The sequence below is a fragment of the Chrysemys picta genome, chromosome 2 (assembly GCF_011386835.1).
Source record: "Chrysemys picta bellii isolate R12L10 chromosome 2, ASM1138683v2, whole genome shotgun sequence".
Lineage (NCBI taxonomy): Eukaryota > Metazoa > Chordata > Testudines > Emydidae > Chrysemys > Chrysemys picta.
This window is the reverse complement of record NC_088792.1, coordinates 289,147,264-289,266,342: the sequence shown is the minus strand read 5'-3', so window position 1 is coordinate 289,266,342 and position 119,079 is coordinate 289,147,264. Positions and strand designations below refer to the sequence as shown.

Here is a 119,079-nt window from a genome sequence, read left to right as displayed (position 1 = left end):
ACGAGTAGAGAGGTTATTTTATCTCTGTATGTGGCACTGGTGTGACTGCTGCTGTAATACTGTGTCCAGTTCTGGAGTCCTCAATTCAAGAAGGATGTTGATAAATTGGAGAGGGGTCAGAGAAGAGCTGTGAGAGTAATTAAAGGATTAGAAAACATGCCTTATAGTAATACTCAAGGAGCTCAGTCTGTTTTGATTAACAAAGAAGTTTAAAGGGTAACTTGATTACCGTCTATAAATATCTATGTGGGGAACAAATATTTAATGGTGGGCTCTTCAGTCTAGCAGAGAAAGGTCTAACACGATCCAATGGCTGGAATTTGAAGCTAGACAAATTCAGACTGGTAGTAAGGTGTAAATTTTTAAGAGTGAGGCCATGTTTACATTAGCGAGCTTACAGTAGTACAGGTATACCGATGCTGCTGCGCCCCTGTAAGATTGCTTATGTAGCTGCTCTATGCTGGCGGGAGAGAGTTCTCCCGTCAATACAATAAAACCACCCCACGAGTCGCGGTAGCTGTGTTGGTGGGAGAAGCTCTCCCGCCAACGTAGCGCTGGCCACAGTGGCGCTTCTGTCAGTTTTTTCACACCTCTGAGCGACATAAGTTATACTGACAAAAGTGGTAGTGTAGACGTGGCCTGAGAGTCATTAAAGTGATTAGGTGATCAGGGTGGTCCCTTCTGGCCTTGGAACCTATGAAACAGGTGCGATAGGTCCAGCATATTGAGTACTCGGCAGAAACCTGCCCTTTCGTGAGAATGAGTTGCAGTTGTGCAAGCTCGTATCCCCCTGCATTCTGCCAAGCTGGGGAAACTTGAGTTTTTAGAAGAAAAGTGGCAATGTCAGGAACTAGTGCAATAAAGTCTTTTAAAGGAAATTCTGTTGCAGCCAACACGTGTTTCTCTTGAGTTCAAAGGAAAGATGCTTCCTCATTATTTGGTACTTAATTTTACAGAATGAGCAAGCACAAAAGTTTCTTGAATTTTTCTAGAAGTTAAATGCTCAGTGTTTCATTCATAAACTCAATCTGTAAACTGGAGTATTGTAACTGAGGTCTTATTTTGAAGTGAAATCATAAACCTCTTATTAATATTGACAAATGTGAAAAAAAATTGCCATACAGAAGATTGACTTCACATGAGGAATAGACAGCTTGTGCAGGTGTAGCTGCTCGTTACCAGCTCCTCTTTAACTGTCTAGTACCATGCAATGTTGCATGTTCTGGTATCTAGTTGCTAATATGTTGTTTCAGATAGATACACATCCTAACTTCAGAAGTGATAACTTTAACAAACAAGTCACTTGTTCCCTCTAAATCAATGAAAGTTCAGCATTTGGGTATGGAACTTGTTTACATTCCCATCTCTGGTGGTGGTATGCTGTCATGACTGAAGCAATAACCTTTGGAGGTGGTTAACTGTATGGATTGGCCAATCATGTTGTTTAATGAGGCACTCTCTAGGCTTCAGCTTACTTACTAAATTTAGTAAGTAAGTACTTTTAGTAACATCTAGACTCCTTTTAGATACTTCTCTTTAAGTCAAGTCTCTTCTGCCAGAAATCACAAGTAATACATCCACCTGCCACCAACAAACAGTTGATTCTAGTTCCTCGTGTAACCTAAGCTGCCCACTGGGAGTGGGATGTTTTGGTTATGTAGACAGCTAAACCAAGTTACGTCTGTTGTCAGATGCTACCAGTGTGGTGCTCTGCTTTCTCCTGTGTTGATATCACTCGGCTGCGCGCGTGTGTTCCCTCTTTGTGCGGTCCCAGCTCTGCAGATAGCTGACACAGCAAACCTGACGAGAACCCCCAATAACCACAGAGTCTAGTAAGATGCAAAGTCACGTCGACTAGGTTTATTGCGACCTTGGACACAATTGCAGTTCCCCGTAGGTTACTTAGTCTACCGGGCATACTACTAATAGATGCCTCTTGGCAATGGACCCGGCTCAGTCAGTGGCGGGACTTTCCACTGTCCCCTCGGCCGGACAAAGACACCACCCCAGGGACACATTCTTATACACGGGTACAAACAAGTTACACATCACTCCTGATGTATTGAGGTGCAGCCCCTCTACGCAGCAAGGTACAACCCCTCTACGTAGTAAGGTGCCGCCTCTCACCTTGTACATGTTGGTTCGATCAAAACAACTCTATCCATCATTTTACCCTTTTGCCCCTGCCATTGGGATGGGTCGGCCTGTTCCATGTTATCTGTGGAATGTTCCCGTATAGTGAATGTTCTGATATCTGGTGTCCAGTACCTGTTAGGAATGTCTCTTTTTGCAGCATCAGCCCTTTCCTTGCCAGCTTCTGTGAGCAGGGCCTGCCTCTGGCTCACAGCTTAACTTTGCTTTATGTTAGCGAAGTCTTGACCATTACTTTAGCTCAGGCCTTAGGCCTCATACCGGGCCTCTGATACCAAGGTTTATCTCTCAGGGCCTCCTCTTACTACAACGTCCTTTTTTTTTTTTTTTTTTTTTTTTTTTTTTTTAATGTCTCTTAGCTTGAAAGACTGTTATGGGAGAGGACCTAGGAGGAAGTTTAAACTATACATGCAAAAACAATGTGTTAACATTTGAGCTTTAAGAATCTTGCTCATCTCTTTTTGGCACTGGTAAAGTTTTTAAAATCTTGGTCCAAACACAAGTTGTAAGTTAAGAAGATGTCTATCAGTAGTCCTTAGGGTTGAGTCCTTTGTCATAGCCCTCACTGTCTTTTGACAGCAGTTAATTTTGTTTTCTTTCCTCTGGTATCAACCCTTCTCCACTACAGCCCAACTCAGTCCAATTAATAGGAAACAGCCCCATTGCTTTGTGCTGTGATCTGATATCTGTAAAATTAAGAGTTTGGCTTGATCATTATTGGATAAGATGTAAAACCCAGGCTCATAACTTTAACCTTTCAATGACCACTTTTCCTGAGATAGTGAGCGTTAACCCTGGTGTCTTTAACTCCAACTCATTAAAAATATAAATCACCCTCTAGTTTTACTTGGATATAATAGTCTTAATTTCCAAGCTCAAATAGTTGTCATTACTCTTTGTGGTTAAATAGCTGCTATGTTCCATTCCAGAACTGATTCCATTTCATAGCTGAGTGAACTGAGCCCTCTTCATTCGTATGCAAAGCTTTTGAGTAGAAAGAAAGTATATACATTTAAGGTGATTGTGATTAGACCGGGGCAGGTGGGGGTTTCCATGGATACAGCCCAGTAAAAATTTTGCATGGCACTTCACTCTGGTTTGGAAACACTTTAAATATACCTTTGTCGTCTTGTATGGCTGCTTTAGTTACTTCCAAAAGTAAATTCAGTGTTTGTAGTGAAAGTTAAGGCTGGCCCACACATGTTGCAGGACATCTAAGGCCTGGTCAACATTAGAAACTTTTGCCAGTATAATAACCTCACTTAGCTGTGTGATTTTTTTTTTTTTATTTGTTTTAATTTTTTTATATGGGCAACAGATCTAGTGTAGAGACTTATACCAGCAAAAGCACTCTGTATCTACACTAGGAAGATATAAGCTGTATCTATACAGGGAGGGTTTGCTAGTATAGGTATACCTACAAACCTGTGTAGACAGGGCCTAAGAGCACATGGTTTGGAGTCAGATTTAGTTCATTTTGCATGAGATATATGCTTAGATCCAGCAGGTATCATTCCAGAAATGCGGTAGATCTGTCTTTGTAGACTGAGGGTACAAAGCTGTTATCAGAGTTCCCTGTTATGCCTAGTGTTGAGAGTAAATGTTTTACACGTTTATGGAGCACTATCAGTATGTTTGTTCTGTGTGAAGACATGGAGGAAGATATGATCCCTACCATACAGAACTTTTGTTCTTAAATACATGGACAATGCAACTAAGAAACAATGCAGCAAGTTACCTTGAAATGATCTCAAAGGAGGGCAGGGCTTTGATATTGTACCCTACACTTTATAGCCCGGGGACCAAGCATATTAACCCAGGAAAATAATCGATATGCTGCAATGCCCTTTGTTGGGGTATAAAGCCACTGTGTGCTGTTTGTTATATACTGAATTTGATTGTCATTGTCAATCAGGTTTTTAGGTAACTTAGAATTTGCCATTCCTCAATCTCTTGATTCTTTTTCTTTTTCTCACTTAATTTATTTCCCATGAAATGGCATGGTGTATCTTGTCCTGATTTGTCTTCAATGTTTGTTTCCTCTTTTTTTCTCTCTACCTCAATGCTTTTATACCTTTCTGTTTCCCTGTGTTTTCACTGCCTTGTTTCTTCATCTGCTTCACTCAACAAACAGGTGGGGGGAAAAGTTGTTATATGCAACATACCACTTTTAAGGACTGAGACTTCAATCCACATTTCTGGATCCTTCAAGAAAGTCTCCAGCAAGAGGGAAGCCAGAAAAGGGAGCAGACTGGGTAAAAAGCAGGGAAAAAAACTTTTTTTGAGAGAGAGAGAGAGAGAGTTAAAGAAGCAAGAATGGCACAAACCCTCCCCCCCTTCCTTTGCAGATCACTTCTAAATTAAGACTCTACTTTGAGAAATAACTCAATCAAATGGTATTGTGAGATTTTTCTGACTCTTTTCTCAGTGAGTTCCATATAGACTTTGCTCAGCTTACAAGTCATAACTTTTGTTTGCCAACTTCCCACCCTGCAGATTCATCCGAGAGTCTGAAAATCACACTGCCTTCTTTCCTTCACACTTTACCATCAAAGATTTTGCAGGCCATACTCTGCCTTCACACAACCATCACCCTCTGCTGTTTTCAAATTAAGCTATTACATCTGTATAAACCCATATTTTTCAATAGGTTTCCACAGATCAATGCTCATTAGTGTAGTAAGAGGAGGCCCTGAGAGATAAACCTTGGTATCAGAGGCCCGGTATGAGGCCTAAGGCCTGAACTAAAGTAATGGTCAAGACTTTGCTAACATAAAGCAAAGTTAAGCTGTGAGCAAGAGACAGGCCCTGCTCACAGAAGCTGGCAAGGAAAGGGCTGATGCTGCAAAAAGAGACATACCTAAAAGGTCCTGGACACCAGCTATCAGAACATTCGCATACTTGTACATTCCACACACAACAAGGAACAGGCCAACCCATCCCAATGACAGGGCCAAAAGGGGAATATGATGGATAGTGTTGTTTTGTTCGAACCAACATGGACAAGGTGAGAGGCGGCACCTTACTACGTAGAGGGGTTGTACCTTGCTGCATAAAGGGGTTGCACCTCTCAGTACGTCAGAAGTGATGTGTAACTTGTTTGTATCTGTGTATAAGAATGCATCCCTGAGTGGATATCTTTGTCCGGCCGAGGGGGCAGTGGAAAGTCCCGTCACTGAGCCGGGTCTATTGCCAAGAGGCACTTTCTCGTAGTGTGCCCTGAATTAGGCTAAGAAACCTACAGGGAACTGCAATTGTGTCCAAGGTCGCAATAAACCTAGTCGACGTGACTTTGCATCTTACTAGACTCTGTGGTTATTGGGGGTTCTTTTCGGGTTTGCTGTGTCAGCTATCTGCACAGAGCTGGGGCAGCACACAGAGGGAACACACGCACACAGCCGAGTGATATCAACATAGGAGAAAGCAGAGCACCACACCGGTAGCATCTGACAACAATTAGCACTGTAACATAGACTACGTAAACCATTCTGTTGCAGAAGAAGGAAGCATCCAGTTTTCTATCTACAGATCTTACTTGGAGTATATGCAAGGATCAGGTCTGATGAGTAAGAAGGTGCCACTTTTATGTAGTCACATTTCAGAGTAGAATCCCACCAACAAAGCCTTTTTAATGTGGAGGGAAGCAGAGTGTGCATAAAGTAACTTAATCAGCAACTTGTTATGCCTGCAGCTCATAAATACTTTCTGCAATGCTCACCAAATTCCAGGCCAGTCCTCAACAGACAGGTCAGCGTGGAGGTCCTTCTATACTAGGAAAAGTACCCTTTGCTGAAATTGTCCCAAACCCTTCTCAGCTGGTGTACAAACGATTTAACATTCCCCCAGTAATGAAGAGGACAGGTCACTGATACAGAGTGATCTGGATCGCTTGGTAAGCTGGGTGGGTGTAAGCATACTCTATCATTGTAATGTAGCTAAACGTAAACCTATCCCTCTAGGAATGAAGGCTGTAGCTCATACTTAGAGGCTGGGGGACTATATCCTGGGAATCAGTGGCTGAAAAGAAATTAGGCAAGGATAACCGGCTGAACGTGAGCTCCCAGAGCGATGCTGTGGCCAAAAGGGCTAATTCACATCCCTGGATTCAGTCTTAGCTCCCATTGTTTTGACAGTGGCTGGAAGTTGAAGCTAGACAAATTCAGTCTGGAAATAGGATGTAAATTTTTAATGGTGAGAATAATTAATCCGTTGAAACAATTTCCCAAGGGCCATGGTGGATTCTCCATCACTGACTGTTTTTAAATCGAGACTGGATGGTTTTCTAACAGCTCTGCTCTGGGAATTATTATGGGGCCGGTCTCTGGCTTATGTTGTACAGGAGGTCAGACTGGATGATCCCAATGGTCCATTCTGGCCTTGGAATCTATGGGTGGGAAAACCTTCTAGTGTAGATGGGACAACACTTCTTAGCGCAACTGTAGAAGTGTGATGGTAACCTGGTGGAACATGTTCTCATCACTTGCTTTGTATAATTATTTATTTTTTTCCAAACAACCCTTCTTAAAATACAGTTAGAAGAGGGAGTAATGCGCAGAAAGATATTCCGGTACTGTACGATACTAGTGCAGTTTACAAATAGTTACCATTTCTGATCTGTGAAAGTTAACAGAAAATCTAGGAATCTGGAAGAGGAAGAGTTTATAGCTGCAAAATAATTAACAAGAGTAATACAGGGTTCCATCTTGTGCTTTCTTATCACCCATATATGTAGATAGTAGCAAAATATTCATGGTCTTGTGGAGTAAGTGATCCAGGCTAGTTATCAAGATTGCGAGTCTTGTAAACGTAAGCCATGCTGCAAAACTTTTTCACAAGAAAAACATTAGTTAAGTTTAAACATAGAATCATAGAACTGTAGAGCTGGAAGATACCTTGAGAGGTCATCAAGTCCAGCGCCCTTCATTGAGACAGGACCAAGTAACCCTAGGCCGTTCCAAAACCTCTAATGATGGGGATTCCACAACCTCCCTTGGAAGCTTTTCCTAGTAGCTAATGTAAATCTCCCTTGCTACAGAGTAAGCCCATTACTTCTTGTCCTACCTTCAGTAGATGTGAAGAACAATTGATCCCCATTATCTTTATCATAACAGCCCCTTAATATATTTGAAGACTATCATCAGGTCATCCCGCACCACCACCCTCAGTCTTTTCTTCTCAAGACTAAACGTGCCCAGATTTTTTTAACCCTCATAGGTCAGATTTTCTAAACCTTTTATCATTTTTTGTTGCTCTCCTCTGGACTCCCTCACTTTGTCCATCTTTTTCCTAAAGAGTGGCACCCAAAACTGGACACGCTACTCTAGCTGAGGCCTCAGCAGTCTCCTATAACCCTCCGATGCTTTTCAGCAGTACTTCTGCCTAGCCAGTAGTTGTGCATTTGATTTTTCTTTGCTAAGCGTAGTACTTTGCTTTTATCTTTATTTAATTTAATCTTACTGAGTTCAGTCTAATTCTCCAATTTGTCAAGGTCATTTTGATTTCTAATCGTTTCCTCCGGAGTGCTTGCAACCCCTCCCAGTTCGGTATCCTCTGCAGATTTTATAAGCATACTCTCCATTCCATTATCCATGTCATGAATGAGAATGTTGAGTAGTACCAGACCCAGAAATGACCACTGCGGGACCCCACTAGATACATGTTCGCACTTTAACAGCAAATCATTGCTAAGGACTCTGAGTGGTCAACATTGTGCACTCGCCTTATAGTAATTTCATTTAGACCACATTTCCCTAGTTGCTTATGAGAATGTCTTGTAGGAATGTATCAAAATCCTTACTAAAATCAAAATGAATTAATTCATGTGAAGTTTTCACATTTTCTAAATTTGTGGCTACTAATGCAAATATGTTGACCACAAAATAAGGTGCAAATTCTAGACAGTGAGGATAACAATTGCTACAACTCATGGGGGAGGGGTGGGGGGGTGGGAGTCTCAATCATTTGAAGTCCTTAAGTCAAGACTAGATGTCTTTCAAAAAAAGTGTAGGACTAATTAATGGATCAAGCCAAAGTTCCGTTAAAAAAACAAATTTCAGTCTATGAACAACCACTTCTCTTGGGCAGCGCAGATCTGAAAGCTCAGGACAAAGGGCAGGAAAGCTGAGGACAAAGCATTCTTTGTCAAGGGGGTGCAGGTAGGGAACAAACTCCCAGAGGCGATCGGGCAAATCCAGAGTCTGTCTTTAGTATATGCTGCTAAACTTTCCTCTCAAAAAACCGTTCCACTTTGACACTTGCAGCACTGACATCCTTTTTACCCAATAAGCTCCTGCCAACCCCAGAATAGAAAATTGAATCTTAAAGAATGAAAGATAAAATCCTATCCCAACAGATTTTTACTCTGAAAAGGGAGATGTCATCCCTAGTGGACTCCGTGGAATCTGTCTGCACTGCAGTTAGACAGCTGCATGCCCTAGTCAGCTGGCACCGGCTGGCTGCAGGCGTCTAACTGCAGTGTAAACATACCCTAAGGACGTCACTAATGATACTGATTTCATGTGGAAGGGACTCAATACTACAGTGTTGGGCAGCAGTATAAAACTCTTTGGATGGATTTCACGCTGTGAACGCCTCCTGAATATCATTTGGAATTGAGGGCAATGTCCTATATGTCCAGCTGAGAACACGGCCCCCATGTGGATCTTATTGATGGAGGACATGGGAGGTCATTCGAAAGCTACTCTCTGCAACAGGGGTCTCATTTCTCGAGCCAGGTTCGCTTGGCTCAAAATGAGAAGTGATCAGATATGGAATAAAGCTAGTTCCATTGAAAACTGCTGCCTTACTGTTTTTAACACTCCTCCGTTGTAGTTGGAACTGCTCCCCACAAAGCCAGTCAGGACTTTGGGGAGCCTCCTCTCCCTTGGAGCAGACTGTCTTCAGGGTAAGAAGTTCGCACGGCTTCACCTCCTTGGAGCATTCAGCATATGCCCCTCCGTGCGCTTCCCACAGCGACTCCGCCCAGGCAGGGTCCTGGGGACGGGTCCTGCACGCACCCCCACTTCGCAGTCAGACGTGACTCTTAGCCAGTCAGTAAAACAGAGGTTTATTAGATGACAAGAACACGGTCTAAAACAGAACTTGTAGGTCCAGAGAACCGGATCCCTAAGCTGGATCCATTCTGGGGCCCAGCGAGCCAGACACCCCCGTCTGCACTCACTCCTAGTCCCCAGCCAGCTCCAAACTGAAACCCCCTCCAGCCCCTCCTTCTCTGCCTTGTTCCTTTCCCAGGCCAGGAGGTCACCTGACCTCTTTGTTCTTCCACACCTTTAGCATCCCCTTGCAGGGGGGAAGGGCCTGGCCAGTAGTTGTTAGGTGACAGAGGGTCGGCCAGAAACTGAGGCACCCACCCAGTATTCAGAGGAAACATTAAGAACAGTCCAACTTTGTCTCACACCTTTACCCCGATATAATGCGATTTCGGATATAACGCGGTAAAGCAGCGCTCCAGGGGGGCGGGGCTGCGCGCTCCGGCGAATCAAAGCAAGTTCGATATAACGCAGTTTCACCTATAACGCGGTAAGATTTTTTGGCTCCCGAGGACACCATTATATCGAGGTAGAGGTGTACCTTCTGAGTACATCTCAATCTTTATCCCCCCCCCCCACACACACACACATAATTGTAAAAGATATTAATGTATCTTGTGTGGAAATTTTTAGGATCTGGGGAGAACAATATCTTAGTTGTGTGATCTTTAAATTGTACATTTCAGTCTGTTTCCTCTTTGGATCTAGTGACTTCTATTTTCATAAGTTATATCTTCAGACCAATTAGATAACCAACACTTAGTAATTCTTAGTTTTTTCTATGAGAGCTGGCTGTCTGGGCTTAAAGGTTGTCTATGATTCTTTTAAAAATATGTAAAAATGGCACATTTTAAGGCATAGACCAGCTGCCTGTATGTATTGCAGATCTCATCTGCTTGCTTTGGCAAATTACTATAGTAAAAGCTGCATTTTCAGAGACAATACATCTGTGGGAGAATGAATTATATTACAGCAGAGCAGGTGCTCTACTATAAAGTTAGGTCACTTACCATTAAAAAGACGACAATTCTAGGTACTCAAATTCACATGTTGACTTGAATCAACTTGAAACCTCATGGGAGTATGGGGTAAGGTTAGTGGTCTATGTACCTTAAGTTTGAATTTCATGGTTTTCAGAGGTTTCACTTTAGTCACTGAGAAGTGTGAGACGCTACAAGGGAACCGTAGCTCCATGTTAACAAAGTTTTAGGGCATTTAATTATTTTCTGTCTTGCATATCAACCGTGGTGGTGAGGTAGGAGCCAGAAAGATCTGTTGGATTTTTGGATTCCAGATAATATGCTTAGGACTACCAATTACAAAGAGTCATTTTACTTGTAAATTGGGCAGATTTAGGCTGGAAGATAATAAAACAAATGTTGAACCTCATGATGTGAGAGCATAACCACACTTAGTTTTTTAAAATAAAATTTTAATAGCCTCATGCCATTTTCAAATGACTGTCATGGTTGATCAACTTCCTTTTTGCTCAGATCAAGTTTAAGTGCTTGGTGTGATTCATAAAAGGTAGTGATGTTTATTAAAGTTGTGTGCTCATTCAATTTTGCTGTTCACATCTGTGTGACTTCACCACCTTGGGCTAATCTTAATATAGTAACATTTACATGGTACTATTCAGAGTAGAAACACAAAAATGGGCCAGTTGGTGTTAGTTTGCAGCTGCAAATAATTAAGAAAAATAATCAAATTTTTAATCATAACTTTCAACTTTTTCCTAGATTTTGGCTTTTCCTGCTCATCTGTTTCATGGGGTGACTAATAAACTCATAGACTGAAAGACCAAAATCTAAAGGATGTTTCTCATAAACCAGCGCAAAAAAAATCGCATTTCTGAAATCTCCGGTACAATAATAGATGACCTAGATTCTGCAGAGCAGCAGTACGTCTCAAGCTAAAACTAGCCTATTGTTTCAATAACCATGGGCTACAAAGCTTTCTGCTCCATCTTGATACTTGGGCATAGCATCTTTTGGCACTCCCCTGGTTCTCGTTGTTTTTTCAGAATGCCTTTATGCCAGGCAGAATATTGAGCCTTAGCATGTACAATGTTAAACACAACTTACTATGCTTGGAGGCACTCAGCCAGACTTTTGTTTGTAACCAGGGCCTGCATGCTAATTAAAGCAGGTGTGTAAAACTGCTGGCCCATACCCCCAGGGCTGATTCAGATTATATTGAATTCCAAGTTTTCATTTTAAAATGTTTCTGATCGAAATAACCTGAATGTGAAAAACAATGTAACTTTGTCTTAACCTGAAACATCTCTAAGAAATGCCAAATATGTACATGCACTTCCGGCAATTATGCATGCATATTGTGACAGGGTCAGGCCAGATGGCTACAGGAGAGTGTTAGAAGGCAGATCTATTAGTCCCAGATTAAGTAGATCCCTTTTCCCTGGGTAAGGTAATGGGGCAATTCCAGAACAAGCAGGAACTTGCTGGAACCAATTAAGGCAGGCAGGCTAATTAGGACACCTGGAGCCAATTAAGAAGAAACTGCTAGAATCAATTAGGACAGGCTGGCTAATCAGGGCACCTGAGTTATAAAGGACCTCACTTCAGTTTGTAGCATCCATGCGAGGAGCTGGGTCTTAAATGCCCTACATGATTTCTTCCTTGCTGAGCAATGCTGAATGCAATAGTAACTTTTAACATAGTTTAACTACAGAAAGGCCATATTTTATATTTGATTTTTATGGAAACCACACACTATCGGTAGGGGCATATCCACTCTGGATCAAGTGCAGTGTTTGCCCCCAAATTTGTAATACAGGCCCACAAACCATAATTAAAAACATAATTTGGACTGCTCTACAGAATGTTAGCTATCCTTGGATTAAAGCATCAGGCATACCTCAGATTTTCACTTTACTACATTGATTTTTAGATCATAGTTCTATTTTCCTAGCTATTGCCTTCGCCATCTGGATGAAGGCAAGAGTTTGTGGATGCATTAGCTCTGTGCTGGGAACAGAGCATGCATGCTCGGTGCATGCAATAGGCACGCATCACTGAGAACGTTGAGGAGACTGAGAATGGGCATGCTCTGTACCAGGATGGATTTGATTTAAATTACTAGGCAGGAAGACTCGATTTAATCATGGATTTCTACATAAAAGTGCATTTTTGTTGGTTGTTCTAACCTTAATACATATTCTTCACAGTTCAGAGATAGAGGTAGGTTTCATTTTTAGAAGTGATTTATTTTAACTAAATTCAAACATTCATATGCTTGTTTTGTTAAAATATTATATGTTTGCTGTTGAAGAAAAAAATCCAGAATACATAACGTTGTTGTTTTAGTTAAATGAGACATTTACATTGTTTTATGTTCTCCTCCTAATCCAGCATGGCAAGGAAATCCTCCAAATATTAATGATTAACCTGTTGAATTGGAGATCGTTCACCTCCCCATGACTTCATAAATATCTGCTTCAATTACCTTTGGTACATGAAATAACCAAACAATCATTCATTTTCTGATATAGCTGTAAAACTAATCTGAAAAATTTTCAAAATAAATCACTCTGAAAATGTATAGTGTGTACTTTCTAAAAATGAAACCTACCTCTATCTCTGAGTTGTGAAGAATATATATTAAGGTTAGAACAACCAACAAGAATGCACTTTTATATAGAAATCCATGATTAAATCAAAAAGAAGAACAGGAGTACTTGTGGCACCTTAGAGACTAACAAATTTATTAGATGCATCCGAAGAAGTGGGCTGTAGTCCACGAAAGCTTATGCTCTAATAAATTTGTTAGTCTCTAAGGTGCCACAAGTACTCCTGTTCTTCTTTTTGCGGATACAGACTAACACGGCTGCTACTCTGAAACCCATGATTAAATCAAGTCTTCCTGACTAGTGATTTAAATCATAATTTAAATCAATCTGATTTAAATCAAATCCACCCTGGTGGTAAGCAACAAAAATCTGTCTCATAAGAGACGGGTGGCTTTGTTCCTGGCTAAAGGATGTTGAGTTATGTGACCTGTGCATTGGAATGATATGCGAAGAATATTGTCATAAACATCACAAAAGAGCATGACCTAATTTAGTTTTGAAGAAGTAGCTCTGATTTTAAAATACCTTTTAATTTAGTTGTTGTACTAAATGGAAGAGGGGCTTAGAAAATCAGAACACTACCTTTTTTCTCTCTGTTTGGGTGGTGCAACATAGAGTGAGTGCCCTTCTTCATTTGAACTAGAGAGTCTGATTATTTTTTTACAATGTAATGATTTGTCAGCAGCCTGGTTTTCATCTGGCATTACCGTCAGATTTTGTACTTTTTCTGTGTGTGGAATTTCTCAGCAGGGAGATGGATCAGTGACAGAATTTTGCTACGAAAGAAAATCCAAGTCGTAAAAAATGTTCAGGGTTCATCTCTTTCTGCCAGAATGAAAATATTTTCTCTTCCTGTTTTGTAGATACTATATTTTGACAGTTATTCCTGCCTGGTGTGCTAAAAAAGTAATGAAATTGTACTCAATAAAATTGTCCCACATTTTTTCATACCAAAAGGTGGAAATGTTACATTACTGGGCCTCTGCTAATTTTGAGGCAGGCTGTGTTTTTATTGGTGATGAACTTATTTTCCAAAACTTCACACCAAAAACGGCCGAAGGTTTCAGGAAGGGATGTACCAGCATCATTCTGGCTGTGTTTTACTAATGCCTCGTTTTAAATAAACATGCAGAAAACTAACAGAGGTCTCTCTGAAAAATTAAACCTTTTTAGTCTCAAATGCTCCCTTTCCCTAGTCTGGAATTGTGGGTAATACTCGTAGCTGTTCTGGTCCTTGCTTTTACAACATATCATGCAAGTCCTTCATTTCCGGGCAGCTGTGCTTGAGTGTCATCTTGCAGTATGAACATGATATACTTTCTGGGATTGGCAGAATGTTTGAATTTGCTTGGCTGCAGCTGTTGAGTCCAATGTCTGCCCCAGTTTAGTTCTCTACGTAGCCCTGCACTTCACTCAGATGTTCATTTGCTGCAGCTATAGATGTGAGAAGTCAGTGGATTGGGACAAGTTGCGGAAAATGAGGAAATTGGTTTAGTTGTAGCTTGCTTAATTTCCCTACGTTTTTAATCCCAACTGAGTCCTATGTTCCTGTCAGACTGGTCTCTAGGCTGCAGTCATCAGACTGTTGGTTGCATGACGCTGGTTGTCTCCTTGTTTCCAACTACTAAATTAGTGGATAGCTAAAAATGTTAAATATAAAGCTGATGTTACTTTTCCCCATAAGCAACTGTGGTTGCCACAAGGATCTATTCTGTAAGAGAAGATGGTCTGTGTTATCGTAACTTGGAGGGGAGGCAGTCCATGAGAATATGAAGATATGGTCCAGCGTATGAAAGTTTGAGAATTGCTGGCCTCGATGACTTATCCTCCCCCCTACTTTGCAACGCTTCTTGTCACTACCACCTAGGTCATGCATTACTATTGAGTAACGTGATGCTCTGCTTCTGTAGCACGCTCATCTCCAGCCAATCCACAGAGTGAGCCTGATCAGAGAGCCGCAGCGTGCTGTGTGACAGAGAAGAACGTTGCCATGGGGCAAGCCTGTCGTATTTACATTGAAAAAGAGTAACTTGAGGGAAGCTCTAGTCACTGATGCTGTGCGGTTCCTAACGAGTCACTTTCATTTTGTGTTTTGACAGAGTGGAAACAGCTTCCATGTTTTTGACCAAGGCCAATTTGCCAAGGAGGTGCTTCCAAAGTACTTCAAACATAACAACATGGCCAGCTTCGTACGTCAGCTCAACATGTGTAAGTACCTCTTAGGCAGTTCAAGAACCCGAAGCATGAGGCCTATGCCTTGCTGCAGTGTTGGCCTCCTCTGCCTACCTCTTTCTTTAACTGGAAGGGCAGTATGGGAACATTCTGGTTGGGTTGGGTTGGAAGCCTGTTAGCTTTGAAGCTTCTCATTATCAGATTTGGTGGGAGGGAAGGGGAGCTGAGTGCACTCATACAGGTCCCTTGGCTCTTCGAACGAGAGCCCTGCACCTTGCACTAGCCTTTCGGTGCCGACGCCCGTCCTTGCCTTGGGCACGTACACCCTGTAGCCAAGAGGGGTCCCATCTGGAATTCTCCCAGAACCTCACTTCCTTTCAGTTAGCCTGAGCTCAGCGTGTTTGACAGGCTCACTGATTGCTTGTCAGTTTCCTTAGGGGGCAGCTGCCGTGTAGGTCACTTTAAGACCCCGACCAAACCTGACCTGTTTAAAATAACTTCAGCTGGTTCTGGAGTCTCTCCACATCTCGTACTTGCTCTTTTCTATGGCTCTGTCCCCTCCCCTGCTTATGATGATCTAAGGAGGGAAGGGCAACGGGAGGCAGCATCTGCCTGCCTGTGGTAACTGTTGCTGCTGGAAACAGCAGTGCCCTGAGAAAGGGAGGTAAGAGCTCCCTGCCCCTTCCCAATGAGAAGCATCGCCAAAGAAATCCAAGCCTCCCATAGGGATGAAGAGCTCGGAGAGTTGGACTCCCCTCTACTCTCCTCCCTGTTTCGCTGTTGAAAGTGGAGCGGACGGTCCCCTCCTCAGGAAGCAGAGCCAAGCTCCTACCCCCTGCTGGCAGGCAGGGGAGTGGAGGTTGTGAGGCCGTTTTTGCAAGAGGAGGAGAGCTCATCCATCTGGCTCGACTTCACATAACAGCCCATTGACCTCTCCAGCACTGTTCCCTTGCTGGTCCCATTGCCGCAGCTGACTCCAATGCGGGAGGAGGATGCAACTCGCTTTTTGTGGGGTGGCCACAAATATGGGATCACTTTGGAATAGGATTGACCTAAGCATCGGTGTGTATTAAGGCAAGTGCTCTCTCTTCTGCTTATGCTGCCGGAACCAAGGGGAAGTGATCATAGTCCTAGAATCAAGAAGAAAGGAAAATGTTAGGGAAGCCTCATCTAATTATATCCATTTTAAATCACATGGGTTAGGCATTCACTCAGTTGTCAGTTCCCTCCTTTTTCACAATGGCAGGAAACAGCTGGGACAGAATCCAGGGCTAGCATGGCTTGTGACAGTGGGAATATTTTGTAATATTTGAGTCCTGTTTGTGCCTTAGTTTCCCCTATATGGTGCATTAGCTCAGTGGGTGGAAAAGGACCATTTGCTCTGAGCAAGCCAACGCACACAAGTCTGGGTGTCGCATAGTTGTCTGGGCACTAGACCCCATATCAGTGGAGCATTTTAGAAGACAATGGCAAATCCAATTGCCCAGACATTGACGGTTTGCAGCCAACACCCCCGAGGGATGCAGATTCCCCCCCCTCTCGACAGCGAAGATGGGCACCGTTCCCCAGCTGGAGTACAGAAGACTGGGGGGGGTTACGTGTTGGCTGCTGGAAGGAGTTGGGGCTCTCACCTGGTGTCTGACCAAGGAGGTCAAATGGAGAGACAGAGCTTGAACCACGGCTTGGCTGGGCTCTGGGCTGACCAGAATGGACTGTGCTGTAACCTTCAGTTCTGTAACCATGAGGACTTACTGTGCTGGGTTCCAGGTAACTAATAAACTCACTGTTTTGATGATACTGTGCGAGTGTCCCTGCCAGTGCTGGGCGAGGTGCAGTAATCCCTGCAGAGTGGACAAGTCTCCATCGGGAATCCGTCTCAGTGGGCTTGCTGAATGGAGCTCACTGTGTGAAGCAGGAGTGCTGAAGACCCAGAGGTCCAGTCTAAGAAGGCACTGGAGCCACGTGGCTTACCTGGAGGAAGAGTGAGACCCGTAGCAGGTCTGGCACCCTGAAGGGGTTCCTCCGAGAGTCTGTTCCAAAGCTAGGGGCATAGCACCAATCCTGTGGATCTGTGACATGGGTATGTTGTTAAAAGTCAAGAAATGATAAGGTCTCGCTTGATATTCTTATCGATAAACTAGGCAAATACAATTTAGATGGGGCTACTATAAGGTGGGTGCATAACTGGCTGGATAACCGTACTCAGAGTTATTAATGGTTCCCAATCCTGCTGGAAAGGCATAACGAGTGGGGTACCGCAGGGGTCTGTTTTGGGACCGGCTCTGTTCAATATCTTCATTAACAACTTAGATATTGGCATAGAAAGTACGCTTATTAAGTTTGCGGATGATACCAAACTGGGAGGGATTGCAACTGCTTTGGAGGACAGGGTCATAATTCAAAATGATCTGGACAAATTGGAGAAATGGTCTGAGGTAAACAGGATGAAGTTTAACAAAGACAAATGCAAAGTGCTCCACTTAGGAAGAAAAAATCAGTTTCACACATACAGAATGGGAAGAGACTGTCTAGGAAGGAGTACGGCAGAAAGGGATCTAGGGGTTACAGTGGACCACAAGCTAAATATGAGTCAACAGTGTGATGCTGTTGCAAAAAAAGCAAACATGATTCTGGGATGTATTAACAGGTGTGTTGTGAGCAAGACACGAGAAGTCATTCTTCCGCTCTACTCTGCGCTAGTTAGGCCTCAGCTGGAGTATTGTGTCCAGTTCTGGGCACTGCATTTCAAGAAAGATGTGGAGAAATTGGAGACGGTCCAGAGAAGAGCAACAAGAATGATTAAAGGTCTTGAGAACATGACCTATGAAGGAAGGCTGAAAGAATTGGGTTTGTTTAGTTTGGAAAAGAGAAGACTGAGAGGGGACATGATAGCAGTTTTCAAGTATCTAAAAGGGTGTCATAAGGAGGAGGGAGAAAACTTGTTCACCTTAGCCTCTAAGGATAGAACCAGAAACAATGGGTTTAAACTGCAGCAAGGGAGGTCCAGGTTGGACATTAGGAAAAAGTTCCTAACTGTCAGGGTGATTAAACACTGGAATAAATTGCCTAGGGAGGTTGTGGAATCTCCATCTCTGGAGATATTGAAGAGTAGGTTAGATAAGTGTCTATCAGGGATGGTCTAGACAGTATTTGGTCCTGCCATGCGGGCAGGGGACTGGACTCAATGACCTCTCGAGGTCCCTTCCAGCCCTAGAATCTATGAAATAGCATGTTCTAAGCTTCAGTAGCTTTCACTCCCTACGGGTAATTCAAGCCTGGTCTGTGTAAACAAACTGTTCTACAAAGGGTACCAGTATAGTTAAAGCCGTACAGCTCCCCTCGTGTGAATGCAATGTTATCAGTATAAAGGTGCCTTTCCCCTGTAGAGAAGGGGAGTATGCTTTTTACTGATAATACTTTGCCCATACTAGAGGTCTCACCATTTATCTATTTCGGTAAAAAAAATTGCACCTATAACTTGAATCCATAAATAGTACAAACATTGTGTGTAGAGTGTTGAGGCCTTAAAGTGGAATAGAAAAAAAGCAAAGAAAAAGGATACTCTGAAAGACCAACTACAGTCAGCTAAGAGCTTCCCATCCCCACTGCCAGCAGAATTTTTTCTGGCTTTCATACTTGCATAGTCATGAAAGCTACCTAATCTGTTATAGCAACTCTTCCCAGAGTTTTCCAGTAGTCTTAACCCAAACAGTATTACCCCATAAGCAGAGCAACCTTGAACAGTCTTGGAAGATAACAAGAGTCCAGTTCTCAAAACAAAGTTCCCAGCATGCACCGGTTGGTTCTTAGCCCCAGTCGTGTGTTGTTTTTTTTAACACCATTTCCAGAGTTCCAAGGTAAAAAGTCCCTAGGCCTGAAATCCACACCCCTTTTGTGTAACGAGCTCATGGCATGTCAGTTAGTTGTAATGCCAGGTTAGTCACTACGTTTTTGTCCTTAAGGTGAAGATTAGACATTCCTGCTTTTATTGAGATGTATAATAATCTTCCTGAGATGCACTGCCTGGGAGACAATTCTTACTGTGAAACATCTGTACAATACCAGTAGCTTTCTAATGGACTGGGACTATACTCGCAACTCTGTTCCAAAAATAAGCTAGCGTTTGAATGTCCTTTCTTGTACATTTATCTACATTTTTGGGTGCTGTCCCTTGATATGATGATGATGGAAAGTCAAGCGGTGGATAGGTCCCAGGGAGATAAACCTTGACAAGGCTTTAAATACACAGTGCTCGTCCTGAGAACAGTCTCTTGCCGGAATCCCCCTCACAACAGAGCTGAGAACAGAGGCAAACAATAACTTCTTGCTTTAGACGGGGAAAAATGTGTTCTAGTTAATTGTCAAAACTACAGCTCTTGCTACCATTGACATGTAAGGAACTGAAGGATCAGCCAAAGCATTCTTAGTTCAAGACTGTATTTTTAATAATGATCATGTTCTTTCTCCTCTCTGTTGCAACAGGAATTGATTTATCTGGGGGAGGGAGTTGGGATTGTGGTAGGTGGCTGTTCAGTTTTTAACTTTTATCTAGGCGCAAAGTTAAAGAATTTAGACAAATCCAGACTGAAAGGTGATTTCAGAGTGTCCCAGACCAACTAGTCCAGTTTGCTGGAAGAAAAATTGAGTGTGATTCTGTGGATTAAAATTGTTGATTAGCAGAGGGTGTGCAGTGAGTTTATTGGAATCTGCTTGTTTGGTTTTCATAGTATAGTCATGTGGCTGTTGCAGTAGTATCTTCCTTGAATTGTTCAATGCTTATTTAGTAGAATTTTTCAATTCCATAATCTTGTATTTCTCCCAAGTAACGTTTCAGTATAAAAATATTATTATATTGGCCCACAGTGCAACTTGGTAAATTTGAAGTTATCCTGGTTAGTGGCTAATCTGATTAGTTCATTGGGTCATGGTAACATGACTAGTTTAGATTCTCTATCTGGCATTAGGACAGTAAATGCAGTTAGTGTTGCAAGTAATCTACGATAAGCCATAAAATAAACGTTCTAAGGGAAATACGGGGAAGCCTCCTGTTTTCGGTGCTAGCTGGGTTCCTGGGACATGGAGTTTTCATGGAAATACTCCCGAGTAGGAGCTAGCATTCTGGGATGGAGGAGTGGGGGAGTACAATCTGTTCAGAACCTGAAAACCATGTACTCTGTTCTCAAGAAATCTGTCTATTCCCAAGTTCATGCTAGTTCAATGCTCTCTGCAAATGCACTGTGCTGTCTCTTCTGGGGCCTAAACTTGTGTGGCTTAGTGCTCCTTTTACTCTGAGAACATGCAGGGAAGTGCAGAACTGACGTGTGTGTGTGAACACTGTAGCACTTTTTAAAGATCTCTAGGTCAGGAGTTCTCAACCGTTTTCTTTCTGACACTCCCCACAAAATGCTATAAGAACTCCACAGCCCACCAGTGCCCCAGCAACTGTTTTTCTGCATCTAAAAGCCAGGCCCCCATTAGAGTATCAAGCAGGGCAGTTGCCTGGGGGCCCTGCAAAGCTAAGTTGCTTTGGTTTCAGCCAAGGTGGCGGGGCTCAGGCTTCGGCTTTCTGCCCTGGGCCCCAGCAAGTCTAACATTGGTCCTGCTTGGTGGACCCCCTGAAACCTCCTCAGGGGCCCCAGACCCCTGCTTGAGAACGGCTGCTGTTGGTGACTTTGACTCCTCTTCCCTTCCAGGCCAGCAAAGCAGGAATACGCTGGGATTAGCCTAGAGACATTGCTCAGCTTCCTCTCAGCACACGCATCCCTATATTTACCTTTTGGCTTTAAATTCTTGAGCGAGGCTGCAACATAAAGGATGCCTTTCATATACCCCTCACCTGGAGGCTATATCAAGGATTAGCTTTAATGCTCCAGATGTGGGCTTTAGAAAGTATGCCAGTGTTGTTAGAAATGATGACAGTTTCATTACCTTTCAACACTAGTCCTTTGAATAACTATGGGCCATGATGTCTCCGTGGTTCATGACCAAGGTCTTTGGTTTCTAAGGATCACTTGAATAACAGAGAAACTGGCTAATGTCACTACAGTAATGTACAATTTCTCTAAATCATTTACTTGCTGCTGGAGTGCAGGAAGCTCTTTTCAACCACAGCTGTTGTCTAACTTAAATAACACTTCAGAGCCACCACTCTTGATTTATCCTAGTGGTTTACAAAATTGGCATATTCCAAAAAAAAATTTTGCAGTGGACTTGTATGCTCTTGAGAGTGGTTTTAGATGTTCCGAGTGTGTTTGAAGTTTTGAGTACATCACTATTACCTAAGCTGCTCAGAAAACACGTTTCAGCATGTCACTTCTTTCCTTCTCCCACTGAGTAGTAGAATTGCAATGTCACTTTTTTACCAGCAGGTCATATAACATCCATATCAAAAGCTATCCTTATAGCACATCAGTTGTAACAAACCTCTCAAAGCCAGGAAGTTCCTAGTTGAGGGCTCAAAATTTTAAACAAACAGTATAGTCCAAGTTGGTATGCTTATTTATGGTTATTTTAATCCTCCTGTTCTGCAGGGGTGGGGAGGGATTGAAGCAAAATCCATTTCTGAGTTCAGTACAAAAGACCATCTCATATTTGTAGCTTTCTGCTGAAATGTCAAGATCTTCCAGGTGTTTAAATCTCTCCTCATTAACCCTCACTGAATATGCTGTTTACATATGCTGACTGGAGTTCTTTCCTAGATCCTCTTCAGTCCAACTTCTGTCTGTTGCACTCCACTGAAAGCACTCTTGCCAAAGTCTTTAATGTTCTCTTCCTAGCCAAAGCTCAGAATCTGTATCCCATCCTCATCCTCCTCAGCCTATGGGCCACCTTTGACATTGTTGACCATGCACTGCTTCTTGAAATCTTGTACTCCCTTGGCTTCCATGACTCTGTTCTCTCCTGGGTCTCCTCCTTCCTCCACAATGGCTTCTTCAACATGTCCTTTGGAGGATCCTTCCTATCCTCCCTCCAGTTGTCTGTGGAGTTTCCACAGAACTCCGTCCTTGGTCCCCTTCTCTTCTCCCTCTACACCTTATCTCCGAGTAGCCTCATCTGCAAACATCAATTAAACTACTAGCTGTCTGCTGATTTGAAGATCTGCTTCTCTCCTTCTTGTCATACTGTCACGACCAGGAGGGCCTACCTCAGGAAAGTCTGTCAAAAACAGGGCAAACACCCGAAACTGGTGGTGTGTTTTATAATTAGATTTCACCAAACCAGTAACAAATGTGAACCCCTGGACCACTAGAACAGTCTTACCATGGAGTCACAAACAGTCCCCTAGATTCTCCAGTCTATCTTGCCACCCAGACAAGCTGGACTTAGTGAAAAATGGTCACTTACACCAAAAATCACACCACATTCCGGTTGCTTCCAGTCCCAAGAGACCAGTCACTTACCCCAGAGCAACTGGTACTCTAGATCCTACACCGAAGACAGTGCCTGTAGCCAGTCCTGTAATAAACTGTCTAAAGGAAAAAGGAATGAATTATTTACACGTTAAAACAAGCAACCATAGTAACTCATCGGTGTGTCTGTCTAAATCCTAAAAGTGTCAGAGTTGTTGTGATCTGTCTATTCAAAGTGTTTTTCAGGGCAGCCCCTGGGGATCTCTGGCTTCAGTTTTGAGTCTCTGGACCTTCAGAGTTCAAACAGCCAAAAAGATGTGGTTTCTTCTTGTCATGATGATGGGCCAAGTTCACATGCAGGTCTCCTCTTCATGGGTGACGGGAGGGAGAAGCAATCAACAAAGTCCACAATGGTTTGTCTGGTGTCCGTGGGCCCTCTTTTGTTGGGCAGGAGATAACACCACCTATGGCAAACTAGTATTTCTCACTGGATAATGTTTCTCTCGAGACTGGGGCGGGTGCTGGCTTTACAGTTTCAGACCAAACACTTCAATATTTCCTTATAACATGGGATCTAGACATTATAAATGAGATTAATACATGCAGCAACTTACAAGCATTTCATAGAGTCTAAACAGTAAATCAGGGTGGGCAAACTACAGCCCGTGGGCCGAGCCGCTGGGTTGGGGGCAGCAAAACGCGGCTCTGCCCCGCTCCGGCGCTCTAGCCAGGGCTCTGGATCGGGGGCCGCAAAATGCAGCTCCCGGAAGCCGTGGCATGGCCCCACTCTGTCTCCTGCGCGCTCCAATGGGAGCTGCAGAGGCAGTGCCTGTGGATGGGGCAGCGTGCAGAGCTGCCTGGCCACACCTCTGCGTAGGAGCCAGAGAAGGGACATGCTGCTGCTTCCAGGGGCTGCTTGAGGTAAGCCCCACTTGGAGCCTGCACCCCTGAGCCTCTCCCCAACCCCCTGCCTCAGCTCTGATCCCCCTCCCATCTCCAAACCCCTTGATCCCAGCCCGGAGCAACCTCCTGCATCCCAAACCTCTCATCACCAGATCCTGCACCCCCTCCTGCACCTCAACTGCAATTTTGTGAGCCTTCATGGCCCGCCATACAACTTCTATTCCCCAATGTGGCCCTTGGGCCAAAAAGTGTGCCCACCCCTGTACTAAATACATTCTTATAAGACTAATACCTATTTTGAGCAAAACTAACATCCAGGTGACCTGGTCTGGTGTCCAGGTAGGAGGCTGTCAGTTCTTAGCTAATGCCTGCAGCCTGGGCTGGAGCCGGCACCTGGCCTGCCAGCAGCATACTTCTGTCCAGGTGAAAATTAGCAATCCAAAAATTAGCAACCTGGCTAAAACCGCTTTTAAACTCTCCTCCTCCCCCCCCCCCCCCCCCCCGTCCCCTCCACGCGCCTCCCCATTACCTCCCTCCGCCATCACTGGACACACCACCATCCCACCACTCAGGCCTGTACTGAGTGTCATCTTGGACTTAGACCTCTCTCTAGAACAGCGGTCCCCCTTACCTCGTCCGTGCCCCAGCAGGGCCGTGCCTCCAGGGGATGGGATAAGGAGGCTGGGGCTGTGAGCAGGGTCACAGCTGGGGACCAAGGCTGGGGGCAGGCAACGAGGTCCGTGGCCAGGTGTGGTTCTGCTCCCAGCCTCAGCCCCAGAACGGAGCTGGGGCGGGGATGGGGGCAGGAATGGAGCAGAGCTGGTGGAGAGGTTGGGTGGCATTCCCTCCCCTGCCCCCTGTGGGGGCTGGCCTGGGCCCCACTGTGGTCCCCCTCCCCCGGAAGTTCCTCCATGCCCCCTTAGGGGGGGTGCACCCCTCAGTTTTGGGACCTCTGCTCTAGGACCTCACATCCAGGCTATATCGAAGTCTTGCACATTCTTAGAGATGTTATTCACAAACATCCCACCTCTCCTTTCCATCCACAAAGCTGAGACCCTCTCATCCCAGCTCCTGCAGCATCTTTTCTCTGGCCTGGCCAAATGCAGTCTTGCCCCCCTCATATCCATTCAGAATGCTGCTGCAGAGATCATCCCTCCACTGGCTGCCTCTTCTGTCATATTAAACACACTTGTCTTCACTTTCAAGGCCCTTCATGGCCTATCCCCACCCAACCTATCACTTCTCACTCAGTATTGAAAGGTTGATCATGTCTTCCAATCAGCCCATGATGCCAGCCTCCGTTGCCTGCTTGTTAAATTGTCAAACACTTCTCTGCTTTTTCCCAGGCTTCCCCACAGGCATGGGAGGAGCTTCCTGTAAACAGTCTCAAAACTGCCTCCTATTCCTCCTCCAAACTCTGCTTTGCTGTCATGCCTCCAAAACACTTGACGACAGGCCCGCTGCTGATGTGCTGAGGCCACTGCCTGCCATGCTGACCAGTATTGTCCTATTATTTCCCTGTGTCCAGCTGTTGAGCTCTCTGGGGCAGAGATGTTTTTTGTTCTGTTTGTCCAGCACCTAGCACAATGGGGGCCTGGTCCATGAGTGGGGTACCTAGGAGCTACAACGATACCAGTAATCTTCCCCACAACCCCAAGCTAATACTCAGTTACCAGACTGCCTCTTCAGGGTGGTATTGCTGCAGCGCTGTGTGTCAGTTACGGGCCTCCTGTACTCGTGGGTCTCTGTAACAACTGTGCCTCCAGCAGAAACACAGTACGTATCTGAAACGTAAGGATCTAAATGTAACCGGGATATGAGTGTTCGGCTATTTTAAAAAGTCAGTCTGGCACTTAAATCAGAGACTGTATGTGCTGTATTTACTCTTGCAGCATTTGCGTAGGGATTGTTGAATTTTAATCTTCCCTCCCCTACTGACTCACTGTGTGGTCTTTGGCAAGTCACTTATCTGCCAAGCCTTGGGTTCCCCGTACCTCTGAGGAATGTTATGGAGTAATGTCGATCTGTAATGTGTAATATCAAGTTCAGGGCCACGTGTCTCAGACAGGAGCCTTGCAAGGTGCAGCAGGCTCTGCTCTTCAGAGGAAGGGTGACTTGTGGTTGAGGCACTGGCCTGGGAGATCAGAGTTCTGTTCCCTGCTCTGCCACAGACTTCCCGTGCAATCTTGGACAAATTACTTAGGCCACGTCTGCATGCAAGCCGTGGTCTGCAGACGTTATGTCGGCATACAGCCACCAACATTTGTATAGCACTCAGGCGCATGCCTGCTTGCATCGACACTGTGCCTGCGCACCATGAGTGCGGGTGTCGATGTGAGGCAGGTATCCCAGTGTGCCCCATGCTGCCGTTCAGCGCAGTGCCTCTGGGGACACTCTCACAATGTGTTGTGGGGTAGAAGTAACTGGCCCTGAGGTCTCTGGGAACTACGGGTCAAGTTCCCAGCATGCAACGGTCTCCATCTCATAACGCCATCCATATCGCATCATTTTCACGCCTTTAAAAAAAAATCCCCTGGATCCATGCAGCACTTTTCAGTGTCTGCCATCTCAGACAGAAGCATGGAGCCCACAAAGCTCTGCGCTAGTCTCATGAATGCGGCAAGCACAGGATGCACGATTCTCCTGTGTTTGCAGACTTGCAGGATGTACTGGAATAACAGGAACAAAACTGTTTCTTCAAGGACAGTTTGATGGACATAGGGAAAGAACAATTCGAGGGTGGTGGTATTCATGGAGCAGAGCTCCACTTCTGGGCTCAAGAAACAAGCACTGATTGGTGGGATTGCATCGTAATGTGGTTGCAGAACTTTCGCATGTGGAAGACCACATTCCTGGATCTGTGTGCCGAGCAAGCCCCAGCCCTCCAGCGTGTGGACACCAGAATGAGTTGCACTGACGGTTGAGAAGCAAGTGGCGGTCACACTCTGAAAGCTGACACAGCTGTATTGCTATCTATCAGGGGAGATGATTTTGAAGCTGGAAAATCCACAGTGGGGGCTGTTAATTGTCTCCTGCTCTGCAGAATTGTGACTCTCTGTGGTGTGCAGGATATAGTGGATGCATTCTCAGCAATGAGATTTTCCAAACTGCGGTGGGGCGCAAGCCCACATTGCCCAAAAGACTACTTTTCAATGGTTCGGCAAGTGTTGGAGGATGACTGGAGATGCTTCACTGTTATCAATGGGGGCTGGTCAGGGAAGGTGTGTGACAGGTGCATCTTTAAGAACACAGGATTGTTCAGAAAGCTGCAGCAGGGGTATTCGTTCCCAACTGGCGGATTGCGACTGGTGATATGGAAATGCCAATAGTAATTCTGGGCAACCCAGCCTACCCCTTGATGCCCTAGCTCATGAAGTCGTACTCTAGTTACCGTGACAGCACCAAGGGAAGGTTCAGCTGGTGGCCCAGCAGTGCAGCGTGACCGTTGAATGTACTTTTGGTAGATTGAAGTGACACTGGTGATGTTTACTCACTAGATTGGATCTCAGTGAGGAAAATATCCCACTGGTTATAGCCACCTACTATCTGTGAGGCAAGGGGGGCAAAGCTGCTCTCAGGGTGGAGGGCGGGAGTGGAGCGACTGGCTGCTGGTGGAGCTGTGCGGCTGAGGAAGGCTTTGAGAGAGCAGTGTAACGGGCAGCCACAGGACCGTTTGGAGCCGGGGAGCTCGGGGTGCTGCTCAGAATTGTGTAGTGTTTGCTCCACATTGATAAATATGGCTGGTATTTTCCTGAAGCTATTCATTATGTGGCGCTTGGTATGCGTTTACAAGTACTGTTTGCTTTGGCTACTGCTGGGCATTCTGCAATATTTGTTGTGAACTAATAAAGAGAATTTGATTCTCCAAAGCGAAACTTGATTGTGTTGAAAAAACACTGCGGAAAATCAATGTGCAAACCCCCCACAGGCAATGTCATACACATTTTTAACACAACGAGGTGAAAAATCTGAAGGAGAAAGGAAATCAATATATGTCCCTTTGAGCACACAGGTGTAGTCCATCGTGGCTACGCGTGCACTAACCCACGAGAACCATAGTTGGTGTATGTCGATCTGTAGCTTTCCTTGCTGTCCCTTGGTGTGGAGTAGTGAGGGTACAGATACGCCCTGTTGTGCTGCAGGATATGTTTAGGGACGTGAGGTGGAGCAGCCGTGGAGTTCTCCGAGGACTGCAGAGGTGGAGAATCTGGAATTTTTGGATCTGTAGGTCAAACAAGGTCTGCAGCATTTGTTTGACCCATTATTTCCTGGTGCATTTCCCTCTTGTGCTGTGGGGGCTCCTGGGCCTTCTTCCTGTCCCCTTTCTCTGTGCTGTTAGTCCTGTTTGCCCTCCATGCCCCCTCTGTTCATGGTCCGATGTAGCACTGGCTTTATGGGATCTTGGGGAACATGTTCTTCCTCATTGGGGTCAGGGATCTGCAACTTGCAGAGGGGGCAGCCCTGAAGGCCACCACTCCAGCAGCTGCTGATAAAACCCGAGGTGTACTGTTGGTTTCCAATCACAATGGAAAAGCGGGAGTTTCAGAACTCCTTTCCCTTATTGCCATGAGCACCCTGCAGACGTGCTTATTGAACACCTCAGTACAGCTCTCTAACCCCGGCTGTGATGGGCATGGCCCAGTGCGGGGGGAAGTGGGGATTTTCTGCTGCGTGAATCTTTTTGGTGCCTATTCCATGGGTATGAGCACAGGGCAATGGCAGTGAGTGCGGGCACTCTTTTCTGCGGGCGGTGTGCCTGAGAGTCACAAAGGCACAGAGAATACGTCTGCTCCCAGTATCCCGAAGCCACCTGGGCCCATATGCCGCTGGCCTGTTTACTGCAATGGTGCCAGCCAAACTGATTGCAGAGTATCTCCATGAATGTGTCATTGAGCTCTCTAGGTGGGTACAAGGGACATCCCTGTGTACGTAAACAGAGTGCGCTGCATCCCTCTCTTCCCCCACTGCCTAACCCAACAGGGAAAGGAAAGACGCCAGCTCTCCCTCTGTTTGCTGTGCTGCTACCTCTTCTCACCCGAGGAACAGTCCATACCTTTGTCTGGTTAACTTGGGGACAGGCAGGGCATCCTTTTGACGTGTAAACGTTGAAAGGAGAAATGCATGCACACACCTGAGTTCCCTTCCCCTTCATCAAGCTCACTCGCCTGGCAAGATTGGGGCAGTCTCAAGCAGGTCCTGGTTCGTGGCATGGCTAGAGTCCCCCACCACGTCTTCCAACCCCTTCTTCCTCCTCTCTGGTCACAGCTAGGGTCTTTGTCCCGGGCTCCTCTGAGGGATCCACGGTGGTCTGTAGGGCGCTGGTGCGGTCTTCACCAAGTATGGTTTGCAGCTTCTTGTACAAGCAGCAGGTCTGTGGCGAAGCCCTAGATCAATTGTTGCACTCCCTGGTCTCCTGAGATCCCTGGCAAAATTCCTTCCCTTTCACATGGCACTGCTGCTGATCCCTGTCATACCTTTTTGCCTGCATCCCCCCTACAGTCTGTTCAGAGATGTCCCCGTTTCTACAGCTGGTCCGTAGCTGTGCGTGCACAGCCTCTTCCTACTGGCTCAGGAGATCAGTATTTCCTGTCTGCAGCAGGCAGACGTGCATCTACTGCATGGAGCCGGCATGGTCGGCTGGGCAGTTGCACACAGTTAAGGGTGAGTTGCTGGGTGTGATCACCAGGTGAGTAATCAGGAGGAGGTGTTAAAACTCCCAATTTGTTTTTGAAATACGTGGGGGAGGGTGACCTTCAGGTTTCTGTGACCCCGGGGCATTTTAAAATTGTGACCGGAGCAATCCCAGTCCCAGGGAATGAGGCATTGTGGGACAGCTGCTAGAGGACTCACTCAGTTTCTACTTTCACACAGTGTTGATCTCAGTATGTCAAGCCTGGCTCTATGCCATTCGGGGAGGTGGTTTTAGTTCAGTGCTGTAATAGGGCACTTCCATTGGCCAGAGACAAATTTGGGTGTAGTCACATGTACATATGTTGTCGCAAGAAGACTTATGTCAGCCTGTGTAGTGGAGATATGGCCATACTCACTCAAGCCTAGGTTCTTCATCTCACAAATGGGGATACTTCCCTCCCTCATAGTGGTGCTGTGACGTACTCAGATGCTACAAAGAATACTAAACAAATCCTAAATAAAATCCGAAGGGAGCTCATCCATCTGTGTAGATCAGTACCTCCCCAGTGAAGCATTAGTAGTGCCAGGAGCACAACACCCCTGTCTTTTTGGCGAGATGCAAAACCGAGATTCTGATCACTTTGCTTCATTACAGATTCCGTGGCACTCTTGAGGTGTTAACCCCAATGTCTCAGCCAAATTCCAACTCTGGTAATTACATTCTGCCTCCTTAAATTCCCTTCACAGTTTCAATTAGACATGGTAGTGTTCACTTCCTGCTCTAATGATGATTGTGGTATTGCTGGGTGGTGGTAAACAGCTACAGGGAATCATCACGAAGGTGTTGGTGTTTCAGTCGTGAATGAAGTGACAGGGCGGGTGTCTGTGTGTCCTGTGTAGTGCTGAGTGTATCAGTGCTAATTGTACTCGGAGGCCATCTTCTCCCCCAAACTGGATACGTTGCAAGCCATTTGTTTCAAGTTTCCCTTTTTGGCATTACTCTTAAAGAAAAACGTATTGCTAACGAATCTTTCCTTCTGATGCCTTGTACTGAACAGGCAAGTTAGGTTCTTGTCTAATCCCCAGATGTTTAATGCCGCTAGGGCTTCCTGTTTCTAAGAGGTGCTGTGCTGGGTTTGTCACCGGGACATGTAGCAAGGCTGGGGCTCTTGTCTGAGACGAGCCCCAAAGACTCCCGCTGCCCTGTGCTCCCCATGTGCTGTGCTGCACCCTTGGCAGGTAGCTGGCATGTGGAAAATGAAGTGGTCTGGCTGAGAAGGACTCACCACCTTTGCTGTCAGCCTAGCAGAAGGGTAGAGTAGGCAGTGTTGGAATGTCTGCTGCTGGGGGAGGGGTCGGGTTTCTTACATTGGTGAGGGGGCAGAGGACATCCCCTCAAAGAGTTAATGATCCCAAAGACTGTTGAACCAGTAGAGCACTCTGTGTCTCAGTCTTTGGCAAATGATGACAGATTTGTGCTTGCAGTCACATTCTCAATCTTTAGATTGCTCTGCCTTTCTCTAATTATCCCCCTTTGACTTTTAGATGGCTTTCGAAAGGTTGTCCACATTGAGCAGGGTGGTTTGGTGAAGCCAGAGAAGGACGATACTGAATTTCAACATCCGTACTTCATCCGAGGCCAGGAGCAGCTCCTGGAGAATATCAAGAGGAAAGTAACCAGCGTAAGTGTACCTCAGCGATATTCCAGGCCAGCCCGTGGGTGAACCACTGTGAAACTGAGGAGGTTACTGTCTCCTCTTCAGTCAGCAAAGCAGCCGCATGCTCTGGGTATAAAGGGGATTCTGGCACTGTAGTTTTCATTCTCTGCCAAGTGGGTTTTCTAGTTGACTCCTGCATCACATTTCATTGAGTCCCAAGCTGCAGTGCCAATCGGCCAATCAGTGTGTGGTAGATATTTAGTGGGCCAATTTCTCTAATTGCTCTCTTAGCATCTGGCTTGGGATACCCTGGAGACAACTGGGAATTTGGCCTGTAACATGGAAGCCAAATTCACTTTGACTTGGCAAATAGGGAGCCAGCTTCACCTCCAGATTTATCTCCTTTTCTTTTAAAGTACTGCCTATGTAGGTTTGGCCTAATGGAGGTTATGGCAAACTTTCCTCTCCCAGGGGGAGATGTCAGAGAGCAGCTGAACCTTTGCTGTAGAACAGGAAGGAGCAACACAGTCCTTGGCTGAACTGCAGTCTTCACTTCGACCGTTACATAAGAACGGCCATACTGAGTCAGACCAAAGGTCCATCTAGCCCAGTGTCCTGTCTGCTGACAGTGGCCAGTGCCAGGTGCCCCAGAGGGAATGAACAGAACAGGGAATCAAGTGATCCATCCCCTGTCACCTATTCCCAGCTTCTGGCAGACAGAGGCTGGGGACACCATCCCTGTCCGTCTTGGCTAATAGCTGTTAATGGACCTATCCTCCATGAACTTATCTAGTTCTTTTTTTGAACCCTGTTATAGTCTTGGCCTTCAAAACATCCTCTGGAAAAGAGTTCCACAATTTGACTGTGCGTTGTGAGGAAAAAATACTTCCTTTTGTTTGCTTTAAACCTGCTGCCTACTAATTTCATTTGGTGACCCCTAGTTCTTGAGTTATGACAAGTAAATAACACGTCCTTATTTACCTTCTCAACATCAGTCATGATTTTATAGACCTCTATCATAACCCCCCTTAGTTGTCTCTTTTCCAAGCTGAAAAATCCCAGTCTTTTTAACCGCTCCTCATATGGCAGCCGTTCCATACCACTAATCATTTTTGTTGTCCTTTTCTGAACCTTTTCCAATTCCAATGCATCTTTTTTGAGATGGGGCGACCACATCCACACACAGTATTCAAGATGTGGGCGTGCCATGGATTTATACAGAGGCAATATATTTTCTGTCTGGTTCTCTATCCCTCTCCTAATGGTTCTTAATATTCTGTTTGCTTTTTTGACTGCCGCTGCATATTGAGTGGATGTTTTCAGAGAACTATCCACAATGACTCCAAGATGTTTCTTGAGTGGTAACAGCTAATTTAGACCCCATCATTTTATATGTAGAGTTGGGATTATGTTTTCCATTGTGCATTACTTTGCATTTATCAGCATTGAATTTCGTCTGCCATTATGTTGCCCAGTCACCCAGTTTTCTGAGACCTTTTTGTAGCTCTTCGCAGTCTGCCTGGGACTTAACTATCTTGAGTAGTTTTGTATCATCTGCAAATTTTGCCACCTCACTGTTTACCCCTTTTTCCATATCGTTTATGAATATGTTGAATAGGACTGGGCCCAGTACAGAAAAAAAAAAATCAGTTATAAGGCCTTGGAAGATGAAACTCCATATGTTTATCCTTAATATGATGGTTCTGGTAGTAATGGGAGCAGCAGGAAACACAGGTGTTTAAGATATGCTCTAGGTGTGTTAAACTTGTTAACCTCCACAGGGAGTCCCAAATACTAATTGCTCCACTTTTCCTTTAAACTGGGGTAAACCCACACTCCAAAACACAGCTCACAACTGCCTTCATTTTTAATAGCAGTATAGCCAGGCTAGGGTAGGGATCTCACACGCAGTACTCAGTTCTGAGCTGAGCAGACCCAACCTCCTCCCACAGTGGAACATTGCATGCTGGGATGTGGGTTCTGCCCAGGTCAAATCTGTATTCAAGATAAAGGCAACCATGGCCTGAACTGGACTTGTGGGCTGCACTTTGGCAGCCCCTGTGCTGCCAGGTATAAAATCGTATTGCTGCCTCATCGGTGGATTTGAGGAATCCTATTCAGAAACGAAAAGATCTAAGGGCACTTCAAGTCCTGCCTTTTGTGTTTGCTACTTAGCTGTCTTGTTGGGAGTGGATTTAGTTCTGTCTCAGTAAAAAAGCATTTTATAGAAGCATTTTGATATTTTAGGTGCCAAACATTTCTCATGAACTATTTGGCTACTCCATTAGCTCTGAAATGTGGGTGGAAGATGCAGCCAGCCAGGTTTTCAGTCATCCTTTTCCAAAAACCCTTCCAGGCAACCCAGCGATGGCAGCACACTGTGCTGCATGATGGAGAACCAGTGCGCTCTGCAATAACTTTAGGTGCCACTTCCGCTGAGCAGCATTTAGTACCTCCACACCGCTGCACGGTCCGCAAAGGATATACCACGTTGTGAGGTGCAGATCCCAGAGGGCCTGCTAGCCAGTGAAGGTGGGAGGGAGCTGCTGTCTGAATAGGTGAAATGTGTTAACCCCTGTAATTGCTGGCAGGTTCATAGAGCTCTCAGGTGTCAAAGCCTTTGTGAAACGTACCAGGATGCCATTCCTAGTGAGGTGAAACAGGCCCTTCAGACGCTTCCCGTCAGCCCTTTACGCACTTGCTAAGGGAATGAAGGGGCCAGCTGACTGACCGCTGCTCAGGAAGCACTGGAAGAGGCTCCCCATCCTGTCTCCATGTCTCTGCTCTCGTCTTGCCCTTTCCTGGTGCTGAAGAGTGAGCTCTGTCTGATCCGTTTTTCCATTAGTCTTGTAAACAGCTGCTTTCCGAATGTTCAGCCTTAGTAAAACTAGACCTCAGAACAGTGTCCTCTGCTAAACAGAATGTGCTTGATTGCAGAGAGCAGTAATGGTCTAGTATTCCTCTTCAGTAAAACCCCAGCGGGAAATGTGCTCTCGTGGGGCTTGTCTACACGGCCACTTTACAGTGCTGCAACTTTCTCACTCAGGGGTGTGAAAAAACACCCCCTCCCCCCCCCCCCCGAGTGCTCCCAAGTTTCAGCGCTGTAAAGTGCCAGTGTAGACAGTGCACCAGTGCTGGGAGCTATTCCCCTCATGGAGGTGAGTTTATTTATAGTGCTGGGAGAGCTCTCTGCCACAACTACACAGCCATGTGAAAGCGCTGCCGCGGCAGTACTTTAACGTTGCTAGTGAAGACCTGCCCTTAATCTTCCTAGCCTCTCAGCTCCAGGTCTTGTTGAGGCTGGTCTTTGCTTCATTGTTAGTTTGAGGTATAACTCAAACTATGCCTCTAACCCAGGGGTCTCAAACTCAAATGACCATGAGGGCCACATGAGGACTAGTAGATTGGCCTGAGGGCCGCATTACTGACACCTCCCTCCCGCCGCCCTCGGCCCCACCCCCACTCCACCCCTTCCATGAGGCCCCGCCCCTGCCTGGCCTCTTCCTACCCCTTCCCTTCCCCGAAATCCCCACCCCAACTCTGCCCCCTCCCTGCCCCCAGGGGGTGCATGGCGGGGGCTCAGGGCAGGGAGTTGGGGTGTGGGGTGCAGGAGGGGTGAGGGGTGTGGGGTGCAGGGTGCAGCAGGGGGCTCAGGGCAGTGGGTCGGGGTGCAAGAGGAGTGCGGGGTGCGGCAGGGGGTCAGGGTGCAGGGTACGGCAGGGGGTCGGGGTGCAAGAGGGGTGCGGCATAGGGCTCAGGACAGTGGGTTGGGATGCAGGAGGGGTGAGGGGTGTGGCAGGGGTGCAGGGTGCAGCAGGGGGCTCAGGGCAGTGGGTCGGGGTGCAAGAGGAGTGCGGGGTGCGGCAGGGGGTCAGGGTGCAGGGTGCGGCAGGGGGTCAGGGTGCAGGGTGCAGCAGGGGGTCGGGGTGCAAGAGGGGTGCGGCATAGGGCTCAGGACAGTGGGTTGGGATGCAGGAGGGGTGCGGGGTGAGGCAGGGGGTTCAGGTCGGGGTGCGGCAGGGGGTTTGGCTGCAGGAGAGGTTCGGGGGGCAGGATCTGGCCCAGCGCGTACCGGGAAGAGGCTGGAATGTGGGGAAGGGGGGCGGAGGGGCTGTGTGTTGCTGTTGCTTCAGGCACTGCCCCAGCAGCTCCCATTGGCCGCGGTTCCCTGTTCCCGGCCAATGGGAGCTGCTGGGGGCGCTGCCTGAAGCAACAGCAACACACACCCCTCTGCCCTCCCCCCTATTCCCCATGTTCCAGTCTCTTCCCAGAGCGGCGCGGGGCAGGGCAGGCGGGCAGGGAGCCTGCCGTGCCCCTGGTGCAGGTCCAGCCGGAGCCGCTCTAGGTAAACACTGGGGGAGGGCGGGGGGGCTGCGAGGGGCTTGCGGGCCGCGTGTTTGAGACCCCTGCTCTAACCCATCTCCCGTCCATCCACAAACACATCTGTAGCTTGTATTAAGTGGTGCTTTAAGCTTGAGCTAGCTGGCCCATCCCAAGGTGAAGATGTGTGCTGAAGTTTGCTGCTGATCCTTGAGTTACTAAAGTGATCGGGATGCAGTAGTTTGTTACTCCCAGGGGCTAATCTAATCACACTGTGTAGCTGGAGTGTTTTGCAGAGTGGTCACTTTCACTGTGCCCTCACTCCAGTGGGTTAGCTTGTTAGGACACTTGCGTTAAGTGTCGCAGTGAAGACACACCCTTAGAATGTCTTACTTTCAAATGAAGGAGCTGTTGGTGCAATGGAAGACTGTACACTTAATCAGAAAGTCAGTACAAAGCTGACAGCCGTTGTGCAAGCTTCCAGTGCAGCCTTAGCGTTTGCATTTCTGACCCAAAAGGATTCTGCTCCTTCAGGGAAGGGTCTGCAAATGACAGCCTTGTAGAAGAGCTGATCTGCGCCTGTCTGATTCGTTCTACAGTTAGACTGGTGAGTGGGTGAGGATGGGGAAGGAGGCTAATTAATCTGCATTTCCATTTTTGACGCTTAGAGAACAATTTTATAGGGTGAAACCTCACTGTCCTCTTCCTCTGTCTCCAGGTCTCCAGTATAAAGAATGAGGATATAAAGGTTCGTCAAGACAATGTAACCAAGTTACTGACTGATGTCCAGATGATGAAAGGAAAGCAAGAGAGCATGGATTCCAAACTGATAGCGATGAAACAGTACGTATATGGGGAGGGCAGGAGATGGGGAATAATGTGCTTAATCTGACTTCCCTCTGAAAGTATTGTGTTCAAGACCTCCTCTGGGCCGAGTCTAACTGCTTTGCATTGCTCTCTGCTCGCTTATATTTGCCACAATCCCAGTGGTCTCAGGAGTGTAACCTGTGCTTTAAGAGGCTCTCTCTCCAGGGAAAGGAGGAGCTGGGGTTTGGGAGAGCTTCTGAACACCACTAAATCCTCTGAAAGACCTTGGTATCCTAGTGACCAACCCTGCAATCCTAGACCGAGTAAGGCTGTACTAATTTCCCTCTATAATCCAGAATGGCCTTAGATGTCAGCTGGAGGGGCAGCTAAGAACAGAGTGATGTCTCCCTCCTCGATGGTGTCTCAACCAGATGTCTGATTCTCTGCGTGGGGCTGGGTTCTGTCTCTTGAGTCTCTTCCATCAAAATGTGAATGTTCTGTTCTCCATGTTCTTACTCCAAGCCCATCACCTTGGTGTTCAAGTGACGGAATAATTCCTACCCCTTTGTGCTAAAATTGCTGTCTTCGAGCCCATATTACATGCACAATTTAAATCTCCATTTTGTTGCCAGCAACCCAATACTTTTCCTTTTGGTTGGGAGCATAGGGCATGTGATCTTGTCTAGTCACCATTAACGCTCTTTGGTGAGTCAACCTTTGGGGATCATCACAGAGCACTGTTGATCACCCCTTTACTGAGACCAAGCCTGTCTCCCGTCCCACACAGATCAGATCAGAATTCAGAGGTCTGTGACCTATGCACATTGGGGTCTGAAATCCAGGCAGCAGCGGCTGGTTTTCCTGCCCAATAGCAGGATTTGTTTTAAAGTTAGGCACCCAATTTCCATTAATTTTAATGGGAAATGGACATTCCGATCCCTTAGGAAGATTTGCAGATCTCGGCTGGGTGGAATAAGTCATCTCCCACATGAAATTTGCCTCAAGATGAGTGATAGCAAATGTCCAAGGTTTTTGCTTTGTTTTGAAGAACCTTCCACCAGCGTTCCTAAGTGACCTGCTGTGGCTTACGAACTGGGGAGGATGCTGTCAAGTGCAGCTCTAGCCTTCAGCTCGCTGGCTGAACAGAGCAGACAGGCTGGATGGGTACCTGGAAGTGTGCGTGCCTGATGGGGAGTACATCTTCCACACTGCCTTCTGAGAGCTCCCTTCTCCTGGATTTCACTGGTACCCCTTGTACTTACAGCTCACTTCTGCAGTGCTGGTCACATGCATGGGAGTGGGAGAGAACCTGCTTTGTCTCCAGGTTCGAGGTGATTCTCTTGATCTTTTTTACCTGCCCCTGGGTCACAGTGCCCAGCCCCTGCTGTATGAAATGCAGTTCTCTTCAGGCTCTTCGTTGCCGGTGAGGAAGAAAAGTAGTTCTTCCTCTCCTCTCCAATAAGCAACGGTATCGTGTAAAATACCCCTGCATGAGGAGGAGTATATCTGCTCTTCCTATGCTCTGGTACGTGGGGGAGCAATTGTTTCCTTTTGCCTTCAGGCAAACCAAGTGATTGGTCCAGCACCACTCTGAATGAAAAACTCTGTTCTGCAGTAAGCGTTTAAGATGACCAAGAGTTATTTTGATACAGCACGTTGCAGCAAGTTTGGAGCCTGCTGGGGAGGTTTTTGCTCATTAGAGAGGACGTCTTTGACATTCATCTAAAACATTCAAGTTCTAGCCGATGACTTGTCAGTCATGGAACCTGTGTTAAATCTGTTAGAGGATAAACCTGTGTTTCTGAGATGGGAGTTAATTTTTTATCCCGCTTTTCCTGGAAAATTAGTCAGTTGCCTAAAACGATCTCAGGCTGCTGCTTGCTCTGATGCAGACTGGGAGTTTTCAGCATGGAAAAGAGACGACTAAGGGGGGATATGCTAGAGGTCTATAAAATCATGACTGGAGTGGAGAAAGTAAATAAGGACGTGTTATTTACTCCTCATAACACACGAACAAGGGGTCACCAAGTGACATGAATGGGCAGCAGGTTTAGAACAAACAAAAGGAAGTATTTCTTCACACAGTCAACCTGTAGAACTCCTCGACAGAGGATGTTGTGAATGCCAAGACCATAACAGGGTTCAGAAAAGAACTAGATAAGCTCCTGGAGGATGGGCAGGGATGGTGTCCCTAGCCTCTGTTTGCCAGAAGCTGGGAATGAGTGATGGGATGGATCACTTGATGGTTCTGTTTATTCCCTCGGGGGCACCTGGGAAGACAGGATACTGGGCTAGATGGACCTTTGGTCTGACCCAGTCTGGCCGCTCTTATGGTTCTGGCAGTTCTAGACCCAGCTGCTCTGTGTCACTTGGCCCAAGTAGAAAGCACTGTCCTTCCAGCACAGTTGATTCCTTTTTACTCTATACGTAGGGAATAAAGAGCTTAAGAGAGCTTGCAGCAGCCAACCTGGATCCCATTGGTCAGTCTTACAGTCCTTCATTGCTCCTAAGATGTATTTCTGTCACTCCTATTTATTCGTATGCATACACACAGCCACTGACGACGTGCTGGTATGGCAGCAACAGAAACTTAAGAAACCTGAAGAAGAGCCCAGTGTAAGCTCAAAAGCTGGTCTCTCTCACCGACAGAAGCTGGTCCAGTAAAAGATATCACCGCCTCCACCTTTTCTTAGCAATAGAAACTGGCACCTTGCTTCTTTAGAAAAGCAGCAGCCCCAATGCCATCTCTTTGGCGGATGACGGCTACTGTCCAACAGGTAACATGTCTGTACAGTGTCTAATGTAACGGGCCCCAGTCAGATTGGGGAGTTGTAGGTGCTGCTGTAATTATAAGTAACTCTTCCCTGGGGGCCAAAAAGGCACATCTAATTTGCATAAGAGTAATTTGCTGCAGAGTTCATCTTTACTAGATAGTAACAGGCCAGAGAGACTAGAGATCCCAGCATGCAATGCTTCTCTCTGTGGCTACTTCTTGGATCAAATGCAATGACGTAATGTCTGGGACCATACTCGTATATTAAAGATGAAGACATTCAAGTGGAATTGTAGATCTCTGTAGTCTGTACTGATACTACCCCACTACCCTGTGGGAATAGACTGAACATCATTGACTGTGAACTGAGTGCCTGTGTAAGCCACTAGATGGAGTGCATACAGCAGTGCTCTGGAGAGGAGATGGGTTCAGAGCAGCATTGTTTCCCCTGCAAATGGGAAGAGAATTATTGACCCAGAAATACAAAATGTATGTTGTACTTTGTGTAATAAACTAGCAAGGCGCCTCTCATAGAACTAAGTTTCAAACAAGCACTTAGGCGTTCAGTAGAGAAATGGTACAATTGCTTTGGCAGGCCGTGCTCCCTGTGGAGGAGCATGGTCCATGGCATTCAGATGAAGGCTGGCTATAAGCCACTTCTCCATGACAAGGGACTTTTGTGATGACTCTTCCAACCACCTTACCCCTGTCCAACTTCTAGATCTTCCCAGCCTCCTGCAGGTTCCCTGTCTGATAAATACAGCTGCTTGCCTCCGCTCTTACCTCCCTCTATAGCACCTACTCATCCTTATCCTTGGATTGCCACCCTTTCGTTCTGTCTCCAGCTTCCCTTTCCTTAGCAGGGTTCTGAAGACAATCTCCTCTTGCCTGTCTACACATCCCTCCCAGAGCATACTTCATGTTAACCTCGGCCCTGTGGCTGCTGATCTGCATTTGGCCTCTGAACCCAGCTCTGTTCTCATCCTACCTGGCATCCGTGTAGCTTTTGCTATTCTTGATCTCTCCGTTTTAATATTTTCTCCAGTCCCCTCCCCTGGTTTGAACCCTAACTCTTACCGCTCCTTTTTCATTCAGGTGGTGACGTTACATCTTATCTCCTCTGCTGTGGGATCTCTCCAGCCTTTGTCCTTGCTCTCCTTCTCCCTCTGTCTCTGAGATGTCTATTGCAAGCGTCACTTCTAAAACTTCATATAGAGCTTATGTATATTTTAAGATCTTTCAGTTCCAACTACTGTTCCCTTTAATCTCTACAGGGGCTGTTACAGACAACAGTCAGGTCTTTATTCAAGTGTTGGAATCCTGCCTTAGCGGGACCAGAGGATGAGCAGAGAATTGTATTGCTGTGTAGGAATAATGGGGTTTAGTCTTAGTATGCAAGTGTGAAATGTAGCTAAAATATGCAGGAGGCTGGCACCACTCTGTAGCTGTGGGGTGAAGGAGACCAGCCACCCGAAGAAATGAGAGCTGAAAAGATAAATGAGCAGACCAGGCATGGACTTCTCGAGCAGTTTCCAGCATTCTGGGACATGCTGATAATAGCTCTAAATAGGCCTCCCCCATTATTATGTATGGGCCAGTCATCTCGGGGCTCCTACTGCAAAGCTTGTAGGCACCCCGGCTGCTTCGCTTGACAGATAAGATGACCAGACCAGTGATGGCTTCCTGTTGTGATGTTACAGAAATAATCTGGAAGAACGAGTGTACATGGGAGTGGGAGAGACCATGCCTTACTCTGCAACAGTTTGGCTCATTCTCGCTAAAGATGAGTGTGATGGGTTCCCTCCAGGGTGCCACCTGGAACTGGGGTACCAGTGAGCCCACCCGCCTGGGCTCCCTTGACACTGTATTGCTGTGACAAGCTCTCTACAGGCTCCAGCCTGCTCTGTCACCAGCACCCATACAGGCAGGGACACAACCAGCTGCAGTTACATGCAGATGCTGCGATCAGCCCTGTATGGGAACGCTCCAGCTAGGGAACTTTCCTTTCCAGCCCCTCAGACCCCCCTCCCTCCCCCCCCGAGTGTAAACCCAAAATTATACCGTCTTGCACTGCACAGGGAACTGTACACCGTCAGCTCATTAAATTGGCCCCCTCCCTAGATGATCCCAATAGTTCATGGTCCTTTCTGTGGAGAGAAATCTACAACTGCTTTCTACCGCAAGTTATGACCCCCACACCCACAGGTTTTAGACAAACCAAAAACAAGTTTATTAACTTCGTGATTTTTGTGACGATAAGGCATAGCAAACAGACTAAAGCAGATTACCTAGCAAATAAACAAAAACGCAAACTAAGCTTAATATACTACATAGATCGGATATGAATAACAGATCCCCACCCTAATTAAGGGATGATACCAGCAGGCTGCATGTTCTTGGGCAAGCTGCACTTGCTCACAGCTTGGAATCCCCAGGTGTTCCATTCACGGGCTAAAAATCCCTTTAGCCTGGGTCCAGCACTTCCCCCAGTTCAGTCTTTATTCCTCAGGTGTTTCCAGGAGTCTCTTTGGGTGGGGAGTCAGTGAAGAACCATGATGATGTCACTCCCCTGCCTTATGTAGCTTTTGCATATGGCGGAACCCTTTGGTTCAAAGCCTGGTTCCCAGACCAGTCTGTGGGAAAAATGCTGACATCCCAAGATGGAGATCAGCACCAGGTGACCTGGTCACATGTCCCTGTAGTGTCACAGCAGACATTACTGGGAGGCTGTTTGTAGGGTCCTCAGGAAGCCCCCCCCCTCCAGGTGGGAGATAAGCTTCTTCTAAGGCTTATTGTTTTCTCTAATGGCCCTTCCCCACCCAGCTTTTCAGAATGAAAGCATCTTGTTTAGTGGGCGTTCCCCAGGTGTAAACACATTTGGAATACCGATACATAGTCAATATTCCTAACTTCAGATACAGAAATGATACATGCACACAAATAGGATAATCATATTCAGTAAATCATAATCTTTCCAATGATATCTCACATGACCCATCTTGCATAAAATACATCATAATTATGCCATAATCATATATATATAACACTATCTCTATGAAGAATATGGGGTGCAGAACACAATGAGGGTCTCTGTGCTCTTTTCATGTACTGATAGCATAGACTACTTTAGAGAGTTCGCAGGAAAAAAATGATATTCCTGAACCCCAGTGGTGTGTGAGGAGGTATAGCCAGAATTCAAGAATCAGAGTAAAGAAGAAGTTATTGTGACCAAAAGGAAGACTGGTCAGTTTTGTGGGGAGAAGTTTCATGAAAAGTGCCCCAAAGTTCCACTGTAAAGAGAGTTCAGATTTGCTCCCTGAATTTCCCAGCAAAATTCTCTTCTTCCATGTCCCCATTGCTGGAAATAAATGTACACATGACAGCCAGCCAGAGAGTGAATTGTGTGAATTCAGCCTAAGTTAATATCAGAGGCTTGTGAAACATGCTTCCTCTAAAACGTGTGTAAATCGGCTGCTTGGTCAAATGCAAGGTCATCTGCCTAAAGACCAAGATCCTAGGAAGCAGTGATTCTGAAAGACTTCAGCTAATTATCCATGACCTTGAATGAGTTTCTAGTGCAACACTGGCCAGAAGGACTACTGGATATATAAACAGGGAGCTCAAGAGTAGGAGGGTGGTTTTACCTCTCTATTTGGCACTAGTGCGGCCATTACTGGAGTACCGTGTCCAGTTCAGGTGTCTGCTTCAAGAAAAGCAACAGAGGGTCCCACAGGACCCTCTGTTGCTTTTTACAGATTCAGACTAACACGGCTACCCCTCTGATACTTGCTTCAAGAAAGATATTGAAAAATCGGGGAGTTCAGAGAAGACACCCAAGTGATGAAACTATTGTAAAACATGCCTCATAGTGAGATACTCAAGGAGGTCAGTCTAGTTAGCTTATCAAAGAGAAGGTGTGGCATGACATAATGAGCCTAAATATCTACGTAGGGAAAAGTAATTTGATAGACAGCTCTTCAATTTGTACATAACAAGTTCCTGTAGCTGTAAGTTGAAGCTAGACAAACTAGAAATAAGGTGAAAATTTAACAGTGAGGGTAGTTAACCATTAGAACAATTCATCAAGGTCAGTAGTGGAGTCTCAATCATTGGAAACTTTAAAATCAAGATTGGATGTTTTTCTAAGGCCTGGGCTACACTGGGGGGGGGGGGGTGTTTCGAACTAAGATATGCAACTTCAGCTACGCTATTCGCGTAGCTGAAGTCAAAGTATCTTAGTTCGACTTACCTGACCATCCTCACAGCGGCGAGTCGACCGCCGCGGCTCCCCCGTCGACGCCGCTTACTCCTGGCGAGGTGGAGTACGGGCGTCGATTAGCAGATCGATTTATCGCATCCAGACGAGACGCGATAAATCGATCCCCGATACATCGAACACTACCTGCTGATCCAGCGGGTAGTATAGACGTACCCTAAGAGATGCTTTAGTTCAACCACGCCTGTTGAGGTTGAAGTAGGAGTTGATTCAAGGAAGTCTGATGGTCTGTAATATACAGGTCAGACTAGATGATCCCAATAGTTCATGGTCCTTTCTGACCTTAAAATCTCTGAATCCATAAAACAATCTCTGGTATGAAACTGGAGTTCCTAACACTCAGCATGACTTCCTGTCAACATTTCCCCCTCCCTTAAAGCTTACCTGTCCCTGCTTCTGACTGGATTTTAGGCAATGCCGTCCCGGTCCCCTCTTTGAAGTAAGAACATTAACAGCTTAGCAGCTCAGGATGCCCTCAGCCAGCAGGAATGGCAAGAGATGAGAATGTAAACAATGCTGCTTACCCATTTTGCTACACATTGGCCTCTAATCTGACTGAATCAACTGTTCAGCCATGCACTAGTCAGCTATTCTGTAGCAGTTTAGGAGTCACTAGTGCAAAATTGGAATGATTTGTATAGAATTGTAACAAGACGAAGTTACCTAATGTTTTCCTGTCCAAAATGTTTAACAGCCATTATCTAAATCCTCAAACTCTGTGGGAAGTTGGCAAGTAGTATCCTCCTCCTACAGATCTGGAGAGAGGTGGTGACTCACTCTCAACAAAACGCTCAGGTCTCTGTTACGAAGATATTTCTGATGCAGTAAATAGAGTTCAGTCTGCCCAGTGCATGCTGGCAGAGCAGAGCCATTCCTAGGAATTTATGTAAAACTGAATGTGTTTGTATTTGTTGTAAAGCACCTTTTGCTGAAGTGTGGTAAGTGGCCTCTGTTGGACCACAAGCTTGAAGCCATGTTCTCAGAGCCTGGTATACTATTCTTCTTGCTTTGTGTGTCTAAAGGTGTGGTTTGAGTTTTTTCACTCATGTAAAAATACCAGATGCAATTTAAATCAGACCCTTTTGTTGACATGAAAGAGAGTTTATGGTCACAGCTTGTCTCCTGTTGAGAGTAAGATCGCTGTAGCATATTGAAAGTGCATGTGGCTTGGAGCCAGCAAAGAGAAGACTGGAGGTTTTATTGGGTTTGACTTAGACATCATCTCGGGCAAATCCAATATAATGCTCATTGTAACTATCTCTTTATTGCACCACTGTGAACAGACTTTCTCAAGTCTTCTCTCGTTGACTTGCTTAGCTCATGCAGTCTGCCTGAAAAATTGCAGAATGCAATTAAGCTCAAGTTCACCAGCATAATACTGCTCGTGACTGGATAATTTGCTGTTCGTCTTTACCATTGGCATCAGGGATAGAAAGTAGAAGACGTACTAAACTTTGGGGTATGAAAATATTTATCCGTCCTTGTCAGCAGCTCGTTCAGCAGGAATGGATAGTGCTCCACAGGGCTGAGAGTTTGCAGGCTAGGACATGACTTCCCTGGAGTGCACCTGGTTCTCTGAGCTCAGCTTGTGGACTCTTAATGTCAGACAAGCAAATATACTGATGCGTCTTCCTCAGGAAGAGGGGGGGGGTTCCGATTGGGGCTCTGAGGAATCAGAAATGCTTTGTGTGACACTGTCTGGAATGGCAGCATCCAGTAAGACAGCCTTTACTGCTCAGTCAGATTCTTGCCGTGTGGCTTGGGAGAGTTGAAGGCAGCATCACCTCAGGATTTTTCTCCTTAAGTTGCATTGCACAGAAAGATACGCAAAAAGAGCAGCTCGTCCTGGGGAACGTAAAGCATAAACGCTCCCTTGGCCTCTTTCTAAAGAAACAAGGAGATATCTTTCATTCTGCCCCCTGGCACCAGCACGGACTTCCGTTGCTTTCATACTCTAGCTAGCTGCAGTGATCATTCAGAATTAAGGTTGCAAGAGCATCACTATAGTTAAGGTTGAGCTGTACTTTTACAGTAGAACCTCAGAGTTAGGAATACCAGTTACAAACTGACCAGTCAACCACACGCCTCATTTGGAACTGGAAGTACACAATCCGGCGGCAGCAGAGACCCCCCCCCCCCCCCCAAAGCAAATACCGTATAGCATTGCATTAAATGTAAACTACTAAAAAAATAAAGGGAAAGCAGCATTTTCCTTCGGTGTAGTAAAGTTTCAAAACTGCGGTAAGTCGATGTTCAGCTGTAAACATTTAAAAGAACCACCATGATGTTTCTTTTTCTTTAAACGTTTCAGAGTTACAACCTCCCTCCTGCTGTATCCTCAGTCCCATTATCAGGTGCTTAACTCATTGAAAATGACCCTTTAGGCTGAACACATGAAAAATTGAGGTCAACGTGGGATTTGTTTGGCGCACTTGAAGATTCAGACCCTCCTAGGTTACTGCAATGTATAAGGGGTTATTCATGACTAAGGCTCTGTCTACACTGCGTATCTTACATCGGCACAGGTGTGCCGCTGTAAGGTCTCCCTTATAGCCGCTTTCCTGCTGGCACAATAAAGCCATCCCCAATGAGTGGCGGTAGCTTTGTCAGCAGGAGAGAGTCTCCCACCAACAAAGCGCTGTCCACACTGGCTTCTTCTGTCTGTAAAACTTTTGTCCATCAGGAGGGCACACCCCGACCAACAAAAGTGCAAAGTAGACATAGTCTAAAACTATAGCTGCTTTTTTGCAGGGCTTTGGAGCGGAGCCCGGAGCTGGAGCGCGGAGCCGCTGCCAAGCAGTGGAGCTGCAGTTTTTTGCCTGGAGCTGGAGCACAGCTCCAAAGCCCTGCTTTTTTGTGCTCTAACTCAGATGGTTCACCTTTAAAGTGTCAGATTTATCCTCATCAAGGACTAAATCCAGGACATCTCAAGAAATGTACTATAGAAATAACGGTTTGAAACTGCCAGGCTGAGGTGGGCAGGTCCTATACGTGACACCGCAGTAATCGTTTGTCATCTTGGTGATTACACAGACCAGCAAAAACAGTCCATGGCTCTGAACAATTAATATTTCCAAGCAAAGATCAACCTGTTAACCCAGTGTTCTTATGGGAGCTCCTCAACTTCCGGGATTACCTACAGCCACATGCTTATCACTTGTGTAATTGCCCCCTCTCCTCTCAATTCTGTGTGTCCAGGTCAAGCTTTGATGACTGACTCGCCTCCCCTACTCACTCACCCGGCTTGTTTGTGCAGTGCATTGAACACCACTCCGGTTCCTTGCTGCACCTCCTCTCGACAGCCTGTCGCGGTGTTTCCTTTGCTCTAACAGCCATGCATGGATCTGTACTAACGAGTTATTTCAGCGTCTGACCTGTGCTTAAAATAGAAACTTGTGTTCACTTTGATAGCTTTCCATAGAAAATCCCAGGAATCTGCTGGGGGAAAAGGGCACACGGTTTAACTAGGGCTGGCAAGCAATTAAAAAAATTAATAGTGTAATTTAAAAAATTAATCACGATTAATCGCACTGTTACTAGAATACCATTTATTTAAATATTTCTACATTTTCAAATATATTGATTTCAATTACCACACAGACTACAAAGTGTACAGTGCTCACTTCATATTTATTACAAATATTTGCACAGTAAAAAACAAAATTTTCAATTAATCTAATGCAAATAATGTAGTGCAATCTCTTTATCGTAAATGTGCAATTTACAAATGTAGATTTTTTTGTTACATAACTGCACTCAAAAAACAAAATGTAAAACTTTAGAGCTTACATGTCCACTCAGTCCTACTTCTTGTTCAGCCAATCGCTCAGACAAACAATGTGTTCACATTTGCAGGAGCTAATGCTCCCTGCTTCTTGTTTACAATGTCACCTGAAAGTGACAACAGGTGTTTGCATGGCACTGTTATCGCCAGTGTCACAAGATATTTACGTGCCAGATGCACTAAACATTCATATGTCTCTTCATGCTTAAACCATCCTTCCAGAGGACAAGCATCCATGCCAATGACACATTCTGCTCAATAATGATCCAAAGCAGTGCAGACTGACGCATGTTCATTTTCATCGTCTTGAGTCGATGCCACCAGCAGAAGGTTGATTTTCTTTTTTGTTGATTCAGTTCTGTAGGTTCCGCATCAGAGTGTGCTGGGTCATCATTCGAGATTGCTATGACATGAAATATATGGCAGAATGGGGGTAAAACAGAGCAGGAAACATACAATTCTTCCTCAAGGGATTCAGTCACAAATTGAATTAACGCATTTTTTTTAATGAGTGTCATCAGCATGGAAGCATGTTCTCTGGAATGGTGGCTGAAGCATGAAGGGGCATACGAATCTTTAGCGCATTTGGCACATAAATACCTTGCAGTGCCAGCTACAACAGTGCCATGCATAGGCGCCGGCTTCCCCTCTGCCCGCTGGATGCTCGATTTTCCCCCACCCCGCCTCTTCCTGCCCCTGCACCGCCCTTGCCCCATCCCCATTCCACCCCCTCCCCAAAGTCCCCACCCCACCTTTTCCCACCCCAGCCCCCATTCCACCCCCTGTCCCCAAAGTCCCCACCCCAGCCCTGCCTCTTCTCCACCTCCTCCCCTGAATGCGCCGCGTCCCCCCTTCTCCCCCTCCCTCCCAGAAAGTCCTAAGCACTGCCAAACAGTGCCGGGGGGGGGGGGTGAGAAGCGCTGGGAGGTAGGTGGAGGAGCGGGGACGCAGTGCACTCGTGGGGGGGGGAGCTTGGCTGCCGGTGGGTGCAGAGCACCCAATAATTTTTCCCTGTGGGTGCTCCATCCCCAGAGCACCCACAGAGTCGGTGCCTATGGTGCCATGCAAACGCCTGTTCTCACTTTCAGGTGACATTGTAAATAAGAAGTGGGCAGTTTTATGTCCCGTAAATGTAAACAAACCTGTTTGTCTTCGTGATTGGCTGAACAAGAAGCAGGACTTAGTGGACTTGTAGGCTCTAAAGGTTTACATTGTTTTGGTTTTTTTTGTATCAAAAAAAAAATCTACATTTGTAAGTTGCACTTTCAGAATAAAGAGATTGCACTACAGTACTTGTATGAGGTGAACTGAAAAGTACTATTTCTTTTGTTTTTACAGTGCAATACTTATAATCAAAAATACGATACAGTGAGCACTGTACACTTTGTATTCTATGTTGTGATTGAAATCAATATATTTGAAAATGTAGAAAAACATCCAAAAATATTTTAATACATTTCAATTGGTATTCTCTTGTTTAACATTGCGATTTAAAAGTGTGATAATCGCAATTAATTTGTTTTTGAGTTAATCATGTGAGTTAACTGCGATTAATTGACAGCCTAGTTTTACCCCTATCCCGTTGGCTGGGTTATCATCTTCTTGAGGTATTTCAAACAAGGCTAATGAGTGACCAATACGTAAACTAAAATTAGACAAAGTGCCTAGTGTTGAATTGCTCCAGTTTCTATTGGCCTCCATTCTACCTTCCTCTGTTTTTGTTTCTCCTGGATCCTTGGTTCCAGTTTTAGTAGGTTCTGCAAGCCAAAATCTATCTTCTGGGATCTTTAGGCTGGAACTGTTTTGGTTCTACATTGAGGAGCTGAAATTAAAAAGCTGTTGGCTCTTTCACAGTGCCACACACAGCCTGGGGTTGAAGTGTTCCTCATCTGAAAATAATGTTCCTTCCTGGCTCCAGACCAGCTAGTGTCCCAAGGAACAAACCATTCTGTAACTTGGGAGTGTATGTAGGCGTTATCAGCAGGCCTGGAAAGAAAGTGGCTGTAAAGAAGGGATCGTTATTTTGTAACTTCTTACCCTGGCCACAAAGTCATGCACTGGAAGACCTTTCCACTTGTACTCATGCTCCCGCTGTAGACGAGGGTGACGTAGAATTGGCATCTGGTCAGCAGCTGTTTTGGAAAAGAAGATACTGAAATGGTTTCACATTAATGCTACAACCCTGACAAACAAAGTTTGATTGTGGATTTAGTAGGAGCAGCGTGGAGAAGCAAACCCAGCAGACTTGAGTTAGGAATGGAGAAATCCTCCCTGGATTTTGTGATTGTTCATGCTGACAGGTTCCTTTGCTGGGAGGAAGGGGAAGGGCCAGATTCCCTCTCCTAGGCATGGCCCATGCTCAGACGGTAGCCCCCACACTCTCTCTCCAGCTTGCTGTACTAAGTGCTACTACCCTTGTGCAAAACACAAAGCAGGAAGGTGAGGCAGAGAAGTTGTCACTTCCTAGTGATTCATTGGCTCTGCTTTTGTCCAGTGGGAGCTGAAGTGTATCCGAAAGTTTAATTTTAAACAGATTGTTGAAAGCAATGGGCTAGCCATGGTGTCTGCACCTGTTTTTATCGGCTTCTCCCTCTGTCCTTCTGGGACTGCATTTGCTTTGGCTTGGCGCGTGAAGCTTTGCCATGGAACGCTGAGAGCACTTCCTGCTGACCAGACTCTGTTTACAAGGCCCGCCGCTTTTACAAGGCCCCAGTTGCTAACAGAATTTAAAAGTTAAAATTTCTCTTGATAAAAATAAATCTACCCAGACACCAGAACTTGGCCTTTGCTGTATGATTCCTCTTCACCAGAATTCATTTACCATATGCAAAACCCCCAGTAAATCATACCAAATAATTTTGACCCGTGTAACTTTCTTTATCATTTCAGGGTTCCAAAAGCAACATACTATATATTAGTATTTGACATGGACCTAAGGGGATAGAGTTTGTATTAGAACATTTGTTGAAAAGATTGAATCCATCAGTGTTAAGTGAGAGAAAAGCTGAGCTAGGACATAATGAAGCCAACTAGGTGATATCCAAGCTTTTAGTCAGTCCGCTAAGAAACCCAAGTTAATGGAAGCCTTCCACTTTCTGGCACTAGGCTGCTTGAAATCTTTTGGGGGTTGAGTAGCTGAACAACTTTCCTAGTTCTAAATTTAAAATGAGGGTAAAAGGTAGAACTTTTCAACCTTGTTTTCTCTCTACCACTCCTCAATAGTTGTTAGATCAACAATTGTTCTCTGAATACAGTAACTCCTCGCTTAACATTGTAGTTCTGTTCCTGAAAAATGCGACTTTAAGCGAAACAATGTTAAGCAAATCCAGTTTCCCCCATAAGAATTAATGTAAATGAGGGGATTAGGTTCGAAGGGAAATTTTTTTCACCAGACAAAAGACTATTTTATTTATATATATATAATATATATATTATATATATAAATTATATATATATTTATATATATAATATATACACACACACACACACACAAGTTTTAAACAAACAATTGAATACTGTACACAGCAATGATGATTGTGGAGCTTGGTTGAGGTGGTGAAGTCAGAGGGTGGAAGAGGGTGGGATATTTCCCAGGGAATGCCTTACTGCTAAATGATGAACTAGCACTATGCTGGGCCCTCAAGGGTTAACACGTTGTTAATGTAGCCTCACACTCTACAAGGCAGCACCAATGGAGGAAAGGGAGACAGACACACACACCATGTGTGTGTGGGAGAGAGAGATGCGCATTCCCCTTTAAGTACGCTGACCCCACTCTATGTACACTGCCTTTTTAAGTAGATCAGCAAGTTGAGAGCAGCTGCTGCCAGCAAGCGCCCTCCTGCCTGAGCCCTGTCGCATCCCTCCCTCCCCCCACTGTATGGAGATGGGGTAAGCGGGGGGCAAAAGCAGAAGGGAGGGGGACACCCTGAAATTACCTCCCCTCCTCTCTGCCCCAAAAGGCGTCTGTTAGCTAGTGGGGAGAGGCAGGCCGAGGATAACAGTGATGTGATCGTGCCAGTATTCAGTTAAGGCATGGGCACATCTTGGTGTATTTCCCTTCCTGTATATGTGTAAAAGAAAATCTCCAAGGAAGAGAGGAATGAGCGTGAATGCTGACTCACTGCGGGTCTCACGGGAGCGGTGAGTGTTTTCATGGGTCATTGTACAGCACTTTTTGTCACGGTATCAGAGTGCCTCTCGTGAATGGAAGTTGCTTTTGGCCTGTTAGAAATGTCAGAGTGGAAACCCTGGAGCAGATCAGGACTTTCTGGGCCATTTCATTAAAAATCCAACCTTCTGTAGTGAAAGTAGGGCCAATTTTCAAGAAGTATCTACTTTTCTCCCCTTCTGCTCCCTGTTTTGTGCCCCAAGGATCGAGCGAGCAGTTTTCAACAAGGAATTCCACTGCCCCAAAGCATAGACCTGGGACTCGTGCAAACCTCTTCCACATGCTGCTGCACAAAGAGAATATAATCAATACGTGGTAGCTAGATTGCTGTCGGTCCAAGCAATACTAACTTTAGGGGTGCCAGTATTGTAGTAATGCCAAGTACAAGCCAAGCACTGCCCTGGGGGAATAATGGCAAAGATGGGCCCTCCCCTCAGCTCCTTGAGAGGGGTTTCCCAAGGCAGGAACGAGGAAGCTGACCAAAGAGGGCTCTATGTTTCCCGGATACACTTTTGATAACTTTTATTCACTCTTGGTAATTGAACAGATGCAAATAGCTTCAGGAAGCAACCCATATTCCTCCTTGCCTGCCGGCGACCCCGCTGGAAACTGGGACAGTAGCCCGTGAAAGCCAGTTCTCTGTTACAGAACGTGAACCCCTCATGAGTTAAACCAAACACGTTGGATGCTTCCTCTGCTGCCTGCAGGCAACTCTGGAGTGAGGCATTGCTGTCTACAAGTCAATTAATCCTATTCCAGCTTTTGCTGTCTACAACCAGGGTGGCCAGAGTGCAGTCTTTTGCTTATAATGCAGAGGTGGGGCCTACGGGGACTGAAGCGGCCTGCATTATCTGTCATGAGCCAGCCGCCTGCCTGCTTGGATCAGGTAGAGAATTAAATGCAGGCGCCTCTAGTCTCCACAGGCCTCCCCTTCATACTGCAGCAGAGTAGTTTTAATCTGCCGGTCAAATGGAGCTCTTAACTCCTGCCCACTGCAAATATCTTGCAGCTGGTCATAATCCATTCAAGTGACGTTCCTGTGAGCCTGTATTGCCCAGCTCCGGCCCACTGCTGCATCTGTGGAGAGAGCTGTCCGTTTTCCGTTTTACCTTCAGTTTCCAATTTGCTTTTATTTAACAGATGTGACAGTGCAACAAAGGAGTTAAATCGGTATGTATACACAGCTATGGTCTGGAAATAAGACATCACTGTCAAGGCCCTGGTTTCTGGAAGAGGCACAGTAAATCTTGAAGCACAGGGATCTCTTGGTTTCATTAGGTAGCAGAAGGTCCCCATGCTGAAAAGGACTGCAAGAACTAGTGTTTGAGCGTACTTGTGTGGATGAAGCTGTCTTTCTTGCCTACCAGCTGCATTCCATTAGCAGGGATTCCATCCTCCATTTCCTCGTATGCTGTGGTAATCTGAGGAAAACAGCATTACTTCTGGCTTCAGCCTTTCCAGAGCCTCTTTTCGCAGGTTGTGCATGAAGAGAGGGCCATCTGTTATCACAAGATATCCCCCAGCCCTGGCTGGTGCGGAGAGGTGGAGGTGATGGGTGTTATATTGCCCAGGCTGTTCCCCCTTCCCTCCCCTCATCCTTTCTAGGTTTCATTGGCAACCAGATTAAAGCCTGCCTAGTGCAGGTACGCTATCAGCATTGTTAGTTGGAACAGCTGCCATTTCAGAAAGTGGGCAGTTAGTTTTGTCTGTGAACAGGAGAAGGGGTTCCCTCAGATAACCCTAAGTCCAGTTTTATGCACGTGCATGGGTAACTTCTCTTCCCAGGAGCTGGGTGGGAGGAGATCTGCATGCACGGAAGCTGCTCACCTGTCAGGTTTGCATGGAGGCAGAAAAAAGGGACTTGGTTTCCTCCCCCAGTCGTTGTGGTGCACAGTGTGGTTCTTGTGTAGTCTTAATTGCAGGCCTGGTGTTCGTATGTGCTGTCTTAACTGCTCCAGTCGTCTTTGGCTGAACTCTGACTAGTCTAGCCTGATGCGAAGACTGTGGTCCATGCTTTCATGACCTCTAAATTAGACAACTGTAATGTGTTGTTTTATGGCCTCCCTGTGCGAGTGCTGCATAGGGTCCAGCTGTTCCAGCGGCCGGGGCCAAGACATTAATTGTCTTGCCGTGGCCTCTGCATGTCAGTCCAGTCTTGAGGGAGCTGCGCTGGCTCAGAGTCAAACGTCAGCTAGATTTTAAAATTGCTTTAATGGTGTCTAACACTGTGTATAATGGGGGATCTGTGTGGTTTATCTGCGCTGCTGCTTTTTATGAGCTTAGTCACTGCTTGAGATCATCTGAAATCCGTTTTATTGGCTGTTCCAAACTACGGGTTAAAGACCCGTGGAGTACTTGTTTTTAGAGTGTGGTGATCTGAACCTGAAATTATTTACCAACTGTGGGCTGATACTGATGTTAAAATAACCCAACTGGCATCTTTTTACAGTGGCTTGGAGCATGAGCACCTTTCTCTCCTTTTGTACAACTTCTTCCTTTGCACTGGAAGTGTGTGTGTGTGTGTGTGTGTGTGTGTGTGTGTGTGTGTGTGTGTGTGTCAAAGACGCACTTCCGGATCTGGAGTGAGCCGTATTGGGTGCGGGGTGCAAGCTACCTCCAAGCCGCCCTCTTGTACTGAAGTTCATCCCATTTCCCTCGTTCCATTCACTGATTCACTTTTCAGACTGTACTGGAGCAGGGGCTGACCTGAATGTTCAGCGGTGACTCACTTTGTTCTCAGGATTGTGGTCCTAGATCATACCGTGGGCTTTCCTCCTGGTCTGGCTGGAATGATCAGAGCTGCAAACTTGTTCGCTTGTGGAGAGTACTTCATGTTGCTCTGCTGCATCCTTCTGCTCAGGTCAGGAACAGCCGTGAGTGGGTGTAGCCAGGTACCATATCCAGCCCTCTTTAGTCACCTCTGATCCTCCCTACACCTTCTAAGAAACCAACTCCAGTTTCATTTGAATGCAGTCCTCCAGATCTGAAATGCTGTCCACCAGCGTGCTGAATGTAACCTGCTGCTCCATGAGAACGGCCCAAGGAACCCGCTATTCCTGATCACTAGAATGGACTGCTTTAGATGCTGATCGTAATTACACCTGCTGTACCGCTGACTGACCCTTTATGCCTTGTTAGCAGGCCCCCAGGACATCGTGCTGCCAAAGCCTCTGACATTGTAGTGAAAAGGAGGCTACCGTACAACACGGTTCTTCACATTCAGTTCTCGGGCTGTTGCTTTTATATAAACCAGCTTTCATAAACGAGGCACTCCGTGGTTCAGTCAGTGTAGCGGGAGTCTGAAGGCTCAAAGCTCGTGAAGTCAGAGCAGTGGTAATCTTCCCTCGGTGCCAGGCCTGGTACAGAACGGCACAGTCAGATGCTGATTTTCCATTGGAATGGCAGGAATTCTGGCTTCAGCCATTGGTGCCTGGGCCCCCCTGTTACTGATCAATGAGTGGCAATCTTGAGCAGTGTCCTGTTCAGATGAACGCTGCCCTCGAACGGTCACTCATTTGCTTAGTTGAATCATAGTGTGTCCATGCAAACCCATAGTCAAAACTCAAGTTACTGGGCTCAAAATGGGTAAGGAGGTGACATTTAATGGCCTGTGTTATACAGGAAATCAGACTAGATCTCATAGTCCCTTCTGGTTTTAAATTCTATGAATCAAAGATGGAGGCCAGAAGGAGATGGGAAGGTCATTGAGTCTGAATGCCTGCAGAACCAGAGAACTGGCTCAAACAGAGATTTGTACTGGAACCGGAACTCAGCCGGAACCATAATTTTGTCCTACCTACGGAACTGGAAGTGAGCTGAAAAAAACATGAGTTTCCAGTTAAAATAAAAGTTCAGCATTTTTTAAGCTCAATATTTTAAACTACTGTGGTCTTATTTTCCTCATAAAACAAGACAACATACTAACAAGTAAGCACCTGATTGTTCTCAGGCCTGCCCCAGTATAATGCGAATAGAAGGGAGGTTGGCCCCCCAGAGTAGGGCAGGAGAGGGGAAGCTTCGCAGCTGCCTACGCACCACATGAGGCAGCAGGGGGGCCCAGAGGCAGATGAACCATTTCTGAGACCCACTGGGGAGAAGATGGAATGCTCCCTGGTCTCAGAAGTTAACAACTCTTTGACCTGCAAGAGACAGATAAAGGCTCCACAATCTTGCTCCCTATTCAACAGACCTCTGCACCCATCCCCAACTCCTGGGCAGCTCCTCCCTCCAGTTGCCCCACGTGAGGCAGGGCCAGTGCGCCAAATTCAAATTTATCCTTTCACTTGGTTCAATATGACAAGGCACATACTAGAAGATGGTATTGTAGTGCTCTCAGACAAATTGTTCATAAAATAATTGTTTTACAACACAAACACTAGGAAAACTCATGTAAAGTTAATTAAATGGTCAAAAATAAAAAGTTTCAATTGAGGGTTTGTTCTTTTATTGAATTTACTTCTACTAAGATGGAAATTTGATTTGAATTGGCTCGACCCACTAACCCAACGGGTTTTGTTTTTGGTGGCTTAAACCAGCCCTGAACTCGAACACACTGAGTGTAACTGAACCAGAACCAAGCCACAATAAATACTGGTTCTGTTCCCTGTGCCCTACCACAGGCCCAAGAACTTCAGCCATAACTTTTTTGCATCAAGCCCATAACTTCCGATTGAGTAACACAATCTATTAAAGAGAGATCAGTCTTGATTTAAAGACTTCGAGTGATAGAGAATACACCAGGTCACTAGGGTTATGCCTACGCTTAAACCGCTACAGCTAAATACATGTGGCAAGTTAAAATTCGCGCTGTAACACTTCAATGCTGACACTGCTTACCCCAAGAGGAGGGGGTTTCCCATATACTTGCAGATGTAGAGCGCTGGGAGTTAAACCAGCCTTCAGAGACCGCAGCAGGGAAAACGCTGCCCTGTGTTTACACTGTCAGCTGCAAACGCACTGGCATGGCCACATTAGCAGCTCTTGCAACGCCAGAAAGAGCAGTGCATTGTGGTAGCTATCCCAGCATGCAAGTGGCTGCAGCATGCTTTCCAAATGGGGGTGGAGTGTGACAGGGAGTGTGTTTGTGTGTATGTGGGGGGAGAGGGAGTGGGTTTTTTGGGGACAGAGTGAGTCAGCATGCTGTCTTGTAAGTTCAGACAGCAGCAGACTCCCCTTCCCGCCACCTCTCTCTCTCACACACACTCAGCAAGCAGCATTCCACAGTAATGGTTGCTTTGTCCCGGAGCAGATAAGCAGCCGGCTGTCAGAAACGGAGCTTTGAAAGGGCATAGCCGTATTCCGGCAGCCGATTCCAAAACAATGACAAGAGTGGCCACTTGACTTCTGGGCGTTATGGGACGTTTCCAGAGGTCAATCACAGCGCAGTAATGCAACACCTCATTCACACTGACACCGGGGCATTTCAGCCGGAGCACAGCAAGCGTTCCGTTTCTCATGGAGGTGGATTACCAGGAGCGCTCCGGCTGCAGAGTCCAGGCGCTCTACGTGCCTTGCCAGTGTGGACACATCAGGAGTTAGAGCACATGTGTCAAACTCAAGGCCCGCGGGCCACATCCGGCCCGCCATACAATTATATCCGGCCCGCGAAATCGTTTTATACACATGTGTCAAACTCAAGGCCCGCGGGCCACATCCGGCCCGCCATACAATTATATCCGGCCTGCGAAATCGTTTTATATATCTGTTTTTAATGGCCCTGTGATATGACGCCCCAATAACACACACTACAAATCCCATGATGCAGTGCAATTGCCGCCAACGGCAAGCCGCGGTTCAAGTTCGCGGTCTGTTGATGTATACAACGCTAATATCAAATCAAAGCTAGACCCCAACAATGGCCAAGAGAAAAATTGATTCTGAAAACCGAGGCTTTCAAAGCCGGTGGGAGAATGAGTATATGTTTACTGAAATTGCAGGTAAACCAGTGTGTCTCCTTTGCGGGAGTAATATCGCTGTAATGAAGGAGTATAACCTAAGACGGCACTACGAGACGAAACATGAGAACAAATTCAAAAACCTGAGCGCAGGACAGAAGCTACAAAAGGTAGAGGAGTTGAAGAAGAATTTGACATCCCAGCAGACGTTTTTCACCAAAGCAAAATCACAAAGTGAAGCTGCTGTGAAAGCAAGTTTCATTGTGGCCGAAGAGATTGCCAAATCAGGACGGCCGTTTACCGAGGGGGAATTCGTAAAGAATTGTATGATGAAAGTGTGCGACGTCCTTTGTCCAGATAAAACGCGAGCGTTTGCAAATGTAAGCCTCAGCAGAAACACTGTTGCTAATCGGGTTTGTGAGATGGCGACTGATTTGAAAACACAGTTGATTGAAAGAGCAAAAGATTTTGTTGCATACTCCCTTGCCGTGGATGAAACTACTGACGCGACTGACACTGCACAGCTGGCGATATTTATCCGTGGTGTGGATTCCAATTTGTGCGTAACAGAGGAAATACTGGACATTAAATCGATGCACGGGACAACGAAAGGAGAAGACATCTTTGGAAATGTATTTCAAAGTGTAACCGACATGAAACTGCCGTGGGAAAAACTCGTTGGACTTACAACAGATGGCGCACCTGCTATGTGTGGTGAAAAAAATGGACTGGTGGGAAGGATGCGCTCAAAGATGCGGGAGGAGAACTGTGCCGGTGAGTTGACAGTGTATCACTGCATCATACACCAGGAATCGCTGAGTGCTAAAGTCCTAAAAATGGATCATGTGATGAACACTGTAACACAAACCGTCAACTTTATCAGAGCCCACGGTTTAAATCACCGCCAATTCCAGTCTTTTCTGCGGGAAATAGATAGCGAGTTTGGCGATATGCCATATCATACGGAGGTCCGGTGGCTAAGTCGGGGAAAAGTTCTCAAAAGACACTTTGAGCTGCGAGAGGAAATCTGCCAGTTCATGGACAGTAAGGGGAAAGACTGCACAGTTCTGCGGGATGAAAAGTGGAAATGTGAGTTGGCGTTCCTGGCTGACATAACGTCGCATCTTAGCGCTTTAAACCTTCAACTCCAGGGACGGGAGCACATAATAACCGATATGCATGATGCAGTGAAGGCATTTCAAGTGAAGCTGCGCTTATGGGAGACACAAATGCACCAATGCAACTTGTCTCACTTTCCCTGTTGCCAAGTAATACGGAACCAAGAAAGTGCCACAGTTTTCCCAAATGCCACCTTTGCTGAAAAACTCAGCGCGCTGCGCACTGAGTTCGCACGGCGCTTCAGTGACTTTGAGGCACAGAAAAGTAACTTCGAGCTGCTTCGCAACCCATTTGCAGTCGATGTGGAAACCGCACCTGTAGAAATGCAGATGGAGCTGATAGAACTGCAATGTAACGGGACACTGAAGGCAAAGTACGACACTGCGGGGCCAGCACAGTTCACTCGCTTCATTCCTGAAGCGATGCCGCAGCTCCGCCAACATGCGGCTCGAATCCTGTCCATGTTTGGCAGCACATATCTGTGCGAGCAGCTGTTCTCTGTGATGAAAATTAACAAAACGTCACACAGGAGTCGCCTCACTGATGAACACCTGCAATCGATCCTGAGAATCTTCACAACACAGAACCTAACCCCAAACATAAACGAACTTGTTGCAAAGAAAAGACTCCAAGTATCAGGCTCTGACTAAATAGGACAAGAAAATGGAATGTTATGATTTGTTATGATTATACTTTTGCTTTAAATTCAATTTTTTATTTATATTTTCAGATTTTTTAATATTCCAGCATGTACAGATTTTGAATGTATTGTATTGACAGGATATTTTTTTATGAAGAGCAAAATATTTTAAGTTGAAATGTATTTATTTTGGAATGATATCCTGTATTTTGGTTCATATTAATGGTTAAACATATATATTTAGTCTGTTAAATAAATGGTTATACTGTTCGGCCCGCGAGTTTTGAGTTTTGGCCCCCTGTGCAATTGAGTTTGACACCCCTGAGTTAGAGCATCCGGGGCTGCTTTAATGCGCTCTAACTTGCAAGTGTAGCCAGGCCCTCTGCTATGCTGATGTCAGTTCCCAATGTAGACCAGCCCTAGGGTGAGTTGTTCCAGTGGTTAATTGAAACCTCATTGTTAACTGACAATGTGAACTATAGCTATAAAAGCTTACCTTAGTGTTAAGCTAAACGGGTTAATTAAGAACAGAACCTTTCCTCTTATATTAAAATAGATGAAAAGAAAATCCATAGTCTTTCTACTATGTAACAGGATGCGGGGGAGGGATAGCTCAGTGGTTTGAGCATTGGTCTGCTAAACCCAGGGTTGTGAGTTCAATCCTTGAGGGGGCCACTTAGGGATCTGGGGCAAAATCAGTACTTGGTCCTGCTAGTGAAGGCAGGGGGCTGGACTCGATGACCTTTCAAGGTCCCTTCCAGTTCTAGGAGATAGGATATCTCCATTAATTACCTGAAGATTCTGGATACACACGTCTTAAAGATGAATCAATTCAGCATCACTACACTCGCTCTGAGGAGACTGTTCAGCAGAGAAAACAAATTTAGCTTCTCTCACAGGGCCAGAAACCCTTTCACACTGAAGAGAGCCATTGATTTAATCAGCCCTGGAGAACTACAAGCTTTCACTTTTTGTAGCTCCACTAGGGCTGCTGCCTCAAGGGGGCGAGACAAGTGTTTCACCCGAGCGTGCAGGTGCGTAGAAGCAATAAGGAGGAGAGAGTTACACCACTCTCGGAATTCCTCCTAGAACCAACGTCCTCCTGGACAATTTCTAGAACATAAGAATGGCCAGACTGGGTCAGACCAAAGGTCCATCTAGCCCAGTATCCTGTCTGCCGACAATGGCCAATGCCAGGTGCCCCAGAGGGAATGAACAGAACAGGGAATCATCAAGTGATCCATCCCCTGTCACCCATTCCCAGCTCCTGGCAAACAGAGGCTGGGGACACCATCCCTGCCCATCCTGGCTAATAGCCATTAATGGACCTATCCTCTATGAACTTATCTAGTTCATCCCATGGTTCTTCCAAGGGATCTTGCCACACCGGTCTGAGCAAAAACTTCGTTTTCTCTCTGGAACAGATCGTTTTAGCTTTCTCCCAAAAATCCTTCCTGTACTCCCTCATTGAATTAATAGCTAGTGTCTGGCTTTCTTTCATCATATGATAAGTAACATAGGTTACTGTTAATATCTCTGAGAATTCTAACTTGCCACATGTTGTTAGTGAGTGAGTGGTATAAAATGCTTATGAGGGGAAGAGGGCTTTTTATCTGTCCCAAGTAGTAGTTGATTGCTTAAGCTTCCACTATTTCATCTCCAAGGAGGTTAGGTAATGACTGAGTTGAATATAACAATTTCCTTTAATTCCCTCATGTAGCCTACACTTTCCCTGTATTACAGGATTGTGATCTTTAGAGAGAGGTCTCTGCACCCACCCACTGGCACATGCGCACTGTCACTCCGTTCTCCCATGCTGGAATCTTCAGATATTGCTCCTATAAAGGGGTTGCTTTGGCAACAGCAGTGTGAAAGTTGACCTATAAAAATGGGCTTGTTTTATTTATGCTCTAACGAAGGCCTAACTCACTGCTTTAACAAAAATGAATACTGCTTGCTTTTTGTGTTAGAAGCTTAGGTCTCAGGTACAATTTTTCAAAAGTGCCTAAGTGATTTAGGAGTCTGTGTAGCTGTTTATGTGCAAAAATGCTATCCCTTGTTTCCCATGGAACATTCTATGGGTGACTGGAGAACTTGTAGTTGTAGAGGGCTGAAGAAGTGAAACCTTAATGAAAAAGGGGAGGGATTTGTATTTAGACCATTGAATATGTTTAAATACACCTCTACCCCGATATATCGCGGTCCTCAGGAGCCAAAAAATCTCACCGTGTTATAGGTGAGGCCGCGTTATATCAGGGTAGGGAGAGGAACCGCTCCCCGACCCAGCTCACCTCTGCTCTGCCTCCACCTCCGCCTCCTCCCTGAGCGTGCTCCACTTCTCCCTCCCCCCGTCCCCCCTTCCAGGCTTGCCGCGCCAATCAGCTGTTTGGTGCGGCAAGCCTGGGAGGGAGGAGAAGCGGAGCTGCGGCGCGCTCGTGGGAGGAGGTGGAACGGAGGTGAGCTGAGGCGAGGGGCCCCGGGGAGGGCTGCAGCAAGTAACGGGCAGGCGCAGAGGAACTGCTTGCGGTAACACGAATTCGGATATAACGAGGTAAAGCAGCCCCGTCCCCCGGAGTGCTGCTTTACCGCGTTATATCGGGGTAGAGGTGTACCTGTTTCACAAACACACTTACATGAAAACCTCTCTTTGTTAACCTTCTAATAGACAATCTGATTTATACAGGAAGTCCATCATCACAAAAAGAAAATAAGACTTGCCTCGTATTTCTGAATGGAGAAAACCAACCAGCACAAATTGTTGGGGTTTGCTGGGGGCGGAAGGGCGGGCTTTTCAGGCCTTCTTTACACATCATAGACAAGGACACAACCTTATTTTTTCTACCTGTACAGGTTACTAATAGTGAAGATAAGTTTCCAGCTGGAGATAACACTCATCTGTTATCCCTTTCGCCACTGAACAGAGAATCTACCCTCTAGGTGACTAAGCAAGGTCTCTTACACATTGATGTGGAAGGTTGTATTAATGTTCTAGTAAATCTTTATATTAGGATAGCACCCAGGACTGGGACCCTGAATAAACAGAAAAAAAGAGAGAACATGAAGCTGTCCACTTACTGCTTAAAACGTGAAGTCTCCTTGAAATTCAGACTTTCCATCATTCCCCCCCCACACACACACCCCCATCGACTGCAGCTGTGCAGGAAAAGATGCTGAATTGACGTGGATGAGAGCGGGCAGGGGTGAGAATGCAGGAGGCAGCTGGAGCTGCAGGCAGCTCATGGCTCTCAGGGTGAGCACATAGGCCAGACCATTTAGCTGTGATCCTAAGAAAATAATACAGAAGCAAGGGCTGGTGGGAGAGCCATGTCCCCTTTCTTGTAAGCTCCTGTATTTTCATTTCCCCCTTCCCCCCTCTTGATGGGTGCTTATTTCTGTGCTTGGTTCATTGATGTTTTAGTGGGTGTTTGTTTACCATTCACTTAAAGCAGTGGTTCCCAAACTTTAACAACCTGTGAACCCCTTTCACTAAAAGGTCAAGTTTCACGAACCCCCTCCTAAAAAATAATATTTCCAGGGATATTCTCCTTGACCTGAGTATAAATTATAAAAGCAGTGATCTTGGAAACATAAAACTTGTTTTTATGACATGCTTATTACACACTATTTATTAATTATCACTTCTTGTGACAGTATTTTTATTACATTATGAAAAGGGCAACACACTTCCAAGCTCTCACTTTCGTAGCTTATGTCACTTTGAATAAGCCTGTTATAAGACAAGACTCCTAGGTTTCGTCAAGGAGTATCAGATGTGAAACAGCTGGAAGGTATTTAAGAAGCCAATGCAGAGTTCCTTCTACACAAGCATTCAGGTCTTGAGCAGTCCAGGCAAACAACTCACAGTACAACAAAGCTTAAACTTGTTCTTCATAATAATTTTAAAAACAATACTAGCTGCCTATTTAATTTTAAAAACAGCAATATCCACCCCCCTTTCCATTTCTTATAAGGAGTCTTGACGTTTAAATCTCCTCAGTGTGATAGAGATGCTTGTTTTGATCTGCTTAGCTCTTGGAAGTCCAAGATCTCTGGGCTGCTGACCCATGCTGCCCAGGGTCCCTAGGGACAGCTCTGTCCGCCATTAGGGAATTTTTTCCCCAAGAACCCCCTGTAACATTTCGCAAACCCCAATTTGGGAACCACTGACTTAAAGGAAGAAGACTTGAATCTACCTTAGTCAACACATGATCTAGAATGAGACTTGATGAGGTGCCTGTATCTGCCCAATAAATTAAACCCTCAAACTCCTATCCCCTTTCTATACACTAGTCTAGACAATGCTACGTATCAAAGCACCTTCTCCTGGGTATGTGCACTACCTTCAGCACTGCTGAAGCCGAGCAGTCTTTCGGGAATCCTGTCATGTTGTGACATTTCATAATGTTGCTTGCTGAACTGCTGACCGACGTGATAAATTGCATTTGTCTTGCATCCTCAACTATTTCTCCTGCACTCTGCCCACTAATCTATCTTGTTCAGGGCAATCGCTAACATTCCAAACCTTGGGTAGTTTCTAAACCTCAACTTTAATTAAAACAAAAACCATTCCCAGCCATTTCTTTTTCCTCCAAATAAGGAATTTCTCCCCAAAATGATCCTGGCATGAGGTTAAGGATGGGCAGCTTTAAGGTCCAGAATCATGAACCAGTTTAGGTCTCAGAAACAAATGCTTCCTGGTCCTAAGGGAGCTGGGTTTCCCAGCTCTTGTGCCAGAACACCCCCGACCTTGGGAGGAGACTCTGAAATAAGAAATCTCTGTAAGGAGCTTGGCTTCCATGTTTATGCCCCCCCTCTCCCCAACCTGCCTTCTCCTTCAGTATGGAAGCTGGACCTGTAGAGTACCTGCTGTGCGGTCAGAGGAGAGTGACTGGAGTACCGTCACCTCCCTTTTTCCATGCGCAGAGAGATCTGGAGAGGAGTTGTCCCACTCATTATGACTTACTGAGCTCTGATAAGTGTTCACTGCAGTACTGAATATGGAAGACAATACAGTCCCTGACCCAATGAGAAGCTTGCGGTCTAAGTTGGATACAATCTTATGTCCTACTGACGTAAGACATGCAAGTTACATTGTCTGAGGCTCTAACCTGCATGTAAATCATAATTTGTGTTTTAATGATGATACTGTCTGAGCAAGGCATGGTGATGGGTACAGTATAAAGACCTTGAAGAACGGAGGAAGGATTTAAATGCAGGGGAAATCAGATGGCTATAAAGCAACAGAGAGAGAGTTCCACATTTTGTCACCCATGAGCAATACAGCCATCCCAGACTTGTACCAATAAACCCAAACCACGTCTGTCTGTATAGATGGTATATGCACACACACTGCGATACAGGAATCATTTCCTGAACTGCTGCTATGCAGCCACAGGGCGCAGCAACGGGACAGCTTGGGAGGAACACTGGCTCTAAATGAAACTGCTGGGAGTATTTAGGTAGGAAAAACATGGTTACCCAAGTTGGAATTTGGGCCAGGACACTAGCATTCATAAGTTTAACTCTGCCCCCTGCACATACACAGTGTTTCGGATCTTCCTCGTGGTCACGCAGCTGTGGACAATGTGGCATACTATCCTACAGATGATAGACTATGAGAATATGAAGGAACTGTGTTCTTCTACAATTGTAGGTGTATGTTCCAGGTGCACTTTAGTACTGCGTGTCTATTCTGTGACCTTAGAATGAGATGGAATATTACTGAAATACTCACGAGAACAGAGTTAACGATGCTGTGACAGCACCCTCCATTCTGATTTATGATTTGTGTAATAAAAATCTCAATATTGTATTGTTTTTTAATTTAATATAACCTGCTGGCTAATAGTATTGTATGTCTCTGCACCCTGTCTCTGAGGATTTTATTCCTTGTTACATTTCTGTATAAGATTCCAACATGCATCCTGAAGAAGTTATTTACATGGAGAGGGGGTGTCAAAAGATAGAAAAACAACACAGCAGAGACAAAAATATAAAGCCTGCAGGATAAAACACACTGGGATATGGTCCCAGCTGCATGTCACCATTGAAAATGGTGTTTTCAGTACTGTGATCCCCACATGTTCTACAGCCCCAGATCCAGGGGGTTGTAAAAGAATACAGGCTAGGTTCTTTTTCTTTGCCTTCTGGTTTTGGAGCATTTAGGGTTGAAGTTTTCAAGCTTTTCTCTACAACCACGAGGGATTAGAACTTTCCTTTAAAAACAATAACAATGAAAGCCGAGGTTCTCATCTAATCACCCGTCTCCAGAAGCTGGGCTTTATGAAAAACACCAGAATTGAGGAGAGTCCTGATAAAAGTGTGAGTTGGCAACACTGCATTTTGTTTAAAAAGGCATATTTGATGGGAAATGTCAGTTATGGGTTAATTAATTCCAGTAATTACTAGCCATAAAGCTAATCTTTGGGTTTTTTTACCCAAAGCAGTTTTAACTGAAGGAAGGATAAAGGAATCATTGTCCCAAATGCATCCTGATAATTAAAATTGCCCTAGGAAGACTTTTTCAAATAGGAGGGGCTGTTCTCCCGGGGATCCTTGTGAGCCCTTAACAACAAATAACTGCCTCCTCTGGCTGCAAGAGATAACGAACTTCATTGTCCGTGTCTAGCTGAGGTCTCCCTTGGAGGATGATCACAGGCCTCTTGAGGCATGTCTACACTGCAGCTAGGAGATGCTAGCAGGCCAAAAATCGCTGTGGGAATGTTGCAGCATGGGCAGAGACTTGGGCTGGCCACAGGGTTGGCTGTGTTCTAGCACCGGTGGCTACCCCAAGCCTCCTCTGGTGCTGTACTAGCCACATTGCTATTTTTAGCACACTAGCTCAAACCCTGCCAACACAGGTCTGTCTGCCTGGGCTGGGAGGCCTGCTCCCAGCCGCAGTGTAGACATATCCTTGGAGGGGCTGGAGAGCTGGGCTTCTGTATAAAGATGCCCAGTTTTTCTGACTAGACCGGCATGTCTGTCTCTATGCCGAGACCATCTGTGAGGTGGGAGTAAGCCCGAGAACAAACATAGGGGAAGAGAATCTGTTTCTGGGGGGAGTTGGTCCTCAGACCCGCTGCATAAAAAAATCTGTCTCTCTCAGGGTTTTGTACTGGTGCTCATCACCATCATATCTGATCCCCGTATGTGGCACCAGTTTACACACACTGCACTTTCCTTCCACCTGAGAAGGGCTGGTGTGTTCGTGGACGTTATATGTTCTTTGTGAAGAAGACCCAGATAATTCTAGCCAGCTTCTCTGAACATTTTTCACGTTACTTATTCATTGGCTGCAGTAGCTCCTGCCTTTAGACATAGAGGGGACACAAGGGACAGCAGTCCGGCATGGTAAGAGAGCGAGAGCAGGGGTAGGCAACCTATGGCACACGTCCCAAAATCAGCACACAAGCTGATTTTCAGTGGCACTCACACTGCCCGGGTCCTGGCCCCTGGTCCGGGGGGCTCTGCATTTTAATTTAATTTTAAATGAAGCTTCTTAAACATTTTAAAAACCTATTTACTTTACATACAACAATAGTTTAGTTCTAGATTATAGACTTAGACAAAGAGACCTTCTAAAAACATTAAAATGTATGACTGGCACACGAAACCTTCAATGAGAGTGATAAATGAAGACTCGGCACCCCACCTCTGAAAGGTTGCCGAGCCCTGAGCTAGAGAGTTGCTTATTCTTCTTCGAGTAGTGTCCCTAAGTGTGCTCCACTGTAGGGGGGGGTGTGCCCCCATCCTGCTGATCAGAGAATTTCAATACCAGTCTGTCCCACCTGCCATGGGGCTAAGCATTCCTTCCTCTGTTCCTTCTCAACTGCCCTGGCTAGAGACTGTCTGTTCACGGATCATTCACTCCCTACAGTTTTGCACATTTTAGCTTCATTTGAAGGCTTTTTTCTTTTTTGTACTTTGTTTTAGTTGGCAGTGCCAAAAAAGAAAAGAGAAAAAAGGGTTTGCCTCTCACCAACCCCAGTGTGGGGGGACCTCCCTGGACAAGGATAAGCCTGGCTGTCCGGGCTTCAAAAAGTGCCTTCGCCGCAAAGAATCCATCCTAGTGATGGATGGATATTCGCAGTGCATTCACTGCCTGGGGGAAAAGCACAATCCACAAAAGTGTGATTGGTCCCAGCAGTTAAAACCCAGGTCCAGGAAGTCCTGCTCATGGAGTCAGCCCTTCAACCCCCTGAGTCCCAGCGAGAGCTGTCACCGCAACCTTCTACATTGAAGGCAGGTGAGCCCAAGGAGATGAACCACTCACTGATCAAAACCGCTAAGAAAAGGACCGTGAGTTCCCATAGAGAGCCCCAATTGAGCTGGAAACGATCTCCTGCTCCGTGGGTATCATTGGTACTGACAGCGCCAAAGCTTCTAGAGTTGGTACCCAAGGCACGTGCTGTACCGAGCTGACAGAGCAAGTCGCTCTGCCCAAAGACCTGATGGGCACAGGCAAAGAAGTACTGGTACCGTATGGGCATGAAAAGCATGGAAGATCTGTCACGGGGAAGGCTACATCAACTGGTCATTGGCACCAGCACCGACGGACCGCATGACTAGGTCCGCATCTCCAATTCCATGGGTACCGCGTCAGCCAGTGCAGACGAAGCTGCGCAACAGAGGGACAGCTCAGTGATTTGAGCATTGGCCGGCTAAACCCAGGGTTGTGAGTTCAATCCTTGAGGGGGCCACTTAGGGATCTGGGGCAAAAATCAGTACTTGGTCCTGCTAGTGAAGGCAGGGGGCTGGACTCGACTTTTCGGGGTCCCTTCCAGCTCTATGAGATAGGTATATCTCCACATTATCTCTCAGTGTCTGATGCATTTCACATTGACACCAGGTGTACCGCCCGCCCCTTAACCTCCATGGTTTGGGCAGCCATGGTACCAGCCACCAGCCTCCTACCCTCAGTGGCCGTACTGGGACCCATGGCAGGCCCAGAGGCAACAAGCCTCGCAGGCCCTTGGTGTGGCATACCAATAGGCAAGGAGGCAGCCTCCTTCAGCTGCAGTGTCAAACGTGTCGGAACCTCCTGAGCTATTGGGGAATGGAAACTGAGGCAGAGAAGGAAGACACTTCTCATGCCCGTCTTTCATCGTCCTCGCCTGATGAGGCGGTGATGCCCCCTCCGCCATCCATGGTGGATGATTTTAAGTCATTCCAGGACTTAGCTCAGAGGGTGGCAGAAGCCCTGCAAATACAGCTGCACCAAGTGACTGATCCTCACCACAAACTGGTGGACATGCTACACTCTTCCACCTCTGCCAGAGTGGCCCTCCCAGTTAATGAGTCACTCCTGGATCCTGCCAGAGTTATGTGGCAGACCCCTGCGTCCGTCCCGCCGAAATGCAAGCAGGTGGACAAAAAGTATTATGTGCTGGCAAAAGGCACGGAATTTTTACTTTCCCACTTACCTACAAATTCCAACCTTGTGTATGCGGTTAATTCTAGGAGCCGCCAATACCAGTTTAAATCCACCCCGTATGTCTGAGACAGGAAACATTTAGACCTGTTTGGCAGAAAAGCGTATTCATCAGCCACTCTTCAGTTCTGGGTAGCAAATTACCAGGCCTTGTTAGCCAAATATAAATACCAGATCTATGTGAAACTAGGTTATTTTATTGATCCGCTCCCGGACTCCCACAAAGACCAATTTATGGCCATAATTAAGAGGGCAGCTGGTGGCAAAAAGTCTCTCCAATCCTTATTAGATGCGGCAGACATGGTAGCACATTCAGTTTCTACGGCCGTGATTGAGAAGGGCTTCGTGGCTGCATTTGTCTGGCTTCCCTAAAGAGGTCCAAACCATGGTGGTGGACCTTCCCTTTGAGGGAACGAAGCTGTTCACCAAAAAGAAAGACCTGTCTCTTCACATGTTGAAGGATTCTCAGGCGACTCTTGGATCCCTAGGGATATACATGCTGGCCTACAAGAGAAAATACAGCCCTCAGCCACAGTTTAAGCCCCGGTCATCGCAGTACACCTCTCAATACTCATCACAGAGATCTTATGAGCTACAGAGAAATAAATCTAAGTTCCCCAAGCGAAAGCAATCGGGACCGCAACCGACTTCGTCTCAGCCCTCAACCTCAAAGTGGCAGTTTTGATGGGTTGGTCGAGGTGCCACTCTCCTTGCTACCTTTCACTGGGAAACCCCACTCCTCCCTTCAGAGACTGCCTGACCCCATTCCTCAGCACCTGGGGATGGATGACCTCTGACAAGTGGGTGTTGATATGCCATCCACTTCTCCTCCCATCCCCCTCCCAAACACCCTTCCCCATCCCTTATTAGGGACCCTTCTCACAAGAGTCTACTACGTCAAGAGGTAACCATCTCAGCATAGAAGCTATAGAGTCTGTGCTGGTACATCTCAGAGGCAAAGGCTTCTATTCTCATTACTTTTTGATACCAAGAAAAAGGGAGGTTGGAGACCCATATTGGACCTCAGAGCGCTCAACGGTTATGCCAAAGCGCAAAAATTCAAGATGGTCACCCTATCAACAATCATCCCTGCATTAGAAGAAAGAGATTGGTTCTCGGCCCTCAACCTTCTGGATGTACTTCCACACTTCTGTCATAGCAAGTCACAGGTGTTACCTCAGATTCATGTTTCAGAGTAGCAGCCGTGTTAGTCTGTATCCGCAAAAAGAACAGGAGTACTTGTGGCACCTTAGAGACTAACAAATTTATTAGAGCATAAGCTTACGTGGACTACAGCCCACTTCTTCGGATGCATATAGAGTGGAACATATATTGAGGAGATATATATACACACATACAGAGAGCATGAACAGGTGGGAGTTGTCTTACCAACTCTGAGAGGCCAATTAAGTAAGAGAAAAAAAACTTTTGAAATGATAATCAAGATAGCCCAGTACAGACAGTTTGATAAGAAGTGTGAGAATACTTACAAGGGGAGATAGATTCAATGTTTGTAATGTCTCAGCCATTCCCAGTCCTTATTTAATCCTGAGTTGATTGTGTCTAGTTTGCATATCAATTCCAGCTCAGCAGTCTCTCGTTGGAGTCTGTTTTTGAAGTTTTTCTGTTGTAAGATAGCCACCCGCAGGTCTGACATTGAATGGCCAGACAGGTTAAAGTGTTCTCCCACTGGTTTTTGAGTATTATGATTCCTGATGTCAGATTTGTGTCCATTAATTCTTTTGCGTAGAGACGGTCCGGTTTGGCCAATGTACATGGCAGAGGGGCATTGCTGGCACATGATGGCATATATCACATTGGTAGATGTGCAGGTGAACGAGCCCCTGATGGTATGGCAGATGTGATTAGGTCCTATGATGATGTCACTTGAATAGATATGTGGACAGAGTTGGCATCGGGCTTTGTTACAAGGATAGGTTCCTGGGTCAGTGGTTTTGTTCAGTGATGTGTGGTTGCTGGTGAGTATTTGCTTTAGGTTGGGGGGTTGTCTGTAAGCGAGGACAGGTCTGTCTCCCAAGATCTGTGAGAGTAAAGGATCATCTTTCAGGGTAGGTTGTAGATCTCTGATGATGCGCTGGAGAGGTTTTAGTTGGGGGCTGGAGGTGACAGCTAGTGGTGTTCTGTTATTTTCTTTGTTGGGCCTGTCTTGTAGGAGGTGACTTCTGTGCACTCGTCTGGATTCATGCTGGGCCAGGACAACTACCAGTACAGAGTACTCCCTTTCGGCCTCTCATCGGCCCCCAGGGTGTGCTCCAAGGTCCTCTCGGTAGTAGCAGCCCACTTACGCTCTCAGGGCATAATGATTTATCCTTACCTAAACGATTGCCTTCTCATGGCACGGTCCTACACAGAGGCTCAACAGGTCACTCACTGTTTCTGAATCTGGGTCTGCCGGTGCAGAGACTAGAATTCATAGGCACTGACCTCGACTCCACTCAGGCAAAGGGGCTCCTCCCACATCACAGATTTCTCAGTCTCTCCTCGTTGATGGAGACAGTGCAATCCAGCCCCCAAACTTCAGCCAAGCATTGAATCCAACTTCTGGGACACATGTGGGCACATCTGTTATTCCTCGTGCCAGATTATGCATGAGATGCCTTCAAGAGTGGTTACATTCGGTTCACAAGCCAAACATAGACAAGCGGGTCTCTCTGGTAGCTCACTGAAGGTTCATTTAGCAGCAATCGCAACCTTCTACCAGCAGGTAGATGGCTACTCAGTCTTTTCCCACACAACTATGAAGAGGTTTCTTAAAGGCATAGCAAACCTCTTCCCACAACCCAGGCCCCCACTCTCCAATGGGACCTCAATCGCGTGTTAACAGGACTGACCAGACCGCCATTTGAACCCATGGCCACTTGTTCACTAACTCACCTTTCCATAAAGATGACGTTCCACATCACCATCACTTCAGCCAGAAGGATAGGGCAGATAGCAGCCTTGATGGCACATCCCCCTTTTACTGTGTTCTTCGTTGACATGGTCACACTCAGAGCACATCCAAAGTTCATCCCCAAAGTGACTTATGCATTTCACATGAATCAACTTATTCAGCTTCCCACAGTTTATCCCAAACCTCGTGAGGACAACAGGAAAGCCATCCTCCATTCGCTCGACGTGAGAAGAGCCTTGGCCTTCTATTTGGATAGAACAAAGGCCTTTAGAAAATCTCTGAGACTCTTCCTCTCCATTGCAAGGAGATCGAAAGATGCAGCGATCTCAGCACAGCGGCTCTCCAACTGGGTCTCTGGCTGTATTAAACTCTGCGGCCAGCTCCATGCGGTAACACCCTCATCTTCAATATGCATGAGGCCAGTCTCCTCACCGATCACCTTCTCCAAGGGTATCCCTATAACTGAGCTCTGCAGAGCAGCTGCCTGGGCATCTGTGCATACCTTTGCAGAACACTATGCCATTCTGGGGGATTCGTCTACAGACACCCAATTCCGTGCCACAGTACTGTGCTCTATATCAGACTTGACTCTGAAGTCCCAGCCACCAGAGGTGGGTACTGCTCGGGAGTCACCTACAGTGGAGCACCCATAGGGACAAGAAAAAGAAGAAGTTACTCACCTTGTGCCTAACGATGGTTCTTCGAGATGTGTGTCCCTATGGGTGCTCCACGACCCCTCCTCTCTTCTTCGGTGTTCCACTGTTTGACTCTTCAGTAGAGAAGGAACTGAGGCGGGAATGCCTGCACACACTGGCTAGCCTCATGGCAGGCGGGGAGCGAGCGGGCGGGACAGACTGCTATTGAAATTCTCCCATCAGCAGCGGGGGGGGGTGCGCACACACCTACAATGGAGCACCCATAGGGGGACACATTTCGAAGAACTATCGTTACTGCGCAAGGTAACTTCCTCCCTTTGTAAAGGTTCAGCGGACACCGCTATGTATAACTCTGTCATGGGGCTGAGTCACAACTTCTTTGTACAGATAGCCCCACAGCACGCAAGCTCTGTCCTTGAATTCGAAATGTGCCCCTCAGCTCCTTACCCAGTGGTCTTAAATACAAAGCATGTGACCCAAGCCTGGAGTGCTCCCTGGGGAGCAGTGTTTTAAAAGAGCCAGGTGCAGAGAGGGGCCGAGTTTATGTAGTTCTATAAAATATTGTAGAAATAAAACACTTCTAAGATCTTTTAATAACCCCTGAAATGAAACGTTTGAAACTGGCCCTTATAAACTCTTCACCAGCATTTAATTGCCTCATAAAACACTGTGCTAAAGAAAGGATTAAAGGACTTTCTCCTGCTTTCAAAACATTTTAACTGTTTGTGAGCCTTTCTCTAGCTGTTTCTCGCTCTCTTCCCCCATCTTTCATTATTTGTCACGAGTTTTGGCCTGTAGGACCTTAGCCGTCATTGCATTGCTTAGATGTGTCTCAGGCATTGTGGGCAGGAATCATTCCTGGAAGGAAGCCCTTGGTTCAAGCTGTCTGAACATTTGAAGCCCAGCACTCGAAGCAGGATTGCAGGTTCTTTCCTTGAATAGGAAAGATGCCAATGCTCAGAGCTGAGCAAACCCAGAAGCTGCTTCCTGCGCGGGGTTGGGACTAGCTGCCATGGTCAGATTATTCCCTGTGTTTTCAGGGAAAATGTGGGCTCTTTACAAACCCTTTCCAGAAGGTGTTCACAGACGCTCTGTGGGTAAGTCGACACTGCGATAAACAAACCCAGCACCACGTCTGAGAGCCCAGGTCAACTGAGTCGGGCTTGGGCTCTGGGGCTAAAAACTGCAGTGTAGGTGTTCGGGCTCTGAGACCTTCTGCAGCAGGCGCCGCTGTGCTGTGGGTCTTTGATCGCAGTGTAGATGCACTGGGGGCCTGGACTAGAGGGCTCCTGCACTAAATGGCTGACAATTCCAGCACACTGAAAGACCTGCAACTGCTCCACTGGCAAGGGATGTTTAATGTGACAGGCAGCAGCCGTTCCTGGGTCAGTCACCCTGATCACCCCACCCCAAACACAAACGAGCTCCTTAGACTTCTGAACTGCATCTTAGGTCACACTGTGTTTGCTGGAAATGTCGTGTTCTCCTGACTTTCGTTCTAAGAGAAGCTGTTCTGTGCTGTGTAATAAGTTCAAGTCCCTTGTCCTGGCCCCAAAGCCTGTACAGATTTAAATAAGTGTCTGATAAAACTGGGGCTGTTCTCATTACCTGTGTACTGTAAAATGTCTGATCCTTCGGTAAATCTTACGAAGCTCCTTGCTTCTGAGATAGCTTGTGACACTGAGTTGCACAAGCTGTGTGATATAAGTAATGTGTTCCTCTTATCAGTGTTATATTTGCCACCTTTCAATTTCACTGAGTGTCCCTTCGTTCCTGTATTACAGTAAAGTACAAATAGGAGCCCTGATGTACCTTCCCTATCCCATAGAGCTGTTTGTGTCCCCTCTTATTCCTATCCTCCCCAGTCTTTCCATGATCCCTTTGGCTATGTCTACACTACACAGCTTTCAGCGATATGACTGTCACCACAGCTGTGCCACTCATGCAGCGTAGCCGCTGTTTGTCGGCTCTCCTGCCGACAAAATACTTCTACCCCCAACAAGCAGCATTTGCATTGTCCTGCCGACAACACGCTGTTCACACTGGCACTTGTCGCTGCAAAACTTTTGTCTTTCGGGGAGGGGAGGGGGTTATCACCTCTGAAAGACAAACGTTTTGTCGTTCAGTTGCCGATGTAGACATAGCCTTTGTGTGTAAGTCTCTGATTGCTTCTATCACCAGTTTGTAAACCCTTCTGTTTCCACTGCTTCTCTTTTGAGATGAGCACGTGCTACAGGGAGGGGAACAGAAATCAACAAAAAAGAGCAGATACTTTACAATCAAAATATCTATATTTGCCCATATGTGTGAGTCTAGCAGCGCTGTAGTTTTGCAGCAAGTAAAAAATGGCAGAGCAAAATCAGTGAATGAAGAAAAGTTTCTCCCGTGTCCCCAAGAGCTTGTAAATGAGCTGGTATGTGGAGATATCTGCAGTCCTGCTGCAGCTGTCCCAGCACTTACCCCAGGACCGGCTTGTTCTGCCACAAAGGCAGCACTTTGCAGTCTGATGGCTTTCTCCTTCCTTGCAGTGAGAATGAGGCATTGTGGAGGGAAGTGGCCAGCTTGAGGCAGAAACATGCCCAGCAGCAGAAAGTCGTCAATAAGGTAAATCTAGCCTGCTCCCCCGCTCCCTGAGAGCGCAGAAGGACCCCAGCTGCCCTCAGCAGTAGGGTTGCCTGGTGTTGTCTCTGGGCCAGACAAGGGAATTGGAACAGCAGAGGTACTTGGTTGTACTAGTTCTGTTTCAGACAAGTAGATTCTGAGGCACTACCGGCTTCTCATACCACCATGAATAGCAGCAGCCCATGACCAGAAGACAAGTCCTTGCCTGGCCTGTTACAATGTGGAATTGAATTGACTGCTACCCTGTTTCCCCGAAAATAAGACAGTGTCTTATATTAATTTTTGCTCCCAAAGATGCGCTAGGTCTTATTTTCAGGGGATGTCTTATTTTTCAATGAAGAAGAATACGGTACACATTTTTTTGCCTTATTATCGGGGAGGTCTTATTATCGGGGGGATGCCTTATATTACAACGAGAGGCAAAACTGTAAGTAGGCCTTATTTTCGGAGGATGTCTTATTTTCGGGGAAACAGGGTAGTGTATTTTTCCCTGCAAACTCCACCGTCATTCTAAAGACCATCACAAGTGCTCAGCAGTCTGCCGCATTTCTACCTTGTCCTCGTCTGGCGCTGCTTTGAACCCCTTGGCAAGGGATCTCAGCTATTGATCCTGTTTTTCCAGGTTACTGTTTGCATCATGATAACAGGAGTTCTTTTTTCTCCCCACAGCTTATCCAGTTCTTGATTTCACTGGTGCAGTCAAACCGTATCCTTGGGGTGAAGAGAAAGATGTAAGTCTATGTTCAGACATCGAGATACAGATTCCCTGTGGGAAAGGCAGGAGCGTGCTTCAGAGCAGTGACTGGGAAGGGATTCCACCCCTCCGTCACTTCTGTAGCATGTTTCCCAGTGTGGTAGAACTGGACAAGAGTCACTGGCATCGAGTCAGCATCCGGCCCCACTTCACAGCTAGAGGGCAGCTTACAATGTCACTCACCCCAGGGAGCTAACCAAGCCTCTGCTGCTAATCCAAGCCCCCCAGAGCCCCCCCGGAACCCATTTCACTCATAAACTGTTGTAACCAATGAGGCTGCAAAGTGAAGAGCTGACAACGGCTGTGGTCTTACAAGCCTCAAATGCTGATTCTTTGTCCAGCCGTAGTGCCCAAGGGGTGCCGAGTGCTTTCTAGCCTCGCAGGGAGAGACAGTTCCAGCCCCAAGGAGCTCACACTCTGAAAAGATACGAAGTGCAGGCAGAAGGGGTCAGGGTGGAGCTGTCCTAGGAGCAATAGGACGGTGGAAAGGGGCTGAAGCACAGCAAGGTGCAAACACTGCTGATGTGACGTGTTCAGAAGCTGCAGGAGTGTGCTCGGAAGGCAGGGTGCTTTAAAGCTTTGCCCAGCAGGCCTGAAGGGAGCTAGTGAGGGCACCTGGGACATGGTGTTCATTTGCAAAGTATTTCACTCCTGATGTTCTGAATCATACACGTTGCTTCTCCCAGCTAGATTTGGAGGTGCAGAGAGCCCAATTCCCATTACAGCACCACTGCTCCCAAAGTAGAGCGGAAGGGGCTGTGCGTGCTCCGCAGTGCTACTCCGTAATCGCTTGGAGGTGTTGCTGGTTACGGTCCTCTAAAGAGGGAAAGTCTTACCACAGGCACACAAATCGGGACCCCTCGGCATATAAGGTGCTAGCTACACTGAGGACTCGGAGAGCGGAGTTCAGAAGACTGGCAATAATGGCAAACCACTTGCTTTGCTGTTTGTGGAGAGCCACAGTGTGATGCATTGGATTTGCTGCATGTCCTTAGCTTCCCTGCTCTGCAGTACTGGACTCTGACCCCACACCCCACCGCCAGCCACAGGGTTTCCACGCCCAGGGCAGCTAGATGTATCCTGGGTCCTGGGTCACCTGGCTAATGTCTGACCCTGTGTTCTCAGGGAGATGCAGCACCTGGAGCTTTGTAACTCTCTTATGGGTGTTGGGTTTCTCTTGCAGCCCCCTGATGTTGAACGACAGCAGTTCAGCACATTCCATGCCTAAATACAGTCGGCAGTACTCCTTGGAGCACGTCCACGGTTCATCCCCATACGCAGTAAGTGCTCTGTGTGCTCCTGGTCCTGAGAGGGAAGAGGGCACAGCTGTGTGGGGAAGGAGGGGTCATCTGAGGCTCCTCCAGCTGGCCTCTTCTTCACGCTGCACTTTGCTCGGGAGATTTGTGTGTTATTTGGCAGGATATCAAAGTGACAGGTGCGCTTTGTAGCCTACCGAGAGGGGATTTTAGTCTGTAGCTAACAGAGGCAGAACATGGCGGGAGTGAACATGCGCCATGCAAACAGACATGCTATCCGAGTTCATCAGCACCTAGCGCTCTGCTGACCTGGGTTCACCTTTGGGTTTTGTCACAAACAAAGAGCACTTGGTCTCAAACAATTCCCTGCTGAATGTTTGCTCCCATTGCCAACCCATCACGCACTCACACAACTGGGGTTTGTCCTCTGGACACCGGCGGTCAGGATTGAGGTGCATTATAGAGCCTTGTGAGCCCAGGCCTGGAATAGCAGGGTTCCGTGGTGAGAATTGAGAGGCGTTCATGGGGGGGCCACAGGGGTAACCTGGACTGGAGTGTAAGGGTGGAGCAAGTCCCTGGTGCTCAGTCAGTAGGGCTATGTGATATTAAACCCTTTTGATCCCAGAGCATGCAGTAACCTTCCCGGTGTGAGGGGGGAAAGTCACCTCCCAACAGGTGGTTTTGGACACGGGACACTTGTTTCAGGCCTTGACTTCTGTTGCTGAGTTTGGATGCCAGGCACTTTGGCCAGCTCCCTGGCTCCAGGGTGCGCCACAGGCAGGTCCCCCAGAGGGGCCCATGGGAAGCATTGTTATTGCTTATTTTCTGGATGGGCCTTTAATTTGCTGTCGGATTCCTAAAGCCCCTAATTCTTGTCTCCTTTCCCATCCATCTTTCATCCATCCATCCCTTTGATGTCCTGCCTCCATCTACCATCCTCTGGCCGAGGCGTACTGGGCAGGATTCTCTTCAATGGACTTGCCTACCCACGTTACTGTGGGGTAAGCAGGGTATGGTTCTCCAGCACACCCGCTTGCCATGCAGTAACATCCAAAGTGCACCAGTCCTGGTCCTTAATTCGCTTTCGAATGGGCAGTGCCACCACCCCCATCATTCCCCTCTTCCCAGGCCTAGAGCTACGTACATTGCCTCTGCTGCAGCACGCCCCCGCAAGCCAGAGAAAGACACAGGATCCTGTGTGTTTGGATTCCCCTTTTCACCTATTCACATTCACACATGATTGAAACCTAATTGGTATGGCAGTGCACTGAATTTCTGAGCGTACAAATTGCCCTTTGTCCTGGAGTGCAGGGTCTCATTAAACAGGTGGTGGGGTTGGGCTCACTGTGGGAATTGTCTGTTAACAGCTGAAGAGCCCTAATCAAATTCATTTGCTGATAGAGTTAATTGGCTTCAGTGTTGATTGCCTTTGGGGGGAGCTGTGATAAACTCAATCACCTTGTGCCTTTGATTGCCTCTGGGATAGTGTAATTAGTTAAATCCGGGCATCCCCTGGTGCGGCCACTCTTGATTCCAGAGGTGCCCTGTTTCAGTTGGTTTGAAATCAGAGTGCCCACACCATGGGGTTTGCACTAATTGTGCTCAGGGCCTGTGTCTAGGCCCCACCTGTCTAGCATTAGGGAGCCAAATGGCAGTATTCCTTGGGCAAAACTGCCAGGCAGCATTTACGTCCAGCCCACTTCTTGGTGCTGTGCTGGGAACATCGTACTGCTGGAAGTGAGATTTACAGCCCTAGTTAGACTAGCAGCTCTGCTACCCCATAGTCCTGCCCCCTCCCACCCTCCACAGGACTGATTCCCACGTATTCTTTCCTTTTTTTAAAGCAACATAAAAGGTGTCCAAGAAGCTGAATAACAAGGTCTGTCCTGCAGCATTGTGGGGACAGCAGACTGAACACTAGGCTCATGTCCCTGGACAACCCAAGTGTCCAGACGGGAAAAGTTACTGCATTAACTTTGCACTCAGACTCCCACTGCTCTCCTTGTAGAATGTTACCTGATCCAGTTTTCCACCACAGAACCAAAAACGGAGCCCTATTAAAAATTCTACCCTGTGCTTAGACCCCCCCACCCCCGTGGGGAATTTCTGTGTTCCCATCCCAACCCCCTCCTAGCCCTGTTACCGCCTTTGAAATGTGTCCTTATTCTTGCATTCAGCAAACACTTAAGCAAAGCCAGCAGGAGCTGTTCCAAGTATTACAGGATTGTCCCAATTATGAGAAACACAGCTGGCCATCTTCTCTCAAGCTCAAGTGTTTATGACTTTCTACTCAAAGCAGAAGTGATGGGTGGGCAGCTTTTCTGAGCCACCTGTCCTGTGCACTCAGGTTCCGAGGGGTAGTGCCCTCACTCACACTGTTCTCATCCACACTGTGGCTTGCTCATTGACCGTCACCAAGTCAGGAGGCATACGCACACAAACCTCTCGCATAGTCCAAGGACTGCCCGGGGCAGTGCCTGGGGCAGAGGGTCTGCTCCACGTGGTTCTATCTGACACTTCTACGGCTCCCACCAACACAGAGGCATCTGAGCACCTGGTAAGGAGGGAGCCAGACTGAAGAGCTGTTGTTTAATATTTATATTATGAGGGTGTCGAGAAGCCTGACCAGGACTGGGATCCCTTTGGGCTAGACCAGGGGTCTGAAACTCAAATGACCACAAGGGCCGCATGAGGACTAGTGCATTGGTCCGAGGGCCGCATCACTGACACCTCCTCCCCGCCACCCTCGGCCCCGCCCCCACTCCACCCCTTCCATGAGGCCCCGCCCCACCTCTTCCCGTCCCTTCCCTGCCCCCATTCCAACCCCTTCCCCGAAGTCCTCACCCCAACTCTGCCCCCTCCCTGCCCCCAGGGGGCACAGGAGGGGTGTGGGGTGTGCAGGTGGCTCAGGGCAGGGAATTGGGGTGTGGGGTGCAGGAGGGGCGAGGGGTGCGGCAGGGGGCTCAGGGCGGGGAGTTGGGGTATGGGGTGCTAGAGGGGTGAGGGGTACAGCAGGGGTTGGGGTGCAGGGTGTGGCAGGGGGCTCAGGGCAGGGAGTTGGGGTGTGGGATGTGGCAGGGGGCTCCGGACAGGGGGTTGGAGTGCGGGGGGCGGGCTCTGGCCCGGCGCTGCTTACCTAGAGTAACTGCGTAACCGAGAAACGACGCCATGTGCTGCTCTTGCTCCTCCAGGTACCTCCCCCAAAACTCCCATTGGCCACGGTTCCCTGTTCCCAGCCAATGGGAGCTGCGGGGGGCAGTGCCTGGGAGCGAGAGCCTGGAGCCCTCTATTCCCCGCCGGGGCTGCAGGGATGGTAGTACTTAGAAAGGACACTAAGCCTGAGTGGCTAAAAAGCAGTAGGACAGACCTGTAAAGAAAAGAGCTTTTTTTCTTTTTAAAAGCCCCAGACAATGCCAGTATCTAGTCCAGCTGCTTCAGGGAGCGGTGCGGGACTTGCGGCACCACGGGGTAGGCAGAGGGGCGGGGGGCGTGTGTTTGAGACCCCTGGGCTACACACTGTATGAACACAGGTAGAGGTGACACTGGTTCCAAACAGGTTACGGTCTAAGAAGACAAGCGAGAGAGGGAGACGTCCAAATAGACATGGGTTTATATACATAAATACCCTCATGATAAATAACGACTCGTGGTCCTTCCCAATTGCCCCCAGCCTAGCCATCATGCAGTGGCTGATTTCTTTGGGGTCTCAAGAAGGGATGTGAAGGAGGAGAGTTAGTGGGCTCATGGGTCATCTCTGGGCGGGTGTGGTAAGCGCCAGAGGTGTTGAATTAGGACACAAGCCGCAGATCCCCCTCTGCCTGTCAGTTTTTTGGGGTGTGCCTGTGTGCACCAGGCAGCCAGAATTTGGTCCATAATTTGATCTGGAGTTTATTTAGCAGCTGAAAAGGTGCCTTCAGTGAAAAGCCCCTCCACCCTTACTCCCTGGCTGAGACTCCTGCACTTGCGAGGGGATCCAGGTTCACTCGGTCTGCTCACTAGAAATCTCTCCTGCCATGGGATTGCCTTTCAGTGTTGTTATCTCACAGTTTGGTGGCAAGACTCACAATAGTTGGTATTTCTTAAAGCCCCAACTCCCTGAGGCAGGTGAATATGTGAGAATCTCAGCTGGCATCGAAATATAAAAGGAAGCTTTTAGCTCTCTTGGTTGCAGAGAAAAATTGGAAAATGTGTGAACCCTAAAGGCCCAAACTCCAGAAAGAACCCAACATGTTGCGTGCTTTAAAGATCTCATAAGTTTTAAGTCAGTGTAATGATTTTTAGGGCAACACCCTGATTTTTGAATGCTGGAGACTGCCAGCACGGGCTTTTGTTGAGATAGGCCCCCTGTCTTCGTCCTCACAATCGGCTGTGAGCTCTCTGTACTCTTACTCACCGTGGCAATTCCTGCACCTCCCTCTCACAGGCTGCGTGCCTGGCAATGGGACTGTGCATGTGTGCCTGTCACATGACTTCACTAATGCTCTGATTGTTATTTCAGGCTTCTTCCCCAGCATACAGCGGCTCCAATCTGTACTCCCCGGATTCTTCAGCCAACTCTGGTCCCATTATCTCCGACGTGACGGAACTAGCCCAGTCCAGCCCCTCAGCTTCCCCCAGTGGCAGTCTCGATGAAAGGTATCTGTGTGGAGTTTGGGTTATGGAACACCAGCTCGGGTGTGGGTCTCTCGCAGTAGGGAATTGCAGCAAGAAACCAGCGTCGCCCTTGGAGCTGCTGTGTTGGGGAGGCATTCCCTTAGAGCCTGACGCTGCTGGGAATCGGACCAGGTCCTTCAGCCCTTTCTTACTCAGGACTCTGCTTGCCCCACAGGTTCTTGTTTTAGTTTCAGTCTTTTGTTTGATTATTGGAAGATGCCAAATTCACTCCTGTTTCCTTGATCTAATCAGAGTCCTGGTCTACACTTAACATTTATCCTGGCAAAGCTGTGTCGGACCGGGGTGGGAAAAACCACAACATCTAGTGCTACAGCTGGGTTGGCGAACCCCACGGTGCAGACTCAGCTATGGCGACAGAAGAGTGCTTCTTCTGAACATTGTTCAGGGAGGTGGTGTTCCTCCACTGGCCGGAGAGCTCCGGGTGTCAGTCTACGGTGCAGCTCTGCGAGGGGCCTAGAGCAGCAGAAGCTCTGTAGTGTAGATGCAGCCTGAACACTGCTGTTCTGGAACAGTTATCGTGCTGTCCTCTCAGGCCACGCGGAAGCACTGACCTGCTTGTTCGGTGACTAGAATGAGTGAAGTATCGGCACTCCTGCCTATGGGGACAGGGTAAACGCTCGCCTTGGCAGTCCACGCTCCCAGTGTAGGAGGGCGTGGGTTAAAAAGCAGTTGCCTTTCTTTCCAAGTTACTCCTCCTCCTCGGAGAGACAGTGACTGGGTCCATCGCCATACAGCAGGGCAGGGAGGCTGAGCACCTGAAGCAAATGTATCTGACCTTGGACAGCAAGAAGCTTCCAGCCAGTCCCAGCCCAGAAAAGTCAGACTGTCTCCTGCCACAAGGCACACAGGAGTCATCATGGATACTCAGCCAAATCCCGCCCTGAGCTCCGTGTGTATGATGCCCACTGATTCCACTGAGCGCTGCTCTTACCCTGTATACCTCCATCACTGTCCCCTTGTAGCTCGGCCTTTAAGCTGCTATTCCCTGCCACCCCTGCCCAGCGAGATGTCCGAGGCCTGAGCTTCCCCAGCAAGAAATGTCCTCCGTGCTTTAGCACCTGTTCATCTCCTCGAACAGTCTATTCTTGGCGCTGGTGCCTCCCCTGCAGTGCTGAATCGCACACAAATGTTATTTATTGTTTTGCATACACCTCCGCCGGGAACGCTCACCCTTAAATATAGACCATATGTTTGCTTAATTGGCCTTTTATTTGTTCTTTTCTCGCTGCTGTCCCTTCCAGAGGGCTATTTGAACCACTCACACCCTAATTCAGTCAGTTGGGGTGCGGAAGGGGATTTCCAGCTGCAGAATTAGGGCTGGCCAGAGAAGCCATCATCCCTCGCATAAAAGCACAGAATCCAAGAAGCAAAGACAGTGCTCTTAGGGAGAGAGTGGATCTCAGGCCTTGTCTACACATATCACTACTATCCTATTGGTATGGTAGTGCTTAGACGGGGATAGCTTACTCCCATAGAGTAGGAGAATAAGCTGTTCTGGTATATGCACCTTTATACTGGTGTAACTCCACATATACTAGGGGTTGTATCAATGAAACTATTTATTTATGAAAATAATCACACCCCTAAGCAAAATAATTAAACTGCGAGTCAATCTGTGTAGGCCTGGTCTTAGATTGATGCACTTACCAAAGTCACAGCTATGGGGGTTGGAAAGAGAGCGCCTGGCAGCCTGTGGCACTCACGCCAGGGGTTTGCTCTAGGGCACGACCAGAGGAAAACACTTTGCCTTAGTTCACCACCCTAGTTCTGGCTAATCCTGTTTCAGGGACCAGCACTCTGAGGGAGGCGGTGTCTGGCACTGGGACTTGTCTGCGTGCCATGCGGAGAGCAGGGACTGGCAGACCATTGCTGCCTTGGTGACCATTCTCTTTCTGTTTCTCCAAGGAGCAGCCCTGTGGTCCATATCAAAGAAGAGCCCCCCAGTCCCACCCCCAGCCCCCAGATAGAGGAGGCCAGCCCTGGGAACCCTTCTGCTGTTGAAACCCCTCTGTCTCCCTCCACCTTCATTGACTCCATCCTCCAGGAGAATGAACCCAACACCACGGCCGCTGCCAGCGACAGCACCACGCAGCCTCAGCCCCCAGAAAAGTGCCTCAGCGTTGCCTGCCTCGACAAGTAAGTACCGTGCCAGGACTCCGGCGCGTGCCTGGGCCCAGTTGGCCACGTCACCGCTCCACTAGTAAAGTGTTTAAATTGCTAGTAACTGGCTTCCTGAAAACCAGCATTGCAATGTCTCTGAGTGCCCTGCAGATCCCATCGCTGTCCTGGATGCAAATAGCCAGTGTGGAGTTTATTTTGCTTTCCTATTGCCGCTCTTCTAGGGGCAGTGAGTTCAGGCCGTCACCTGGCCCCACACAGTGATTTAACCCCCGATGCAGGGGACATGACCCCTTGCAGGCAGGGGTACAAGTACCAGGAACGCCAGAGAAAAAGGGGTAGAGTTATTTAGCTAAATAAAATCATTGCGTTCAGATTGCCCACTCCGACAGGGTACAAGTCAGTCACTGCAAAGCCAGCAGTGCTCAGACGACCCAGCATAGGGCCGTAGGACGTCACCGGTACAGAACCAGGTAGATTGCAGCTCCCACTTCCTCTTGGGAGCCTGTGAGGCATGCAGTGCGAGCATCCCTCCATTCGGATCAAGATGGAGAGGTGCATGCTGGGAACTGAAGTCTCTATGGGCTTTACCTCCATATAAAGAGGAGAGCTGCTGTGAGCAGCATCTCACCAGTGGACTGCACTTTGGCCACTCCTGCTGTGCTGTTGCTTCTGCGCTGTCTCCTGCCTTTGCTTGTCACCGCTCTGCTTGGTGTGACTAGAGGAAGAAGCCTTGCGTAGCCACCTAGGATTGCTCCGCTAGCTCCATGCATGGCCAATTATAGTCCCCCACTCGGCCTCATGACCACTCCTGATTCAGGTTGCCACTAAACATGCTGGACTCCCTGGATGGCAGACTGATCGTTGCTAGGCCAAGTTCGCTGAGCTTTGGGGTCCCCTGCCTGCATCACCAAGCAGAGTTCAGAAGCCTAACACCAGGTTTAGAGACAATAAACTAGAATGTGTTTGACAAGTGTCCATTGGTCAAACAGCAGAGCAAAATCCTTACCCAGTCCCCCCAGACCAGATCCCAAGTGTCTCCTACTCTCTCGGTAGTCTGTGCTGTAGGGAGAGCCGAGTGTCAGCATCACGGCCCTCTGCCTGTGCCTTAGCGTGAGGACTCCAGGAACTCAATCCATGTATCTTAACAAAGAGAAGGATACGGGGTAATTTGATCCCAGTCTGTACGTATCTACCTGGGGAGCAAATAACGGGCTCTTCCATCTAGCAGAGAATGGTCTAACACGCTCCAGTGGCTGGAAATTGAAGCTAGACGAATTCAGACTAGAAATTAGGTGTGAATTTTTAAGTGAGAGTGATTAACCATTGGAACCATTTCCCAAGGGTTGTGGTGGGGAATTTTTAAATCCAGACGGGCTGTTTTTCTAAAAGATCTGCTCTAGGAATTACTTTGGGGCCAGTCTCTGGCCTGCGTTACACTGGAGGATCACAATGGTCCCTTCTGGCCTTGGCATCTATTCATCTCTGTGTGAACACCAGAGCATAGTCCCTTTCTAAGTGGCAAAAACAATTTTGAAAAAGTAAATTTGGTTTCAGAGCACCAGAGGGTGGTAGAGAGCTCTCAGGCCAGATCGGTCATGGGGACTCACTCAGCTTACTGTCCTGAGGTGAGACCTCATTTCTAGTCACCTGATGAGCTCCGGGTTCTTCACTGCTTTCAAGTCTTCAGTGTATTTTAGAGCCACATGAGGGAGGCCCAAAAAAGAAACCTTAAAGAATCTGATTGTTCTTATAAAGATGTATATGGAGTGCAGAGATAGCACTGAAGCTGTAATCGCTTCCCCAGCAGGTTGTGAACCTGCAACATTCCTACTTGTCCAGCCACTCTGTGAACATACCCAGGTCTCCTTTTCCCCAGGCTTTGTTCTGCCAGCACGTGCTGATGGGCCAGCTGAGCAACAAAAGAGTAATGTTATCCAGAGCAGGAGATCAGAAGTTCTTACAGAGTTCAACCCAAATTCAGTGTATCCTCTACACTGGAAATCATGAAGAATTCTGCCCTGCTGTGTGCTTGAAGCACAAGGCCATTCAGGTTGTTTGTGTACATATCACTTCTTGTCAGGGTTCATACAAGAGACAGATGGGTTTCTGTCATCATTCTCTGACACTGCTAAACGTTTCCCTATGAATCTGGTTCCTGCGGTGTCTTCTGAATCTGGCAATCTTGATGTCATTCTGACTGGTGTCAACTTAGGCAGGTGTCAGGCAGTTCAAGGCCAAATCATAGACTCATAGCCTTTAAGGTCAGAAGGGACCATTATGATCATCTAGTCTGACCTCCTGCACAATGCAGGCCACAGAATCTCACCCACCCACTCCTGTAACAAACCTGTGTCTGAGCCATTGAAGTCCTCAAATCATGGTTTAAAGACTTCAAGGTGCAGAGAATCTCCAGCAAGTGACCCATGCCCCACGCTGCAGAGGAAGGCGAAAAACCCCCAGGGCTTCTGCCAATCTGCCCTGGAAGAAAATTCCTTCCCGACCCCAAATATGGCAATCAGCTAAACCCTGAGCATGTGGGCAAGACTCACCAACCAGACACCCAGGAAAGAATTCTCTGTAGTAACTCAGATCCCACCCCATCTAACATCCCATCACAGGCCGTTGGGCATATTTACCACTAATAGCCAAAGTTCAGTTAATTGGCAAAATGAGGCTATCCCATCATACCATCCCCTCCATAAACTTATCAAGCTTAGCCTTGAAGCCAGATATGTCTTTTACCCCCACTGCTCCCCTTGGAAGGCTATTCCAGAACGTCACTCCTCTGATGGTTAGAAACCTTCATCTAATTTCAAGTCTAAACTTCCTGATGGCCAGTTTATATCCATTTGTTCTTGTGTCCACATTGGTACTAAACTCAAATAATTCCTCTCCCTCCCTGGTATTTATCCTCTGATATATTTATAAAGGCAATCATATCTCCCCTCCGCCTTCTTTTGGTTAGGCTAAACAGGCCAAGCTCTTTGAGTCTGCTTTCATAAGAAGAGTTTTCCATTCCTCGGATCATCCTAGTAGCCCTTCTCTGTACCTGTTCCAGTTTGAATTCATCCTTCTTAAACATGGGAGACCAGAACTGCACACAGTATTCCAGATGAAATCAAATCAATCAAACGCTCTGCTTTCATTAGTAATAATTACTCCCCACCAAGAAAATGTTAGCTTAGAGTTAAGGCTGCTGAAGTAATTTCAAATACTCCATATGCAAAATACAGAACGATAACAAATACCATCAAAAATGTAGGTAATCAAGAGACTGGAAATTACCCATTCCAGTGATTTAAATAAATATTTTCTTACTCTTACAGTTCAGATCTTGATTAACAACTTTATTAACAAGTTCCAATAACAACTTTAATTTTGACCTGCAAACATACTTACAAACACTCCAATGTATGCATCACTAACTTGAGTTTGTCTTGGTCTATGGATGGTATAGCCTTCGCAATGGATGGGTGGTAAGAGGAAGAGTTTGTAATTTTGCTTCGATCTAGGTCTCCTGGAAGTCTGAACTGTAACATTAAGTCATTTATAAGTGGGAGAGATCCAAAACAGGGTCAAAACCAGCTTTACAGGTTTTTAAAAGTTTAGTTTCTAAGTGATTCAAGCCCCTAAACTACAGAACTGAGTCACTTCAAACTTTCACAGAACATGTTCCTGGGCCCAAGATTGAGCGGCGATCACATTTCTTTTCATGTTCACTCATAGCAGATTAAAATCCCACTTCCACTGAAACATTGAATTCAGCCTTGCATTATGAAGTGCCTACAGGTGCCTCGGTAATGTATAATGTTTTCTGTGGGCTCTTCCACCTTTGGACAGGACAGGAGCAGCCATATTTTGCCCAGTTGAGGACCACAATGGCCACTTGCCAGGAGTCTAAGGACTGCACTTAACTTGTGTGAATTCATAGAATCATAGAATCATAGATTCTAGGACTGGAAGGGACCTCGAGAGGTCATCGAGTCCAGTCCCCTGCCTGCATGGCAGGACCAAATACTGTCTAGACCATCCCTGATAGACATTTATCTAACCTACTCTTAAATATCTCCAGAGACGGAGATTCCACAACCTCCCTAGGCAATTTGTTCCAGTGTTTAACCACCCTGACAGTTAGGAACTTTTTCCTAATGTCCAACCTAGACCTCCCTTGCTGCAGTTTAAACCCAATTGGGGCTGGTTGCAGCCGTGCTCTGTAATGGAGAGGGGATATCAGGAGATGAGCGTCCCCAGCATCCAGTGTCCTGTCCTAGTAGTAGTGGAAAGCAGCCGAACTCAAGATGGAGCATTGCATGTTGGGCTCTGTAGTCTCTCAAGGCTGCCCCCACCCCCATAGTAAGGATGTGGGACTGTTAGCTGCATTGTGGAACTCTGAGGCCCATGTGTGTCGCAAGGAGTCAGAAAATGCAGGCTTTCCCCCACTTCTCGGCCTGGGGGCAGACTTGTCGCTAGGGAGCACTAGGTTAGACTCCTTGCAACCCATTTATGCAGAAAATAAAATGGGCAATTCCAGTTGTCTTTAAGCACAGGCAGGTGGCTCAACAAAAGCTGTAAACACGACCATTTAAAAGAGCTGGACATGCAGTAAAGGTGACAGCTGATGCGTGCTTCTGACTCATTCGGACTAGGCTGCAGGCTCTGAAGGGGCAGGCAAAGAACACAGAGCATCTCTGAACCCTGCCTCAGTGGCAAGCGAGACACACCCCCGTCCTAGGGTTATTTGAGTGAGGAACATATGCCGCCTCTTCCTCTAGGTCTCTCCCTGTCTGACTTGTTATTAACCTGCAGGTAACGCTTTGCTCACCTCATCTGTTTGCATCTGGAAAGCTCCGTTAGAGAGCATGACAAAATGAAGGACTCCAGCCAGTAAGATTGCCCAGCCAGCGAGGAATCCCATCACTCAGAACTCATCTGCCATATTCATTTTTAAGATAATACTATCTCTCTTGCAATAGCGTGGCAGTGCCCTAGGCCAGTGCCCCGTTGTGCTGGACCTAGATAAATAGAGACAGTTTGTCCCGAAGAGCCGACAAGCTACGTATAAATAATAAAAGGGGAGGCCCATTTATTTTGCAATGCTCACATGTATCTGGGTTTGGATGGCATTTGCCTTTGCTCCTGTGCCTCCCAGCACCCTGTATGCGTTTGAGTTCCTCTGCGTAAGTGGACACCTCATCTGCTGTTATTTCAGAGCTATATAATCTCAGACAGGTGAGTTTTCTTCCAATACCAAGACCTGAGCCTCATTTTCCCTAGTACCAGAATTACACACAAGCCCCCCCAGGCTGCGTGAGCAGAGCATCAGTAGGGTTCTAGCAAAGGCCAGGATGCCCAGCGGGAAGGTGTTGAAGCCAATGCCTGAGTCAGGTTGAGATTCTGAATAAAAATGGGTGAGCTGCTACCCGAAATGTTGGGAACAGGCTGCATTAAATGGGCCACACAATGTTTAGCATGTCCCCGGGGGAGGTCAGACCCGACGTCAGTCCGCTCAATATGCGGCGCTAAGTGACTCCGTCTCTCCCGGGGTCCCGACCTGTGGGCAGAGTTCACCATTCAGTGCTCACTCCCCAGCCTGTGAGACCAAAGGAGCCGCATGCGCAAGTGAAACGCCTGCATCATACCCCGCGTAGGCAGGAGCTCAGCACCCTTTCCATGCGGCTTCTCCTAAGCTCCCAAGAGTTTGCACGTGTCAAGGCAAAGGGTTAGTGATGACAGGGGACCTTCATGTACAGCCGGGTGCTCAGACTCCTGCACTGAATAAGGCAGCGGCAGCTTGCCAGGAATCCTACAGCAACAGCTCATTTCCATTGCATGGAGCAAGTTTCATTTGCCCTCATCTTTAGGAGAGAGGTGCAGCCCACAAGGCTGTAGGTTCCAGCATGCGATGCCTCGTCTTGATCCAGGCAAGCCACGAGAGATCAGACTTGTAGAAATCTGCAGGTCACGTTTGGGCCACCCCAGAGTACAAGCATGCCATAGCTCCATGTTTCAGCTGCCGGTGGCTACACTGCGATGCATGTTATAGAGGGAAAGCTGAGAGCGAAGTTCAGTACGTAGGGCCACAAAGCAACCTCTCAAGAGCCAAAGCCTTTTGAATGGAGAAGGAGGCTGCCCTGTGTAACAGTAACGTAGAGCGATATCCCAGGGAGACTACAGCCCATCTTGGCCCAGGCCACCATCCATTCAGATTAAAATGGAGCCTCACACGCTGTGCCCTGTGTTCTCAGGGGGTCGCAGGTCCATCTGAAAGATGACAGAGACTATGATCCATGAGTTAGATGCCCCAGTACAGCCCTTAGCCACCCCTGAGGTACAGCAGACCCACCTCAGAAGTAGTTGTCTGGCTGAGAACCTTCTAACTGAGCATGGCTGTGATGGAATCATGCTGTCCTCTGGCTTTCTTTTGCGGGGAATGTTCATTTGTGGTTTTTATCGTTAATAACAATTTTGTCTCAGCCTTGGAATTGCTGGCAAGCCCTACGATAACTTGGGGGCAGTGCGATGCATGCCACTTTAGCTAAAGCACAGGAGCATGGCTGATTAACTGTTCTTGCCTTTGAAAGTAACAAATGTTTCATTCCTGAAAGTGTCTGATTCTGAGTCTTTTGAATCTAGCATTCCTCTTCTCTTTGTATTTTTCAGTTTGACTCGCGCTCCGCAGATGTCAGAAGTCACTCGTCTTTTCCCCAGTTCTTCCTCTTCCTCACTTCATTGCAGATCACAGCAAGGGTTAGCATTTCAATAGCCTGATGTCCCGAGGCATTGCAGTCCTGAGCAAGAAAGCAGGGGAACTGTGCTAAACAGAGAGCTGTCCTTGCTTTGAGGTCAGCTTTCCCTACAGGAACTAGCTTCGAAGCAGTTCTTTGGAGTCCGTATCACAAAAAAACACTACCAAAATTGGCACCAAATGGCAGCCCTGTTGGCCAACTCCGCATAGAGGCTAAGTACTGAATGGGCCGTGGAGACTAAACTCCCTTCTCATCCCTCCGGGTGGTCTTGGCAGGGTGGTGCAGGGAAGCCTGTATTGATGTTGCTGATGCTCTGTCTCTTTTGTGGATGACAGAGACGGCTGTAAGAGCTGCTCTCGGGGACTGGGACTTGGGTGGTCGTTCCTTGGGGTTGGGCAGATATCGGTATCCAGGAATAGGAGCCCAAGGTCAGAGCGGAAGTCGGAGGTCAGGGGCCAGAGTCAAGGATCTTTGGAAGTTAGGAGTCAGAGCCGGGTTATCTGGAGTGAGGCAAGACGGCAGCAAGGTTGGGGCCAAGCCAGGACCAATGGCTAGAAATAAGCAGGCACAGGAGATATCACAGCCGTGAGCAAATGCTTTGAGCAGCTGCCGAACTGGTGCTGCTGCTGGGCTTGAGAGCTGGTCTGCTGACTCCTCCCGCCAATCAGGCAGCCTAGTGTAGCTCGAACGTGCTCGTTAGATTGCCCAGAGACTGGCTCTGCTGGACCAGAGTCCTGACAGCTGCCAAGCTGGCATCTTTCGTTTGTGTGCAATTCAGCCATACAAAGCATGAATCATTTCATGGAATCCGGTGTGAGCCCAGGGCTTGAATGATTTCATACAATAGAGAAGGAACAATGAAACTCCCCACTGCAGCCATCCCCATGTACCACGCTGTTGTTAGTGAGACCGTCGAGTAGATGCAAGAGAGATACAGCCTCCTCGGTGTGACGTTAGATAGATTGCCACAGTCTGGCCTGTCTTATTGCTGCCAGCAAGCGGAACGTCTGAGAGGGAGATTGTCTTGTGGCAGACACTAGCGAATTAGGCAGCTGCTAGCGGAGCACAACACGTATAAAGTATAGTTGGAGTGCGAAGAAAGAGCGACTATGATGCTGTCGTAATGGGCGGACGAGTTTAATTATCTCCCAGGGCTATTGGCCATAGCCAAACTTGCTCTGTTTACAAGTCAAGAAGTTTTTTCGCCCTGCCAGCCCTGCAAACTCACCATGGGGACTGAGGCAAGCTGCATTCTGTCTGCCTCCTACAATCAGAACGTCACTGACCGTGCATGAGGCAGAACGTAATCCGACTTGCTCTCCTATAGTATGTAGAGCGGGGGTGGGCAAACTTTTCGGCCCGAGGGCCACATCTGGGTGGGGAAATTGTATGCAGGGCCATGAATGTAGGGCTGGAGCAGGAGGTTGGGGGGCAGGAGGTGCGGAGTGCGGGAGGGGGCTCAGGACAGGGGGTTGGGGTGCGGCAGGGGGTTCGGGGTGCGGGCTCTGGCCCAGCGCCGCTTACCTGGAACAGCTCCGGTGTGGCAGCAGCGCACAATGGGGCTATGGCAGGCTCCCTGCCTTCCCTCTGCTCCCCTCCCTCCCCCAAGGGCTGCCAGGACATGGTGCTGGCCGCTTCCGGGAGCGGCCCTGGGCCAGGGCAGGCCAGGAGCCCATCTTAGCCCCACAGCGCCACGGGGCTGGCAATCCCGCAGGCCAGATCCAAAGCCCTCAGGGGCCGTAGTTTGCCCACCCCGATGTAGAACCACCAGCATCAATGCGCGTACCTGCCCACAGAGAGCAGATCTGTTGAATAAGAAGGTGCTGTTTTTACATAGCTACTTCTCAGACTATAAAACAGCCCACACAAAGAGACCACACTGCGTGCACTAACCCACCTCACTTCCTCAGACGGAAAATCAGACAGCAAGGGTCTCTCACGATAGCGTGTGTTCTATCTGCCAGGCTGCCCCTGGGAGCTGAGGAGCTGGCGCTGGAGTGAGGTGTGGTGTACAGCAAAGGTTTGTTATTCTTATGAGGGAGTTGGCAGTCAGAACAGAAAGAGACGAGAGACTCTTAGCAGTGGTTCCAGTGAAGATGCACTGTTTTATAAAGTGTGTGTGAATGGAGAATGGGTCTGGTGAACCATATCCAGAGCTTTCATTCAAGAAACCTCTGATGGTTCATTTAAGCGTATAAATCTGTATCCCTGAAATCATTCCCCTTCTTCCTTACATTAGCTTTTAACTGCTTTCTCTGCACCGCGATTCATGTACCTGGGGACAGACAAACCTACTGTATATTAGTCTGGTTCATTCTCCAAAAATGCAGCTGTTGTTTCATAGCTCTTACTACTGGGTCACATGGCCTCCAGCCTGCGCCTCCAGGGTGTTCTGCCTCATGTCAGAATTCCGTCTCCACTCAGCAGTGCTGCGCTTCTAGGCACTCCGCGCTCACAGTGATGACAGCTGCTGTGTCTCACAGCTCCTTCTGGCTCTTCGGTTTCCAGGAAGTGTGCACGTTGCTCTTTCTGCCAGCTGTGTGGATCAGGACCCCTCTTCGCCAGAGGATCCGACTTGAACAGGAGCTAGTCTCATTTCAGCACTGTGGAAGGAGTCTTCTGACCTCCCTCCCATACTCAGAGGTCAGCACGTGTCTCTCCCCTTTGCCTCTTTTGAGTTCCCTCAGACCATCCCTCTCGAGTTGGTAAGATACCGAGACACCGGGGCAAACCTTACTAGACTCTTAAAGCACCATCCTTCTCAGGGCCACATGCACTGCCCTCCCTCTGATCTTCCTTGGAGGCAAGCGTCATCGTGGACTCCTCTTCCTACCACCCGGAGTACACTGAGGAAGTAGAGTATGAGTGCATTGCTCATCATCCCTCCCTGCCACAGAGCGTTTGGCGTCAGAGCCAGCTGGAGAGTGCAGTTCAGAGACCTCAGAGCCCGAGTTCAGGAAGAGGGGTTTACCTGTCAGCAGCGGGAGAACCAGGCTGTATCACCAAGGTTAGAAAACACTGGGACAGAATTCCTTTCTCTCCTCCAAGAGCTGCAGGGAGATTTTAAGAGGCTGCTCTGGAAGGGTTTGGAAGTGGTTTGAAACTCCTGAATATTCCAATCCAAGTTTTGCCACTGACTTGTGTGACCGTGGTCAACTCCTTGCTCTGTGTGTCTGCCCTCCAAGCCCCCTGGCAATAAAGAAACTAGCTGTGTTCAAATGTCATAGCTTCATTCCAGCCTCACTTCGTGACCCTTGGCATCCCCAGTCCATGCTAGTCAAAGCTGTTTTCTAACTGGGGTTGCTGGAAATACCTCAAATCCAGCAGCGCATTCCTGGTACTATGTACTGAAGGCCTCGACTGGGCTGGAAATCTGTGCAGAGTACGCTCTTTGGGGAACGTACACAGGTAAGTGACTTATCTGTGGAGCATGTGCAGAGCCTGGGCCTTGGAAGAACTACAAAATCTCTTTGTGATTCCTGGTTATATATACAGGGAAACTAAGAGAGGAGTGTGTTCTTGGTTCTTGTCTGTGCCCAGCTTTTCCTGCGCCCCCTAGCAGTGTTCCTACGGTCTGTGTGTGTGGTTATTCTGACAGCGTAATCATTTCTGCAGTTAGATTTTCTTAGCTGGGAGATGTGAATTTGCAGCGTCCATTACCAGCAGTGATGACAGACAGTCTTGGTTCTGTGGTTGGTGTCACCATTCTTTGCAGGCAGGTGATACTCTAACTGCAAGAGCTTTGAAGCATTATTTTCCTTGAAGGGAGGTAATTGTAAAGATATTAGGAGTGGCCAAGGAGGTATTCTGTTCTGCAGGACACTCCCTGGGCACAGGAGTTGGAGAAACAAATGTTAGCCAGGTGTAGGTTTCCAGAGAGAAGGGAGAAGTAGCTTTTGTGTAGTTTTTCACTCGCTTTTCAGTGGCATTTATAGCATCATGCTGCCAACACAGGCAGTGTGGAGCAGATGACGGATGACTGCTCCTTCTGAGCTTGCTTTGCACTCCCCCAACATATACGTGTTCCTCTGCTGTCTTCCTCTTCATTCGCCAGGAGTACATCTCCTCAGCTGAGCTCCAGACAAGCACTGGCTCTATGTTGTCAGAACACCTGGACTAAAGACACCTGAAAGTTTATTGACCCACCACACGTTTTCAGTCCTCGTCCGTCACCATCTCCAGGAGCCGGTGAGATTCCTCAGAGGACGAAAGAGTCTGGTGGTGCTCATCGAACCTGGAACCATGTGTTCAAGCGTGCTTCCAGCATGCTAGAGCTGAGACTTCCATTGCAGACCTTTGGAGCGCTCTCCTGAACAGGCAGGCCTTGCTTTTCTTGGGTTCCAAGCAGCATGTCGCTAGGAATCAACCCAAAATACAGCTCCTTGGTGCAAGGAGCAGTAATAGCGCCATGTCTCCCTCCCAACATGGAGTGCCATCCACTTGGGAAAGGAGCTCATGCTCTGGGTTTCCGTGGCCCACAGATGAAGCTACGATGGGTCACATCTAGCACTGAACTCCACTAACCTCAGTGGGCTTCTGCACGGCCCAGTGTTCCCAAGGCACAGGCCCCGAGAAGAGTAGTCCCAGCATTCATGCGTATTTCCGAGAGAAGGTGATCCCCGTCTGCACCCAAGCATCTGGGAAACGTGCAGATTTATGCCATCCGTTTGCTCAAGGAACATCAAGGAACAAGAATAATAATCATAATATAATATATGGAGATATACCTATCTCATAGAACTGGAAGAGACCTTGAAAGGTCATCGAGTCCAGTCCCCTGCCTTCACAGCAGGATCAGTTTTTGCCCCAGATCCCTAAAGGGCCCCCTCAAGGATTGAACTCACAACGCTGGATTTAGCAGGCCAATGCTCATGTTCAGGAATTGAAGCCAGCTCCCCCCACTCCTTCGTTCCCACTTCAGCGTTGATTATTATCTTTTTGCTATCCAGGTAACCATCAGCGAAATCTACCAGACCCAGGTCTGTGTCAGTTCACTCTAGTCCTCCCAGAACAACCTACCTCCTAGGGGTGACTTGGGTTCCCCTAAGGCAGGGCCCGGAGAGTCAGCCATGTTTGTCACTCAGTCTGCCTGACCTGGTTGGCACTGAGCCGTTATCCTGAGCTGTTGCTGTTAGATTATGATTGTGGTATGATTTCAGGGGGAACCTTGTGCTGTACACATTGTACGTATACATACGTCCTCCCATGCCCGTTAGCCATGCAGAGGTGCGCACAGGCTGGGACGTTTGCTTTCCCAGATGAGTGGGAACAACTCCAGTTACCTTTAGTGTCATGGGACAAACCAACAGCTTTTGTTATGATGGCATGAGACTTTTCCAGTGCCCGTTCCACAGACAGGGCTTTGATCAGACCAGTAGAGGGCTCTTGGGACCCCTTTTCCCCAGACTGATATCAGCAGGGCCTTTACCCTCTCCTTGCCCCATATCAGCTATGGCAGGACCAAAGAACGAGTCCAAAGCTTCCGGCTGTAGAGGTGCAGAGTATAATGAGACCCTGTCCTAAATGGTGTTAGGAGTCCTGGTGCATTCTGGGAATATTAACCATATGTGGTGTCATAAGACACCCACTGTTGCGTCCTCATCTGAGTTGCTGGCCCTTCCCCCTCTCGGCAGGAACAGGCCTGGTGACAGCCTTGTTCCGGTGGTGTATCAGCATAGCTGAGCTCACTGGCAAGGACAGAATTGGAGGCTGGCACACGTGTGTACGTAGCCAGGAGTCCAAACTCTGCTTTCCTGCTCAGGTTTAATAGAGGTTGAGCGAGTCCCCTGTGTGAGCTCAGAGGAAGTCTGCTAACCTTGACCTGGTCTGTGTTCTCCTTTCTGTGACACAGGAATGAGCTAAATGACCATCTGGATACCATTGATTCCAACCTGGATAACCTCCAAACCATGCTGACCACGCACGGCTTCAGTGTGGACACTAGTGCTCTGCTGGATGTGAGTATCTCGAACCCTCCCTCCCAGAGCAGGGACCGAGCTGTGGCCCGCGGTACCATGTGCGTCAGGGCAGCAGCCACTGAATTTCCACAGCGTGCCTGGGGCGTTTTCCTTCCCTGCGCTAATAGTTCTTTCCTTTGGCAGCTGTTTAGCCCTTCAATGACGGTTACAGACATGAACCTTCCTGACCTGGACAGCAGCCTTGCGAGTGTGAGTAGCTGTGAAACATCCCTCCATGCACACACAGCTGCCAGAACAGAGTGTCTCGTGCCGCTCAGCAGCAGCCCCTGCCCCTGGTGAAAGGAAGGCCCTGACAGGCTCTGAAGGGAGTCCTGGCCAGCCCCAGGCCGCAGTGTGGGGGAGAGTCTCCACCAGGCGGAAATCATTCCGTTAGCACCAAGGCTTCCTCTGACTGATTCGTTCAGGGAGCAGATGTGCCTCATCATTCACGCTGCGCTAAGTAGGTGCTGAGACGTCATCTCTCAGGCCGGCCCTGCTCCCCCAGCACTGAGCCGCACTGAAGCCCATAGAACTGCATGTGGTTTCCATAAACCCTCCCTTCTGCTTTGTAAACCTTCAGAAGAGGTTTCCTTTAAAGGCAAACTCCAGTGATTTCCACGGCATATTGTAGTATTTGTTATCGTATGTACTGCACGGCACCAGCAATGTGTCAGTGCTAGAGAAGAGCTCTGTGCAGCTCGAAGGCATGTCTCTGTCCCCAACAGAAGTTGCTCCACTAAAAGATAGTTACCGTCCTCCTCCCCTCCCCCCGTCTCAGTGCTGAACAGCCCGTCCCGGCCCTGAGATGCTCACAGGCCCAATGCTGCGATAGAGGTGCTCACCCGGATGTAATGGGCCAGTGGTAGCCACTCCATAGTTCAGACTGATCCTAACTTACAACTATAAGATCCATTTTCAACTTCCGTGTAACTTCTCCCAAAAATGACCAGCTCCCCTGAGCTCTCGTAGGCCAGGTAGGATTTGTCTGGGAGGTTTGGTAACCTTCAGGAAAGGGGTTTTGCAATTAAGATCTTTCACAAATATCCATCATTCCCTTTCTGAACATTTTCCTACCTTCCTACCCCCAAAATGGCTTGGCCCCAAACACCAGACGTCTGGCTGAGTCAGACGGGGGCCTCTGGGTGTTACTGGGGGAGAGCTGGGGGATCACAAAGACCTGGGTCATGTTTATAACATTGACTCTGTAAATTATTTAAACTGCCCTTCTGCTGAGTGCTGGTTCTGCGGCAGGGGCTGCTCTGCCGAGGAAGAGGTGGGGCCCGGATTGGGTGGGATGTGGCTAGGATTCTTGGGGGCAGGGCAGGGCAGGCGGGATGGTGAGGAACAGGGAAGAATGATATGGCTGTAGGGTTGGATCCCTGAACTGTTCATTTCTAGACTGTCCAGCCTTTGGGTTTTTAGGGAAGCTGTCAAGTATTTGTAAGTGAGATTTGTTGATGGGCTTTTAACTGGGCTCCTGTAAAATGTACAGCTTAACTCTTCAGCTAACGAAGTGGTTCGGATTTATGTGCAGTATGTCATAGTTCTCTCTTCTCTAACGCGGGGATGGACATTTGATTTCCTCCTGTCCTCACTTTGCCTTTGCACTGCTGGGGACAGACTCGGCTGCACAGGTTCCCAGAGTGTGGTGGGATTGAGTCCAGAGAGCTGGGTGTGTGCACATGGGGCCAGCTTCTTCTGACTGCAAGATAGAGTTAAAAGAAGCTAAATATACATTTAAACGTCCTCCTAAGGTGGCTTTTCCATAGAAGCAGTTGCTGCAGTCACGACAGGCCATGAACCCATGAGGCAGTCCCTGCATTAACCAGGTTTCCACACTATGAAAAGGTTGAAGAACCCCTGATCCAAACACAGCAGCATGTCTGGTCCTGGGATTAGCAGTGATTCCCCCCAGAGACTGTCAAGCCTTAATGACCCAGTTTTCTTTACCCGCCTGGGGCAGTTACTTGAAGGTTTGGGACCGTCAGAGGCATTCTGCCATTTCCCGCAGCTTTCTCTCCTGTTGTTATAGCCCTACAAAGCTACTCCTACTTCCCAGCCCAGTCTCGTTCTTACTGCAGGGCTGGTGTCCAAAGGCCACGCTGACCATTCACCGGCAATGTGAAGCGTGCTCTTGCCTTTCGTATTGGTAACAATAAGACTTTGCATAAAACATGTTCTGTTGCAAGCATGTTCTGAGGGCTGCCCAGGGTGACTACAGATCCCAGCATGCAATATGGCTTCCTGCTCAGATCAAGGTGAGCACTGCAGGTCTCAGGCCACATCTGGATGAAAAGCAGAGCTGGTCCGTACAGTTCTACAAGGCAGCCTTGGGCATCGGGAGACTGGAGCAGGCTGAACAGACTTAGAGCCTGCAGTAGCTCACTGATGCTGTTCCCTAGGTCCAGGTGTATTTTAGTCTTCTGAATGCTGATGCCCATCTCCCACCTGCTGGCACTTCCAGATTACAAACCACAGCTGTGTGTGCACTTATCCTGAGGTAGCCAAGGGAGAGGTCCCTTCCCTCTCCCGGCTCCCTGTGCAAAGGAGTTTGACTTGTGCGGTGCACTTAGCAGCCCAACTTGTCTCCCCACAGATCCAGGATCTCCTCTCATCCCAGGAACAGCAGAAACCTGCTGAGACAGAGGCCAGCACAGCAGACATGGGTAAGAAGGCCCCTGCCCTGCATCCTCCCATTAGTGACCCGTGAGCAGAGGGGTCAAGGCCCAGTGGCAGGATCTCTCCAGGCAGCAGCAACTCTCTCAAAGAAACAGTGATGATTAAATCTAGGTGTGCATATTGTCACTGCGCTGCTTGGGATTCTGGGTGGAGGCCCCTGGCATCTAGGTGGGGGCTCTCCCTTGGTTCTCTGTATTCCCCAGGGGCTTGGCTCTCCCCTCACCACCACCACCCTGGCTGGGCATGCAGCCTCTGGTGGTAACCTGCGTGTCCCCCGTCCCTTTCCCAAGCTGGGCCAGGGGGGTGTGTGCCCAGTGCGTTCTGAGCAGGCGTCGGAGTTTTCACCAACCAGTTCCCATCTTTCTCCCCGTTTTAAATCTTCATCCCCCTCCTTGTACTGCAGGTGACTCTTGTCTGTGACCGCAGGGCTGCTTCCTTCTCAGCTTGCCGTGCGCACCCTTTCCTTCCCCTGGACGCTGTACTCTCCTCTCCTGGCCTCCGATGGCACGAGCGAGACAGGTCCCGGCTGGCTACCTGCTGACATGCCAGCCCTGCCGGGCAGAGTCCGTTTCAGAAGCAGGCCCCTCTGTGTGCTGCTCACACTGCTGAAGGACAAGGCCCACGAGCCCCCTGGGCATGCCTTCTCCCCAGTCCAGAGACAGCATCTCTAGGGTGAGCTGGGAACCAGGCCCTCCTCCACGCTGATTCCTGCTCAGCCAGAGACGTGCTGAGCGGCCATGTGCCCGGGTCCCAGCTGTAACACGGGGGTGTCCCTGAGCTGCAGTTACTGTTGGAAAAGCCCATTCACGTTCTGCTCCCGGTGCCAAGCTCTTTGCTAAGAGGCTACTCCAATGTCTCCTCCCCCCCCTCCCCCCCCCCAGCGTTTGGCCCTGGGCCTGCGAGTCCCTCCTCCCCACTGAGATCCCCCTCCTAACACAAGCCGTCTCCTTGCAGGGAAGCAGCTGGTGCACTACACAGCTCAGCCCCTCTTTCTGGTGGACTCGAGCGCTGTCGACATGGGGAGCGGAGACCTGCCCATCTTCTTTGAGCTGGGGGAAGGGCCGTATTTCACCGATGGCGAGGAGTACTCCGAAGACCCCACCATCTCTCTCCTGTCGGGGACTGAGCAGTCCAAACCCAAGGACCCTGCCGTATCCTAAGGCTGAGTGCGAGAATACGCTGTAAAGGGAAATCCAGCCACCAGCCTCCTTGCTTTGCACAGACATTGAAAGCTCTAAACACCCTTCGGTCCATGTTTGCTTCCCCCGGCACTGTGAGGATTTCATTTGTGTGTGTGCTTAATGAGGTGTTTTGAAATCTGCTTTAGATTCTAGCCACCCAGTATAGTGCTCCTCCAGGTTGGCAGTCTTCGGGGGCTGAGCAGTGCCGATCCCTGTGCCCAGAGAGGCTAGACAGGCACCGGGGCTTGGAAGTGCAGGCGGGAGATCTGGGTGGTCACAGAATAGCTAGTCACTAAGTGAGATTGTGTTTCGTTCTACACCCCAGGCGAGGGGGGCGGCCATGCCCTGCACAAGGTCCCAACAGTTGGCGAAGGTCAGCAGGCGCGTCGCCCTTGCCATGGAGACGGGGCGTGGCGGCAGGGCCGCACGATGCTCCTGGACATGTAGAAGGGGTTGTGGTTTTGCGGCGGGGAATACCCCCTCCCCCCCAGTGAGGTGGACTTGGTGTTTTTTAAACCTGGCGCTGATGGGCTGGGTCCCTTGGTGGTCTCTGCCACGCAGTTCGCTCCCTGCTGCTCCGTGTGTGCGTGGCAGGGCCCCTCGGCTCCCCCAGCCCAGCCACGGAGAAGCCGAACTTCCTCTTTTCTTTTCTCTTGCTCCGTGTGTGTTTCTTTTCTTTGTGTTGTTTTTTGGTTTGGTTTGGTTGTTTTTGCTTAGCAGTAAAAATTTGTACATTTACACTTCAGATTGTTAATAGTAAAAACTGTATTTTGGATTTTTACATGAGAGAAGAAGCGCCCACTTCTATCTATCTATCTCTGTATATATAAATATCTATATATATACATACAAATATCTATAAAACAAATGGCCTCTCACCTGCCGGCTCTTCTGTGGTCGAAAGCTTTATTTCTGTCCTCTCTGTGCTGGGGGAGTGAAGCTGGCGGAGAAGGTCCTAGGCACTAGCCATGGTCCCGAGAGCTGCTCGGTTTCCACTGTAACTGCCCTTTGCAGCCCTGGGCACCGCCGCGTGGGGCCTGGCTCCAGGTGCTGGGTGCTCTGCCTTTCGAGAGTAGCTCGAGCTGTTACCACCCGTGTCCATAAGAGCCAACGTTCCTGCTTCCAGCTTCAGCGAAAGAAAACAGCAGATGCCGAAGTCAGGTTTCTCTGGCACATCTCAGCAGAGCAGAGGATGGCTCCAAGTTTGAGTGATAGACGATCTGGGGTTTATTTTTGGGGGGGGGGGGGGGGTCTTTAAATTCCGTGTTGTGGTTTCCCTGCTGAAATCCCATCCCAGGTTTAAGGGCTGAATTTTCAAGGATGTTTCTGTTTTCGAGCCCATTGGGGGTGAGCGTGCAGCTCAGCCCATGTCGATGTGCCAGACGGATGTTGGACACTTGCACGCCTCTGAGGAGTGCTTTTTTAATAACAATAAAAGAAAAATTGCATTGTTAAGTTGAGCGTGTTCAAAACTTCCCTCCCTCTCTATCCTCTGTCGGTAGTTAATGTCGTGGTTAATCATGTGGTGCTTGTCTCTCTGTTGGCTGTACAGAAAATGTGGTGATGCTTTAACTCATGGGACTTCTGCAGGCAGCAGCTCCTAGACAGGTTTTTCCTGGCTGACATCAGACCAAGGGCTGCTTGCACTAAGTGAACAAGTGTTGCAAGAAACCAGTGCTTCAGACCCCTGGAGTTTGTAACAGGCACACGGCCTGGGGCCTCCTGCCGCTGCTGTTCTTCAGGCCTTGGTTACAACATCTAAGAGCTGGTGTGTGTCAGCTGCAGAGCTGGTACCATGTACAATCATTGCTTCTCACAGGGACTGGTCTGCACGGAGTTCGCCAGTCCTGGGACCCCATCCCAAAACGCAGTGCTTCACCTTTGGAAATTGCCCAGTGCCTATGGGGTAGGTGCTGTAGAATCCCAGAATGCACTGGGGTTAGAAGTCCAGTGTACAGACATGGCCCCCCCCCCCCCCCCACACACACACACACTTACGCAATCATTCCGTTCCGGAAAGCCTTGCGTAACTCGAATGTTGCATAAGTCGGAAACGTATACCCGTTCGTTACGCAAAATTTCCGCAACTCAAAAATCCTATTTCTGGCTTTTCCGTAAGTGCGAATTGGCGTAAGTCGGGTTGTGCGTAACCGGGGAGCGTCTGTATGCACTACAAAAGGCTCTTTCCATGTCTCTGGGTGGGGGACACAGGGATGAATGAGGTGCAGCCATTGCATGAGGCGAGGTCCCTGCAGTGCTCTCCTGGGTTAGCAGAGATGCAGGCCAAAGAGTGGGGCTTATTGCCCACTTTCCACATCCCCTGCGCCCTCCCTGGGAGCCATGCACTGGGAGTGGGGTCCGGCGCAGTGGGCCTGATCCAGTTCCCATTGGAGCTGCCAGTAAAGAGAGCAGAGTGATGTGTATCAGAGCCCTGCGTCCCGAGGAGCGTCGTTCTCTATGGGTACGTCTGCACTGCAAGTAGACCCCCCCGGCTGGCCTGGGCCAGCTGACCCGGCCTAAGGGGCCGTGTAACTGCAGTGTAGACATTTGGACTGGAGCCGGAGCCGTAGGACCCTGCGAGGTGGGAGGGTCCCAGAGCTCGGGCTGCAGCCCAGGCCTGAAAGTCCACACCACACTTAAACAGCCCCTTGGCCCGAGCCCCGCGAGCCCAAGGCAGCTGGTACGGGCCAGCCACAGGGGTCTCATTGCAGGGCAGACAGACCCTTTGTGCCTCTGGAGCTCCTCAAGCCCACAGCTGACTCTGTTCCTGCATATTCCTTCAGCTTCCTTCTCCAGCAGCCCGCTCCTGTGAATTCCCAGTGGGCTGGTTTGTCGTGACATTGGCTCTCCTGGGACTGACTGCCTTCCCTTTTGCAGTATTACCACCTTGCTCCTTCATTTGGGTTAGAGCTGTATTGGCCGTGTCCCTAGCAGGGCGTTGCTATTGCCCCTTTCCATTCAGTGGATAGGTTCGCTTCCCACTCACAGACGTGTCTGATCTAGGCCTTGCCTCTGCACCTCTTCCCTTCTTCCAAGAACACCAAGCTCCATGTCCCTTGTTCCCCATGTAACTTATGCCAGGTGTTTGCTCCCCCGGCCCCCCTTGGCAGGAAGTCATTCTGGCGCTGTTTCCTACTTTCTGGATTTTCTTCTCCCAAGTTTCGGAACCCATCTCCGATGTGAGAAACCCCTACGTCCATGACAAGGGTTTCTGGCAGTCCTTACGCATGTGTCTGTCCCCCTCCCGGCCATGCTGCCTGTGATGTGAAAAGGGGAGCTCTGTGTGTCAGAAGCAGAAAGAATTGTCCGGATGAAGTGGAATTCCCATAATGAGTCTGGCAAAAGAAGCATGCTGGTGTTGTAGGGAACGTCACGCGGCCCCTTCGCAGTCCAACTTTGTGTGGGGGTGAGTGAGAACACATGAATTCCGAATCCTCCATACTATAAATACTACACATGTGACTGCAGAGGGCCCCGCCCTGCCGAGCTGTGTCTGTGTTGAGGGGTGTGTTGAAGGAATGATCATCCTCACGGGGACAGAACAGTCCCTTTTGGACTGGACTCTGTTCCTTGGCGTGTCTCTGCTCCCCACTCTCCTCCAGCACTGGTGACCTGGCATCTTGTGACTGAAGAATCTGTAAGCTGTGATGGGAAGACGGCAACTTCAGCTCTGCCTTACAAAATCCAAATTGTTAAGAACGATGCAGAAAAGCAAGAAGAGTTCAAGAAGTAGTTCTGTTCTACATCTGGAGAGAAGCAGGATGCTGTACTCAGGTCCCATGAGGATGATGAAGTGTTTTCCAACCCATTAGTGACTTAGGAGGGTGATAAGTGACAACTGCTAGCAATGAACATTGTTTAATCAGCAGGATAACTTGCACCCAAGAGTCATAGATTCATAGATTATAGGACTGGAAGGGACCTCGAGAGGTCATCGAGTCCAGTCCCCTGCCCGCATGGCAGGACCAAATACTGTCTAGACCATCCCTGATAGACATTTATCTAACCTACTCTTAAATATCTCCAGAGACGGAGATTCCACAACCTCCCTAGGCAATTTGTTCCAGTGTTTAACCACCCTGACAGTTAGGAACTTTTTCCTAATGTCCAACCTAGACCTCCCTTGCTGCAGTTTAAACCCATTGTTTCTGGTTCTATCCTTAGAGGCTAAGGTGAATAAGTTCTCTCCCTCCTCCTTATGACACCCTTTTAGATACCTGAAAACTGCTATCATGTCCCCTCTCAGTCTTCTCTTTTCCAAACTAAACAAACCCAATTCTTTCAGCCTTCCTTCATAGGTCATGTTCTCAAGACCTTAATCATTCTTGTTGCTCTTCTTTGGACCCTTTCCAATTTCTCCACATCTTTTTTAAAATGCGGCGCCCAGAACTGGACACAATACTCCAGCTGAGGCCTAACCAGAGCAGAGTAGAGCGGAAGAATGACTTCTCGTGTCTTGCTCACAACACACCTGTTAATACATCCCAGAATCATGTTTGCTTTTTTTGCAACAGCATCACACTGTTGACTCATATTTAGCTTGTGGTCCACTATAACCCCTAGATCCCTTTCTGCCGTACTCCTTCCTAGACAGTCTCTTCCCATTCTGTATGTGTGAAATTGATTTTTCCTTCCTAAGTGGAGCACTTTGCATTTGTCTTTGTTAAACTTCATCCTGTTTAACTCAGACCATTTCTCCAATTTGTCCAGCTCATTTTGAATTATGACCCTGTCCTCCAAAGTAGTTGCAATCCCTCCCAGTTTGGTATCATCCGCAAACTTAATAAGCGTACTTTCTATGCCAATATCTAAGTCGTTGATGAAGATATTGAACAGAGACGGTCCCAAAACAGACCCCTGCGGTACCCCACTCGTTATGCCTTTCCAGCAGGATTGGGAACCATTAATAACAACTCTCTGAGTACGGTTATCCAGCCAGTTATGCACCCACCTTATAGTAGCCCCATCTAAATTGTATTTGCCTAGTTTATCGATAAGAATATCATGCGAGACCGTATCAAATGCCTTACTAAAGTCTAGGTATACCACATCCACCGCTTCACCCTTATCCACAAGGCTCGTTATCCTATCAAAGAAAGCTATCAGATTGGTTTGACATGATTTGTTCTTCACAAATCCATGCTGGCTGTTCCCTATCACCTTACCACCTTCCAAGTGTTTGCAGATGATTTCCTTAATTACTTGCTCCATTATCTTCCCTGGCACAGAAGTTAAACTAACTGGTCTGTAGTTTCCTGGGTTGTTTTTATTTCCCTTTTTATAGATGAGCACTATATTTGCCCTTTTCCAGTCTTCTGGAATCTCTCCCGTCTCCCATGACTTTCCAAAGATAATAGCTAGAGGCTCAGATACCTCCTCTATTAGCTCCTTGAGTATTCTAGGATGCATTTCATCAGGCCCGGGTGACTTGCAGGCATCTAACTTTTCTAAGTGATTTTTAACTTGTTCTTTTTTTATTTTATCCGCTAAACCTACCCCCTTCCCATTAGTATTCACTATGTTAGGCATTCCTTCAGACTTCTCGGTGAAGACCGAAACAAAGAAGTCATTAAGCATCTCTGCCATTTCCAAGTTTCCTGTTACTGTTTCTCCCTCTTCACTAAGCAGTGGGCCTACCCTGTCTTCGGTCTTCCTCTTGCTTCTAATGTATTGATAAAAAGTCTTCTTGTTTCCTTTTATTCCCGTAGCTAGTTTGAGCTCATTTTGTGCCTTTGCCTTTCTAATCTTGCCCCTGCATTCCTGTGTTGTTTGCCTATATTCATCCTTTGTAATCTGTCCCAGTTTCCATTTTTTATATGACTCCTTTTTATTTTTTAGATCGTGCAAGATCTCGTGGTTAAGCCAAGGTGGTCTTTTGCCACATTTTCTATCTTTCCTAACCAGCGGAATAGCTTGCTTTTGGGCCCTTAATAGTGTCCCTTTGAAAAACTGCCAACTCTCCTCAGTTGTTTTTCCCCTCAGTCTAGATTCTCATGGGACCTTACCTATCAGCTCTCTGAGCTTCCCAAAATCTGCCTTCCTGAAATCCATTGTCTCTATTTTGCTGTTCTCCCTTCTACCCTTCCTTAGAATTGCAAACTCTATGATTTCATGATCACTTTCACCCAAGCTGCCTTCTACTTTCACATTCTCAAGGAGCTGGCTAAGGAGATCTCTGGCCAGGGAGTAGCAGGAAAGTTACAGGAGACAGGAAGAGTACTAACGTGCCAGTATTCAAAACGGACAACGGGATGAGCTGGGTAATTGATGTCAGGCTAACTGGCCTCTAATCCTGGGCAGAATAATGGAACAGCTGATACGGGAGTTAATCAATAAAGAATGAAAGGTAGGAATATAATTAATGCCAGTCAACAAGGTTTTATGGAAAACAGACCTTGTCAAACAAACCTGCTCTCATTGCTGGATGTGATTACAAAGTTGGTTGATGAAGGTAACTGTGTAGGGGTAATAGATTTAAGAGGTTTGTAAGGCCTTTGACTGAGTACCACATGACGTGACATTCTGCTTAAAAAGGAAGCACGATACAACATCAATAAGGGACACACTACATGGATTAAGAGCTGGCTAGCTGAGAGGTTTCAAGAAGTAATTGTCAATGGGGAATCATCAAATGGAGCTGTTTCTACTGGACTCCACCGGGGTTGGTTCTAGGCCTGATGCTGTTCAACACTGTCATCAGTGATCTGGAAGAAAAACTAAAGTCCCTGCCTGTAAAATCCGGGGATGGCAAAGCTTGGCGGAGCGCTAAATAAGGATGAGGACAGGGCAGTCATACAGCGCGATCCGGATCGCTTGGCAAGCTGGGCCCATTCAAACCAATGTGTTTATTGTCAAATGCAAAGTTATACATCTAGGCTCACGGGAGGCAGGCCTGACCTACAGACTGGGGGGCTGTATTCTGGGAAGCAATGACTCTGCGCGGGATCTAGGGGTCACAGTGGACAAAACTCAACATGAGCTCCCAGTGCAACGCTTGTCAAAAAAGGGTTAAAAAAAAAGCACTAGAGAAGTTCACAGGGGATAGGTCCATCAATGGCTATTAGCCAGGACAGACAGGGATGGTGTCCCCAGCCTCTGTTTGCCAGAAGCTGGGAATGGACGACGGGATGGATTACTTGATTCCCTGTTCTGTTCATTCCCTCTGGGGCGCCTGGCATTGGCCACTGTCGGCAGACAGGACACTGGGCTGGATGGACATTTGGTCTGACCCAGTGTGGCCGTTCTGATGTGATCCTTGGATCATAGAATCCTAGAATATCAGGGTTGGAAGGGACCTCAGGAGGTATCTAGTCCAACCCCCTGCTCAAAGCAGGACCAATCCCCAACTAAATCATCCCAGCCAGGGCTTTGTCAAGCCGGGCCTTAAAAACCTCCAAGGAAGGAGATTCCACCACCTCCCTAGGTAATGCATTCCAGTGCTTCACCACCCTCCCAGTGAAATAGTGTTTCCTAATATCCAAACTAGACCTCCCCTACTGCAACTTGAGACCATTACTCCTTGTTCTGTCATCTGCCACCATTGAGAACAGCCGAGCTCCATCCTCTTTGGAACCCCCCTTCACGTAGTTGAAAGCAGCTATCAAATCCCCCCTCACTCTTCTGTTCTGCAGACTAAACAATCCCAGTTCCCTCAGCCCCTCCTCATAGATGCATGAACAGGGAATTTGTGAGCAGCAGGGGGGTGATTTTGTGTACGGTATTGGTGAGACTAATACTGAAATCCTGCATCGGGTTCTGGGGTCCATTTTATAAAGAATGTTGAAAAATAGGAGAGGGGACAAACGAGCCCCAAGAATGAGTTGAGGGGTAGAGAAAATGCCTGACAGTGAGAGACTTACAGCTGGATCTGTTTAGCTTCTCCACGAGGTGGTTGAGAAGTGGCCGCATTCCAGTGTCTGAGTCTCTTCAGGTACCAACGGGCTCTTTTCTCTGATGGAGAGAGGCCTAACGAATAGCTGCAATCCTAGAGGTGAAACCCGGGAAACGAGGCAGGCATGTCTGTGCCGTGTTGTTCACAGGGTATTAGAGACAAGGCGGGTGAGCTCATCTCTTTTATTGGACCCACTTTTGTTTTTGTGAGAGCAGCTTAAGAGCGCTGTGCAGCGTCTCTCACCGACAGAAGTGGGTCCAATCAAAGAGCTGACCTCACCCACACGTCTCACGTACATTTCTGACAGGGAGGGGGACGAACCACTGGAGCAGACTCCCAAGAGAAGTGGTGGATTTGCCATCTCTTGACGTCGTCCCACCCAGCCTGGCTGCCTGTCCGGACAGTGCTGTACCAGACACAAGTTACTGGGTCATACGGGGTAACAGTGGAATTCCCTGGCCTGGGATCGACAGGAGGCCAGACTAGATCAGCGGTTCTCAAAGTGTGGGGCGGGACCGTCACCAGGGCCAGCGTTAGACTTGCTGGGGCCTGGGGCTGAAGACAAAACCGGAGGACTTGAACCTGGGGTGGCAGGGCTCTGCCCCCCACCCCCCCCACACACACACACGCACACCTCACACAGGGCAGCGGTGTTCGGGCTCTGCCCCCCCCCCCTACACACACACGCACACACACACAGGGCAGCGGTGCTCGGGCTCTGGCCCCCTCCGGCCGGGGTCACGTAGTACTTTTTGTTGTCAGAAGGGGGTCGTGGTGCTATAAAGTTTGAGACCTGCTGGACTAGATGATCGAATGGTCCCTTTTGGCCTTAAACTCTGAATGTCCCAGGCCTCGTATCTCTAGTGACACTTCACAGGGGCCCCATGAACGTGTGGATCATGTTTCTTCTGGGCACTGCGGCGGGAAGCCATTATTGGGGGGAAACCTTTTCTCTGTTCTTCCGGAGTGTTTCGCCTGGTGCTTTGGGTGAAATTCAGCCGTGTGCAGAGGTGCTGGCGCGGGCCTGCTGTGGCTTTGTAGCAGCTCCCCTTCGGGTCCCCAGCAGGGCAGCAGAAAAGCCTCCAATCCTGATTGTTTAAAAAAAAGATTCAAGACATTGTCAGGAGAGCCAGGGCCAAATTCCCAGCTGGCTCCATTGCCGTCCGTGGCCCCCGTGTCTCTTTACAGCAGACGAAGCTCTGGCCTCCTGGTTACAAGGGTATTGTATGTAAAGCTGCAGTGGACAGGGTCCCTCATGTCTCCTGTGCGGATCAGTACGTCAGATACACTCTGGGAAAGGAGATTCCCTCACAATGGGACCATCTAGCCCCCCGTGGTTTCCAGCGCAAGGCACCCTGGCAGCTCCTTGCTCCATGCATGTGTCTGTCAGAGAGACGGCTCCTCCGGTTCCCAACATTGCTTCTGAGCCGGCGGAAGAGTCGATGGGCTGGCCACGGGGCCACCAGCCCCAGCTCGTGGTGCACAAAGGACTTCAGGACCAAGCCATGCAGCCTGGCCACGGGGATGAGGATGGAACAATCTCTGCGGTTCATGTCTCTCGGCTGAAAAGTGCCCATGGACTGCGCTTTGGCCAGCCCTAGCTTTCACGCTGCGTCTCCAGCGAGGTCCTTCCTCAGCCCTGCCCTGGCTGGGAAGCGGGGCGGTGACTGGCCGCTAGCTGATTGCAGTGGGGTGAACAGGGGCAGAGCAGAATAGAGCATTAGCTCATTCACCGCTCCCTTTGAGGGGGCAACTGATGCAGTTCCCTTCTGAGTGAGTGGGGAGTCTTGTTAACTCCTCCCCTGCCCGGCTCCAGGATCTCCGGTGCTCCCTTTACCCAGCAGGGCCAGTGGAAGTGCTGGCGTGGGACCCTGGCACGTGGGGGGGACACGGTCAGGAGGGGCCTCGCAGGCCGACTCGAGACCTGTTCATGTTTGTGCTGATGCCAGGAGGGTTTCAGTGTGACAAGCCTTTTCTCCCGGCCGTGTTGGGGTCCCCCCTGGCAGGCAGGTGAGGGGGTGTCTGTGCGTTAGGGCAGAGGCATTTTCCCAGGAAGCTGCCGGCTCTGTTTCCTTGTGGTGGAGGTGGCGGCAGCCAGGAAGGATGAGCCAGTGGTTAAAGCACCAACCTAGGACTTGGGAGACAGTTCCCCAGACTCCCCGTGTGCCCCCGCCCCAGGGGGTAATAGCGCTGCCCCCTGGCGGGGGAGGATACACACATTGCGCACTGTGAGGTGCTCGGGGACAACGGGGTGGGGCCAGGTGAGTGCTCAGACAGGCAGCTCTGCTCTCAGGGCTTGGACCCAGATCCCAGTGCTCCCCCACCCCCAGGTTCTGTGCTTCGTCAGGGAAAAGCACCAGCACCGTCAGCCATCCGTGTGCTGACCCAGCCAGGCCAGGACCTCCCCCAGGCTCCCTCCCAGCACACGGGCCCCTGACCTGCGTCCACCAGCGAAATCCAACCACCGCCCGTTGATCGTCCCGTAATGGGGAGGAGCTGCTTGGGACAGTCGGTTTGAGCATTGGCCTGCTAAACCCAAGGTTGTGAGTTCAATCCTTGAGGGGGCCACTTGGGAATCTGGGGCAAAATCAGTACTTGGTCCTGCTAGTGAAGGCAGGGGGCTGGACTCGATGACCTTTCAAGGTCCCTTCCAGTTCTAGGAGATGGGATAACAGTCCTGCCTGGGCTGCTGGTGACGACTTGTGCTGATTCTCTGGCTAGCACGTGTCAGCACGGGGCCGGCTGAAGCCCCCAACCCGAGACAAGTGATACCCGGCGAGGGACAGCAGCGAACGCTCTCCGATGCGCTTGCAGCCCTAGGCCCGAGCCAGCCGGTCTCAGCGATATTGGCAGAAATGCCAGCAGGGGCCCGGCCCTCGCGCTGCCGTGGGAGAGCCCGACTGCCCACGGAGCCAGGAGGGAAAGGTCTACGTGCAGCGAAGGGCTCCTGGACGTGCTGGGTGCCCCGATAACGATCAGACTAATGGTGTGTGACACACGGGGCCGGCCTGCCATGATCTCATCCCGGCTAATGAGGTCAGCGTCTGGCCGGAGTCCAGCGCAACCGCTGGAAACTTCCCCCTCTGTGATTTATCACATCCCAGAGCAACGTCTGCGTTTCTCCGCCGCTCACCCCCGGGAGCCCATCGGTAACTGGATCTGCCACGGCCAGGAATGCCAAGGGGGGGCTGGCTGATGAGGTGCAGCCGATAGGGGGAGCGAGGGGTCCCCGGGGCAGTGAGCTGGGGCTGAGACTCCAGCGTCTCACCCGAGGTTGCTACGGTGATGAGGGGGTTCCCAGGAGAGCTGGCAGCTCCCCAAGTCTGACACTGGAGAACTTAATGTCCCATAAAGCGGCTCTGCAGGCATTTGAAATCTGGAAACTCGACTCTGTGGTTAACGTCGGTCAGGAGAAAACAACGGACAGCCCCTGCCAGGGCCGGGTTCATAACCGTTCTGGGCTAGCGCCAGGAAGCTCTCGAGTGACCAGACAGCAAGTGTGAAAGATCGGGACGGGGGTGGGGGGTAATAGACAAAGCCCCAACTATCAGGACTGTCTGTCCCTGTAAAATCGGGACATCTGGTCACCCTAGGAAGCTCCTAGGAGATAGAAACTGTCTGAGTGGCAAACACAGCCTGCAGGCGCCGATCTCGCGTCCAAAGGGAAACGCGGGGAGCGCGGTGTGCCCAGCCCCACGGGTGAGCCCAGCTCTTTACAGGCTGTGGGGTCAGCAGCGCCTGGCGCGTGCCCCACAGCTCAGTCTGGGAACCCTATGCTGAGCTTGGGGAAAGGAGCAGACAGTGGCTCTGTCCCTGAGTGCCGCAGCGAGTCCGTAGCCACACCGGGACTGACTGTGCCGCTCTGTGCCGTCGGGTGAGCCCAGCCGGCCCCACGGCTCGGGCTGGTCATGTGAAAAGAGCCCAGTGGGTAAGACTGGCTCCCGCAGTGACCTTCGCTCTGCCCCCCGCCGCAGGTGTACTCACTGGGCACTGTCCGCAGCGCACACTGCAGGTCCCCCGGGCAGCAAGCACACGCCAGCGCTGGAGTGGGGGGTGGCCTGCCCGGGGCCTGGAGCTACGACCCCCCCAGCCAGGCCTCGGCCCTCTTCTCCTCCAACTGCCAACGGGCTGCTCCGACCAAGCCTGCGCCCCACCTGGCCCCCCGCGCAGCACAGGGCTGCCGGACTCTGTTACAGACCCCATGCCCCCGCCCGCTCAGACCCCTGGCTTTCGGCTGCCCCCTCCCGCTCTGCTCCAATGTCTGCCTAGACTGGGAGGTGGGGGGTCATAGCACTGTAGAAATGGGGGGCTGGAAGGGCCCTTGAGAGGTTGTCAAATCCAGCCCCCTCCCTCCTTGGCACTCTTGGTGAACACGCCTTGACAGATCCAAGCCTGGACCAGCCCGGACAGTGGGTTGGCTAAACCTGGTCTTAAAAACCGCCAATGAGGGGGACCCCACCGCCTCCCTGAATGCCTGGTCTGGAGCTCAGCTCCCTTCGCGTTAAAACGTTTCTCCCCTTGCGGCAGGTTCAGCCCGTTACTTCCTGTCCTGCCGTCAGCGGCCCCGGAGAACCGCTGATCCCCACCAGCCCTGGCCCCGCCAAAGCCGGTCTCAGCTCCCCGCTCCGGCTGCTTTTCTCCAGACTAAACGGGCCCAGGTTTTAACCCTTCCTCGCAGGGCGGGTTCTCCAAACCTTTGACCGTTTTGTTGATCTCTTTTGGCCTCTCCCATTTGTCCCCATCTTTCCACATGGGCTGAACATAAGAACGGCCAGGCTGGGTCAGAGCAAAGGTCCATCCAGCCCAGTTCCTGTCTGCCGACAGTGGCCAATGCCAGGTGCCCCAGAGGGATGAGCAGAACAGGGAATCATCACGTGACCTAACACATTTTGGCCTCTGCCAATCAGTAACGATGGACATGCCAGTGCTCCTGTCACCCACTGTGCCCAGTGCGGGGGAGGGGGGCAGTACTGCCCGGGGGGGGGGGGTCCTTCCTCCTGTCTCCCGGCCGGCGGCAGTGCCCAGCCCCAAGACACACAGAGAGTTGCTGAAGGTTTTTATTGGCAGGGTAAGCAGTGGCAGGAATACAGGGGACAGCGGCGCTGGGAGCTCTCACGGGGTCAGCAGCAAAGCGGCGAGAGCTGTTAGCTCCAGCCTGGGGGTCCACTCGGCTGGGGGGCAGCGGCAAAGCCGGTGCATCTCCTGCAGGCTGTCATGGGCCAGGCCAGCGCCCAGCTGAGCCCAGAAACCCCGGCCCCTAAGGCAGACACCAAGGTCTCCTGCCCCTCGCCAAGCAGATGTAGGAGGTGCCCCTTCTCCACGAGGGCCAGAGAGCAGTAGGACAGTTCCAGGTCTGCCCGGGGCACTAGATGAGGCCCCTGGCCAGTGCCCGGCTCTGTGATAACGCCATGCACCCAGCTTCCCGCCAGGGGCCCTGGCCGGACCCATGCTGGGAAGACACTTGCTGGGGCTCATGGGCACCTTCGGCAGAGGGGCAACCCCTGGAGCCCCTGGGATTCCTGCTGGGAGAGGCTGGGATGTGGGACTGCGGAGGCTGGGTGCTCCGGCAGAGCCAGCACCTCCCCTGGGAGAGTCGGGGGCTGGAGCAGCCGAGCTGCCTGGAGCCTGCGCTCCCGCCCTGCCCGCTGCAGCAGTGAGGCCTTGGCCAAGGTGCCACCCCGCCGGGACCCCGGGGCTCTGGGGGAGGCGTTGTGGGGCTGGGGCGGGGGATGTCGGCTGCTCAGCCAGGCGGCCTAGAAGCAGCTCTCGGAGAGCGGGAGGCTGGGCCAATGGGGGGTCTCGGGCCCGTCTCCCAGCTGGAGGGGCTGGGTCGGATCCCCCGCGGGGGTCGCTCCGTGCGGCTTGCTGGTTTGCCCCAGCCGAGGGGCCGCACCGTGGGGAGTGGGGGGCAGGGACTTGCGAACCGCAGGACTCCCGAAGGCTCCCGGCTGCAGGACAGGGGGGCAGGTGCAGAGCGAGACCCGGGCGGTGCCAGGGACGGGGAGCGACAAGGTTTGGCGGAAGGCAGGAAGCTGCTGTCCATGGGGGCTCCGTGGCAGCTCCGGCGTGGGACCCTGCCCCTCACATCCCTGGGGAGACACAAGCCCGGGTGACCCGTCAGCGCCAGGCCCGGCCCGCGGCTGCCAGCCCAGCCCAGCCCAACCCCGCTTTACAGCCTTGCTCCGCTGCCCCCTGCTGGTGCCCGCAGGACATGCGACCTGCTGCTCCCGCCACGGTCCCGTCACATGACACAGGCAGCGCCACGTCGCCCCCTAGTCCCGCAGCAGCCAAGTCGGCTGCGTCTCCCCCAGCATCCCCCCCAGAGCGGGCTGCCCCAGGGGCAGGGGATGGGTTCCCCCCGCCCCCCAGGTGCTGAGCAAACTCTGCCCTGGCTGCAGGCTCCGGTGCAATCCGGGGGGCGGGGGAAATGGCAGCACAAGCTCGGCGATCCCCAGGACAGGGGGCACTGGCCGTGCCCAGGGCCGGTGCAAGGATATTTTGCGTCTTAGGCAAAACTTCCACCTTGCGACCCCCCACCCCCGGTGTCCAGCCCCCACCTTCCTATAGCCAAGTTCCCCCCAGGGGCCCAGATGTTCACAAAGTGCAGGGGGCACCGGGGGGGCTGCAAAGAGGGGGGTTGTATGGGGGCTCTTCCAGGGGTGAAGGTGGCAGAGAGGGGGTGCATGGGATTGTTGCAGGGGGTGGAGTTGGGCAAGAGGTGGAGGGGGCGTAGTGGCAGGGAAGAGATTGCACAGAGGCAAAAGGGGCTCATTGCAGGGGGTACAGTGGCAGGGAGGGAGTGGCACGAGGGAGAAGTGGGCAGGAGGGGGTTGTTGCAAGGGGCTGGCAGGTGGGGGGGCGTCTGTGCCCGGGGTTGTTGCAGGGGTGAAGGAGGCAGGGAGGGATTTGCACAAGGGAGGAATGGGCAGAAGGGAGATGGCAGGTGGGGGGGGTCCCAAGGTTGATGCAGGGGTGAAGGTGACCGTGGCTGGCTGGGAGGGGGGTGTTGCTGGGTGGAGGTTGGCCAGAGGTAAAAGTGGCAGGACGGGGTGGGTTGTTGGGGCGGGGGGCGCACAGGGGAGAAGGTAGCTGGTCAGTGGGTGTTGGAGGGGTGCCCGGGTTGCTCCCACATACCCCATTCCCCAGGCCAGGGACTGGACCTGCCCACCCCCCGGTGCTCCGCGGGCCCGTGCGGCTCCCTGCGGCCCGGCTAGGTACCTTGCAGGCGGAGTAGACACCCAGCGTCTCCGCCCGAAGAGCAGAGCGCAGCTGCGCCTTCTTCCCCGCGCCGCGGGCCGAGCCGGGCTCCCCGCTGCCCCCGGGGCTCTCAGCGGCGGCACAGGCAGTCCCCTCCCCCCGCGCCCGAACCTGCCACCGCCACCGCTGAGAGCCCCGGGGGCGGCGGGGAGCCCGGCTCGGCCCGCGGCGCGGGGAAGAAGGCGCAGCTGCTAGCGCTAGACTCTCCCCTTCCCCGCTCCGCCGCCGGCTGCTCCCCCGGGGAGAGGGACTGGCCGCGCCGCGGGCGGCCCCTCTGGAGCCGGGAGACGGGGAGCAGCTGCAGCCTTCTGCTCCGCTGTTTAAAAGAAATGTTTGGGGCACCGCTTTTTGGCACCCCCAACCACTTGGCACCCAAGGCGGCCGCCTAGTCCGCCTAGTGGTTGCACCGGCCCTGGCCGTGCCGTAGCACGGGCTGCAGCGTCTGCCCCGGCCGCTGCTCAGAAACCCTTGGCTTCGGGCTCACGAGCGAGTGCAGGGCCTGGCCAGGGGGTTCACCCCCCCTTCTCCTGGTACCTTGAGATGCCAGGGCCTCCTCCGAGTCAGTGTTGTGGTCCACACCTGGAAACGATGGGAAAGGCCCAGGGTTAGCGCAGGCCTCGGGGGCCGTGCCAACACCGCCCGGAGCACGTGCCACAAGTGCCCTGACCCGAGCCAGGCGGGCCGGAGCCAGCAGCCTGGGGCGCTCGCTCAGGACTGACAGGATCCCTCCCCTCTCCCCAGGGCTCCCCTGACGGGACCAGGGTCCCCCCTCCTTGCCCCTTGGGATTCCCCCTGCCGGGGCCCGGCTGTCTCCTACTCTCCTGGATGCTGGAGCCCAGCCCGCGCGCCCAGCCCCAGGGACCTGCCCGGAGCAGCTCAGGGGCCACTCAGCGATTTGTGACGGAGCGTGTGGGGGGGAGCGTCTGGCCGTGGGGCGGGCTCTGCACAGCGGCTCAGACAGGCCGGGGGGCCTCGTGCGAGGGGCTCTTACTCTCTTGCGACTCGTTGGACTGAGCAGGCACGTCCCCCGCCGGACCTGAAACGGGGGCAGAAAAGCAGCACGTCAGAGCTGGCCTGGTCTGGAGCCCTGGGCCTCCCCCATGCTGAGCCCGAAGCCCAGCCCCCGCCTCCCGTGCTGGGAGGGAATCAGGGTGTGGGCTTGTGGGGCGCCACCTGCCCTGCCAGCGCTGGCCATCGGGACAGCCCGCCCGGTAGCCCACCCCTGCCGGGCAGTGGCCAGCACCTGATACTTCCCCGTAATGCCCTTGGCCCATTGGGCATCGCCATGGCCAGGGAGCTCCGGGCCACCCCCTAGCAGCCACGGGGGGGGGGGGGGGGAGGGGAGAGGGGGGCGTTACCGCTTTGGGCGTCCCCAGCCAGGGGGTCCAGGTTAAAGGTGCCGCTGTTGAGGGCGTCGAGGCCGGCCGAGTCCCCGTCCAGGCCGCCCGGGTGCGTGTCGTCGGTGAGTGACCGCTCGGCTCCCCCGAGGCTCACCGGGGTCACCCCTGCGAGGGCGGAGAGGTGAGAGCAGCGCTCGGCGGGCAGGGGAACGGGGCAAACCCAGAGGAAGCTCCCCGGGGAACATCTGTCACGGTGAGGGGAGGGGATGGGGATGGAGACTGGAGGTCACCCCCATGGCTGGGACCTACCTGTCACCAGTGACACAGTCTCTATGGAGCCCCGGGGCACCCAGACCCGCAGCTTCTGCCCAGGGGGGACAGAGGTCGGGGCTGCGGGTCGGGACTGAGGGGCGCCGGCAGAGCTGTGAGGAGCCCAGGACTGGGACCACAGGGGTTGCGGGTTGGGACTGGGGGCACTGGCAGAGCTGGGCGGGAGGAGGGGAGCTCGGGCTGGGACCACAGGGGGCTGCGGGTTGGGACTGGGGGCACTGGCAGAGCTGGGCGGGAGGAGGGGAGCTCGGGCTGGGACCACAGGGGGCTGCGGGTTGGGACTGGGGGCACTGGCGGAGCTGGGGGGGAGGAGGGGAGCTCGGGCTGGGACCACAGGGGGTTGCAGGTTGGGACTGGGGGCACCGGCAGAGCTGCGGGGGAGAAGAGGAGCTCGGGGTTGGGACAGCAGGGGGCTGCGGATCGGGACTGAGGGGCACCAGCAGAGCTGGGGGGAACACAGGGGGCTGTGGGTCACAAGGGCAAAGCCTGCAACGAGATGGGCATTTTCCCCATTTCGGGGCTTGGGGACGCTGAGGCCGGCAGGGTTCCCACCTCGATTCCTGAGGGTGGACGTGTGAAGACAGACAAGCCCCTGATGTTCAGAGGGGCCAAGCCCAGAACCCCCCATCACAGTCCCCAGCCCCCCGATGCTGGGGGTAGGAGCTTGGCTTCAGTCACCCACATTTAATCTTTTCGGTTTAAATTACATGCCCATGAACCAGTGGCAGAGCTGAGAAAAGACCCCTGGTGTCCTGACCCCCAGCCCCACCCCTGCTCTGACCCCAGCCCCGCCCCTGCTCTGACCCCAGCCCCACTCCCCTCCCGGGGGTAGGAGGAGAACCCAGGCAGAGTCCAGTCCCCGCGTCCCGCCCAGAGCCGGGAACAGAGCACGCGTCTCTGCGTCCCCAGGCCCTACCTCTCGTGAGCTGCTCCGGGGGGCTGGTGAGCTCGCCTGCAATGGGGAGAGATGGGAGGGGTGAGGGGGGCCCTGTGCAGAGCCTGGGCCGCGGGCGGCTCCCTCGCTGACCCTGCTGCCCATGAGGCCCCTGCAGCAGCTCGCGCTGGATGTGCCTGGCACCTCCGTGGGGCAGACCCCAAAAGGGGCTGAGGGAGAGAGCCCCAGAGCAGGGGCTGGAGAGGCCTGTGGGGCAGGGTCTCAGCAGAATGTGTGCCGGGGCTGTGGGGCCCTTGGCCTTTCACCCGCCCCCTCCCCACCGCTGCCCCCAGCGGGGGGAGCCAGGGCTGTTCTCGGCTTCCGCTGGGGGCTCGGCCTGGCCCCGCAGCCCCACGGACCCTGGGGAAGGGCCCGCCCACTCTGAGCCCTCAGGGGCCACTTGTAGCCTGGGGGCAAGTGAGATAAATGGCAAGGGGGCCCTGCCGGGCACCCCACTGTGCCCCTGCTGTGAGCCCCTTGGCCCAGCCGCCAGCAGGCCAGGGAGCCCGGGGCTCAGAGCTGCTCTGTGCCAGTCCCGCGGCACTGGGTCCGGAGCAGGGATCGGGAAGCCGGGCGAGGTGCCCGTCACCGGGCACGGCACAGCTCCCAGCAGGCCTGGGCTGAGCTGTGAGGGCACTGGAGGCTTGGGAGCTGGGCACACACACCCCAGGGCCCCCTTGAAACAGCCCGGCCACCTCCTGCCCTCAAGCCTGGGGTGAGCCCTGCCCCACAGCCGGGCCAGGACCTCTCCTGCCAGTGGCCTCCCCTGAGCCCCAGCGCAGCGGGGACGGGGAGACGCCCGGGGGCTTTGCTTACTGTCTCCCGACGCCTCCAGTTTGCCACGGCTGATGGGCTCTGGAAAGTCAAGCAGGGAGCGAGGTCAGAGCCCAGCCCCCACCCGCCCCGGCCATGTGCTGCCCTCCCTGCTCACCGCAGGGGGCCTGGGCATCCACCCCACACAGCCCCAGCTGGTTCCAACAGCCACCCCTCATTCCTTCCCACCGCCAGCTGCCATTCCCCCCACCCACCAGCTCCAGGGCCGTAGAGGGGGAAACTGAGGCAAAGAGGGGCCAGGAATGGGCCCAAGGGCAGAGAGTGAATTGGCCCCAGGATCATGTGCCAGCGCCCAGTGCCACCTGGTGCCCTGCCCTGTAGGGTGCCCAGCCAGCCCACGACCATCCATCCCACCCCCTGCCCCCAGCTGCCGGCAGCGAAGCCCCACGTTCCCGGACCCGCCGTACCTGGTTCCTGGCCCCCGGCAGGGGGCGTTGTGTCCGGAGAGCTGGTGGGCTCTTCGGGGCCCGCGGGGAGGGTGGGGGGAGACACAGAGGGTCACTGAAACCTCCTTTGTGCATGGAGAGAAATCCAGGGAGCCACAGCCCGAGCCCAGGCCGGCTCCTGCCCCTGCCCCAGCCCCCACCCCTGCCTCTACCCCTGCCCCAACCCCCGTCCCCGCCCCTTCCCCCAGCCCTGCCTCTGCCCCCGCCCCAGCCCTGCCCCTGCCTCTGCCCCTTCCCCCACTCCGGCCTCGGCCCCTGCCCCTGTCTCTGCCCCTACCCCTGCCCCTTCCCTGTCCCCCGGCCCCTGCCCCCGGCCCCGCCCCAGCCCCGGCTCCTCCAGACTGTCAGACGCACCCGGGACACGGACCCGGCAGGGATGGGTGAGCCCTAAGGAAACGCCAGGGGCTGCAGGCAGCAGGGCGGGAGCTCAGTAGGGGGCCCTCTCCCCTTGCATTCAGTGCTGGCCCCAGGGTGGCACTAGGGGGCGCTGGACTGCAGGGCAGTGGGTGCTCAGTAGGGGCGCTCTCCCCTCTCCGTGCTGGCCTGTGGGGGGCACTGGGGGCGCTGGGCCGCAGGGTTGGGGGGGGGCTCAGAGGGGGCGCTTTCCCCTCTCCGTGCTGACCTGTGGGGGGCACTGGGGGCGCTGGGCCGCAGGGTTGGGGGGGGGCTCAGAGGGGCGCTTTCCCCTCTCTGTGCTGACCTGTGGCGGGCACTAGGGGGCGCTGGGCCGCAGGGCAGGGGGGGGGCTCAGAGGGGCGCTTTCCCCTCTCT

General features: G+C 49.5%; 1 protein-coding gene across 1 annotated transcript; it reads left to right on the top strand.

Moving 5' to 3' along the window:
- The first annotated feature begins 14,888 nt into the window (after positions 1-14,888).
- On the top strand, positions 14,889-100,154 carry HSF1 (heat shock transcription factor 1). The gene is made up of 14 exons (XM_005291139.3): positions 14,889-14,997; positions 29,500-29,555; positions 30,390-30,526; positions 35,541-35,665; positions 73,815-73,890; positions 74,578-74,639; positions 75,846-75,942; positions 80,417-80,553; positions 82,498-82,728; positions 89,374-89,460; positions 95,311-95,416; positions 95,561-95,626; positions 98,013-98,082; positions 99,050-100,154. Exons 2-14 carry the CDS (start codon positions 29,531-29,533, stop codon positions 99,253-99,255), a joined length of 1,425 nt encoding a protein of 474 aa, XP_005291196.2. The 5' UTR covers positions 14,889-14,997; positions 29,500-29,530; the 3' UTR covers positions 99,256-100,154.
- Positions 100,155-119,079: the final 18,925 nt, after the last annotated feature.

Bases quoted from the DNA above. Each gene is read 5' to 3' on its own strand.
- HSF1 (XM_005291139.3), top strand. From the start codon at position 29,531: ATGTCTCAGCCAAATTCCAACTCTG. The intron at 30,527-35,540 runs GTAAGTGTACCT...CTCTGTCTCCAG, and splicing joins TCAAGAGGAAAGTAACCAGC to GTCTCCAGTATAAAGAATGA. The intron at 95,417-95,560 runs GTGAGTATCTCG...TTCCTTTGGCAG, and splicing joins ACACTAGTGCTCTGCTGGAT to CTGTTTAGCCCTTCAATGAC.